The sequence below is a fragment of the Schistosoma haematobium genome, chromosome ZW (assembly GCF_000699445.3).
Source record: "Schistosoma haematobium chromosome ZW, whole genome shotgun sequence".
Lineage (NCBI taxonomy): Eukaryota > Metazoa > Platyhelminthes > Trematoda > Strigeidida > Schistosomatidae > Schistosoma > Schistosoma haematobium.
In genome coordinates, this window is record NC_067195.1 from 48589692 (window position 1) to 48691352 (window position 101661).

The 101661-nt window shown below is 32.5% G+C and overlaps 3 protein-coding genes across 5 annotated transcripts; 2 read left to right on the top strand and 1 right to left on the bottom strand.

Annotated features, from left to right (window-relative positions):
- The first annotated feature begins 6724 nt into the window (after window positions 1–6724).
- VPS51_1 (Vacuolar protein sorting-associated protein 51) lies at window positions 6725–27300 on the top strand. 2 transcript variants are annotated; one of them, XM_035734221.2, is made up of 18 exons: window positions 8548–8687; window positions 8729–8754; window positions 9054–9452; window positions 9491–9646; window positions 9693–9896; window positions 9928–10016; window positions 10481–10628; window positions 11652–11776; window positions 12024–12159; window positions 13307–13659; window positions 15158–15257; window positions 16250–16384; window positions 17044–17164; window positions 19210–19475; window positions 19691–19957; window positions 21483–21595; window positions 23583–23661; window positions 26819–27300. In XM_035734221.2, exons 3-18 carry the CDS (start codon window positions 9165–9167, stop codon window positions 26846–26848), a joined length of 2610 nt encoding a protein of 869 aa, XP_035588961.2. In that variant the 5' UTR covers window positions 8548–8687; window positions 8729–8754; window positions 9054–9164; the 3' UTR covers window positions 26849–27300. The 2 variants fall into 2 exon arrangements, with proteins under 2 accessions (XP_051071694.1, XP_035588961.2); XM_051211612.1 differs by lacking the exons at window positions 8548–8687; window positions 8729–8754 and adding an exon at window positions 6725–7354 and having other exon boundaries at window positions 9928–10628; window positions 12024–13659; window positions 15158–19475; window positions 19691–21595.
- A 404-nt stretch (window positions 27301–27704) lies between these two features.
- Window positions 27705–56069, bottom strand: MS3_00003752 (uncharacterized protein). Of its 2 annotated transcripts, none has more exons than XM_051211613.1 (4): window positions 55961–56069; window positions 55648–55834; window positions 51384–51478; window positions 27705–28186 (listed from the first exon to the last, which is right to left on the bottom strand). In XM_051211613.1, the coding sequence occupies exons 2-4, from the start codon at window positions 55789–55791 to the stop codon at window positions 27970–27972; spliced, it is 456 nt and encodes a 151-aa protein (XP_051071695.1). In that variant the 5' UTR covers window positions 55792–55834; window positions 55961–56069; the 3' UTR covers window positions 27705–27969. The 2 variants fall into 2 exon arrangements, with proteins under 2 accessions (XP_051071695.1, XP_035588962.1); XM_035734222.2 differs by lacking the exon at window positions 27705–28186 and adding an exon at window positions 36671–37122.
- A 1626-nt stretch (window positions 56070–57695) lies between these two features.
- Window positions 57696–79791, top strand: MS3_00003753 (uncharacterized protein). The gene is made up of 6 exons (XM_051211614.1): window positions 57696–58345; window positions 60291–60462; window positions 62055–62149; window positions 63896–64709; window positions 73867–74010; window positions 79528–79791. The coding sequence occupies exons 2-4, from the start codon at window positions 60328–60330 to the stop codon at window positions 64092–64094; spliced, it is 429 nt and encodes a 142-aa protein (XP_051071696.1). The 5' UTR covers window positions 57696–58345; window positions 60291–60327; the 3' UTR covers window positions 64095–64709; window positions 73867–74010; window positions 79528–79791.
- Window positions 79792–101661: the final 21870 nt, after the last annotated feature.

A 101661-nucleotide genomic window follows, 5' to 3' on the forward strand; every position in this document is an offset into this window, starting at 1 on the left:
AACAATTAACAATATGGTACTTAGTACTTCTAAAGGACACATTTGGGCTTAAGATAGGATAATATATTTAATGTGAATAAAAACAAGTTATACAGAATGACGACGACTGCGGGCCTCAGCCATGCCATCCGATTGAATGTATGAATATTCCCGCGTTCATCACTGTTGATCATCTCTCCGTATTTGATGTTGAACATCTATTTTCCCTGTTATCTCATATTAAGCTTTGAGCATTGTGTGGTTAGGACAAATACCACTACAGGCTTATTGTAAAATACCGTTAACGTGATCATATGTAATCTTGAATTCTGTTTTGATATTTATTGTCCCACTGAAACCATTTCTGTGAGCCACTTCTGTCCGAAGATGTCCCTAGTCACTTAAGCTGTCTCAATTTTTAGGACAGGATAAAACTTTGGACCTCCTTTCTAAGAAGCTTGATGAAATTCTGTGTTATCTATTCACAAGAATCTTCAACAAATACTTCCATATCGGTTAGTTTACAGCTGCAAAAGAAGCAACTTAGATGCCGCTGTTGTTTTGTACCATAAAACAGTGTTCAACTTGGAAACCGTAAGCAGTATGTCCGACGCGCCTTTCTAGAATGTTCTCACGTCTTCTGCTCTATTCTAAGACAATCTTTACTGAACAAATTAAACAGCGTCAACACTGATAGCTGGGTAACTAACTGCTGTGACACCATATTACAATTGCATATCCAAATGCTCCAACTAAATCACACAATAAAGTGACATCGATGTAACCATATATATGCTCATACTGTGGTGTATGCTACTGCTGTCGGCAGATATATAGTTGGTTGGCCTCACTTGTGTGAGTGGATTTGGAGATAGTTTCCGAAAGCTGCCGACATGTTGAAAAGCGTTTGTTTTAAGCTGGTTAGTAGTTGCAAATGATGCATAACGCGGAGTACCTATACATGATCTGATGCAGATGCACGATCGAGTGCCGTCAGGTTGAGTATGTCCAGAATTTGGCACCAATGCCAAGTTAAATGGGACAACTTATTATGTGAATTAATCTTTCACCACACGATAAAGCAACTAAAATCACGGAGGATTCAAATCAGTGAACAACAACCGGCGAATTAGGATGTTGACAGCATGACATCGTTTATTTGTCCTTTTACATTTTGGCCACGACCTTCTGCTTCATTTTTGTGACCGAAACAGCATATTCACATCGTGGTGAGTAGTCAGGTTTTGTAAGCACGTACTGATAAGACCTATATGGATGAGTTGTCCCAATTAGTTCTATTTACAAATACTTGTAGCGTAGCACATAAATTTCAATGGACTAGGAGTTTTAGTGCACGAACTGAGGTCACTCATAGAGGTGGAACAAACTTGGTTAGTTCATGACCTTGACGTCACTCAAGAATTATCGGAGTACAAATCCTTAAGAAGTTATAGGAATGGATGCAGGAAAGACGTGTGAGTTTTATATACAAGACGAATAATATAAACATCCATCCCCTTATTTGTGAATCTAATGATGTCGGAACTTGTGAATTTGCTAACAATGAACTCATGTTTGAGGGTTGTACATGTTCACTCAGTGCCATCTATCGCAGCTCACTTTGTTTAACTGATGACTTAATCTCATAGCACATTCAACTATGGGATACAAATAACATACATGATATTAAGATATTTTAATGCGTCTGATAGTAGTTGGACAGTCGGCTTAGTTATGTACCGTTTATACCATGGATTACCAACACTGATCAAGAAACTTGTCAGACGTAATCAGATGGCTATTCAAAACTACGTGAAGGGGAATAATCTTTCATCCAGGGAACAAAATAGTTTTGGAAAAGGTCTATCCTGCTTGACAAATCTGATCACTACAAGAGAAGACTGGATTGCAGCGAAAGACAGAAATATTCCGGTAGATGTAGTTTCATAGATCTAAGTAAAACCTCTCACTCAAGTTCCACATTAAAACAGGAAAGTTTCTGGATACATTATGAAATAATAAATTGGATAAGTGACTTTCTCAGTGATATGAGACAATAAACACAAGTAAATGAAGCCCTATCAATGTGGGAACCTGTAAAAAGTGGAGTCATCCGAAGTACAGTCCTCAGTCTCTTCCTTTTTCTACCCCATTCAAATGACCAACTATAGCAAAGTAGTCTGTTCAACTGTTTGAAGAACATACAGAGATAGTTCAAAAACCATGATCAAATAGCTTACGTCAGAAATTCTGTTTCTGTCACCAAGTAATAAATCACTAGAATTCTTTGCCAGCATATGTAATATCAGCACCTTCTGTTGATACATTTAAAGCGAGATTGGATCTACATAGTAATATAAATTGCAAGGATTATTATAGGCCGATTAACCTTCTATCTTCACTGCTGAAAAAAACACTGGACAATAAAGCGGAGAATTCAAATCGGGCATGATACATGACTTTAGCATCGACGCTGTGATATCGCGACAGATTTTTGTGCTAGCTTTTTGTTTCTGCTTTGTCCACAGCCAAAAGTGGAAAGTAATTTTAAGTAACTTTGAAAGTTTATTTACTGGTTTCAAAAAAATGAGAAAGGGTCTTTCCATCTTGTGGAACATGGTATCACGAAGTTCTTGAAAATTAATCATTCAGGTACGGCTACAATAGGTTTTTCTTATTTGCATAGTAGGCTAGCACTTACTTCCACCCAGCTGTACACTGAAGGTAGACAAATAATTTATTGTTATGTGAAATAACATGATCTAAGCATATATCGTCATAAAAAACTTTATTATCATCAAGGCTACCAGAACTGCGCAACATTTAACTATACCATAGTAAGATTTAACGTTTTTCTCTTTCTTAAATGCATTTTTGGCTAATTTTCACAAATTTCATAGAAGAAATAGGTTAAAGTAAAAACATTAGCTGTTCTGAGGGTTGTAAATGTTATGTATATCCTATAGATGATGATAACATACCAAGTTGTTAATATTGCCTTCAATAGTTAAATATATAAGCCACTAAATCATTATATTGCAGGAAATACATCACACCAATGTGCAAGAGGTGCAACTTTGTGAAGATTTTGCCAGAGACAAGGCGAACATAGCTTCACTACCTCCTGTGCAGAGTTTAAATTTTTAGGCTGCCGATATTCTCGCAAAGATAGGTAATAGCAGAAATAAGTACTATCATAAAGCGATTACGAGAGAGCATTGAAATGTACGATTTTTCAATTAAGATATCTTAATCCCAGGTTACCAGAATGTCTGAGATCGTATGTGATGATCTTCGGAAATCAACCGGGGTGTGTCTGACTTACGTGTTGGTGTCAGGTCTGACGATTACTTATACCTTAAGCGGGACTGAAAGTAAAATAGGCATCAGTAATTACAGATTCCACAGGACGATTCAAAGTTCACATACCAGTCTTTATATATTTATAAATGTTCATTGTCCACGGTTCAGAAGTGCGAATTGTCCAGAAAAACAAATAACACAAGACGTGCATGTTGCGAGCCAGTGTTTTCTTAGCGACGCAGGAGATAATATAAATAAGCGTGAATGGCGATCTCAAGAAACAGTGTGCTAAATGCACTTTCGATCTGTAATTGAATACCGATTTCTGTTTTTATAGTAGTTTCTCGTAAATATTTATCCTTAGATAATTGTTTACTGTCTACCATATTTTTAGCCAGCTTCCCAAGTGTTCACAGACCTAACTAAAACTTTTTAACTCAGCAAACATTGTTATACCATTGGTACGCATTATGAATTCATAGGTTGGATAATGGCTATGACAGGGAATTCGTATGTCTATTATAAGCTATTTGGCTGTTCTGATACTGCATTTCTCATACAGAGGAGTGACTTTTTTTTTGTAGAACACTGTGAATGAAAGTTCAACACCTGATGTACGTAACCAAAACACATAAGTAATTCTTAAGAATTAGAAGTTATTTAATAATGGATCATTTGTGCCTGTTCTAAACTTTAATAAACACTTCCATTTATAACGCATCAGTCCTATAATTACGACAATGCTTATCTATCGTGGCAGATCGGAATTCAACTTAGTAATGTAGTACACCATGTTCAGGGTTGCAGTAATTGGTAAGCTGTCTGTATAACTAATCGCGTGAACACCAACCTGGTAATCGTTAAACACGAACCCGAACCAGCATTTCTACATCTTGCTGCCACATAAGACTGCACAGTACACTCTCCCTGCCGTAACGTTGTAAGAACAAGTTAATGGGCAAATAAATGAATTTATGTAAAACCAAAAAGATTACAATATTAGAACTTCTTGTCATCAGGAAGCATAGGTATGGTCAGTGAGAAGAATGGATTTCGACGATGTAGCTTCATCATTCCCACCGAATAAACTCACAACTTGTGTACATACGTCTTCCGATTATTCGAGGCATGAACAGATAACTTTACTTGCCAGAGGTTCACTAAGAGCATGGATAGAGTGATAGTTAGTAGTGAAATTATCTAGCAGATCTTCACTCCCAGTAGAGATTGACATGTTGTCCAACGCGCGAAGAACCAAGTCCATTATGTATTGCCTTATCCACCAGATGCTATGTCGAACACACAATTACCTCCACGAATTAGATCTTTAATATGTGCATACAGCATGTGGTCATTGAAACGTTCACAACCTACATCACACCCTTGTCGTAGCACCGGATGTATTCTCCTGCTCTAGATTCGTGTCTCATTTTCCTAAAGTGTTTACAATTCAAAGCTACGTTTTTAACTGTGAAATCACTAAGAGTTCGGAATGATATTTGAACCTGGAATTAATGGTACATTTAGCTATATTTCTTACCTCAAGCATTGTAAAACGTTGGAGATCATTTATAGCATCATATGGACGCAAAAGTAGGTCGGTATCCGTTCTATTTCAAATTTTCCAGAACGTCAGTAGAAGGGAACCCCTTCTTCTGAGACATTCTTTTAAATGTTTATGGGCACTTTCGACACAACGTTTTGTGTGATTATCCAGACTGGGTACGTGCCACCGGTAACAGCGAGCCCACATTGACTTTCGAGCAAATCCGAACATAATGTGTTATGAAAAGAAAAGCTCACATGTCAGAACGCCTGGTTTTAACGAGATGGTCCATCAGGATTTATAAACTACAGCAAATAATTTGTACAGTTGACATTTGCCTCCCTGAAAAATACTCTTAAAATAAGGAACGAACACAGTATTATGTCGGCATGACTGCGCATAGACTACACCGCGGAAATTTCGGTCACTGCCGAACCCATAACGAAAGTACGGTTATCATGAATACCACACATTATGTCTTTGAATCACAACAGTTGTCCTATGACATCTACGCGTCGTTCTTGCCTGCCGAGAGCATATATAACAGTGTGCTCTTGCTCAAGGCTATATGAAACCACTAGCTGGAACAGTGGAAAACTAAAATAAATTTATTACTATTCGTTACTTATCCAACATTGTTGGTCCGATAAGTCGATTCAATATATACTCCCTCTGAGAACTCGTGGTAAATTGCTGTTTGCTTCATACTACTGAAGTAAGTCGTAGATATGCTCCCATGTTCATTGAATACCTTTACGTCATTGTTTGCTTGAACGTATCGTAAAATGTCGTTGATATTTTTAGTGTCCAGACAAAATAGTTAGAATGTGAGTTTAACAACCTTGGTACAACCATGATCACATTTTGGCGATATCGTCCTTGGTAAGCTGTTTATGGAACTTTCAAGAAACAAGATTCTGTAAGCTACGAGTTGGCGCATTACTCAATAGAAACGGTCTTAAATATAATCGTTCAGTTAACATCAACTGTCGTCTCGATGGATCGACAGAAATATATCCTTCTGTGCAAGGATGATTGTGCACTGTTTTAATAGAGGCGACTGTTAGCTCACCGTTTACAGCACGGACCCAAAATCCAGATTGACAGTGGCAATATTTCGACTTGAAGGATAGATTTATTCGAAATAATGCGTAAGCAGATGACTGATGTCGTTTTCTTTGTCTAGGTGTTGGTGATAAGTTAGAAGTTGTATACTCTTTGGAAGAATAATGATCACTGTCATCATCTCCATCCTAAAGACATGTATCAGATTCTGACGAACTGCGTTTACGTCCATATGTACGGACATGTCTGACGAAAAAATACTTTAGATTTGGATTATCATTGTTCTTTTTAAATACTGACATAACGTACTTGGTGTGCGTATACTGTAAAAATACCTAACAACCACGGAAGTCATATTACCTTACATACTTCCAAACAGGTCTCGAAATTGTCCCGACTTGTAACTCGTCTTGATAATACAATAACACTGAAGATTCATCCTATGTCATGCATCATCACGATGGCATCGCCTTCGTTACTTGAAGGATGGACTTTTTAAGACATAGTGGGGTTAAACTTGATTCAAATCTCAAAATATCTTGATCTGAACGCATCTGCGAAACTTCGCGAATTGTCGAGGTGACGTACCGATCAGTTTACGGCATGTGCTAAGCAACCTCCATCACTGGACGATACTCCGGAAGCGTTGCCCTTGAAGATGAGTGTTCACAAGGTGATTCCATGAATAAGAAAAATGATGTCAAAAACCCACAAATACTTTTATATACCGAAAAAATGAATATATCAATACCGGTCTCTGGATTGATTGTAGTTTAACTGATCTAAATAAAACATGGATCTGTAGCGGTAAATAAATACACAAAATCAACGGCTCTGTAAGTCTTCGATATTCGGTGCTGATCGCACTAGCGTTAATGAACCCACCTAGCTGAAGGCGCTCGGTCACACATCCGCACCAGATCACCAGTACGTTGTGCTTCACATCTCCTATTACCGCTAGTTACTTCTCGATACATCGATATTCTATCAAATATATCTTCGAACCTCTTAGCTTATAAACTCACTCGGTTGGCACGTTTCGACTATATGTGTTACTGGTTAAGGTGTTGTTAAACTCCAAATACTTGTGGCGTCTTAGGTGGTGAACCCGACGTGATCTGGTACACCTATTCGCAAACTGCGAGTCTCCTCTTTATGAGAACTTTATATATCATGTTTTTTAATTTAATATTTACACATTATGATATTTTTTCTCATATTTGTGGATGTTTTTTTCTCTCGTTCATTCCTATACCTTTTATTCCTCATCATTGAACAGACTCCTGTGGTACTTACGATCAAGACTCTTACACTACCCTCATTCCAGCTAATGCCATTCTGGCCTGACGACATCGAAACTTGGTTATCCTACGCAGAGGCTGACTTCAAAGAGGATGGCGTGGTAGAACCACGTGAACTGTTCTTCGCATTAGTGAAGGCGATACCGCGCGATTTCAACTGGTACGTCACACCTAGTGTTACACTAGTGATGCCTCTGAAACTTGCGAAACTCTGGAAAGGTCTATTCTTAAGTGCGGAGGTTTAAACGATCGACATAGGTTAGATCAACACTCCAGTAACATCGATCTACAACACCGCTCAGCAACAGACGTGTTGCAATGAGTGAGAGAAGTTATTGGTCAACGGACCTTTGACGAGGGCCTGTTTAGACAGTTTTTCTTGCCTAAGCTCCCCCAACAGGTGCAGGCAGGTCTTGTATCAATTAAAAACAACGCTGTAAACGAGCTGGGTGTGTCTGCTGACCGAATTCCGGAGATCACTAGTATTTCAGACGCCGAGGTCTATTCAGCCAAAGAAAAAACTCAAACGACACGAAATGACGTTACGGAACTCTGTCATACTTTGTAACGCTACCTCAGTATTTTCCATGACTGTAGACGATCCCAAACTCCTTGAAATAGTGCATCATGAAAACGATCTCTCTCTAGATCACAAGAAACAGATCGTAGCGTAGGATAACCAGGTTTCGATGTCGTCAGGCCAGAATGGCATTAGCTGGAATGAGGGTAGTGTAAGAGTCTTGATCGTAAGTACCACAGGAGTCTGTTCAATGATGAGGAATAAAAGGTATAGGAATGAACGAGAGAAAAAAACATCCACAAATATGAGAAAAAATATCATAATGTGTAAATATTAAATTAAAAAACATGATATATAAAGTTCTCATAAAGAGGAGACTCGCAGTTTGCGAATAGGTGTACCAGATCACGTCGGGTTCACCACCTAAGACGCCACAAGTATTTGGAGTTTAACAACACCTTAACCAGTAACACATATAGTCGAAACGTGCCAACCGAGTGAGTTTATAAGCTAAGAGGTTCGAAGATATATTTGATAGAATATCGATGTATCGAGAAGTAACTAGCGGTAATAGGAGATGTGAAGCACAACGTACTGGTGATCTGGTGCGGATGTGTGACCGAGCGCCTTCAGCTAGGTGGGTTCATTAACGCTAGTGCGATCAGCACCGAATATCGAAGACTTACAGAGCTGTTGATTTTGTGTATTTATTGATCGCTATATCTCTGTTATTGCCAGATTTTCAAATGATTCTTTTTCAAAAACACTAACACCAATATTTTGAATAATAATTCACTGCTAAATTAAACATGAACTGATGATCTTCAATCAACTTAGAATATTGGGTTCTGTGATTCTGGGAGTACAATTGTCTTTTTGGGTGTTATCTTTAGTCTGTATTGGCGAAGCTGTGATTTTCCGAAGGCCTCTTGGACTTCCAATATGCTGGAGTATAGTCTTTAGGATGCACCTCGTAAGATTAATAATTTGTCAACTAAAATTCATATTCCATAGTAAATGGCCGTACACATACGTGCTCTGTAAGTGACTTTTGTGAATAACTTATATATGCTTATATATTTACAAGTTATGGAGAGAATTTGAAATTATGGATATTTCGATTTCAATTCTTGTGAGCGGTTCCAAGACAGTGTTGTACCACGCCTATATAATGGCCGTCTTTCACTTTACGAAGATTACCAGTCTTTTGGTGTAGGTTAGCAGCCGCCCAAATCTTGGGACTCGAGGTCTAAATTCGATATCATCATTACATGATAATCTTAGTCTTTTCAAATCGTTGATTATAGCTTTAATCGTAATCCTGTTTTACATTTTTTAGATATCTGATAGTAGATGGGCGTCCTGTTTATCTGATTGGGTCCAAGATACTCATCTGCTTTATAGTCTTTGATATTCTTCTCAACGTTTGAAGTTTTGCTTTTCCTAACTGATGGAGGATGACTTACAACGTAAAGTCATCAAACAACGTTTAAAGCAGTTTTATGGAAGTAATACAAACAACTCACTGGTTGATCAGAATGATCCTTTAAATATTGACAGTCCATCCTTCGATCCACAATTGTACTTGGATAAAAGTCTTAAGACTAAAGACCTTTCTGATCTAATATCAGAAGAAAAGGCCCTAACCGAGCAGATTCGCAGTCTGGATTCCGACATGCAAACACTAGTATATGACAACTACAGCAAATTCATTAGTGCAACCGACACCATTAGAATGGTATGTCTTATTTTTTCTAGGAAACAAATAATTTTTAGATGAAATCTAATTTCAGTTACGTCCAGGCCGAAATGAATTCATTACTTCAAAATATTGCCTCCATTGTTTCAGTTTCTGGTACGATTAATGGAAATTTAGCTGATAAGAGAAAGAAACTGGGCACACTGACAACTACCCAGTTGACTCTAAACAAAGTAAGATCAAAATTTTGAGTAGAACTAACTAAAGTAATGTTTCTAGCTAAACTACTTAGTTGAACTCCCAGTCAGCTTAAGGAAATATATGAACAAGTGTGATTGGGATCAAATTGTACTTGACCTTAATAAAGCAAAATACATTTTAAAGAGTTATCACAATACTCCATCTTTTAAGAATATTCGTGAGGACTGCGCTGAGATAGTATCGGAAATTTGTTCGAAACTATGGCGTCAATTTGATGAGTCTGTAAGTCGTTGATTCTATAACTATTTTCCAGAGCGATATGGCTGAGTGTTCTAATCGTCTAAAAATTCTGCAGCAGCTTGGTTTCTCGAGACGAAAATTGTCAAGAGCGATATTACGTTTGTGGGTAACAACACTTTAATTTTACTTGTTAGACTTTTGCCTATCATGCTATATTATACAACTGAGTATTCACGCAAATTTTTTTTTGACAGGCTTTGTTAACATTTAGGGACTAAAGGTATCCATGGCTCTATAAGATAAAATGACGCAGAAACTCTGAGCTAACAAACACTCATGTTCAAACTGATTACTGGCATTAAGATATCTTGTACAGTAATTTCTTCCAGATGTGTGCCGTTGGGAGAGACTTTTAAGTAGATGCTATTCGCGTTAATTCAGTGCGTTATAAGATGTAGCTAAGTTTATCCCACCGTCTTATGATGTCGTACGTTTGTTAAAATTATCGTAAGACTTTCGGTTTCGTTTGACTGACTGGCCTTCAATTTTATGAGGCTTTTTTTTCTCACGAAGGTTGTATTTACTATCGGTTTTACACTAATGGACAACTTATTCTTTCTTTTCAGGGCTAAACGTCAAGTATCTCAACGTTTAGCTTATATTAAGACTTTGGTGTGTGAAGGAGACAAGCGAAGTGTTCAGAAAGAAGAAACCGTTGGTTCTGCTGAAAACATTGCGAATCCATTTGTCCAAGAGTCTTCTTCTGAAGAAATGGTAGGGTATTATGCATTTATTAGCCAGTTATTTTTGATGAGCGTGAATTATATTTTAGGGCATATGTCACTCCTGGGGTAATATATATGAAGCAGTTGACAGAAAAGATCGAAACTATGTTGAGCAGCCACGTATTTGGTGATGCACTTGTTTTTGATAATTAGTATGAAAAGCCGACATGAGTATGGGTTGATTGTTGTTTCTTTATATCTGCTCATAACTGAGATAGGGAATATTTCCAATATGAGCAATCAACGTTTAGGATGAAGTATCACTTTCATCTTTACTGCTTCAGTGTTGATCATACTTAAAAATCCCCGTCTAATTCAAAGAAATGGTCAAGTTTCATGATTTACATGCATCTTTAAATAATGAGCCCATATGTGAACCCATGCATTAGGTTCCTTTCAACAAATTATGTAAAGTGAAATATAAAGAATTCATTTTATTTTAGAGCTGTACTCACCGTTATACAAGCTGGTAATAGTTCATTCGGAATTTCATCAAAGATTAATATAGTTGAAAATTAGGAAGTGGATTGTCTATCAGTAGCTTGTAATAGTTTAAATCATAGTGGCTGACGATTGTTGATATCCTTTTAATGATTATAAAGAGTTCGTCAACGTTTCCAAGTATCCGTAATCTACCATGTAAGCTTGATACTCGAATTCCTACCAAAGGACTGGAATCTTATCCAATTTATCATATATTCTACCTTTAGAAAAAAGGTGGCGGGAATAGGAACTGGTACGTTAGACCATCGTGTTATGCGAGAAGTTAGCGGATGAGGTTATAGAAAACTTGATGTCGATTGTAAATAATTGATTGACGTTCCGCATAGCTCTTTCAATTTCTCCCATTTTCGTTTCTCTGATAGACTAAATGGTTATAAGTTGAGCTATAAATTGTATTACATTATATAAAATAGCTTGACTACTTTATTTAAAGGAAGATCGGTTAATATTTGTTACCTCATTATCTTAACAATTAACGTAATTTATCTAAAACTTTTTCTTCACCCAGGACGTGTTATACTTCGCCAATCTCATAACGGATTCTGTCCTCATTAAGCTTTCTGAATTTATTGGACTACTGGCGGATTTTTATTTCACAAAGTCAGATGAAAGTGAACCTATGGATACTATTTTGTAAGTATGGCTTTCCAATCATAGATGTGATAGTTGAATGACTTCAATCGTTAGTATTATTAGGTTTATGAGCAAAAGCAAGGGATTAAATAATGATTGTGTTGCCCATATTACTTTCATTGCATGCCGGATCCAATCGTATCTCTTATTGGTCGTAAGATACTATCAGTTCGTGTTGAAATTTCTAGTTACTTGATTATATTTACACTAGATTAAGCGAAGAAACTGTCTTTTATTCCTTCCATAGGGATGTCATTTCTGGTAAAACAGAAAATAGTGCCTCAGAAATCGATGATGGTTCTTTTGAGGAAAATTTGTCGAATTTGGTTGAAGAACTGATGCATGAATTTTTTATTTTGGTTCGAACTCGTTTTGAATCGGAAGTCAGTTTCTCAAGTATAAGTAATAAATGTTATTTTTCAGTATTCATGTTCGAAACATAAAGCCTTTCAGAAATTTTATGAACTCTTAGCGTTCCATATTTCCAAGTATTTTATTTCTCAGACATGCGAGTATTTGATTAATTTATCTTGAACTATCCATGTAAACTTATCAACATGCTCATCTGTTAAATGGTAACATTATTGAGACTGACTGAATGATGGTTGTGTTATGTTTAACCTTACTAAGCGAACGTGACAGACATAAGGTCCTGTATACTTTGTTAGAATTTTGTACCTGGATTTCAGATATGTCGAGTGGATCAATAGGGAGAATTTCCGTTGTTGTGAACAGATCTGCTTAATTTCCCAACCTTCCTCAAGATGTGGAAGCGAAGGTGGCAATTTCGAATACCATGATTTGTTTCCGAATAGCTACATCAGAAGACACATCTGGGAACAATCTTTCTGGTAACAAACACATTTAGGATTAGTTTAGCAGAATGAAATCTGTAATGAAGATGAGCTGCTGAGTAAAATAAAAATTAAAGTGAAATTGAGTACAAAGCTAATGGAAATAAAATGTTGCAAGTAAATAGGATGATATGTAATAGATTTGTTTATCAGGAAATAATTATGGATTGTGAGCGTTTGTCTGTAAGACTTGTAATTCACATTATTTGTAATTGTCATGGTTGGTCTTCAGGCTACTAGACTGCCCAGTTATCCAGATAGGAGAAGTTGGTTTTCTGAAGTAACCACCTAAGGGGTTAATTTATCTGACAATATAGCATATGAATCTCTAGTTTGGGGTCAAAACTCAAATTTTATTGGTGATCTCCCCACCACTCAATTATATCATCCATATTCTCTCACTTTTTAAGGGACACTGCCGCATTAAGGATCGAGTAGAACCTCCTTATAAGGGGCTGTGGATGTGCACTTTGAGAGAAACGGTGGGATTTTTCCTTTTATCAGGACATTTGAAGACCACATTTATTCCCATTCATCACAAAGCTTTTTGTATTGACTGATATCCAGTATCATTTTAATCGAGTATCCTCAGTGCTTACAAATTGTCACATCTTATTGCTGTAATTATTAATTTACAATCGCCTTTTTAAATTTCTGTTTATGCTTCAATTTCTAGAGCACAAATAATGATGTCAATTTATTGATAAGAGCTTTGGATCGTATTCACTGTCGAGTACAGACCTTTAATCGGTCACTGTTAACATCAGTTACTTCTGTAGATTTTGAAGGTGTGCTATTGGATGATTTAAGTCCTGAATCGCTATCTATAGTGAATCGATTCTCTTTACTTACTAATCAGTTTTCAAACTCGGCTCTGGAAATAATTAATCAAGTTGCTCGAATGCAAACTACTTATTACTTTGATATATTATGCCAAAATGCAGTTGAATCATTTACGGATCTCCGACATAAACTGGCTAGTCATGGACTACAAACATCCAATTCAACTAATGAAGAAGTCAACAAAGTGTAAGCCAAGTTATTGATTTGTATTTAACGGGATTTCTTTTAAAAAGAATTATTTCAACCTTATAATATGTTCAGAATGATTGTTTCGATGAATCCTATCGACAATGAATATCAATCTCACGATTTATTGTGCCCCAATCGTTAATCAAAGCTAAGTCAGTGGTATCTGTTTCCGGAGTATCTTCATATGTCTAAAGGATCTGGTTACAACCTTTTACCATAAAGTAGGTCATACATTCCAAGGTAACCAAGTAGTCTTAAGCGTGCGGTAAGGAATACCAGCGTGATGTACTTTGATTGCAATCACTGGTTAGACGTCGATTGATATTTTCTACGGAGATACTTGCTATTTGAGATGCCTAAGGTTATTAGTTGTTCATGGAAGTTCTGCTGTCAGCTAGTTGGATGTCAATTCTAACCGTACACAAACTAATTTCAGAATAAAATCCATCTTAAGCAGATAGATTAGTTTTAACCACTGCCTAGATTCATTGACCAGTAATTGACGATGCCTTTAATATGACAATCAAATGAATGGATTTAAATGGTTTCACATCCAAGTAGTCATACGGTTAAATGCTTGAAGATTAAACACAGGCTCTTATTAACATTCTTTTTTGATCCTGTAAATAATACTAACGTTTCCTCAGATATCTAAGGGGTATCACACTCCCATCATCACGTCTGAAATACACAATAAATGGCTGTGCTCCGAACTGCAGTTGTAGCGCAATGATAGCAATTTTCCAATCATTAGCCTTTGTTTTTAAAGTAAATGCAGAAGTTAATACAGTTCATTACAGTCTGTTTCTAAGTGTTTTGGATTCTTGACCTGATATTTATGAACCACTTCTAAGTAAATTTATACCCTTAAAGTTCACAAGTTATAAGGGTCAATTCCAAAGCTTCTCTTCACCAAAGCGTAACTGCTTTAGGTAACTATCTGTATGAACGTCTTATATAGGCATTTTTAATAGTCTCAAGAATCTGATCTTCCAAAGGTTTTAGTTCCTTAATTACTGGCACAGTTATTTTAGTAACTGGCTGGGTTAGCTTTATAAAGCATTGGTGGAAAACATCCTCATATCAACCGTTGATTTCTAGTTTGATGTCACATAAGAGTTTGTTTGGTTTTTGTGTTTCAGTAAAATCTAGGTCAATAATAGTGTTCTTAAGCAGTCCATAGGGGCCATGGATGTCAGTGCCGTGTTATATCTGTTCTATTCATGAGTTTGGGTACTTTGCCAACAGTGGTATACAGACATATGTAAGAATATCACGAAAGCTCGCCTCCGAATAAGATAACTATTCTTTCGCTATAAGCTGCTGGAATAATATAATTTCAATTTCAAAGCTTGATAGTGAGTTAACACGGATTAGTTTTCGGGGTAGTAAAGTAAAAAAAATTAATAGTACCACGACATACTAACATTTACCAAAGGAGTATGTAGTAGATCAAACTTGACGTTTCAAGTCACGTATATCTTTTATTTTGTAGGAACAAGATTGGAAATAACAATCATCAACTTTCATCACTTTTAGATGCTCTCAGTTCGTCACTTGTTTCACAGTTGCGCAATGTACTAAAAGCGGAAGAGGTAGACATCTTTTTGTGTTTCTTAATTTTATTTAGTAATAGTATTATTTTTCACTGAAATTGCAGCTACTTTCTGAACTTAGCAACATCCATTCTTTGTTCCATCTTGTCACTCTGTATATCCCTTTTGCCGCCTTATTCGACTTTATTCCTGTTCTGACGATTGTTTGCGTTAAGGTACTCAGTCTTCAATCGTTAAGTTACTTTTATTCATTTCTCTTTACCTGCTAAGATTTGGATAGCCATAATGTATTGGTGATCGCTACACAGCAAATATAATTGTTTGCCTAATATTATTTTATTGATAACTATTTAATTTTAACATTATGTAAAATCTTGTGTTATAAACTCCAAGCCACAAATGATATGTGATATTAATTACCTGTCTAAAACTAATATAAGGTTAAAATCAGTACCGCGATTGTTTAAAGCCGAATATTTGAAAATCAGCTCAAAAACTGCCTAGGAAGCTTTAAAAGGTGCAAAATATTTAGTTTAAGAAATTCCGCTTGATAAGTAACAGTCAAATTTGATGTATTTGTGGTTGTGGTTTAGGATTTGAATTCCAATTAATCAGAAGTTTGGCTTTTTATTTATTTTCATCTATCTGTATGTTGTCAATTTGTATACGTTATTGTACCTTACTATTCATGAAACTTCATATAATTACCAAGTTGCTGAAATATCTGACTAAACTAGTATTGTATCTTCCTTTCGTTGTAAATTGTTTATTACGGTTTATTTAAAAGCTCACTGGATTAATCACCAGAATACATTTTACTGGTTGTTTTTCAAGTTTCCTAGGTAACAACACTAATGCATCACCTTGTGCTACAACCCTTCAGCGATCGGTATACGTTGTGTCTAGAGCATTTTTGTCTACCATCTGAATAAAGTGTTTATTAATTGTTAGAACAATCATGAAGTATCGTTAACTATAAGTTGTTAATTTTACATAGTTACTATCTGATAATCTGTTTTATTTCTTTTCAGGCTTTCCTTAGTACTAATAGTACATTTTCTAGTAGACCACAATTTCGTAATTCATTTTGCATTGATCAAATTAGAGAAGGACTTATCGTTGGTTACTTAAATTTTCTTGTTCAATTTCTTAGTGATCTAGCTAAGGTAAATTCACTTTTATCGCATGTTTTTCATGTTTTAATTTTTTATATTTATGAATATTACTCAGATATGTTGTGTTTCAATCCTTATCTTTTCCCACTAATGCAGGAGGAAAGATACTGTAAAACTCGGTTAAAAAGTAACTGTTGCATATACTTTATCGATCATTTATTCATTAATTTAGTTTTTGCATCATACTATTGTGCTTATTTCTGATAATATATTTTTAGTCGCTAGTAGTCAAATCTTGGATTCTCGTTTTTTCCTTACTCTTCAACGAAACATATACCGTCATTTGTTGGTATTTGCACTAAAGTAATATCAACTCTTTTCGAAAGGATACTAAAAGGCCTTAGCTTGATCTCCTTCGTCAGCTGTTACTAAAATATTGTCAACTTGAGGTCAATTGTAATATATTATCTTCAGTAATAGATTCACTTGCTCACAGAAACCATCTCATAACTAGCCAATTAATATCGAGAACAAAACACATCAGTTGGTTACGATGATCTCAATTAGTGTTAGAGGTAAATGGACCCCTATCTACTCCCTGTTCTCCTTACCATGAAAGGATATGCAACATGTCCTTACCTTATGCTCTCTATATACGCTGAGGATTTTTATTTCTCATTTCTTGTCTTGTTTTCTTATTCTTTTTTTAGACAGCTGTATGCAAAATTCCGGGTCCTATTTTACTAACACTTGGAAAATTATGTTTAATGTGGGCTGATTCTGGTACAGTTGGACATTTGATTTCTCTGGCCGACGATTTTATGCTTTTCGGTAATGATTATGTAATTTTGGTAATGATGATAGCGATCTCTAAAATTAAACGTTTTCAAGAAACTAAACTTCATTGGCCCCCATATGCCCTGGTACGGCCGAGAGTGCGGAGAGTCCGCTCTCCCTCTCGAAATGCTCTCACATGGTCACGTGTATATAGCCTCTGCCAGGGAAGTCCTACTCACTGCCTTCTCGTGGCGGGGGTGTTGTTTACGAGATTGAGCGGACGAAAAGTGAATGTCCGGCGCTTTAACCGGGTTGGTGGACACGGGGGGTCCGCCTAGGGGAGTTGGAAAAACCTGCTTCCAAACCAATGGTGCACATGGGCTCCAGGGTCCTGAGGTAACAAATAGTGTATGAACCAACTGTTGGCTACCATGGGACTGCATCTCCTTGCGATGCTCCACTGCCTTGTGGATCAGAATTTTAGGTCAAAGGCTCCTGTTGTGGCCCCCTAAGAAAACCACCTGCTTCAGTTTGGGCACCCGAGTAGTATCACAGCCCTCACACAAATTAAATGAGATTTGTGTTTTGCATATGTATTTGGTGCCTCCTTGTACCAATATTTATGTGTTCAAATAATAATAATAATAAACTTAATTGGTAATGGTTATTTGGTGAATAGTTCACTGAAGTAGTTTGTGACTTCTTGCGTAATGTGAAGACAGTTTTTAATCACGAATTGACTTTGATTGGAAGCTGTAGAAGATTCCAGTGTACTGAGTAAGTGTTTCAGTTTACTCTCACAATTTTCTGTATTGTGCAGTCTCAATGTGTGGTGAAGTTCCTTAAATTTGAAATGAATCGTTAGTTGTATTCATATGTAAAATAAGTAAATGCAACGGAATATCTGCTTAATGCTTTTACATTCTATTTTATATGTTACTCATGAATTAAGGATAATATACGTTTGCGAAACCTAAGTTGATGCAATGCAACGTAAATTTAGATTTGACTGAGAACTTGATTATCTGAATTGGCGAGTTATAACTCAATAGAAAGGTTAGTCTGTTCGTTCCTATTTGACATATATGTCACCTTAATCAGTCTATTAACCTAATCCTGAATAACTGATTATTCATTTCGTCTCGTATAGACATACTGTGTACGTAGATTCTAATTATTTTATAGTGTGATTAGTTAACTGGCTTCATTGGGTAATGGATACGTTACATATGGCCGATAAGAGTAGAGGATATTCGTAGGTTACTAGTATTTGATCATAGGTGTCTTCGAAACATTGCTCGTATATCCTGGGACTATCGAGTAAGTAACGCAGCTGTTAGGAAACGGGTACTAGGTAAGGATGGCAAATCAATTGATGACGTAGTGAAACTTCATCAGTTGAGATGGCTGGGACACGTGTTACGTATGCCCAACGACCGACTGCCTCGACGCACGATGTTCAGTGGTATAGGAGTAGGTTGGAACAAAGCTAAGGGCGGCCAGATCAAAACATGGCACAAATCCATGAAGTCATTGACAAGTGGACTGAGTCATGTTGGTAGGTGTAGACTACCTGGTTGGGGACCGCGAGATGATAGCAACCGATGGTTAAAGACCCTGAATGACATGTCTCAAAATCGTTTGCAATGGTGTGAGCAGGTGCATCCACTCTTTGTGTTCTCCCAAATTTTGATCTCCTTATTCCTCCTTGTCTCTTTTTTTTCTCTTCCCAAATTTATTTCACTGTATTATACTCTTTAAACAACATCTCCAAACACTAATTTTCCCGATTGCTGCTTATACTCTTATTACCTCTACCACTACGGGATTTGAATCGACCACTGCATCTCTGTGCTAATGTGGTGTGGCAACTCGAACTGATGTACGTACGTACGAAGTTCTACGTTGTTACTGACTGACTGACTGGATATGTTACATCAAATAACAATCTCATTGATCTAGGATCTGTGAATCCTCCAGATTGTCGACCGAATTTCCCGCAGTATGATCGATTTCTAATGATATTAATACTTTCCATTACCAAATGCCATATGATTACGGTCAGTTTATTTGCTTGTTGGTTGTCACTTTTTTTTCAGGCTCACAAACAAAAGAATCAAAAAAGGAAGATTTTAATACAGAGAATGGTAACAGATCACTCACTACTCCAAAAGATGTATCAAATCGTTTCAGGTCTACTGGTAACGAGCTTCTAGTTGCTTTTGTTCGCTTAGAAGGTACAAATTTGGCACAACTGCTTCGAAAGAGTGTTGAAGCAAGGGATTGGCTGAAAAATTTGGAACCACGTACAGTTCGTTCTGCAGTTAAAAGAGTGATAGAAGATTTAGCATCACTAGATCAACAAGTACGTTAAATACTATTAATATTTAACACTAAATTTATTGTGATCATCCATTTTCATTTTACTTCACAACTTATTTATCGTTTATGCTTACAATATCTGCGTTTTTTCTAACTGTTGACTTGGGTTTTATTTGTTCATCAGTGTTTTTGGTGCCTATTTTCATCTCAATTCCAAGTCAAGTTCATATACTAATTTTTATCTGTGTTCATGTTTAGGTCAGCCAGCTGTTTTCATCAAATACTCGTAATCGTGATCGTATTTCTGATTCACGTTCCAGTCGTAGTCTACGACCTAGCACTTCATCACATCTTATAGACGCTACACGAACTGGAAGTTCAAGTCAAGGATTTCATTCTCCTGACTTAGATCCAACTCTAGCTACTCATTTACGCCGTTTATTTACGCAAAGAGTTGATATTTTTACTGCAGTTGACGCGAATCGGGAATCACTACTTTTGGGTGTCATTAAAATAGGTTTAAAGGTTAGCCAAGTTTTCAGTTTCAGTTGTTGCACTGCATATTTATTGTATGTTGTAACCAAGTATTATCACTTTGTAAGATTTAAAAAATTTGTCAATAAGGTGAGTAAGAAATAGTGAATTCCACTATCCGTTTTCTTTCGATAGGGCTTTACATAAAGTTTTATAGTGAAATTTAGAATAGTTTAATAGTTAAACTACAATTCAACAAATATAATTCATTTTTCCTGGAAACATCGCTGTAATCTAGTCAACTTTTCACTCGATGAAAGGAAAGTTGGTAAATGCTTGTGTACTCATCAACTTAATACGGATTAACTCAATCGATAATCGGTATTTATTTTCATCTCTTTATGTGACAATCATTTTCTTGTCATAGCTTGTTTTGTTCAACTGTATGTTATGAAGTAAACCCTCCAAAAATTAGTAACTAAGTAGTAGTTGGTCTGTGAATATTAATTCGAAATTTGAATCTTATATAACTTTGAATAGTTTTGTATTTCACCGTTAAGCACTGGGTTATGGTGTTTTACCACTACGAAACTCATTTTGTTATTAGTTATCAACAAGTCATTACCTAAGTATTTCCAGAGACATTGCCAATTTCGTTGCTTTTTACTTCTCTGAACTCTCAATCACCAATATCTACATTTTTTTTATAGTTATGTGCAAAATCAATCCATCAATTTATTGATTGTGTAACTGAGTTGTGTGAGCAGGTTCAGATTATTAGGTTGGGGAGGGATGAAGTGACCCAGGATCGAAATGGAGCAACCTATAACCGTGTTGTTGAAAGCAGATGATCTTACCAGTCTCTTCATTCTCGTTCCTTTCTCCCAGTTCATGTCCCCCATGATGGGTTCATACCGGGTGTTTTTTCTTCTCGGCGTCGGCGTTTACATCCTCCATCAAAATAGATGAGTTTTCCTGATCATTTCTGTAAGTCTCTCATAAAGCTGATCTTTATCTTCGCCATGGGTTTCTCACCCCATAAGTGCTTCTCATGTTTCTTAGGACGGTATCATTGGAACTCCTTGTGTGTGGAGCGTTTTCTATTTCATGACCACCATACCATAACAGCTCTTCTGAAGTTAGTCTTTTTTCATTCAGATTGTATTCATTGGTTTTCACTTACTCTAAGCATGAATAGTTTGTAAGGAAATTTGAATGACCCTCCTGGTTTTCCACATTGTGTGGGCATCCCATGTACTCATATTATTTGTTTCTCTTTGCTGTTTCAAGCATAGATCATTGACAACTTTTCTAATGTTAGACTAAGTGATTGAAGGTTCGGATGTCAGTTTTTTATAGATCTAACTTGTTAAATGGCAGAGTGTATGAATTGTTCATTCAGCTTCCACAACCACTAGCTCTTTGAAACCTTTTATATTGTTTCACTGAGCTATATTGTTTTATTGGATCATTGAAACTAACTTACTGCTTCTCAACTAATTTGCTGTTAAACAATGATACGTCAAAAATACTTCGCTTTTTAATTCATTTACTTGTTTAATTTGGAATGATCTAGACTTTGATAGAGTGTGCACGTTTACAAACATTTGGTCGTTACGGTCTACAACAAATACAAGTTGATTGCCGATATTTACAAATTCATTTGTGGCATTTCGTAAATGATGAAAAGTAGGTCAAATTTTTTTGGACTGATTAATTAATTAATTATTTTCTTCTCATAGTAAGTCCAAGGTTCTTTGATATTTAAACGAACATCGACCATGTTTCTATAACGTTATCGACAAATAATTTTATAATTCATGAGGATTTCAAGTAGTTTGGATGTAAGTAACGCAGGCATTTCTAGATTAGCAGAACTGAATATATGTGTGCTAACACTAAATAGTACACTCTCCCTACGTGACCTGCGAAATTCTGATGTAATATGAACCATGAATGTTCTGGTTCTGACCAAGTTATTGATTTGACGTGTTCTGGAACTTTTTGATGCACACTGATACTATTCACACTTGTTTACTATGTCTTTGAACGTCCATTTCTGGCCATTATGCGTAATTGCGTGCAATTGATTTCATTCTGGTTATTCCTGGATGTTAAGTATGAAATTGTTTAAATACTCTCTTCTGTGATGCTTGTGGTATAACCACAAATTTTCCAAACATAAGGCAGTTTCTAACTGTACATAGAGATTGCCGTTGTTGAAATAGGTGTTTTAGTTTTTCATCTAAAGACGATGGCCATTTATTTTGAAGGTAATGAATCGCTTGTTGAAGGATCGAGTCTTGTGACATCTGTTACTTGGCAAGCTGCTATGGGGAGGGGTTATCACTCCATCCATGAAACGTTTGTGCAATCAGCGACACAATCGTCGTTAGTAATAAGGTAATTACTTATTAAGCGTGATATAGTGTCCGCCCGAAAAAAATCTTCTGCCCTATAGTACTGAATATCAAAGTGATCTCGTAGCAACGTCATCTCCCACCTCTGCAGTTGGTTTGCCGAATGCGCTGCTATTTCGAACCTCGAGCCAAAAACAGTTAGTAAGGGCTTGTGAGTCGGTCAACAACGTGAAGCATCTTCCATACAACATTTTGTGAAAAACAACCGCTAACGCTTTTTTTTCGATCTGTTTGTAGCATTTCTCTGTTAATGTTAGTGATCTGTTGCGTGCATTACTACTTTTTCTACTCCATTTGGAAATTTGTGTGAAATTACTGCCCCCCACACCACATGCAGACGCATCTGCTGTAACCATTAATGGCATTGTAGGATCGTAATGGGTTAGTAGACGGTGGGATCTAAATAGTGCTTCAATTCTTTGAAAGATAGTTGACACTGCTTTGTCCATTCCCGCTTAGTATTCCTTTCAAGTGGATGATTAAGTGGTGTTTGCTTTCCATGCAGGGGTGGAAATAATGCGGAGTAATAACTGACGAGTCCGAAGAACGAACATAGAGTCGGTAGATTGTGTGGAACAAGTATGTTCTTCATAACGAATATGGAAATAATAGGTCAGAGAGGAAGTCTTTTTTGAAGGGGCTGTTGAAGGAGAAAGATGGATACGCCACAAGAACCAGATACGTAGAAGACTCATCAGAAGGAACCAAAACAGCTTTAGAAACTATCATTGACATTTCTAAAGTTTCAAAAGAAATACCAAGAACGATACAAGGCGGAACAGAAGTACTATCACAGGAATCTACAGAAAAGTTATTACCACGGAGAATTAAATAACTACGAACGAAGACCGTCAAATTTAGAAGCAGTGAAGGAATCCCCAAAACGGAGAGGTGCTAAGGAGGTCATAAGAATAGTCAGATTTTATCAGAAACGCTAAAACTTCATCTGGAACGATAACCTCTCTCACATTTTCTGCCAATTCGATCCCTCATGACCTTTGCCCACTGATCAATTACAGTCCTAAACATCAGTAGAACGATTCAAACAAACAATACTAAATGAAACTAAAATTTATTGTTAATTAGATCATTCTGTCTTTGTTCTATTAACTGAAATCTGAAAAATGAACTGTCATTGCTCGTAATGGATCATATGAGTGTACATTTTTGGTTTTGATTAGTGTATATAATATCAGTTCTGTTTTGATGCTTGAGCCCACACTGCATATTAAGAATAATGCATTTCTTTTCTCCAGGCTTATTTGTATGTTACTAGAAGATGTGATCTACAGTGTTGTTCAGCGTTGCGTTGATCCATGTTTCATGGAAGAGAGTGTAAGTTTCAGTTTATTTTTTTTAAAGTGACTGTTAAGATATTATATTACTCTAAAGAAGGTATTCAGTAATATATATGCTACAAATGTTCTGTAAAGATATCCGCTTTCTCTGTCTAACTTCGCTAACAAAACCTCATGCATTTCTCAAAACCTATATCACTGCAAACATTTTAACTACCTGTTCTAATTGGTGCTCGAATGATTGACTCCAAATGGTAGAACATTGTTTGTCTAGTTGGTAGAAGAGTGGTACAGTTGGATGAATATTGTTGGCTTTGAGTAAAACCGAACGTTTTTCACTTTGTACGATTTTATTATTTTACATTATTGGAATGAGTTTGCGAAGTGGTACGCATTCACTCGCCAATATAACTGAGGTTGTCGATTTATATTTAATACATTTAACCGTCTATATTCGTTTTAGTATAGACCCTAGTTTACTCTTTAGTTTTTGATGTACGAGATACAGTATCAAACCATTCTACTTTATTTGAACTAAAGGGAGCAGTGACCTGGTGGTCAAAATATTTGGCTTATAAACACTAGGTCGTAGCTTTAGACCCACTTTATCGACTTCGGTTTGAGCAGTGTGGCAATAGGTCACTAATCCTCATACCTAAAGTTTGGTTCAAGGCTCTGTACATCAATTTGTAATTGTTATGTGTACTAATAATTTTTACAAATATGAACTATTTTCATCATATGGAGTATAGATAGTGGTTATTATTTTTATTGTCCGACAAAGTTAATCATCTTATTCAGTGGGGTCTGTATCATCAATGTAGGATGTTGAGGATAATGTCCTGAATTAAAAAGATACTCTTGTGGTTGTTAAATTTACTGGTCTTCTCGGAATATTTATATTTGGTTAATATATAAATAGTAAGTGGTCATACAGTGTATATTAATTAGCTGAGGTTAAAAAATCAGATACAAGGTGCTAAGCTTAGTAACAACAATCAACTTTCAGCACAGACAAACTGAAAATGACCAGGTCAATTTGACTGAGTGCTGTTTGGGATTAACGGATGAAATCCAATAAGCGAATTCTAGGATCAAAATTTAGTTACTCATGAGTAATACATTTACAATAAAAGAATTTCAGGACGATGCTTCGCCTAATTGTACTGAGTATGCAATCAATGACATTTAATCGTTCAACGTCCAGCGCATGTTACTACTCATGGAGGAGCATCAGCCGACCACCAGCACTCTCCACTCAACCCTGCCCTGGGCAATCCTTTCCAGCTCTTTCATGTTGCTATTCACTCTTTTTATATCTGCTATTTCAGGACGTTGTGTTTTTTGGTCTTCCACTTTTCCTTTTCACTTCAGGATTCCAAGTTAGGGCTTGCCTCGTGATGCAGTTTGGTGATTTCCGTAATGTATGTCCTATCCACTTCCATCGTCTTCCCGTGATTTTCTCTTCAGCTGGAAGCTTGTTTGTTCTCTCCCACAGTAGGCTGTTGCTGATGGTATCCGGCCAATGGATGTTGAATATCTTGCGTAGACAATTGTTTATAAATACTTGTATATTTTTGATGATGGTTTTAGTAGTTCTCCACGTTTCAGTTCTGTACAGTAGAACTACCTTTACGTTCGTATTGAAGATTCTGATTTTGATGTTAGTTGACAGCTGTTTTGAATTCCATATGTTCTTCAATTGTAGTAATGAGGTCCTTGATTTGCCAATCCTCGCCTTTACGTCTGCATCTGATCCTCCTTGTTCATCGATGATGTTTCCCAGGCGCGTGAAGGATTCCACCTCTTCCAGAGTTTTGCCATCAAGTGTGATTTGGTTGGTGTTCTCTGCTTTGTATTTGAGGATCATGCTTTTTCCTTTGTATACGTAGAGGCCTACTGATGCAGAAGCTGCTGCTACACTAGTTATCTTCATCTTCATTTGTTCGTGTGTATGGGATAGGAGGGCTAGGTGATCTGTGAAGTCCAAATCTTCTAAGTGGTTCTGAGCTGTCGATTGTATTCCGTGCTTTCCGTTTCTTTAGCTTCAGTTTCATCTTTGCCATCCCCAGGTGGTGATCTGAAGCTATATCAGCTCCTCTCTTGGTTCTCACATCTTCCATTGTCCTTCGGAATTTTCTATTGACACAAATATGATCTGTCTGGCTCTCTGTGGTGTGGTCCAGTGAGATCCATGTAGCTTTGTGTATGCGTTTAAGTGGGAATATTGTGCCACCTATAACCAATTTGTTGAATGCACGTAGGTTTGCAAATCTCTCCCCAATCTCGTTTCTCTCTCCTAGTCCATATCGTCCCATGATATCTTCATATCCGATGTTGTTTATTCCGACTTTGGCATTTAGATCTCCCATCAGAATGGTGAGGCCTTTTCTTGGGCACTTCTCTATGATTGACTGCAGCCTCTCATAGAACTGATCTTTATCGTTTTTGTTGCTATCGTTGGTGGGTGCATAACATTGGACAATATTCATTGTAATTCCATCCTTCTCTGTTCTGAATGATGCTTTGATGATTCTGGATCCGTGAGATTTCCATCCTACAAGTGCATTTCGTGCTACTTTGTAGAGTATTAGAGTAACTGCCTGAGTGTGTGGAGCGTTTTCCTCTTCGTGATCGGAGTATAGCAGCATCTCTCCCGTGTCTATCCTGTGTTGTGCAGCTTGGTTCCCGTTGGTTTCGCTAATTCCCAGTACTGCCAAGTTGTATCTCCTCATTTCCGTTGCTATTTGACTGGTCTTCCCGGTCTTCCTTTATTGTTGGGACGTTTCATGTACCTATAAAAATTGTTGTTCTGGTTGTTAGAAGGGGCATCGATCTCGGCTTTCATCCTGAGGCGTCATGATTCTTCCTTCAACTCCCAGGGCAGAGTTTAAACGGTTTAATTTGTTGAATCTGGTTGACATTTTCTAGCAAGATTTTTTCTACAGGTTGGGGTTGCCGACCTCATGCCCAACCCTCCTCATTTTCCCGGGATCGGCATCGGCAGAATGACACTTAATAGCTTAGTCATTATCTTCCATCATCTGTTAATTTACTCTTAATATCAGATTTTCAGTGTATTTATAATGAAACAATCTATTGATTATGAATATTTTAAAATTTCCATCAGGTTAAGTCAAGTTTTTTTCATGTACTTAATGTTAATCTCTCCTGTGCTTTTGTTCTTGTTTTAGGTTGTCGAAGCTATTTGTGATCGAGCATAAAGTTACTTAATTATTGCTTAATTCTTGATAATAACCGTTTTGTTCTCGAGTTGAAGAAGAAAATAATCAGTGCGTAACTTCTTTTTTTTGGTGGTATTTTTTCATCAATGATTGCGGGATATTTTCATCCGTTTATTATTATTATTATTATTATTCTCACCATTATTGAATAATGATCCGTTTTTCTTTTGGTGTAGGAAAAAGTTAAATTTTAAAATTCTAATTGTAAATTATTTGTCATATCGAAACGTTACAAATTCCTGTTTTGTTTTTTTATTTGTTATTTTTGTACTGAGAATTGTTTAGCTGTGCTTTCCGATACTTCGATGTGATGCTTTTTGTTTTATAAATGTTCACTATCTAACTTAATGTTTGATGTTAGTTTGAATTTTCGTATATATTTGCTAATTTTGTTGTTGTTGATACAATAAACCTTATGGTCTCACTTTTTTAGTCACTTTTTTGTTTGAGGTTTTCTTTGAACGGCGATTTCTTCGCGAACTTGCTTAAGTATGGTAAGAATATTCGAGTAATTGACATTCAGGTTAAGCATATAGATAGTAAATCTGTACCAACTTACACTAAAAACACCATGCTCCCAGGAGTTGGACGGGACAGTGATTAAGTCAGTTTGTAATGCCTACCACCAATGAAATCCATGACAGTTTAATTCTAGTAGATTAGCCTGAGGTACATTGGCAAACATCCTTCTAGACTGAAATAAACTAGTTTCAGAAAAGAATATAAAATTGTTACAGATCATTATATTCTCAGGGTATTTTATCAAGATGACACGAAGGTAACAGTTAGATTATTATATGTCTATTATTAATCTTTTTTAAAAACGCTTCAACCACAAACCAACAAAACCGAAATGCGTTGCCAGAAAATGAACACGCATGCCAATTATTAAATCAAAAATCATGACTTACAAGTATCTCACTTTTCATATTACTATCATGACAATAAGGCAAACCATACTATTAGTAGTTCGCATCTGTAAACGTTTATGTAATATAAAATAATACAGATACAACAGAGCAGTAGTAGTTATATTTTCAATTTTGTTAGAGGAAAGTATTTGTGGAAATAAATATCTGGTCGCTCGGTTAAAGTCTGGTTTATTCTTGCCAATTTTCGTAAAGAAATGCGCTGAATTCAGAGAAGTCAATCATTTGATTACAATTCTTGTCAACACTTTGCATCCAACGATTTAAAGCGTCCTCAGATACACGACGATATCCTAGTTCCCGTAAAACGTTTCTGATTTCATCTAGTGATAATTGTCCTGATCTATCTTGGTCGACTTCATTAAAGGTTCTCCTCCATTGTTCAACACTAAATATTCATAATGTTAAGAATTAGTTTTAAACATTACATAATTGGGATAAATCATTCAGATTCTTTCGAATATCAATTTGTGCAACATTTATGAAAGTACTAGATATTCTTGTAGTATTGATCGGAATAACCAAAACCAATTGTTATTTAAATCCTTTGAAGGATTATACGATAACAATATTCAGGTCTGCCCGCTGATTACATCAAAACTTCCAGCAGTCAATAAACACTGATGCTAAACTCACTGCTTCATGTTTTTCTACAGCACTGGTTTTTCAAAACTAAGGATTACTTATATACAGTCCTGTTACTTTTGTGTCGTACATCTGTTAATACATGCAATTCGGTAACCATTCATTGGTTCACCTACCGATGTTAATTATTCTACCTAATCATTGGAGTAGTTAAAATAATGAGTTTACTTTAAGTTTGTGGTCTGTAGAACTGGAGTGGCCTGCTTAAAAGTACGAATCTATTTCGATCTTCCAAGAAGTGGATTAATTTTAATCTATCGCTATTCAATTAGGAGTAATCATACAAATATTGTGATTACATGTAATAAAACTAGGTATAATGTTTTAAGTGGGATGCTTGCAAATTCACTCAAATATTTTTCAAATTTTGAACAACTGCTAATCATTAAGCAAGGTGCTAAAAATTATTTCTGTGCTAAATGTTTCTTGTTCTTCCCTCAAGGTAACTACAGCGAAGAAAATCATAGGAAATGTCTCCGAAAATTATTAGAATAAAATGTTACTAAATGGAACATTTAATGTCAAAAATTGGTATTATTTAAATTAGAATAATCAATAGATTTTCTAACCTATCGTGATTTAATTTGTTCTTGTTTTAATGTAACATTCCAGTAAACTAGATCAATGTAGACTATGAAGTTGTGATGTCTATTACTTACTCTCTGATAATGAATAAACCTCAGTGACAGATGTTCTCATGTAAAATCATCTGATGAAATCAATATTAAAACATTAAAAACCTGCAAACCATGGACAGCCGTTTCGTTCTAATACAGCACTCTTCAGCGGCGCACGCCGTTTTGAAAGTAGTACCTCCGATCTCAAGCAAACGCTCAACTTCTACACTAATGATTCTACACCTAACGGTGTTAATGTCTGACTTCAACTAATCCACGATGTTTCGCGACCATCTATTGTCTTCAGCGGGTAACTGCTTCACACCCGACACGGTTGAACTCCACTGGCCTCGGCTTCTCACTGGGACTTCGAGAATCCCCTCTCCAAACAGCCGTCCAGTGCTTCCAAATTTTCATGATCTCAATAAAACCCAACAATCACCACAACCCTATACTGGTAAGATTATAGGTTAGAAGAAAATGAATATCATGTTCTGTACAAAAATGTGACACGATTTGTGAAAACATCTAGACTCTGTTTCAAACCATATTATGTATAAATACTAGTAAATATTAGCTCTACAACAATATTTTGAAATGTTTCATCAATGCGTAAGTATTTTTTTTAGTCTCAATATTCCCTGAAACAAATTCAACGAAACACCGATATTGCGAGGAAACATAATGTTTAAAATTGGTCTAATGATTCAACTAGGGTTGTTATTAATATGTCGTTAATTCAACAACACAATAACATTTTTTATATCATCACTTACGAGCTAACGAAAAAAAACTTGTCCTTAATAGATATCGTTACTCAAAATTGTCTCTTACTAGTTACTATCACGGCAACGAGTTGACCGACGCATGATGTTATCAATATTTCTTTATTCTTTACATAATTCATGATCATATGGATAGCTAAATCATTTTATTTATTGAGTGACTAGTCACTGAATACTTGCATTCATTGTGATTAGCTACCCGAATGGTTGCCCGTTAAAAAAAACTAAAACGCTATTTATGTAGTAATCCTAGGGATTAAAAAAGAACTTTTAAAGTTTGTGTGGTTTTTTATTAGTACAAAAATAATAAAATAATGCAATAAAAATTCACTTTCAGTATTTGAGAGGTTGGTTATATGGATTTGTTTTTATGGCGATAACAATTAGATGGTAATAAAGTATTAAATTGATTCCTGTCTGAATTTTAAATTCTTACATATAGATGGATATTTCATTTATATAAAATTATAATTACTTCTTTGTGTAAATGTCATAAAAGATCAGTAAGTTAGTAGTTAGAAACTTTAATTTGAATTTAAATGTCTCTACAATGTAACTATGATTAGGAGTATTTCTTAAGAAAATTAGCTTGACTAATTCAATAGAAACAATGGGTGAAAGTTAAATAAATAGGAATTTATTAGAAATAGATTTTATCAAAATAATTTTAGTTAGCTGAAGTTAGACATTATGCCGGCTCAATGGTTTAGAGGTTAGGCGTTTGCGCTCGAGACCGATAAGATGCGGGTTCGAGGGGGGGGTCGTGCATGCGCACTGCTGAAGAGTCCCACAATAGGACGGGACGGCCGTTCAGTGCTTCCAGGTTTTCCATGGTGGTCTAGCTTCAACTGACTCATGATCTCAACTATTGAAATTTTAATATATACTACGGATATTAGCCGTCATATCGAAACGTTTGTGATCGCATTATCTTACATGTGTGAGAGCGTGGAAGTCCTAATAATCAAACGATATGTCACTTACAATAGATCGTTAGGGGGACTGAAATTGCTTTTCAATCAGGAATAATGTACTAATTTTTAATAAACATTCACAGAAAATATTTAACCTTTGGCAATGTAAGAAATTTACAAATACAGCTATTAATGTTTATGTATTTGAAACTGGAAATAAAAGCGATCAAATGTAACAGAAAATATTTAGTTTAAAACGACTTCCAGTATATATTAAGTAAGGGGTGAAAGAATAAATAGGAGTAATCATTTTGGGTAGTAACACATATTGAGGAATACAATTGAACTTTGTTGCTGACACTTAAAATCACGAATTAACGCTATTCAGTTATTGTCAATTTTTCATGACAATTGTAGAATGCATGTTAACTATACTTTCAAAAATTAATTAACTTTAAATGAATCTGGGTTATGGGATTTATTTATATTTATTATTGAAAATTGCATTTTGTAACATCTACTACTAATAATTATTCAATGGTTTTTTATTTTATTTTTTTGTTTTAGTTAAAGAACATAACTGTAGTTTGTGTTTTTTCTCCTAATTAAACTGTTTTTAATCTTTACATACTATTCATGAACTTTCGATCATATATTTTTAAATATGGTCTGTTAGTTACTCTTGAATTTACCAAATTTACATTTGTGTAAATAGCGTTACATTAAAAATAGTAATATTTGAATAAATAATCTTCAACAGATACACTGGTATATATATATATATATATATATATATATATATATATATATGAGCTGGATGGTAGAATTTTGTGCTGATGACGTCATTCAGAACAACGATGAAAGCTCCACGACAAAACCATCTAGCTCAGAGAACAAAATTCCATCAAAATCACCCATCTGAGTTACAAATCCCCACCATTTCAATATATATATATATTATGAAATTACTTGATTTTCGAGTAGTTCATTTTTATTTAATTTAGCTTTGCAAATTTTTTGCATTGATAAACTCTACTAGTGAATAAACATTATTATCTAATGTTTATATAAATAAATACATTTTTAAGAAATAAATTTATTCAATAAGAAGATATTTGTAAAGATTTGTAAACTTGCAAGTCTACAGATTGTAAAATTCTTTTTGATTTTTCAAGCATTGCACATTTATAATAACATGTAACCAACTAATAAGTTCAATGATTATATTTATGGTTGGTAGTTTGTCTTAATATCTTTACAAGTTATTATAGACCTAATGTGCAAATATTCCGATATTTTCACATACTTTCAGTTGTTTTAACTGACAAATTGATTTTAATAACTCCAATTATTTACGTGTACCAATCGAAAACATTTAACCTATAGTGATGCTAAATACCAAGAAAAACTTTTATCAATGATACCATAATAATTAGTACAATAATATCCCAAATCTATCTTCTTTTAAAAAGAAATGTAAGTATTTATAAACGTAAGGTCTAATACAAAACTTTATCTAATATAATTCACTTGGTATTGTTTTACTTAAATCTTCCCATTGATGTATAGGACTGAAATTGATCAATCACTTATTCGCATATGTGCATACTGTGCGTATTGCCTCGATATTGTCTTAATTTACAAATACAAGCAAGTGGCTGTCAGAACTCAGCAACTAAGTGGATGATGCGATGGCGTTTGAAGCGAACGGTACTGGGTTCGAGTCCCAGAGTGAACATGAACTTTGAGATACAGGCACATCCAGCTGACGAGTTCTAAACAAGACGAAACGCGCGTCCTGGATTCCACTGTTATCCACTATCCATCTTTGCTTATAATTTAACTAACATATATATACATATATATAAATGTAAGTAGAATCAAATTTCATAGTTAACATACAGCAATAAATGTAAAAGATATTTGATAAATTATCTAAATTAATATCGCTTATTCTTTAATAAAAAATATGTGAAGATTTACTTACTTACGCCTGTCACTCCCAATGGAGCATAGGCCGCCGACCAGCATTCCTCAACACACTCTGTCTCGGGCCTTCTTTTCTACTCCCGTACAATTGTTATTCATTTTTCTGATGTCTGTCTCCATTTCTCGGCCTATTTTCTCCTTTGGTCTTCCGCTTCTCTTTCATCATTGAGGATTCCATGTGAGGACTTGGCTTGTGACGCACGTGGGTGATTTCTTCAGTGTGTGTCCTATCCACTTCCACCACTTCTTGATTTCTTCATCCTCTGTTTAGTACTCTCCCACAGTAGGTTGTTGCTGATAATGTCTGCTCGACGTATTCGAATTATTTTGCGTAGACATCTGTTAGTGAACACTTGTATCTTCTGGATGATGGCTTTCGTAGTTCTCCAGGTTTCCGCCCCATACTGTATAACTGTTTTCACATTTGTATTGAAAATTTTGACTTTGATGTTGGGTGACAGGTGTTTTGAATTTCAGATGATCTTCAGTTGTAGATGTGCTGCTTTTACTTTGCCGATCTGCGATGTATAAGTTTTAATGTGTCCCAATTTCATTTTGTTTCGCATTATTTAATACTAAGTTTGAGTTTGATGATTTCATAGAAACCATATTTTAGTTTTCAGTAAATGATTATCTGAATATTAATTATTGTAGTTATAAAAGGTTGAAAACTCATCTTTTTTCATAATATTGAATAAAATTATATTTTATGTAAAATAAACTCAATATTATACACATTGCATAAGACTATAATATTACATTCGATACTTAAAAGCATTTGACCATCTTTAATAATCTTATTGAATGAGACATTTCCTCAATTTTATTACAATTTATATCATGTCAAACCAACTATCAATTCCATTGTCAAACAGAAAAGGCTTTTATTTTGTTGAACGATGTATTTAAACGGCTAATAATCTACTGAAGCGAGCAGTTAATTATGATTTTTCTGAGTACAACAAAAAGTTCGGTTTCTTGAATTTTTGAGTATTTTTTTCGCTCGTTTGTTTAATAGGTAAATACTGAATAGAAGAGCGTGATTTTCACTGTGAATTTCATTTTAATCATCTAAAGCTATCTATGTTTTACATGAACAAGATATTATAGTACATATCAATTTTTATTATGAAAAAACAAAGAAGAATAGGTTAAAGAGTTTAAAATGAAATCCTTATTGAAAATTATGCTCTTATATGGAATACATTGCTGTAAAGTAAATCAAAAAATGATCAAAAATCCTCAAAACTCACCATATATTGTTTAGTGAAATACGGATAAGCTAGAAGAAGTTCAAGGCTACATATGTTCCACACCGTGAACAGTGAGATTTAAATTTTCAGGATTAAGATAAGTGTTTTCTTAAAGTTGAATATGAGTACTGTCTATATGCAATTAAACTAAATATATCTATCTAATTACCAATCTTTATTTCTAATGTTTTTGTCTTCATTTAACATGTCTCATTCAATAACTAATAAATAGTTAACTTTATAGAATTCTAAAAACGTAGCGATTCTTTTATATATAGAGAGGAAATGAGATACTATACTATTAGTTTACATCGATTTGAGAGGCATATGATGTTTTCAAACATCTTATGATATGTAATATTATCATATAGTACTGACAAATAAACATGATAAAGTGAAATGCTTACAATTTAATAACCATGTACAAAAATCGACAAACTGTTTTCGACAGTTAAAAAGAAAACTTCTTAAGATTCAAATTGAATTCACAGTTATTTCAGAATGAATAATGAAGCATTCTTTATGTACAATTAATAGACAATTATTTAAGTAGATCATGTAAAAATTCAACAAAAAAAGTTTTTTATACACAAATTTTATAAATAAGTTTAATTATCAAGTATTCAGAATGTCAGTAACATTTTGTTTACTGTAATCGAAGTATCGCTTTGTTGCTATGACAAACATTTTGTAAGAAATTTAAAAGAAATTTATAATGTAACTCGAAATATTCTTCAAGAAAATCCTACAATAAACTAAATTAATCTACTCATATTTTTCAATAATGAGCATAAAATAATTGATTTTACTATTAGTCAACAATCAAACAAAAAAAAGAATGTGTAATTCCAACTAAATTATATAATATACAAGGAATTCTGCAGTAGATCAGTCTATAATCGAAGTTACTTAATCATGTTCTAATACTGAATACAAGGTACTTCAAAATAATGAATTACTCATAGATTCCTATAGAACAAAAATAAATATTTCATTCAAGTTTATTTATTTTGCATCATTTACACCATCAATAAAACTGAATGATGTTTGATTCATATTGTTTCTTAAAATTACATTGTAGTATACAATTCATCAATTAAAATTTTAAAAAATAATACTGACTACTAGGCAACAATGATTTTTGGCTAATAACATGACATTTTCGATATTACCCGATATTAAGTGTTATTTATAAATAAAATAATGGTTTCATACAAAACTTTAAAATTTGTAAATAACTTTATTTATTTTAAATGATTAATGGAAATTTTTAGGAGACCATTGAACTTAAGGTTCATGTTAATTGTCACTTGTCATCAAGGGATACTTACTATCTAATCCTCACTATAGGATTTACACCTCTGAGTTAGTCTGCTAGTAATTTACAGTTACAAGTGTATTCTTATTACAAAACTATTGAACAAACTAAATTCGTTTAATTTTAACTCCATTGATCTACATTACACAGTTTACAAAACTAAAAGCTGAATAAAAATTAGAGAATTCTTTTTTATTTGTTCTTGAACAAACATATAGGCAGTGATGCGAATCAAAAGGGTGAGGTTATTGTCGATAATGTTACCGTAAAGTATAATCTAAATGTATCTTATTGAAAACTGAAATATCATTGAATCAGATAAAACATTATATAAGCTAACTTTTCTTAAGCAAATGTAGATAGTGGCTAGCAGTGGAATCTAGGATGCACGTTTCGTCTTGTTTAGGACTTGTCAGCTGGATGTACCTACATCTCAAAGTTCATTTTCACCCTAGAACTCGAACCCAGTACCGTTCGCTTCAAATGCCATCACGTTATCGGCTTAGTTGCTGAGTCCTGATAGCCACTTGTTTATGTAATGGGGTGAAGTTTAAATTCACTTGGTTAGGTTTACTTAAATCTTCCCACTAATGTTTAGGACTACAATTGATCATTCTCTTATTAGCATATGTGCATATTATGCTTATTGTCTCGACAGTACCTTAATTCACAAGCATTATAAGCAAAGATGGATAATGGCTAGCAGTCGAATCCAGGACGCGCGTGTTTTACTACTTGGGACTCATCTGCTGGATGTGAATTAAGGCAATATCAAGGCGATACGCATAGTATGCATATATATGTCAATAACAGACTAATCAATTGTAGTCCTAAACATCAATGGGAAGATTCAAGTAAACAATACTAAGTGAATTTTGACTATTCTTAAATTGGAGACAAAAGTTAGCAATTAAGAACAAAAACGGATAAAGACTTTAGCTTCATTTTAGTGCAATATAAAACAAATGACTATCAGATATGTATTTAATTTGATTAACTTACTGAAGAACAATATTATCAAATAGATGAGACAAGAAATGATCTTAACTTTCTGGACCTAAGTGAAAAATCAGTCGGTTTTCTTATTTCAAAGCTTCATCAAATGAATAAATAAAACTATCAAAAATATATATTAATTTACAAAACTAACTCATATTAACTAAATATGTCAATACAGTGACAATTATTTAATCAAATATAACCCTCTATTCACTCAGTTATCAAAGTTATCTCATTTAAATATGATTAATAAAGCCTGATAATTATAACAATTTTTTGTGTAAAACTATCAAAAGTTGAATTGTTAAATGAAAAAAATACCAGAAATACCAAAACAAAAAAACAAAACTACTTCAGTATTGTTTTATTTATTTAATAAAGAATTATTTATTTATACTGAAATAAAAAGTTAATTTTATATCAGTCAACTCATGATCAATTGATGAAGACTATTAAATTATAACTTAGAAATTATTATTATTATTATTATTATACTATTATTTAGAAATTATTGATTTTATTACAGTAATTACATAACCAATAATTTTTACAATTATATATTCATAATATCAATTATATGCTACTATATGATCGTCTATTTTGTTATTTAAAAATATTACAAATTCATCAAATGAAATTTTTCCATCTCCATTTTTATCAACTGTTTCAATCCATTTATCTATTTCATCTTGTGTATAACGATTATAACCACATTCATGTAATAATGTACGAATTTCATCTGATGATAAATATCCTGATTTATCTTTATCAATTGAATTAAATGCCATTTTCCATTGATTAATACTAGAAAATTAAGAAAAATTAATGTAAATATACCGTCAATAATACTGACAAATATTAATGAAAGATGTAATATTACTTGGAAAACATTAGTTGACGGCCTATGCTCCATTAGGGGTAACAGACGTAAATAAATAAGTAACAAGTCAGCACATTATTTATTAATATTTATTTCACTGATTGAAATCATGATTTAATTGAAGCTAGACCACCATGGAAAACTTGGAAAAACTGGATGGCCGTTTCGTTCTAATATGTGAGTCCTCAGCAGTGCGCATCCACGATCCCGCACCCCGCGTGATTCGAACCCAGGACCAATCGATCTTGTGCCATGCGCTTAACTGACTAGACCACTGAGCCGGCATACAACGGTGTTGATGTCGAACTTCAACCAATCGACGAAATTGCGCCACCGTACACCATTGTCATCAGCGAGCTGATATCTCACAACAGACCTGGTTGAACTCCACTGGTAATGGTTCCTTACTAGAACTTGAGGAGTAGCTCCTGAAGTCAGTCGTAGATGCGCACTGCTGAGGAGTCCCATAATTGGACGAAACGGCCGTCCAGTGCTTCCAAGTTTTCCATGGTGGTCTAGATTCAATTGATTCATGATTTCAATCAGCGTAACTTCTAAAATCTCCACAAAACCCTTTCTAATAATATTTATTTTTTTTATCTCAACGATTATCATTGTTACATTTCATAGTTAAATATGCATATTTAGCAAAGAATGTGGTTAACTGTATTATCACATATGTGATGTCATACTTTCAGATGTTAAAATAGTATCTGAACAAAGTAAAAAAACCTTTGTTATTTAGCTTTGATTATATTGAGTGTGAGACGCCTACTGTCATTTATGAAACTGATTGATAAATGGTTAAAAGTTCATCATAATAATGAAAACCATTGGGCTGTGATATGATATAAAACTATCATGTTAACTGTCGTTTCAAAAGTTTCTAAATTCAATATCATACTTTAATATTGTTCGTGTGTACTTGCCACAAGTCTTGCATAAGAAGAAAGCATTAGTTTATTACTTATCAATCTTCAATTATTTGCTAGTTCAGATCTGTAGTTGATGAAATAACTTTTATTGTGTATTCAATTGCTAACCAGGATACTAAATTGATATATATATAAAGAGGACTAAAAATAATTAGTAGGAGATTTTTGAAGACTTCAATATTTTGACAATTCAAGATATATATTTCAGACTATAATATACATCACTATCCCATGTTACATTTTCCTTGAATTATAATGCTTAATGTAAAAGAATAACACAGCCATTACAACTTAATAATAATGATTGTTATAAAACTTATAGTCACTTAATAATTCATAAGATCTAATCAGTAATTAAATCATATTAGATAAATGAAAAGAAAACGATTGTATAGTTAGTTAAGCTGTAATATATATGTTAGGTCCCGAAAAACATAACGAACGGTAACTTTGGGATCCTTTTATGGACCAATACTAAACGTATATTTTTGTCGTATAATTGTTAAATAAGCGAACTATTCATATTCATGCTCCTCTTATTATAAGCTTATTTTGACCTATGAACCATTATTATACGTTTTACCATTCTTGAATTATGCCCTGTCTATTATTCACTGCCTCACACATTCACAGCCACATTTGGCCAAATTTTGTACAAACTTTATTTTCTATTTTATGTTGCGTTGTGGTCTGTTTGATTGGTATATAAACTCAGTATGTTTGAAATACAATGATTCATATTGCAGAGGCTGATATTGGTGTTCTGGACTTAACTGGCTGGGCTAGGCAGAAAGCAGGACCAATCAGGACTCTAGGCTGCTCTCACGTGTTTTACGCGTCCTTGGTCCGATCGCTGCTTCTGATTGTCGGCTTTGGACCATAAAAATATAACTACTATTAACTTAGGTTAACTTGTATTATTATTGTCAAGATCTTCAAATAGTTACTATGATCAGAAAACTTTATTGATTATTAAAGTGTATAAAAAGAAATTATCACTGTAATAATTTAATTATACTTAATTATTTTTTTTCTTTCAATTTATGAATAAAGTAGGTTGTTGCAAATAGTGTCTGGCCAACAGATCCGAAGTATTTTGCGTAGACAGCTGTTAATAGACACTTGTATCTTCTGAATGATGACTTTCGTAGTTCTCCAAGTTTTCGCACCATACAGTAGAAATCTAGAGAACTACGAAAGCCATCATCCAGAAGATACAAGTGTTCACTAACAGATGTCTACGCAAAATAATTCGAATACGTCGAGCAGACATTATCAGCAACAACCTACTGTGGGAGAGTACTAAACAGAGGATGAAGAAATCAAGAAGTGGTGGAAGTGGATAGGACACACACTGAAGAAATCACCCACGTGCGTCACAAGCCAAGTCCTCACATGGAATCCTCAATGATGAAAGAGAAGCGGAAGACCAAAGGAGAAAATAGGCCGAGAAATGGAGACAGACATCAGAAAAATGAATAACAATTGTACGGGAGTAGAAAAGAAGGCCCGAGACAGAGTGTGTTGAGGAATGCTGGTCGGCGGCCTATGCTCCATTGGGAGTGACAGGCGTAAGTAAGTAAGTTTTGAATAAAGTTTACGTAAATGTCTGTGATTATTTAAAAAGGAAGTAATAATAACAATAAATTATATAAAATCAATCTGATAAATTGATATTTATTATGATAGCGTCAAAAACTGTTCAAAGTAGAAACTATGGTGGAAAATATTTTTATTTTCATTACTATTGGGAATGTATGGTTAAATCTGAAATCTAAAAAGAATGTGCCTACATTTCCTTTCTGTTTAAAATGTGACGTAATAAAATGTACAACTTAATATAAACATTAATATAAGATATAAAGTAATTTTGTAGAAATATGGGTTATTTGGAAAACATTTAAGACTAGTGATCTAACTGCGATTAGATCGTTCGCTGCTTGTTATCGAATGATTTCTGTCGAAATATACATCCTGGCTACCCTCGTATATAATTATCGATTTAACTCACGTTAGTAAATAATGGAAATAAACAAGTCAAATATGAGAATAGATTTCTAAATACATACAATTGGTAGAATCGTTGGTCAGAAAGCGGTGCAAAACAAAAGGACACGCAATAGAAGAGGCATATGAGTCAACTCAATTTAGTCAAGCGTGAATCGATATTTATAATCAGACTAAAATTAAGTTACAAATATGTGATGAATAGGATAAGAAATACACACACATACGCTTACAAAAACACTCAGGGTTGATAAATGATTAATTAACAAGGTCTGAAATGTGAATCGAGAAGAATGAATAGATTGACCTGTTCGGAAGCCAGAATGAGTTAAGTGGGCTTAACATAGCAACCGACACTACAACCACTTTTTGTGTTTAGTATTTGGATTTTGATAATTTTTTTATAGATAACGTTCTAAATCAAATGTGAACTTATGAAATTCTAAGTTAAAATAATCAATTTAAATTCCCAGCTATCCTTTACTCTCCAAACTCAGTTATTTACTAATCGTTAAATTATAAAAATCATTAAGATTGATTGTCATCTAGGCTTTGATAGTGTATCATCTAATATATTGTCAACGTGTCTATGTATACATTTTACGACCTAAGATCTTTGAATTAACTGAAAAGAAATTAACAAACCAGGACTCAAACTTGAGAAAAAGACCAATTATTCAAGGACAAACTTAAAGGTCACATGAAAATAATAAATTCCGATTTCCAGTATAATAGAAGTTCCTACTTATATATTTCCAAAAATAGAAACAGAAGTTTATTGAAAGAAAAATTGATGGTGTAAATAGTTTATTAACTATGATTATTATTGTTTACGTTGTACAGCCAATGTAACATGCCTTGCTGGAGCACGCCGATGTGGTTTGAAGCGACGGTTATCCTTAATGTTCTAGTAAATAGTAAGCTTGATGAAGAAAACAATCTGAACCCTAGGTACGTGTTAAATTTTGTCAGAGATTTCAAAACTTGTTAATTCAAGATTTCCGTCACAGCATCTTTAAATCCGATATTCATACAGTTGAGGAGTAGGTTACACTGGGCGTACAAAGTAAACAGGTTCGAATATTATTCAATATTCTTGTCAAATGAAAACGTCTCAGTCTTTTCATTACATTACGTTTTTGAAAAAGAGTAAAATAATTATTAATATTGATAAATTATGTGAAAAATTTTTATTAATAAGATCGATAGTGTATACTTTAAACTCAATGGATACACAAACTAGACGTTGTATATCAAAATATTCCCTGAATTTGTTATATTGATATTTCATTAATAAGTTTTTATAGAAGAAATTATGTCAAGTATGTTGAATTTCGTCGGTTTACTTGATAGTGATTCAACCGATGTCAGTTGAAAAGTTTTTTTTCACGCAATAAGCGGTAAGTGAAGTGTCGTTTTTACGTTAAAATACACTAAAAGTGTGAAAATACTTTAAACCTATATATATATATGGGGAGAGAGATTATGGGGGTGAGAGAGAATGAGAGGGTCTTAAAACTGATTACCATATAAACTAATATCTATTTTTACTTCATTATCTTTCTTCCAAGTTATGTTTCTTGTCTTATTTGATCTTTAAATCATATGAATTTTTCATTAATTTTTTTCATAAAAAATTCCTACACACTAAAATTCTTCAGTAAAAATACTTTTGTTTATATTCAACTCTTCGTTAAAATAAGTATACACAATAAGATTTATTAAATAAAACTAAATATATTCTACTTCAATATTTCTAATAAGCTGTAACTATAGCCCCAAGTTATAAAGTGTATAATTGGATTAAATAGTAAATATTTTTGATATACTTTAATAAATGAAGTTGAACTTGAACGTATGGTAAAAGATAGAAAACCATAATAAGGAAATGAGAACATGAATATTATATTAAGACTAATGAATATTTATATAATGAATATTACATAGTAAAGTAACAATCACAAGTATTAATAATATCATTTTGGTTGAAGTTAGACATTAATACTGTTGAATGCCGGTCGGCTTAGTTGTCTACTGGTTAGGCACTCATGCGCGAAACTGATAGGTCTTGGGTCCGAATCTCGTGGATGAGCACTGCTGAGGAGTCCCGTACTAGGATGAAACGACCGTCCAGTGCTTCCAGGGTTTTCATGGTGGTCTAACTTCAATTGACTAATGAATTCAACCATTAAAATATCATTTTGTAAATGTATTGTATTTATTATAAATTTTTTTTGTCTTGTCATATTCTTAGCATTCAGATAAATTTCACCAATTGAAATTTGTTAAGCATTTATTTCTGATAAAAATAATCTCTGTAACTTTACAGAGTTCACAGATGTAGAGTAACCTTGAAATAAAATAAATTAGTTTTGTCATACAAATCCTGTTATTTATAGTTTGTTTAAATGTACCATCGTAGTACAATGTAAATTATCCTATGGTTTTCAATCAAAATTTGTTGTCAATTAAAAAAATTTAAACGTGATATTTGTAATGAAATAATAAAACAATACGTGTACTTATTGCTGTATACTATGAAATATGTATCCTTGATCATTGCTTACTGCGTACGCATATACTCATTCTGCTAGCTTTATTATTAGCTGCTTAATTGATTCAGTGATCCATTCATTTCCCTATATATACATGTACATTTAATACGATACACATTCTCGACTCGCTAACCCACTCATTCGCATCTTTGCTTTGTGGTCTTAGCCATCTACTAATAAAACTGTAGTTGCTGCTTCTCTTTGTCTTTTGATTTTAAACACCGTTAAGGATTATTTAATAATGGTTACAAAGGTGATTGGTAAACAAATCACAGCCACTACAAGTCAAGAGTTCTGATATATTCTTTTAAAAGAGCAAATTTGTAAACACATTTCCTATGATATGAATCACAGCCGTACTCATTGTTATATCTAGAGCTTAGTCTCATATTATACCACGTACAACTAGAGCACTCGAATGCCAAATGAGAAGACAGAAGACAAGTGAAAAAAAGCTATTCCAAAACAGTGTCAATTATGGTACAAAACTGTCAGGTATTTATAGTTTTAGTAAAAACGAAATCATCATCATAGTCCTCCAAGCATCATACAGGGGGTTATTAGCATTTGTCCAATAGGGAAGCTACATGTAGTGATTTTAGAATATTCTCCCAAAAGATAATTGGATGGAATATCTTCGGCTTTTTCTGAGCTTCTTAAAGCTTCCTCGATCATAGTTTCTATAGACTTAATCCATCTCATCACAAGCAGAATACATTGTAATATAAATAACTGTTTTTATTGAAATAAAATTTTGTAGCATAAATTTATACTACTTATAAACTTCAAAGTTTTACAAGTTTCTTAACCTATTTTAATTTTTATTACATTCATTTATATTTTATGCTCGGTTGACAGCAAGAAGTAACACACTGACATCTTATTCGTTACCTTTTTCTTTTATTCGTCACCATATTATGTATACTGAAATGAATCAACTAATATTACTACTACTAGAATCTTTGTTCTCTCTCTTTTCAAAATGATAAAAAGAACTATGTGTATGAATCAACTACTGTTAAAGTTTGTGATTGTCACAGATGCATTTGTATTTCATTTAGTACCATTAAATATTTTTTGAATGAATATAACTGATGAAGTTTGAAATATACGAAAGAATATCTCATAATTAAATTTCTGTAAACAATGAAAGTTGAAATTAAATAAATAACAGTAAATGAATCTTCATAGCCTAGTTTGAAAATCCGTTAACCCCCAAAACTGGTACACAATCCATATATTCACTTTGACATATTAATAACTCTTGGAAACTATCTATTTGTATTATGAAAAGTCTCTTTTAGCTCACAATACTTATGTGTAAAATGTGTCCAATAGAAAAGCCGGCCAATATAATCTCATATAGTCATCAATATTTAAATTAGTTATTTCACCGTCTTTACTTTGATCAACTTAATTTTTGTATAACTTAATAAAGAACTCTCAGTTAAACATGATCTGTTTTACTAAATTTTGAAAAAAAATTAAAGAATTCGTAGTCATACTGTTGTAATGTCAACCTTACTTGAGAAAATTTGCTATAATTATTTACATAAATTGATTTTATGGTAATTTTTTGTCACTGACTGAAATCAAATACAGAATTATAGAGAAGTATCTAGTAGTGAGTGACTATTTTTCATTCAGTAATAGTCATTCACAATCATTCAATACTCTATGGTTTTCTTTACAGCTTCGTTTTCGTATATAAAAGATCTTTAAACGTTACAAATCATTGAATGAAGTGTTTAATCAATGAAACAAACCATTATAAATGGTTAATATTTTACCATTGTTGATATAAATCAAGATTTATAGTTGTATGTGCATCCTAAGTAAATTGCTTTGATAGTGCCGTTAAATTGACAAGTTCTTATTAACCGTTAAAAGAAATGTTTTAGTTATTTAAATTATAGGGTAATAGATCTTGACACTAGAATTAATACTTTTAATATACACAACATTTGTTATGATACAAATAATTTAAATAGAATTAAGACAAACTACCAATTCTAAGTGATGTTTCTCAATTGAAGCCATATTTAGGATTTAAAAAAACCCAATGATTAGACATTTAGATATGATAGCTTTTAACTTACATCTATTTGTACATTAGATTATTTTAAGTCATACCTACCACTACTGTGTTTCATATCTATTATAATAATGGACAACTTTGTTCAAATTGAATACTAAGTTCATGTTATAATTTCTGTTTCTTGAAGTGTATTCGTTAAAAAAATCATCATTATTCCAAATTACTCGAAATAATTGAATTCATGAGTCAATTGAAAGTAGACCACCATGGAAAACCTAAAATCACTGGACGGCCGTTTCGTCCTATTGTGGAACACCCCAGCAGTGCTCACTCAAGATTCCGCCTCGCGGGATTCGAACCCAGGACATATCAGTCTTGCGCGCGAGCGCTTCACCTCTAGACCACTAAACCGGCATCTAACGGTGTTAATGTCTAAGTTAAGCCAATCCACGAAATCGAGCCACCGTTCAACATTGTCTTCAGTGTAGCTATCTCACAACAGGTGCGCACTGCACACGAGTTCCATACAAAGACGAAACGTCCGTCCAGTGCTTCCAAGTTTTCCATGGTGGTCTGGCTTCAATTGACTCATGATCTCAACAATAAAATTACTTAGATCTCCACAAATCCTGCTGATAATATTTGAAATAAAACAACAGACACAATCTAAATCGTAAATTTTATTTTGTAACTCTCTAATGAAAATAGGTTTAATGCCATTTCACTAAAGAATCATATTCTCTACCAATAAACTTACAGTACTTCTTAAAAGTACATACTATTGATCATAAAATACTATTTAGATATTTTAAATGTAATAAGTTAGTTAATGAGTCAAGAAGTCTTTAATTTGACGAAAGTATAAATCTTTATTGATTGTATTAGTGAGTAATGTCACGCTGTTCAGTGTTTCATGGTTTTTAATGACAGTTTTTGATGAAATTCTTCAATAATTTAAACTATCCTCAAAACTAAACAAGTTCTATTAATCATGAACCCTGGTAACATGCTTTATAACATTTTCATTTTAAGTTGTGATTGATAATGTAGTACCTTAACTTCGACTTGAACAGCTTTCCAGTACTTTTATTCGTGTTATCATCCGTACAAAAGTAACTTTAAAAATATTATTTTTAAATAAGTTTACAACTGGCCTCACATTGAGTAGTGACCGAATTCATTTATATGAAGTTGATCTTTCTGGCAATAAAATACTATCGATCAAGTTGCAATATGGTCACTAGTTTAAGTGACTGAAATTCGCGTGCAATAGGTTGAGATATAAGATGGTGATTGGATGAAGTTAACATAAAACCCTAGATCTAAGTTTTGTGTTATTAAGAAGGACCTGACATACACGACACTGATCACCACTCGTTGATCAATCGATTGAAATACGTCTGCAGTCTTACAATACGTCAGTCGTAGATCGGATAACTCAATGTTAACGCCTTACATACATAAAAATCAATAGTAATTGAATTTCAAACATATGGAGTTAATGTTTATCGTTTACCGTTAAAAAATATTTAAGTTCATACTGCACATAATTATCCAAAAGGATAATATAATTTCAATCCTATTAATCACTCAACTTTTATGACCATTTATACTCCCTCATTATAGAACACTATTTGAGCAAATAAAATTGACTATAAACGCGACTGTATAGCTTAAGCAAATGAAATTGTTGAAACGAAAATATTCTTTGTTGTATTGCATTTCTTCGTCAGTAACACAATGGATACCCCTCAAGAGGATTGACTTGTCCTTTTATATATTTATAATGAGAATAAATTTCCAACCTACACATAACTGTGTTAAATTGTGGTGTGTGCTACTGATGTCAACAGATATAAGTAGTATGTGTCATCAATCGAAATTAAAGTGTCTGATGATAGAAAAAGAAGAAGAAGAAGAAGAAGAAGAAGAGAAGTTTGAAGAGAAGAGAACGAGAACAGAAAATGATTGTTATGGAAATGAACTAACAATCAAGTCTAAGACAATTGATTGATATTTTACGAATAAATTATTTACTGTATGGTTCTCAGATTTTAATAAAACTTTCTGTAATTTTTCATATCCAAATGCATTCGATTGTCCACACTTGTGTTCTCAATCACTGCAAGATGATCATCTTTTTTGTTTGAGTTTCTAAGTAGTTCTTTTGTCTATTCTCGATATTTTATATTAGTACTAGTTTTATAGTTAGAAATAAAGCAATAATCTATGTATTGTTTTGTCAAAACCAAGTAACTAGTTGATGATATTAGAATGAAACTAGTCAGAAGATACATGTACATATATTCATAATAGTATATTGACTTATTAAACTTACCATTATTTTTCACTTGGATACTTTATGAGATCTACGTTTATTTAAGATAGTTTTTGATTACAAAGTGATATCAACTGATAAACTGGTCTTGTGAAATTTTTCAGCTGGTCGTAGTTTATAATAAAGTCAATTTTAATATTATTACTTTTCCAATTTTCTTCTATTTACTGAAGTAATTATACAAATTACACAACACAGAAATTTAAAACACAACAATACGTTAAGAAAACTAAGAAAAATTGACAAATACTTAAATCATGGTCAGAATGGGGAGGGGGTTGTGGACGAAACGACCGTCTAGTTCTTCCAAGTTTTCAGTGGTGACCTAGCTTAAATCAACTCATGAATTTAATTGAAATCATGATTTATTATTGATGAAATTTCGCTATATAACCTCATATCTACTTTATATTGTAAAATAAATAATTTTTACTTAGCTTATTTAAATCAACACATAAATACACTAATTAAATTATAATATATAAATCAGTATACCAGTAAAATTTATACGATAAATTACTCAGTATGGTTTTTTAGAAAGACAATAATCAAATTTTACATGCTGGATGCCGGCTCAGTGGTTTAAAGGCTAAGCACTCACGCGCGAGACTGATAGGTTTTGGGTTCAATGTGTATGTGCACTGCTGGGGAGTCCTATACTAAGACAAGACGGCCGTCCGATGCTTCCAGATTTTTATTGGTGGTCTAGCTTCAATTGACTCATGATTTTAACAATGAAGTTACTAAAATCTCCACAAAACCCCTTCTGATAAAGTATATATTAAGATTATATATTAAATAGTCTAATTAACAAATAATTGACTCAAACTACTGGTGATTGAAAGGAAGTTAGTTTTTTTATCAAATACTGTAAAAGACTAAATTATTCTATATATTTTTTATTCAGAGATCAAATGCATTCAACAGAATGTTTCTAAGGTGAAGAGTAAAAGTGGTTGACATATGCGTCTCTGAAATTTTTTTAATACTCTAATTGACAACCTGCTTTTAAGTGGGTTAACCCAATTCCGCATTTTGTAGATAGAGATAAGATGTAGTGAGGTAATCATCGTGATGAACTACTGACAGCTAATTCTATTTTTACTATTTCATATATGGGAAGGGTAAATCTGGTTAATCACTAATCTCAAAAGGAATAAACCTTAAAAATAATTATATAGATGTCACTGAATTGAAGCTAGATATCATTTTTGAATTATTTATCATCTGTCTAGTTTAAATTCAACCATTGTACTTTGAGTCAAACTGTGTGAAAGCTAGTTGAAATCTTTGGATGTACTAACCTGACTAGCGTAAATAGGGTTAAAATATATAGTTCATTAACTAAATCCCGATCAGTTTACCTACTAAACTACTACTCTATATGTTTAGATTGAATTTGTAATGTAAAATGAAAAAAAAGAGTAAGCGAAGTTAGTTAAATAAACATATAAAATTACGTATTAAGTGTTTATATAATGATTAATAATATGTTTATTATTGAAATAGTTCATAAGAAATAATATGAAAATGCGTTAAAGGGGAGGTTTTAACAAAGAAAAAAAACATACAAAACATAACTAAATCAGACGAGACTATAATTTATGGACGAACCAATCAGGTATAAGATAACAGGTCTCGGATTTTGGTGTGATATTCACCCATTCATTTGGCTAAACAGAGTTTCGGCATTATATCTGATGTCGTTTCGTGATGAAAGCCCTAAATCTAATTCCTAACCGTAGCCATCAACTGTAAATCATAATTCTAATTCATCACGTTGGTTTATAATCCTCATTTGGCCCTCGTTATTGAATGGACACACATGGTCATTTTGTCGTCGCTCAATGGTCGTCCATAAATTAACATCACACCAGGTTCTGTTATATGACAAATGTATGAAACGTAATTTTATTCTATTAGTTGTACAATTATCAGATCAACAGAATATTACTGATTACCATTATTATTAATCTGTATAAATTAGAACGAATAGTATTAAATAAGAACGTGAAATTCAGTCAAATCAAGGCCATTTAATCTGGTAAAACTTAAATCTTATGACTTTTATTAAAGCTGTGAAGAATTGCCGAATGTAGATAAAGACTATGTTATGTGTACAAAAGTAATGTTTGACACCCTCATCATCAATCTTTTATATTCGTAAATGGAGTGAACAAATGAATGAAATGCATGTGTGGTGTGTGCTACTTATATCGACATTAGTATATGACGTTATTCAGGAACAGAATGTCTGGCAGCAGAGAGACAAGAGGATCGAACAGTAAAGAATGGAAACAGAGTGCAATTAGTATGAAAATGCAAGAACCATGAAGTTTGAGTCATTTTAAGACAATCGATGGACATTTAGCAAATTAGGCATTTACTATATGATTGTTAGATTTTATTAACAAGTTCTGTAATTTCCTACCACATACATTCGATTGTCCGCCACTCGTGTTCTTGTTCACTAGACATGTAGTTCGTTTACTCACTTTGCGATCAGCCAGTAAAGTATTCATTTGAAACGAGTTCGATTTTTGTTTAAGATGTCACAAATAAATAAAGGCCTACAGCTTGAGTTTAAGAAAAAAATAAAGTAATGTTTATATTGAACTTTACTATTCGATTAACACAATCATCAGATAGATTGAAACGAACAACAATTTCCCAGTACTTATGCAGAAAAATTAGACTCATGGGTAAGGTAACTCTCAGACGTTATGACCTGTCAAAAGTTCAGAAAACTAATTCACCATATCGCTCAGTTTTAAATGTGATCAGTTCACCAAACAACTCAGTTGATTAATGGCTAGTTGAACTTTTAAAGTCAATTTATATAGAAGTCTTACAGCATAATGTAAACGATAATTTTAATTTTATTGACAGTATTAAAAATTTAAAGGTGAGCAATTAATTAATGATATCACTTGATATATAATCTTTATACATATTTTCAATTTATATTTCATTAATATATGAGAAAATGTAAGTCAAATGCTTAACCAACAGTGAAAGAACGCCCGTTCTGGATTCCATTGCTGGTCACTATCTATCTTTGTTTATAATGCGTGTCACTTAAGACAATATCAAAGCAATTCGAACAAGATACACATATTTCATTTACGGTCCTAAATATTAATAGGAATATTGAAACGAACAATACAAAATGAATCTCATTTAACTCGTTCTGATAATTATATAAATATAAATATTATCGGAAGGGGTTTGTGGAGATTTTATAAATTTCACAGATTGAAATCATGATTTAATTGAAGCTAGACCACCATGGAAAACCTAGAAGAACTGGATGGCCGTTTCGTCCTAGTATGCGACTACTCAGCAGTGCGCATCCACGATCCCGCACCCCGCGTGATTCGAACCCAGGACCAATCGATCTTGTGCCATGCGCTTAACCGACTAGACCACTGAGCCGGCATACAACGGTGTTGATGTCGAACTTCAACCAATCGACGAAATTGCGTCACCGTACACCATTGTCATCAGTGAGCTGATATCTCACAACAGACCTGGTTGAACTCCACTGGTAATGGTTCCTTACTAGAACTCCAGGAGTATCTCTTCAAGTCAGTCACTAATGAGCAGATGATTATTATCAGAAGGGGTTTTGTGGAGATTTTAGAAATTTTCACTGATTGAAATCATGGGTCAGTTGAAGCGGGATCGTGGATGCGCACTGCTGAGGAGTCCCATTTTAGGACGAAACGGCCGTCCAGTGCTTCCAAGTTTTCCATGGTGGTCTAGCTTCAATTGACTCATGATTTTAACCAGTGATTATTATATTGTTAAGTTAACTCATCACCATTTATATAATAATAATTTTCTATTTAATTATAAAATCTGCTATATATTAACGTTTAACCCTGATAAAAAAACTAACTCAATTTCAATGTTTGATTATTTAATAGATGGTAAGTTGTTAAAAATAAGTAATACAACGTAATAATACTAACAAATATTAAATCAATCAATGAATTATTTAAATGAAAATTTCAACGAAAACAAGTCTTCACATATAGATCATGTTTACTTACTTACAGGCGTAAGTAAGTAAATAAGTACTTGTCAACATTAAGCTACATAGAATTAAATGTAGAAAATGTAGAACAAGAAACTATGATTACAAAAATTAATTGTGTACAATTTGCACAATATGTATTTTGTTTTAAAACTTAACAACTGCAGTGTTGATTCAAAAGAGAATCAGTATTTAAATAAAGATTAAATGTAATTCTGTTCTTCTTCTATTATTATTAATGTTTACCATTTATTATGTATAAAATAAACTTACTCTTTTGGCGGTGGTGGTTGTAAACCAAGCGCACAAATATATTCTTGAAGTGTAATCATATTATCACCGCTTAAATCGAACAAACGTAGAAATTCCTTCATATAAAAGAGAAAAAAATAATGATGAAGGTGGTTAATTAAAAAATGAATAAATTTTATAACTTGAATTGAATTTTTAACTATAAAGTATCAGGCACTAAAATAGATTATCAAAAACATTGTATACAGATGCCTTGGAAAAAAAAGTAAAAACAAATGGGTTTCTTTTTAAAAAAAGACGACAGTTTGTCACGTTGACAATAAGATTAGTTCATAGCATAACTTGTGAATCTTTTTTGTGTAAATATAATTTTTATAAAGAAAGTTTTGATTTACGGTAAAAAGAACTTAAGAGTAAAACATTAATATCAGAAGGAGTTTTTGTAGATATTATAGTAATTTCAATAGTTGAGATCATGAATCAGTTGAAGCTAGATCATCAAAAAAAACCCAAAAGCAATGGACGACTGTCTCTTCCTTCTTTGGGACTCCTCAGCAGTGCACCTCCACTACCCAGCCCCGGGAGATTCGAACCCAGGACCTATCAGTCTCGCGCGCGAACACTTAACCTCCATACTATTGAGCTGGCATCCAACTGTGTCAATGTATAACTTCAACTAATTGACGAAATCGAGGGACACATCCACTATTATCTTCAGTAAGTTAATATCTCGCAACATTAGTTATGTTATAAATGATAGTCTTAATAACATATTACAATGTTATGTTTTCACTGAAATAATAACGACAGAAATTGATATGAAAGCTTGATTAACTCAGAGTTTATAGTTACTGTAATAAAATATTATATTTGTAACGTAAATTTAGTCAGAAATAATTAATAATGCAAAAATATCTAATTAAACAATAATCTTTAAGGTCTTTTCACAGATCACCGAGTTGTAAATTAATAAATATTTGCTTGAACTTTAAGTAATCTATCGCTAGCTTTCGGTAATTGTTCTAAAGAGTTGCTATATCTACTTGGTTATTTACTTCTTATAATTAAAACATCTATTTTGAAGTAACTTTCCTAGAGTGAACATAAGTGAAAATTTACTTCATAAAACATTCAAGAAATGTAAGGTGGTTACAGATAAATGAAAGAAAACCGTGTATCTAAATTTCTTGTTAGTTGGTGTATATCAGCAGGGTGCACCTATAATCATAAGGGAACTGATGCTTATTGAAGTACTCGAGGTCAGTGGCATTCTGAATAGCTCGTCAGCTTCCTCAAAGTTGCATCCGACTATTCACGCAAAAGTGCACGTGATCTTAAGTCACTTAGACTAATTTTCACATTGCAAAAAGATCTACAGAAAGTTATCAGAACTAAAAACTTAACATAGATGAATACTTAATGATCAAACAGTTGTAAACGTATGAAACCAAACTCATTTACGTGTATTAAAACAGTACTTACGTCCTCGCCGAATTGTTCATTTAACGAGGTGTTAATGTGTTTTTCGAAGTACTACGACTTCTTTCATTTTGTTAATAATTCGTATTCTATATTTCAGTGTTTTGTAGTTTGTTTTAAGCCTATCAAACTAGGTTTCAAAGCAAAAACTCATTCAAACGAAAATTCCATCAGGTGTATCGCTTATAAGAAACGTGTTATAATTATGAAAACCGGTATTTAAAACGGCTACAAACCTGATATTTGATCGACTTAAAGAATAGGACTGTTACTGATGGAAGATGAATATTTCGTCCACCATCCAAAACATGATAATCACTTACTAACAAAGAGTATATATTAGACACATGTAATGATTAACCATTAGATTTCATGCCTAACTAAAAATCGCGGAAACACAACGATCCTTGAAAATAACAAACACAGTAAAACAAAATTAACTCAAATGGTGCACAATTCAAAAACATGTACATTAAATACATTTTAATAATTCATTAGGTTAAATGTGAGCTACACATTCAAAAGCAACACATGAAATATATCGTTCTGTCATGATTTTAACATACTTTCCGAACTATTTTTTTTTAAAATCAATAACTTGTTATCATTACCCTCTGATAATTTTTCATTATAATTAATCAATTGTTATTGTCAAATTCAAGATTTTCTTTTTATATATCACATTAATAATAATTAGTCATATTGTGATCCATAAATTATTATCTTCTAATTATTTGTCTTTAACCTTTATATCAATATATGACCGGATCGTAATACTTAAAATTCCTTGAACATTTTTATCATGTAATCCCTCTCTTTTATCTAATAGCTAATGAACCATTGTAATATAATAACATACAGCAACAGTAAATGATGGCACTCAAAAAATGAAATTTTTATTTCATTTTTAAAGGATTTTACATATACTAAGCCAAATATACTCAGTAATTCAGTTTATTGTTTTTATCTAGTTATATTTACCAATATCTGAAGTTTATCAAAGTATATTTTGTTTAACATGTAAATTCAGATGAACTAAATTTTATTCATTTTTGGTTCAGAATTCTCCGTTCATAATGTTTTTTTATTAGTAAAGGGTTGTTAAGTCTTTATTAAGCTTCTGAATCGATCAATGTTAGACTACCATAGAAAACCTGGAAGAACTGAACGACCGTTTCATCCTAGTATGCGACTATTAAACGGTGGATTTCTACGATCACACAGGTGGGAATCGAACCCAGGGTCTTTCGTCTCACGAACACTAAACATTTAGATCACTGAGCTGGAATCTACTTATGATAATATCTGACTTCAACCAATCCACAATATTGGGCGTGTAAGTATTTTTGACATCATGCCATACATATCAACAATTGTCTACAGTTCGACAATAGATAAACATGATTCATGAAGGTGAATAAAAAAAATGATTAGGACGATCAATTTTTGTCTACTGACACTTATCTATCTTTTGTTTCTTAAAATTTCATTCTCCAATTTTTAAAAATGCAATAGCTAATTTTTGTAACTATGATTTTCGCAGTTCATTAAAGGAATATACTAGCGGTAGTATTTTGAAAGATTATATATTGATATTTACGCATACGACAGCTGGAAATGTTAACCATAATCAAAAGTTCCAGTATACGCAGTAATTCAAGATTACGTTATTTGTAGGCTAAAGTCATATGATAACGTGAAGTTAGAGCCTTCTATCATTCACATCATAGAATCAATATACGTATGTTAGGAAGTAATTAGAAAAATAGTGTTTGGAGTCAGGCGTAGTCATATAAAAGTAACATAAAATAGTTAAGCGGATGTTCATTCTAAAATGTTTAAAACAAATGATAGTTTTAAATAATTGTAGTAAACGTTAACGAGTTTGGTTTATGATTGTAGTTTATTGAATACTTTGATATAGTAATTAGATTAATATCAGAATAGAGGTTTGTGGAGATTGTGGTTGAATCCATGAGTCGATCTAAGCTAGGTCACCATGGAAAACCTGGAAGCACCGGATATCTGTGCGGGATCGTGGATGCGCACTGCTGAGGAGTCTCGTACTAGGAAGAAACGGATTTCCAGTGCTTCCAGATTTTCAATGATGGCTTAGCTTAAATCGACTCATGAATTCAACTGTTAGATTAGATTATTAATAATAACCAATTATTAAGATAGTTTAATTAAATTAATCGAAATCGGTGCAGCTGCACAATTGCATTTATTCTAAACGTGTACATTGATCTTTATTCTTTACCATGTTGTTTAAATATTCTTTATTTCAAATTTCTCCCAAGAGTTACTGATATTACTTCCTTTCTCTACCAAATAGGAACTCATTACATTCGTGTTGAATATTATAAATTTGGTCATATACCTCTTCCTCTGATCCTTTGATTCTTATGTCTCTAATCCTAAGTCTTTTTCGTCAGTACGCCTTTTCGAGTTGTAAGTTTGATTATTCATGTTATAACTTCTTCTTATTCATGGAACCCGACAGATAAGATAGAAAGTTTTCGTGAACACGAAACCATACCTTAGGAAAACAAAAATGAAATGACTTTACAAGTAAACTGAAACGTCTATAAAATAAAAAAATAAATTATATGGTTCACATGAGTTAGAAAGTTGCCACTGTTAATAAATTTCATATTCAAATGCAAATAAGCGACTATCAGACAGATCTATTTAGTTATAGAATCATATGTGGTCATGATGGAAAATATGAATAACTGATGAGTTAATTATTTCAGAATTATTAATAAGCTACAATTATTATTAATTAGTTCTAATGAAAACTTACATCAACTTTCGATGGCGGTAGACCGGATCGCTGAACACAGAGTCGAATTTCAGACGGTGTTAAAACGCCATCACAATTTTTATCCATTTGATGGAATTTTTCAATCAATGCTCTTCTATCCATTGTGTTAAGTTTCAAGGCCATATATTCAAATTGTTTGTCTATATTAGAATCCACTTAAAGGTATCTGATAAAAGTATTTAAAAAAATATTCTAGTTCAAGTCAGCCAATTACTATTAAGGTGAAAGGAAACAATTTAATTCATTGTATTTTTTTCTTAAATACTCGTTTAATTAAAAAGTTAACGCTTACAATTTATGGCGTTGGTAACTCTTAAAAGTGTGATGTTTGTAATATGAACACCCAATCAAATAGTGAGAATGTAATATTTTTTTGATAAACAAAGATTTTTAAGCTTGTAAGGTGTTTTTATTTGTAATGACATGTTATAATTTATAGAAATATAATTGATTTCTCAATAGAAAAACTTGATTGATTTACAACGTATGTAAAACATACTATCAGTATGAACATTTCATAACCAATCAACAATGCTTTCGATAAGTTTCTATATTTACACAATCTATTGTTATCTCACTGTATTAGTTCGTTTCGAAATAAAGACAAAGTAATGAATTGATAAAAAAGTTTTACTGAAAAATAATTATCTTAAAACAGTATTTGTCTATCAAAATGTCTTATGTCGGAAGCTAGTTCTAGTCTGAAAGTAACTACTTTCTGATATACATGTTACATAGACTTTTCAAAAAAAGAAAATATAGATTACTTCAACAAGTGGTTCGGTTTGTACTCAAAAGTCAATGAAGACATTTGAGTATGTGATAAAACTGCTAACATATTGAAGTACTATGACTTCTTTAGTAAATAGGAAGCATATTTCCAATTGCCATCAACTAAATTATATTGATTATAGTACATTCAGTGATTACGAATGGTTAATGTGTGGAATGACGTCTAAGTATGCTTATTTCTTTAAGAATTTTTTATAAGGGGACGATTTATTCATTGAGTGTCAATTGCTAGCACTACTCTTTTGAGTATATTACATATATATATCGGAACATATATATATTCCGATGGATTCATTTAACAAAATGATTAAAACTGTTTATTTGAAATATATATGCATAACCTTATTACATAATTTACGTTTGAGTAAAATTAAATCTTCGTTCGAATGACTAGCCTAAAATGTAAGATTTAACGGTAATAAATGAAGTAATTTCTATTGACGGATATTGTTAATTTTCTTTATCAACCAAACTTTAAATACCATATGATTGACAATAATATATTTTGAGTGACAGAGGCAGTTTTACGATAAGGAGTGTAAGTAATATAAGCTAACAGTTAAGGTAATTTACATCATACGCAGAGTTCATATGACATTTAACAGCTGGACGTGTTAAAGTTTCTGCAAAAACTTAAGAAAAATTTGCGGAATATTCTAAAATTTATTTACAAATATCGAACCTTTTGTTTTAAGTATCTATAAGTTATACTCAGTGACAATATGGCTGAAATGTATGAGCAACAAATCTCTCTGGTAACCGGAATTGTGAAAACTGATACGTAATGAAGTTAGGCATCATGAATCATAATTTGTATCGGTGATTCGAATGCGAAATCGTTTATCTCCACATATCTTTTGAAACGAACGTCTGCTATTTAAATTGTTTCATACTTTTCTTTTACCTTTTCCAAGGTATTATTCAGTAAGTAACCCAAACTCTCCACAAGACCATAAAATTTACAAACTCAGTGTAAACATTAGTCGATTAGTTAATTAATTAATTATTATCGATGAAAATACTGATTTATCATTATTATTCTGATATGACGGGATAAAAAATATGCAAAATTACATTACTAACTCATTGTGGTTCTTGCTCAATACTACTTTAATTTTTAGTTAGTGTGATAATTATTCAGTTTATTATTTTTTCGTTCTTAATGTGCTGTGTTATTCAGTATAACACTGATTTACGTCAATATGATATTCATTTCGGTTATGATATTCTTATATTAAATTTATAATGAATTATGTTCAGTATAACATGTAGCAAGAAATTTTGCTGTAATTTCATAAGTGTGACGTTTCCCTTAATAATAATCAAATGTGTGTACAAATCGATATATGTATATATATCAATGAGAGCATTATCGACTGGGGTAGTCGTCATATTTTTGAGGTAATTTTTATTAACCATATACGACTGTATATTAAGAGTATTAGTCTACCTTATAACTGTAAGCTTTAAGAAATGTCTTTTAGTTATTTATAGTGTATTAGTTGTTCTTATCTATTTGTTTTAGCTTTTATTTGGAAATCATTTCAAGAGAAGTACTTTCGATGTTAGCAGAGTAATCAAGTTGGAGATACCCACCTACGCGCTTAAATACACAGATTTTCACTATTATGATGACTAAAATTAAATATTGCTTGCATGCTAAGGCCATTGAGTTTTAACCACTCATTTGAGTTTTTAACACTTCAAGGTCATTCTAAGAATCACATGATTGGTGGCTTTTTAGACAGCTTACTAAACAAACAACTGCGCTTGTTTCTAAGATAGAAATCTGAGACTCTATTTTCAGTAATTTGTATTGATAAAAAGCAATTAGTTGTGATCAAAAAGGGTTTTGAAATCACGGTTATTTTTTTACAATTTCTTGGTAAGTTGATTATTAACTCATCTACATTTTCATCAGTAAGTGTAGGCAACATATCATTTTCATGACATGAATATTGTCATAAGATTTTCATTCAAATAGGTTCCTTAAACTATCAAATGTTTATTCATAGTTTGTAATTTTAGTGAACTGATCCTAGCAGGGTTCCCTTGTTTATGGTTATGAAACATTTTTTTCATTTAATTTGTTAATGAACGTACCATATGGGAAAACTGAGTAATTGGTTTTAATTTACATCCTATGCTCTAATCATACCAAATATCAAAATAGTCACAAACCAATAAGAGTATTTATTTTCGACCATCTTATCATCATAACTTTAAACTAATAAAATCTATGTATCCTACATTTCACGAAATCATTGGAACATATTTAAAAGTTGCTTAAACTAAACCTCATACCTTATCATTAAAATGGAGTTGAATGACTTAAACTTTTGTGGTCTAACCTAACATCATTAACAGATATGTGATCTTTTAAAGTTGACAATATTTTCATTGTTAATCTGATAACTGAGCATACATAACAGTTTTTAAGTAATCTAGAGTTATTTGGGGGATGTTGTTCTTCAGACTTCCAGAAGTAATTTTGTTGTTTGTCAAATCTAGCCAATGCATCATCTTTGGTTATAACTTATTTAATTCGAAGAGACTTTAGTAAAATTAAAACTCATCATGATCGATATAGATAAACAAACGTGTTTCTGAATTGCAATTTTTTTTATTTCTTTGTAGGCGATAACTACCATACTATGATCTCTGTTTCAGCGCTTTACTACTTATGTTACGGTTTGTTTTTGTAATCTCATATGCTGTGAAATTACGATATTTAAATAAGATAGATAGTATTACGTTTTCTGAGTTGGATGTTATCAGTGTTTTAGGCACCGTCATCAGCTTTCACTTCAGATAGGAAAGAGCTTTTTCTATTATTCAACGAGGAGTAATTTATCACTTTCTGGTGGTTTAGTTTATAATTAACCATAAACAGACACTATATTTTAAGTAGAATTTATCAGTGAAATCCAGTTAAAAATTATGATCTGATCATATACAATCTGAATTACGTTTTAATCCTATTCAGTATTAACAGTCTTTCTTAGGAAACTTTTTTCCAAATTTCGTTTCTAGGATAATTAATAATTTTTCCCAATCAAATCTCTTAATACAAAATTAAACTAGTTGGATACAGTTCAAATTAGTCTGAATGTTCTCCAATTTATCATTTCAAAAATTTAACTCAATAAATCATCTAAAGTGACGTATTTAGTCAGCTAACTAAAAAAGATGATAATAAAGACCTTATTTTAACTTCATATTCAATGTCATATTAATTACATTTTATTAACGTTGAATAATGATGTTATACCCTTTGACACCAATACTTTTGTTTATTCACAGTTAAATATTATTTTGATTAACGTGTTCTTCCAATCAGGATCTTATTTTTGGAAGAAAACCCTCAAAACTTTAGTTTCAATATTAAATTATAAATTAATCGTCAATAATTAATTAAAATGAACTGAGTGGAAACATCTACTGTTTTTGTTTGCAAACCAGTTTTATATTGAATTCTGACTAAATCACTTAAGTTGAAAAGTGAAACAAGATTGTTTGTTGAACAGAACAAAAAAGGTCTCGGTTTTGAATCCCGCGAGCTGGATCGTAGATGCGCACTCCTGAGGAGTCCCACAATAAAACAAAACGGCCGTCCAATGCTTCCAGATTTTCCATGGTGGTTTAGCCTCAATTAACTCATGATCTCAACTATTGAAATTACTACAGTCTCCTCAAATCTTCTGACACAAAAAGTATGGTTGAATTTATGTGTTTGTACAGTAAATTTGATTATCTTTTCGTTAAATTTTCAAAAGGAAGTTACTCTAGATCTTAAGTTGTGTTAAATATTTCTTTTTTTCTAATGCCAGAAAACATCTAGCCACTTATTCATATATCCTATAAGTAATGCCTCGATGTTTGAGTTCTGAAGAATTAATGGAGCTTTTCAATGCGCTTGATAATAATGGAGATGGTGTTGTCAGTCGACAGGAACTGACTACATGTTTAGTAAAAGCCGGAATTTCCATGGCGAAGGTCGAAGTAAGTTAGAATAAGTATATATGTCCAATGTTCATATATCCTATATACGAAAGTAATTGCATTTGACCTTGTAAAGGATACGACTATTATTCTTTATGTAATTATAAGGTTATTTCTTTAGATGTACATTATTTAATCAAATTGAAGTCAGCTGATACAATCGAATGATAAAATCCAATTTTTCTTCTTTTTTAAATTAAACTTGAAGAACAGTTATTTTGAACAGTTTATACAGTTTTCAGAAGTGACTAGATTTGTCACTAGGTAGCATAAATTGAATCAATTTGAATTACACCATACTAATAACAACAGTAAGAAACAACTATGAAGATCAAGTTATAAATTTATATCAATTATGAATTCTCTTCATGATTCATCTTGTTTCAAGAAAGATCTAGAAGTAAATTTTTTGTCTTTGAAATGAATTAGAATATCATTTATCTGCTTTTACACTTTAAATATCTGAAGATGTACGTTAACTATTCTTCTCTTCATATCGGCCTTCATAGGGCAAATACATATCTCATCCTTCAATAAATTACTTATGTTAGTTCTTAAGCGTTCAGACTGGGACTAATCATAAGAAGTTCATAGGTCTATACTTATAAATTAAAATTATCGTTTATAGTGAGTGAAAATTGCTTTGTTATATTGAAAGCATTCAAATAAAGCACCTAACACTTATATTTGTTAATTTTAATAATCAATTACTTTATTTATCTGAAATAAGTTTTATAAGGACTAATAAAAGGTTGAATAATAAGTGACTAAATATATCACTGTTTGCATCTACTACATCACTCTATTCCAATATTCTAGTTAAATATGTTTAGTACAGAAGAGGTTCATTCATAAACCGGTTACATTGAGAAACTATAATAAACATATAATTTTTGGACTACAATTGATCAGTCAATTATTGGCATATGTGTATACTATGCATATTGCCTCAATTTACATGCATTCCAAGCAAAGGTGGATAGTGACTAGCAGTGGAATCCAGAATGTGCTTTACGTCCTATTCGAGACTCGTCAGCTGGATGTACTTTCACCTCAGAGTTGATGTTCACTCTGAGACTCGGACTCAGTACCATTCACTTCAAACGCCATCGCGTTAACTACTTAGTTACTGAGTCCTGATAGCCACCAGCTTTGGCATTGAGGTGAAGTTAAATTAACTTATTATTCCCACAGATATTTCGGAAGTCAATTGATCAGTCCCGAAGTGAACATCAACTCTGGGATGCAGGTACATCCAGCTGACGAGTCCCAAATAGGACGAAACACGCGCCTTGGATTCTACTGCTAGCCACTATCCATCTTTTTCATTATATATCATTAACTGACCAGATGATTTAGAATGTAACAAATACGAGTGTATGTTTTATGTGAGTAAAAATATTTCTTTTGTGATATGTTAGTGAAATTAGAAAATATTTTAGTATTAAACAACTACTGAAACTCTAAATAGCAGATACTTCAAGAACACTATAACTTCCTTATTAATAAATATACATTCGTAATTTGTCTTCAGTAATGTAATTTATTTATTTATTTTTATTTGTTTAATTTATCTGGTCTTTTTTAAATAGCAAGTCATGAATCAACTAGATCTAAATCGAGATGGTTTTATTACTCTTGATGAATTTAAAATAGCTTTAGGATTAAATAAAGAACCTGCGGCTGAGTAAGTCATTTTTTATTAAGATATATATAAATGTATATAAACGGCATAAATAATGACGAGCATTTGGAACTTAGAGGGGACATGCAAACCGGTTCCGTAACGATAAAATAATAATGAACGCAGAAAACATTGCCATAAACAGTCCGTTCGACATATCCGTGAAGATGTTTCAAACGATTTCAATCGACGACAAGACTCAAAGAAACAGATGCGCTTATATATATATATATTTTTTTTTTGAATTCACTTTGACTTTCATTTATATCAATGAATGAGATTATTGTAAAAAGGGTACAATGTTATAAAAAAATAATTTTGTGGTCAACTCATAAATTTCTAAGAATTAAAGTGTAGTTTCTTTCTTATTCATTTATTAATACATTTTACTTTAATTGTTATTAAGATATTTTTACAATCATACAAAATAGGTTTTGTGGATATTATAGTAATTTTAATAGTTGAAATATTATGTCAATCCCGTGACTGGGCTCATGGATACGCAGTGCTGAGAAGTCTCATACTAAGAATAAACGACCATTCACTGCTTTCATATTTTCAAAGATGATCTAGCCTCAATCGACTCATGATCTCAACTATTAAAATTGAATAAAAGTTTATAAAACAATTGATATGAAATAATAATAATAATTACATGAAAGAAATCAAGTAGAAAATTAATTGGATATATGAAATGAATTGACATATTCAAAGACTAACTTCCGTAAGATTAATTGAACATTGAAATTACCAAAAAATGGAAAATTAATTATTGTTGACATATATTACTATATACCTAAATAAATATTAACTGATTCAAAATAAATCATACGTTTCAATGAATTATATATTGATAGTGTTCACGAAGATATAAAAAAGTAATAATTATATCTAGATTTTCTGACCGAACTTCCTATTTATGTGTTCTAGTGATAACCTATTACAACTTCTTACTGATTTTGCTTTTCGTTTTTTTGTTTCAATATCTAAATTTCTTAAGTATATGTTTGACAAGAATGTATATACATTTTTGGATATATTTATAGTATTATTTATTACAATAATTTCCAAACGAACTCATCACTGAATGACTTGTGATAGTTTTATTTTAAAAACATTCCAGTTGAAATATCAAATTGTACAAACTGGTATAATTTAAACTGACTTATTGATTAGCAGAAAGGTGTTTTATGGAGATTGTAGCACTTTAATAGTTGAATTTATGATTCAATTGAAGCTAGACCTAGTATGTCCTAGTATAGGAATCGTAAGCAGTTTACACCCGCGATCCTGCTCTCGGGATTCAAACCCAGGATCTACGGTGTCACGCGCGAACGCTCAACCTTTAAACTAATGAGCCGACATCTAACGATGCTAATGTCTAGCCTCAAGTAATCCACCAAATTTCGCCATCGTTCTACATTGTCTTCAGTGAGTTACTACCTCACAACTTATAAGGTTGAACTTCACCGATAATAAGATGTAGCCTTCATATCACATATTCCAATAACTCACAGCTGATGATTATTATAAAAACTGGGTCAAAAAAGTTGCTGAAATCAAGTCTAGTGGAAAGCTGAACATAAGCTATATAGGTCAAATAGAGAATGAGACTAAAAATTGTAAATATAACCGAAGTTTTGAGAAAACTGGAAAATAACTATAAAATACTTAAAACCAAAATAAACCGAAGGTATAATTTATCATAATTTCAAGCTGTAAATCATTTTTGTTTCTATGTAATTTCAGATGGAGACGACTTTTCATGCAAATGGATCAAGATCGAAGTGGTGAAATTGATGTTAATGAATTACAATCTTTATTTGATGAAGCTGGCATGACTGTATCACGTTCCGTATTAGATGAATGGATACGTGAAAATGATGTAGATGGTAATGGAAAACTTAATTTTGAAGAATTCTATTCATTTGTATCATCTAATTTATGAATACAATTATTTTTCACAGTTTACATATTTATGTATTTCTTATGAAAACAATTAACCAACCATATTAAAGTTTATGTTGTATCTTTATTGTTGTTGTTGTTGTGGTTGTATTAATTTTTTTGTCTTTTAAAATAACAAAAAAAATTGTATCATTTTTAGTTCAATGATCAATAATTGTGATTAAAATGATTGTACTTTATATGCACTCTTTCTTAAATTATGAGTCTTCTTTAAATGATCATTTATTTTTAATAGAAAGAAATCAAAAAAAAAATTAGAAGTTATATTGTATCATCTTAAATAATTGAAATGTAGCTTTATCACATGATTGAATAAGCGGAAAGTTTCAAAACAATAATCTACTATATTACTATGTATATTAACCTATAAGAAAGTTTTATACACAATAACTAATCAATATTTAGTAACTAATGCATACTATTGGTATATATTTAAATTTATGATTTTGTAATTCAAAATATCATTGAACGAAATAAAATCTAGTGGGTAATTTATTAAATGCTTGGTAAAACTATCTGATATTTATCCGAAATCACTTCATTAAATTATTTTGACTCAGAACTTATATTAATTTGAGAAGAAGAGAATAGTTTAGTAAGTAGATAAATGTATTTGTATATTTGAAATGTTTCTGATGAATGAATATGAATTTTTATGAATTAATATATAGTTTCATTGTGATAATGTTTATAAATATAAGAAAGATAAGTAAAGTTAGAAGGTATTTTCGTCGACTGACTTATTCTAGTTGGTGGCTACTGAATTTTGCATCAATTACCCATAGATAAATTAGACTGTTATCTATAAAATCTCTTTCAAGGAATTATTAAGTGAACATAAATGTTGGGCTGGACTGATCGTACAGTTTTTATAATAGTCACATTCATTTATTTAAGTAAGAACAATATATAGATATATAAGCGAAAAATATTGCTTTCGATTAGATCCTTATCAAGCATGAATCTAATATACAGTGATATATATGAAATTATTAAACTAATCAAGGCAGTTCATGAATCAATGATAACAATGGAATAGATTACCATTTTATTTTATTTTCAAATATACGTTTTACGGTCCAATTTTCTGAACACTTCTTATTGCATAATCTTATAATTTTTATGAATGTTATTTTAGTGTCAATGTTTTTCTAATCATTGACCGATTTTCCATTATGTAACATTGATTTGAGCCTTTATTATTCTTATCACAACTAGTATACTTGTCACCACATTACCAATTTGTACTTTTCATTTATTATGTTTATTTATGTAATCTATTCCACTGTTATCATTGACTCATAAACTGCCTTGATTGGTTTAATAGATTCGTATATACTTACAAATATTGCTGCATATTAGAGTGAAGCCTGAAGAAGATCTAATTGAAAATAATATTGTTCGCTTATATATGTTGTTCTAAATCACAATATGACAATTTTTCAAATTTTTAATAAGACATGGTGACCTACGTTGATCTCTAGGACACGACTTTTTAAACGTGTGTTTACTATTATGAATTTTCCTGTTTTTTAGTTTGTTTAAAATTAACCGTTCTTCAGCTGTATACACACATGAACTTTAGTAAAATGTTATAACCCATCGCAAATTTAATAACTGAAAAAATAATAGGTACTATAACGAAGTATTAAATGATTTCTTCCTTCTCTATCCCTTGGAGAAAGAACTAGCGTTTACCATGGAATTAGTGCATCAAAAAAATATTAGATAACGAAAAAATGTGTTGTGGAAGTAAAACCGATAATAAACTGTTATGGATAAATGATAATTGATCAACGTTTGAAATAGTTGTGCACATTTAGTTCATGAGCAAAATAATTATAAATCAATAAATTTGCTCAAAATATTGCATATCTGATGTTGGGAATCATTTAATGTAGTCAAAAATATGATATTCAAGAAAATGATTAGTGTCATTACCATTATGATTAAAAAAATATGGCAATCACTGAGCTAGATATCATAAATCTAAAATCATAACAACATTCATTTGAAAGTAGGTTCTTTTTTCCTGTCGTTTCTACTAAATGAACTAATCAAATTCGAATCCCTGAACCATATAAACCTATCATACTGTAAATGTTTAGCCAGATATTTATTTATTCAGGTTTCAGCTGTGTTTCCAACTTTTCCTTTTATGTACAAAACTTCGCGAGCATACTTAAAGTGATTTGTGATCATTTAAATAAACGTAATTAGCTGATATCTATTGTGTTGTTAAACTAAATATCTCCCATTTCGGGCACTTGGTGTATAGTAAGAAACCCTTCTTGATCTAGAGTTGTGTTTTCAGTTTCGGTTCATCATCTAAACAACTAAACCATCATCTGAATACCTTTTCTAATGATTTCTGATCTCAGACAAATAATATATATCCAAAGTTTTGTTTAATTGAAAACTGTATTAAATTACTGAAAAGGATTCTTTTTAATTTTAAGCAACTCAAAAATTGGTTAGTGTATTTTTACGAGATTTCTATAGAATGTACTGTAACCAATGTTTTGTAACGGAGATTATATTCTATCGTTTTGTTTAAATGCTTTGTCAGCCAATAGGAAATTTTATTTTATGGAGGCGATAGTTCAAGTTTCTGTTCTTTCTTAAAAGTAAAGATGAGAATAATTAATAGTCGACAATTTCTAAACCCTAACAAATTTGCTATGTTATATCTTGATTAGCGAATACAGTATACATATCATAAGAAAAACGTGCACTAGAAATTCTCCATGTACTTATAGACCTTTTTTCAACCACTGAATTATTTACTGCATGAATCAGTTAGCAAAGTTTTCGCACAAATATATACCATGTTCCTGTATATCTGTAAAACTGTAATCGGACGAGCATAGAATAGATGCATTGCACATTGCATTGGATTCGAAGACTTGAGTTTCATCTTATTTAGGACTCGTCAGGTACACGTAACTGCATCCCGGAGTTGGTATTTACTCCTGAACCCGCGTACACCTAGCTAACCAGCCCCAGATAGGACGAAACGCGCAACTTGAATGCCAATGACTGTCGAAACAAATGGTTGGGAACTCTGGGTGACATGGCCCAGAATCTATCACAATGGCGTTGGTGTATACACTCATTGTCCTCCCTTAAACAGCGAGATTAAAATTGCATTATAGCTTTGTTTCTACAAAATAATTCTTTATTCCTGTATTGTATTATTATATACAATCTTTCTTTTATATATTACTACCATTGAAGTAATTACTTTTATGAATTTGATGTCCATCTTGTTGTGCTAATAAGGTGTGGCGACTTGGATCGATGTATGTATGTGCCTGGTCCTACATTGTAGCTGACTGACTGTATCATAATGACTAAGTTCATGCAATCTGCACACGATGAACATATGCCAACCAAGATTGATCAACTTTCGGTTAAAAATATCAACAACGGGATAATCCAAATAATCACAAATAGAATTGTAGTTGCGCTGTTAACAAAAGTCACCTACGAGAATATTATTATTTGTAATGATCATAATTTACTATACACATTGTAACAGGCAGTAAGATGTGAACTCTGAACATCTATAGTTACATGAGTAGTAACTTATTATTGCAAAACTAACTAAATTTGTTCCTTAAAAATTCAAAAAATAAATGCGTCATAAACTAATATCCCGTTTGAAACAGAGAAAAATATAAATAGTTGCATAGTTAACCATTAAGATACATTGTTTGTGAACTCTTTGTTTCGATTCAATGGATAGAATACTTTGATTAACAAGGTGTAATAATTCACTGAGTTACAATTTATCGATCCTATACTGTAAAAAATATTAACTATCGATTATTCATAAAATGTAAGAGTAATACCGTGAATAATCTTGTGAATGACTTAACAAAATATTAGTCCATTAACTAAACTAATAATTAACGAAACACACTTATCTCCTAACTTTAAATAGTAGCAACCGTTTTAACTTGTATACAAATACCCATTATTAAACTTCAATGACGCCTGTGTGTCTTTGTTCTCCAGTTAATACGCATTAAAAATTTAAATTTGTTTTATCTTTTTGTAAATCATAAACATACTAGTTATGGTGAATACTACGGAATGATTCTTGGTATACCAAGAGTATTCAAAGACATTTTATTTAGGCTACACAATAAAACATGAAGTTGCTAATGACATCAAATTAAACGCAAGTTACCATAACTACTAATAAACTCATTATTAAAGCTTATAAACTTATAGTATCATTCAAATGTATATAAGTTGAGGTTATTAGTAAGACCAATTGATTTTTTTATCATGGTTTCAACGAATATGAGTCGAATGCTTGCGCACTTGATAACGGTGTTCTCTGAATTAGATATGTCTGAAAGAATCTCGTTCAATATTGTGATTTATCAGATATTTTCCTATAAAGTTAACGATTAAAGTTTTTCCTATTAAAATATCTCCCGACACGTTTTGCTGGCATCAATCTTTTTCACTCCAGTGGTCAAAATACCTCATAGACAAACAACCGACCAAAACTGAGGTTCTTGATTACTGATTCATTCGTTCTGAGATTTAATTAATTAAAAGTAAGTAACTTTAACAGAGTCTGAAAGCAGGTCTCATTATGTCTACCTTAGATGATGATTAAAAGCTGTCTTTAGGAACAACGGAGAAAGTTCATACATAAGATATATCTGTCAAAGTACCCATATTATAATAACCATTGTTGATGCGCTATATTTTCTAATAAACTTTGTTTGATTTCGTTCTACGAACTATTGCTTCTTGTTTAGTAGTTATCTGAGTAAAACGGGATAACAATAGTCTGTAGGAATCGGATTAGTATTGATTGATCTGTTAGCTGTGTCTCACTCTAATAACTATGAGATCTATTACTGTTATTAGTCTATTAATTTTAACTATACAATGATATAATGCCCCAATTGTCAAATTACTGTTATGTGATAAACCCTTAGCTACATTTCAAATGTGAAATAATTATGGCAATTTCCCAAGCACTATTAGACAAAAAGCGGCGATATATATAATAATTCATTTCAATGATAATATGAACCTCAAGTTTTTCAGTATTTATCTAGAGTACTAAAAATCTTTATCACAACTGATGATTACGAATTCGATCTAACAATCTAATATTTATAAGAAACATATTTATTTTTGAAAAAGTAACATCAATCTTCATGATTACACTACTGAATTTCTTCGTGAATACTATGTTGTCTTTTAGTAAAAAAATTCCATAGGTACTCCAATTGTATTGAATAAAACTTTCATAAAATTAATTAAGAAGTGCTCTTAGTTACAGCATAGTCGGAAAATACCGAAGCCTTGGGCATCTATTCTGTCTCGATATAGGACTCCTCAGTAGTGAGTATTTACTACGCTTAAACCGGTGATTGAACCTGGGAACTTCGGTCCCACTCTCGAACCCCTAACCTTTAGATTATTGAGCGATTTTGGCGCGACATTCACCCATTCATTTGGCTAAATAGAGTTTTGGCATTATATCTGATGTCATTTCGTGATGAAAGCCCTAAATCTAATTCCTAACCGTAGCCATCAATTGCAAAACATAATTCTAATTCATCACGTTGGTTTATAATCCTCATTTGGTCCTAGTTATAAGGTGGACACTCTCAAGCTCATTTTGGCGTCGCTCAATGGTCATCCATAAATTAAAGTCTCACCGAACTCTACTAGTCAGGGCTTTTCACTTAAAGTCCCGGAATTGTATTTAAAAGTTAAACCCCAGAAATCACAGGATTAATGTTAGTGTAGGGGTTTTATGCAGATTGGTAAATTTTTCACGAATTGATTGAGGTTAGATATGTACACCATTGAATTCCAAGTTAGCTCTCTAGAGGTCACATGTAGGATCAATCCATGGTTGTAAGACAGTAAATGCACACTATTGGCAAGTCCTATATCAAGAGAGAACATTTGTTCAGAGCGCCTGTATTTTCCAAGAGTGATCAAACTGATATCAATTTGTTATTTAATTCTCAAAACAAACAACTATATTCATAAATTAAACACAATTATGTACTGGATGAGCCATAAATAATATACACTTAACATTTATTACAGTCATAAAATAAACAAACAATCACTTCTATATAAAGTAAATATTTGACGAAATTACTAATTTAAGTAATCAACTAATCATAAATCATGTTGAAAATTCAATTCAATGTTCTATATTTATCATTTTTCATCATAAACTACAAATCTCCATTACTATTTCAATGTTTACCACACACTATTTCACTTCATAAAAAATAAAAAATCTACAATATAATACTAATAATTCAGTTTCTACATTATATATTGTTACCAAATAAGAACATTTTATATTCTTTAGGTTTATTTGACTTAACTATTACATAATCAGATGGGTTTTGTGGAGATTGTAGTAATTTCAATGGTTAAGATCATGAGTCAATTAAAGCTAAACCACCATGGAAAATCTGTTAGCACTGGATGGCCGTTTTGTTTTATTGTGGGACTCCTCAGCAGTGCACTGTCGTTCAGTGCTTCCAGGATTTCTATGGTGGTCTAGCTTCAACTGAGTCATGATCTTAACCACTGATATTACATAATCATTTATATTCCATAACAATCAATAAAAACTATTTGTAATGTATATATTCTAATAGATATAATAAAATAAAATTGGGTTCAATCAACTAATTATTCATCGTTGAATAAATTATGGGGTGTTCACATAATTGATTCCAAATCCAATTAATTTTACAAGTGATAAAATTTTAAATAGATTCTATTCAAACAATTTCGTTTTAAAAATAATTGTCTCCTTTAGCTCATGAAATATTTAAAGATTCAATTATATACATATATATAGAGAGAGATATGTAACTTTTAAAAAACTACTAATTTATATAAGTAGTATATAAACTGGGATATTCCATTCAAAAAATTTATCTCACGGTGACCAATACAAACAAATCAATCGATTTATCGATTGACTATATTTGAATTAATGTATCTATGTGCTTAGTTTCCAATGATATTTATGCATAGTAATTGCGAATAAATAAATCACTAACAGATAAACAATATCTATTAGTAAATGGTCATTTAAATATGATATAATAAAAAATATATAAATTAATGGCAAACTCTGTATATATAACTAACATTTTTGTGTTTCGATTATAACTAAAAGATTATAGTATCTGTATATTTTTATGACATGGCTAATTATCAAAGTATATCTTCGACAGAACATACAAAATTCATAAAAGATATCAAACACGATAACTAATAAATGAATATAGAAGTTGAATTCATGAGTTGATGTGAGCCAGACCACCAATGAAAACTTGAAAGCACTGGAAGGCCGTTTCGTTCCAACATGGGACTACTCAACAGTGCGCGTTCACGATCCCGTCCGCCATAACCAGTGGAGTTCAATCCGTGTCGGTTATGGATAGACATCTACCTCAGACAATGCATGAATGGTTTCGCAGCCATTCATGGATCGATCGAAGTTAGACATTAACACCATTGGATGCCGGCTCATTGGTCTAGTGGTTAAGCGTTCGAGAGCTAGACCGAAGTTCCTGGATTCGAATAAAAAAGGATGCGCACTGCTGAGAAGTCCCATACTAGAACAAAACGCCCGTTCACTGCTTCCTGATTTTCAATAGTGGTTTCGCTCAGAACGATCCATGAATTCAACCATTAAAATCAATACGATCTCTACAAACCCCATTCTGAAAAATAGAGAACTATTTGGTAAGACTATCTGGTAGGACATCCATTTTACAACTCAAATATCTGGTCACAGAGCACTGTTGTTGCAAAGTAAATTGAAATGTAAATAAAATTGAAATGAAATGTAATAACCATCGACGAAGTACGTATATACTACCTCTTATAAATTTAAATTTATCAAAGGATATGGTTATATAAAATACCGCATTAACTGTTATCGTTTAACAGTGTAGTTATCTAGCAAATTATCGTAAAAAACACTCAATATTACGAATGATTCAGATGTAAATGCTTTACTAACCGGTCTTTTAAACAAAATTTCACAAAGCGCACTTCACGGTTAACATCGTGGTTTTGTTTGTTCACTTTAAACTATTATGCAACTGTACTGAACCCTACTTCACTTTAATACGAATTGAGGTCATATCTAAGAATTATGTATTTTAAAGTAGAAATTACATCTCATACATTTTTGTGTTATCTTCTAATGTGTAAGGTTTGGAGAAAAGTGAAATGATTATTATTAATGTTTTCACGCAATATGACGAGTGAAGAAAAAGTTAGTTCTTGGTCTTTTAAAATCACAAACACCGAAAAAGTGTTCGGTTGTTTGATCAGTAAAATTCGAACATTTTATGATAAGTTATTTTAAGTTCTTAACTGATCTCGTTGATTAACTCCAGGCACCAGATTAACACTGTGCTCAAGTAAAGTGATCTTTTTTACTATTCGACACGTTCCCAAAAGTGAGCAGAAGGACAAAATGTCTATTGTAGTTGAGAATTATTGATGTGAACATACTGATACTTCTAGTTTTTTGACCGAAAGAAACGCCCGAACTAAATTTTTTTATTGAGCTCATGAACCAATCAATGTTAGACCATTACTGAAAATATGGAAGCACTGGACAGCCGTTTCATCCAAGCGTGTAGGACTCCTCAGCAGTGCGCACAGCTAACTTAAATTATTAAATATAGTTCGTAAAAAATTTTAATAGACAAATATGTCAGAACTTTAGAGATTATAATTTAGTTAATGAAAATGAAAGCAATGCAACAAGTCTCATTTAAACAATAAGTATCCTATAGAGTTCGAAACCAACAAAAATTATAGGTTCACTGGCGCCTAAATTTCAACGATCCTCCAACTGATATCAGTTGAAATAACAATATAAATGCATTGTCATTAATGAAGAATAAACATGAATTAGCTACGAATATATTTTTGTAGATGATTTCAATTAGTTAGGCTGTATAATCGTATCTTTCCTTAATTTAGTTGCTGTAAATAGTAAACTCTAGTTAAATAAAACAATGGTGAATAATAAAAATGGAAGTTGTATCGTGTCATAAATTGTTAACAGATATCAATTGAACAGTTAATGAAAATTTTCAAATGAAGATGAGTGAGTGAAAATATTAAGAATATAAGAATCGGATGCTGTAACAACGACTAGTTAATAATTATAAAAAGTAATTGGAAGATAGAAAGTAAGATTAAGACCACTGTAGAATGAAGGATTAGACAAACTGTTTTTGTATACAAAGTTTAGGCTTCAAATGGTATATAACTAGAGCCTCTACTATACACAAATTATAAGTGTTCGTTTTGAACTGAATCTTTGAACTGTAAGGACAATTTACAAAGAGGATTCTCTTGATGCAGAGTGATCAAAACTAACTAGATGCCCTTGGATAAAAACTGTTGATCTCTCAATATGGTCAGAGTCAATTTTATTTAGTGAATTTTTAAAATAATTTTAATACTACTGTAACGTTTAAGCAAATGAATTAACTGAAAAGAAATAATTCTTCGCTCAATATTCGTTATTATTCTCTGACATTGTCAGATCTCAGAATAACTTTAAATGAACTTCTTAATGTCTGTTTTTTCCCAAAATATATGTAAATTTTTCAAGCATGGTGAATACGGAGTTATATTTGAATAAATGTATAGTATTTAAATCTCCTAATCTTTCTGAATTTCTAACCTTATGCAAACTATAGAGACCACCAATAAATTCAATGTCGAATAAAGAAGCACTGATCAGATTATTTCATAAATTAGATGAAAGTGGTGATGGAATTATTTCATGTGATGAATTATATTCAGGATTGAGTAAAGCTGGGGTTTCCTCAACTGTTATAAAGGTAAGTAACAGTTCGATCTGCATTGAGACTCTTCATTTATCCACAAATGTTTGAAAGTTTAAAGCCAAAAAATAATTTATAAATTTATATAAGTACTAAGGAGAAAGCCATTCGAATCATACAATTATTTGAATTATTTGTTCACTATATCACGTAATCTTAACTACTGAATTTAAAATGTTATTCACTCGACAGTTATCTAGTGAGTAACACATATTAAAACATTTAATTATCATGTGTATATAATATGTCTGTCAGTTTATGATAGTAAAAGAATGAATCACGAATGATTGTTCAAGTGAAACACTGAATGCTCTCGATATAAGCGAGTATATTTGAAACAGAAACTGTTACTGCTTCAACAGTACTCGTTTATTGGTTGTTGTTACTATCACACAACGTCTCAAACCATTAGTTATAAGGATAACATGAACATCAAATCAAGATGTCAGCATCTATTTATATGACTCAGTGAAGCAGTCAACGACATCACGAACTGATGTCATGTCTTCATTTGTCCAATCCACTATCTTTCACCTAACCTAGTCCGACGACAGACAACATCACTCACTGAGATGGATATTGATTAAGTATATGCAACACATGTCCAAACCAACTCACTCGATCACAATTCACCACTTCGTCAACCGATTCTCTATCTTCAGTCAGTGCATTATTCCACATTTCAGTATTGCTATTAAGGTGGTTCTATCATACGTGATCGATGTCTCGAAAACACACATTATCGAATAGTACTAGCCAAAGATTATCCCTTCTTCTCAACAGTCAGGTTCTACACCCATCAGGTAGAAAAGCCTGAACTATCACTCAAAAACTGGTTTTTCGGTTGACAGATGGGCAACTCACCAATGGTACAAGTGATGCAAATAGCAAAAGCCAAACACAGACCTCTGTATACATGATTTTGTCAGACACCAGTCAATCATGACTGATGAGGCTATACATTAAGGTGAAATTATTGGCACACTCAACTACTTCACTTTCTATCACTAGTTAGTTTGTTAGGGCAAATCACTTGAGAAGTATTATTTTTTATTGAGAGGAAGAGTAAGGCATATCTAACTTATTTGCATTGTTGCTGAAGGTGATTGGAAGACTCAGTATTTTATCAGTCTTCATCAAAGGCGATTACATTATACGCGCATTCCGAGTCCATTAGTAAACCTCTTATTTTCGAGATCAATTTCCGAAATGTTAGTCCAATAGAAAGTTATTGCCCAGAGGTTATCGATGACAAATTTAAGTAAAAATGGGAATAGTGGGCATTACTGACGAACGCTACTTGGTATTGATATTTTTGGTGACAGTTCGTTGCAAACTCTAACTTGACCAGGAGTACCTGCGTTTTTACGCTTCTCAATGACATACATTATTGCCTTTTTCGTGTCTGCTCTTCATGAGCCCTATATTGGCACTGGATCATAAATGACACTAATATTTTGGACACAAAATTAGTCAGACTGATTCTTGTGTGATTGGTACAATAGGGTTTTTGGCTATTTAATACAAACCCGGATGACCAGAGTTTGAGACAGTTCAGATAGGATTACGTTAAGTGTCCAGACTCTCGCTAACATCTCAACAACTTGGATCGGACCACTTTCACCAACCATTTTGGTGGATAATCCATCTGCATCTTTTGGCATCCTCGTTTTAGAATGCTGGCAGCATGTTATATTTGTGTCCAACTTTGTATTGGTGTTGAAGTTGTCAGGTTAAAAATGTCTTTATTCGCGATATGTGGACTTGATAAAAAATTGCAGAAGACGTTCACTATTATCTACATTCAATTTCAATTATGGTTAAATTTTTTGGAGCACTTTTATAAACTTCCTTAAAAGACAATGTTATTCAAACGGGAACAATTCGCATATTTCCTTGTACTATTATGATCACTATCTTGTCTGTATTAACGTGTACGCTTGATTACATGATAGCCTACGCAAATCTCTCTAGCTTAAATGTTGATAGCTTAAATATATCGCTAGATGAATCATTCTCTTTCCCATGTATATATACACTCCAGTTCAATTTTTAGCCTTTGGTTTGCCTTACTGTGCCCTTATGCGATTAAACTATAAATTTGCCACTGTATTCGCTAGCCTACATATTCGCCTCTGCTTCACATTCGCTCGATGTGCTTGTAGCTTTGTGATTCGTGCTATCCACAAATAAACTGTAGTCGCCGCTTCTTATTACCTTTTGATTTCAAACACTATCGGGATTTATATAATAACGGTTATCAAGGTGATTGATTAACGAAACTAAGCCATTACAAGCTTAAAATCCATAAGACACATGAATGTGTTTTTCATTATGACTTAGCTTATCGACTTTAATGTTAAAATTGCTAGTTACGACTACTACATTCGAAACCTTGATTTCTTGAAAGGGGTCATGAAATTTCGTGTTTAACTCATCTTCTACTCCATTCAAACTTCGGTAAGTAAGATCATAGTCATAAACGATGAAGACACAATAACTTCATACTGTGGTACTTGAATAAAGAACATTACGTATTTTGATAGATTTCTTTTAAATCAGTTGACTTCATGATTATTACTTCATAATTGTTTAACCCTATTAGTATTTCCAATGTTTAAATGTATTCATAGTTCATTTAATTGAATATGAAATGATTCCATTTAATAAGTCAATATTTATTATAAAATAACATACATTGAATATTTCTTTGAAAAACTAGAAGCAATTCATCAGAAGTTATTTTTATTCAATGAAATCATCTTTTATATATATATATATATATATATATATATATATATATATATATATATATATATATATATATATATATATATATGGTACAAGTGATGCAAATAGCAAAAGCCAAACATAGACAATCCATTGAGTGGAACTCGTCACCATACATCAACGTCCTTTATTATGAGAAACATTTGACAGTGTAAATAGGTAAATATTATTGGAAACGTCTTTGACACTATGGAGTATCTGAGATGATTGTCAACATCATAAGGAATTCATACAACGAACTACACTGCAAAGTTGTTCATGGAGGATAGCTGACAGACGCATTCCACGTAAGGACCGAAGTCAGACACGGCGGCCTACTGTCTCTTTCCCTTTCTCTTTCTCCTAGTGGTTGACTGGACTGTGAAGACCTTGATATCCGACGGAAAGCACTGAATACAATGGACAGCTCAGAATCAGTTAGAAGGTTTTGACTTTGCAGATCACCTAGCCGTTCTATCCCATACACACGAACAAATGAAGATGAAGACAACTAGTTTAACAGCAGCCTCTGCATCAGTAGGCCTCATTATGCACGAAGGGAAAAATAAGATCCTCAAATACAACACGGAGAACACCAGCTCAATCGCACTTGATAGAGGAACGCTGGAAGAGGTGGAAACATTTATGTTTCTGAGAAGCATCATTGATGAACAATGAGGATCAGGATCAGACGTAAATGGGAGGATTGGCAAAACAAGGGTAGCTTGCGTACAAATGAAGATCATATGGAACTCAAAACAATTGTCAACCAATAAAGTCGGGATCTTCTATATGAACATCAAGACAGTTCTACTGTACGGAGCTTTCAGCCTTCAGAAAACGAATGGGGACAGTTGGACGCATTTACAGAGGTTCTCACTAAAATCTGAGAACCATATAGTGAGTAGTTAATTTGCAAAATATCAATCCATCGTCTCAAACTTCACTGTTCCTTTTTGAAATATCAGTCTATTGTCTCAGATTTCATTGTTCATGCATTTTCATACCAACTGCGTTCCGTTTTCGTTCTTTCCTTATCAATCTTCTACTGAAATACATTCTATGCCTGACCACCGTAACATACTACTTATGTGGATATAAGTAACCCGTACCACACTACTACAATCATCACCAAAATGTTGCAGGTATTTATAAACAATTGTCTATACAAGATACTCAATGTATGTTGGCCGGATACCATCAGCAACGGCCTTCTTTGGGAGAGGACAAACCAGCTTCTCGCTGAAGAGGAAATACGGAAAAGACGTCGGAAGTGGATAGAATATACATTCAATTACCAAACTGCATCACGAAGGAAGCTCTAGATTGGAATCCTGGAGTGAAAAGGAAAAGTGGAAGGCCAAAGAATACACTGCGTCGAGAATCGGGAGCAGACAAGAATAGGGTGAATGGCAACTGGAAAGGATTACCCAGGAAAGAGTTGGATCCAGAGTGCTGGTGAGCGGCCTATGCTCCTCTACTAGGAGTAACAAGCCTAAGTAGGTAATTAGGTAACCTATAATAGTTAACATAGGTGTCCATAGGGATACAAGAAATAGTAATAGTGGGTCGGCAGAAATACTAAGAGCTGATGGGGTGATTGGATTATGAACGAGGAGATCACTTATAGTAATAGAGTTATGAGTATAGCTTTGAAATATGGTGATATATGATGTTTTCATGTTTGACGTTTTCTAGCCATTTTATTCAGCTGTGAGAAGACAACATTGTTACAGATAGCAATTAACTGAGGGAAACACCTTACTGTTATCACAACCCAGTACAGTCAGCAATGAGACTTTTGACTCAGAACATTAGTTGCTGGTTTTTGTCTTATTATTCTCCAAACGACTTCCCTGGGAAGATAGAACCGAAAGGAGCAAATGTTTCAGCTAATCTGCCTCAACTGAATCATTATGGTATGCAAGTGCTACATTTTTTGACAAGGTAGCAGATATCATCGGGTAACATCTATGTGTTAGACTTTATAGGTCGATGTATTTAGCGGCACATTCGATCTACACATAAGCTGTTTTTCGAATTCGGAAGTATTCTTTTATGATTAGTCAAAACATATAAGAATCAGAAAGAGAGAAGTCCAGCACAATTTAGGAGCATTTCTAACGGATTTCTGTAAAGCTTCTTCATAAAGGTGAGTGATTGCCCAACTTCTGTTCATGTTCATTGTGAATAAAAAGTACAACAAACCTGGATAAGGTTCTCATAAAATCACATCAGTGTATCAATAAAGTTTGCCTGGTTGTTTTATTGATTAGCGACAAAAGTCTAAAATAGATCATTACAAGCTGTTGTCTATAACCCTAAAGCATCTCGTGTAGTGACTGAAACATGTCGTTCCCATTCAAAGAAAATATCTTCTCCCGCAGACCTTAGGAAACCATAGAGTACTGAGCACCATTTTACCTCGCTCTGAGAACTTTTCTAGTGTTTATATGAGATCGTTAGTGAGTTAAAAATTAAGTCCTTCGTGATTCAAGGCGATAACACTGTCTTCGATTCTCCTCCTCTAAGTTTTGGTGGGTATATTAGAAAACAATGATACAGTGTTCAAGATCAGGACAAAAAAAAAATTTCCAATTCTACTGCTTTTTAATGGCTTGACCACTATAAGAACCATATTTGAGGATATATTTCTATTTTAAGGAGACGTATTCTGTTGCAAACATTGAAATGAATTATAATAACCATTATCAGTACAGATTTACATTTATTTTGCTGTTGTAGAAAATAATGGATCGTTTGGATCTAAACGGTGATGGAAAAGTTACATTTTCGGAATATGAAATAGCGATTGGAATCAATAATAACTAAAGATGGAACTGTGTCTTACTGATTTCATGTATCACCTAAATAAAAATAGATATATACGAAAATGTTTTTAATGTTGTTCATTGTATTATCTCGTTCATGAATTGTATGACGCTGTCCTTATTTATTCCGGTAGAAGGTCTGTCATTCATCTGCATGGTTACAAAAGAAAACATCTTTATACTAGCGGATAGATTCTTTAGCAAATAAAACATAAACCACTACATACTGGTGAGATACACTTATGGTAAAAATCGCACATCACCTATTATTATGTGAACTTCAGAAATGTCTTGGTAGTACTTTTATTTTTATATTTTATAAATGCCACATAAACTAGTTATTTACTAAAGAATAAATAAAACAAACGACCTAACCACTTAATGATCGTTAAAGTTTTTAGATCAGTTTCTCAAATTATATAAGATGTACCATTGACACATTATCCTTCTTAATTAATAGCACACAAGACACAAAAATGATTTGAATGCATCTTAATGCAAATTTTTAGGAAGCACCATACCTTAGTTTAAGAATTCTTACCAATAGTTTATGACAAAACTATTATATAATACAACAAAAGCTAGGAAGACAAACCATCACAAACAAGGCCATTAGAATGAATTAGCACAATAATTGTAAACTAACAGAAAAGATCACTCGTACGCAAAATGGAGGTGACACACGACTGTCTATAACAGCAGTAAAGACATGGCAATTCAACTATCTAACACAATATCAACCTGAGTTACAAATCATCTTCATCATTTAAACGTTATGCTAAATATGTTAGTATTTCAGTAGGCACATAAATACAAATTATTTAGTTTCTAAGATATCAGTATTCCTTTTATGTAAACAAAGAAACCGTTAAATTCCTTAGAATAATAATTATCATAATTAGACCATTATTTATTTGGCTAGATGATGAATTTTTTTATTTTTTTAATAAAATTTTATAAATATGCCAAGATATTGTTTTTTTGTACAAAATTAATGCTTCGTTTTATTTTTTAAAATAGAAGTTGATAAATATTTTATCCGATGAGATATTGTGAACTGTTATGTTATCTCTATCGAGCGGAATTTTATATTATGGTATAAAAGCATGTTTTTAGTGTATAGCTGTAGATGGTGATTTACATTTTATTTGATCAACTTATATGATCATTTGCAATGGTGCAGGTACATCCACTCCTTGTGTTCTCCTAAATTTTAATCTTTTGAATTCTTCATGTCCCTTTATTCCTGTTTCCAAATTTATTTCACTGGATTATACTCCTTGAGTAACATCTTCAAACCCTAATCTTTCCGATTACTACTTTCAATTTTGCTACCTCTACTACTATGGGATTTGAGTAGACAACTGTATTTCTGTGCTAATGTGGTATGGCAACTCGAACTGATGTACGTATGTACGAAGTTCTACATTGTTGCTGACTGACTGACGATTCTAGTATTTGAAAATATAGCTAATAATTGGCTAAGGTTGATAAATAATTTTTAATAACAATTTTTATCGTTACTCAGAATGACTCCTAATGAACAGCATATTTTGTCAAAACTCAATACATGGGTAACACATCTACTTGCACTGATTCAAATAATATCTGATATAGATATAGATATCTTTACAGAAAAAGAAAATCTGTGTATTCAAGAGAACCTCAATAGTAATTTAATTGATAGTGCAAACATTATTCAAATTCTTATGTCTTTTAAACCATTCACTAAGTTAACAAACGAATTTTATTTGCATTAATATCTTGAATGTGATCAAATGAACTAAACATAGGTGGTTTGATCCTAGTGAAAAGTATAATCCAATGACTGACTGATTCAGTGATTTCTGCAAAACAGAACGGTGTTTACAAAGTGTTTGTATAGAAAACTATCAGTAGGAACCATAAACGTAGTTTCAAACGAATATGCATATTGAGAGTTTGGTGACATTAATATTTAACAGTAAAGGAAAATCAATTTTTAAGTAATGAGGCTACCATACTTAGACCTTTCATAAATAAATAAACGCTTATGAGTCAGATATGAAACTCGATACAAATTATTTAATCGATTATTGAAGGTTGTCCATACAGTTAAAAACTGCGTTCGAACTAAATCACTTTCAAAAATGTGTTTGCTTTCATTTAGTAATGAATTACAGAATGAAAAGCTCAATAATAAATTTTTTCTTCATCTCAGTAATGAAAATAAGAATGAATAAATAAAATTGGTTTTAAAGAAATATAAATATTTCTGAAGTGGGAAAGAGGGCGAACATTCATATATTCTATGGTTATCTATGAGTTGAACATAGATGATCTTTAAAATGATAAATTTTGTTAATAGGTGGATTGTTTTTCTGGTTGTTGATCAGATATACTATTAAAATGTAGCGTTAGTTATGTGTTACATAATGAAGGGATGATAATGTATTGAATATGGCAACATGTATTCATATAATACATCATTATAATGTTTACTCAGCATACCTAAATCACATCAGCGTTGTTAAGCGTTGATCTTGTTGAGTCTAATGACCACTTCCTTATCTTCCAAAATCTATAATATGGTTATGTCCTAGAGAGTCAGAATATTCCTCGAAAAAAGCCCTGAGAAAGCTGGAAAACATTTTATCCAGTTAACATTGAATAGAAGTTTCGCAGAAACATCTAGTTAGTAAGGAGTCTGATGAGATGACAGCCTATCATGTTACTACGTTTTGCAGCGCTCTGGAACTTTTCGAAAGCCCAAGGCCGTCTGAAATGCTATAAACACCCTAAATGAAATGCACACAAACTAACCTAGGAGTAAGGCGTTCTTTCCATATTTCGAGCCCTCATTCTCGTGTTCACGTTGTTGTGTAGATTTAGCCTGTTAGCTATAGAACAGCTTAAGAAAGCAATTCAAGCGTTCAGTTAGAAAATTTATCAGTTTACAGACATTTTACACTACTTATTATCTATATTTTTCAGTAAGAATACTCGATTTTTATTGTCAATAAAAGTATATCATTAAAAAATACATGAAAGAACTTGTTAATTATATTTACAAAATCAGAAAAGGGTTTTCGTGGATATTATAGTATTTTAATAATTGAGTTCATGAGTTAATTGAAGCTAGACCACCATAGAAAACCTGGAAGTAGTAGACGGCCGTTTTGTCCTGATGTGAAACTCCTCAACAGTGCGTATATATTATATATATTAAAAGCTTTTCGTTCTAATATGAATATTATCATCATTTCAACACTTATTACTGTCTTCCATGTGATGATAAAAGTTTCTGTTTTAGTATTAATCTCATGACTTATTATTCACGTTTCGGTAAAATCAATCTGTTTGATTCTGTACTATTATATACTATGACTATGTTGCGTAATAGAAAAAAAACTATTTGATACATAATTGTAAACATTTCTGGACAATAATCCAATAAACATTTAGAAATAGAGTAGTTACTTTAACGTTTTTAGGAATTTCTACTTTATGCTAAGTTAAAGCTTATGCTATGTGAAACATAAAACGCCTCATTAGGTATTAACATATTAATGACAGTAATAAATCATTTATTTTTTGAATTCATTTTGTATTGTTTGTTCAGATCTTCACATTGATGTTTACGACTGCAATTGGATAAGTCTCTTTTCGGCGTATATGCATCCTGTCCGGATTGTCTCGATATTATGTTAACTCACAAGCATTATAAGCAAAGATGGACGGTGGCTAGCAGTGGAATCCAGGACTCAGGTCGATGATAAAGCTAAATAAAAATGGGGAAAATAGACACTGTTGTTTTTCCATGTAGTTCCAAAAAAAAATAGTTTTTTCTTACGTTTTGTCGCTTTCAGAATTGTTGAACTTGATAAACAACAATATAAAATTTATGGAATACATATGAATCGATTATAATCATTTTATTTTTAAACTCAAATATATTTTCCTTAATTGTCAAACGAGTTGTACTTTAAACGGCGCCAAACTATAATTTAAAACTTTCAATAAATACATAAATGTTACGATCAAATTATCACTGGTCAATATGGTACAATAGCATACTAGTAATTATAAACTTGATGTTTAATTTTTAATATCCAACACATACTGATATCACGCTACAAGTCTTTGGAATCCAGGGTTTAATTAATGAATTTAACGCCAGATCATAAGACTTCATAATGGTGCAAATTTACGATTTTATACTCAACAAAACATAGAATCATAGTTTATAAATGTGCTATGTTGAAATCTCTTGATGAAAATATCTCTATCAAAATTGATGATGATTTATCAGGTCACAGCTTCAGAATATTTATTTTGAGGAAGTTTCAAGTAGTAGTGATAGGTGTACAAAGTTAATCACTGTTTTTCAGACACTGCATGATAGTACTTCTAGCGACGTGAATTAAATGGTAATGTTCGATACAAGAAAACAAAAATGGATTTTTGACTTTGGCGTAGACGAGAAGTAAAAAATAACTCATAAGCAGAGATTGATGGTGGCTAGCAGCAGAATGATTGTGATTTAAGGTAATATCAAATCCATCCGTATAGGATGTATATATGCCAATAAAAGATTGATCAATTGTGGTCCTAAACACCAATAGGAAGATTCAAACAACCAATATACAAATAACATAGTTTATTAAAATAAGCAAATCGATTGCATTGAGATCGATTGGGCGAAGGAAGTTATCTAGCATTTCAAAATTTGGTCGCGTTTGTGAAGATTTGATGCTGATGAACATTTTGTACAGTTTTTGATGTCGTAGAAATGCTTTTAAGTCACAAGTGAATTGGAACGATTCAAATCAAACAAGAGTCTCAAAATCATTTATTATTATATAACCAGCACTTCGGAGAATAATTTATTTCGGATTATTTTAAGTACGTGACTCTTCTAAATAACCTTTTTTTCTTGATTATTTGTGTCCAAAGGTTTACAAAGTTCATAAAAGTGTAGAGTGATACTTTTTCGTATATCGAATGACAAGGCTTTAAAGATCGTGTAGAAATAGACGAACTAAGAAGTTCTCGTTAACTTTTCACTTCAAATTACATACTAACTAATAAACTACAACACATTTGAGATAAAACCTTAAAACATTTGGACAGTTATTTTATTATTCAAACCTACCTCATGGTTTGTGATTTACTAGTTTGTACATATAAACATTTTGAAGTTTCAGAGACTTTATTGACCAGTAATGGCCTTGAGTTCATCACGGGTCCTTTCTTTAAAACCCATGATCAAAACGCCATGAAGAATGGACATTTTTAGACAGGTTTTGATAAAGGGGAGGGTGGGAAAAATCCTTGAGCAAATTGCGCTTGTAAGAAAAGCTTAAATGATATTCAACGCGATAGTAATTCGTAAACTAATGAATCGCCAAGAGAAAGTTACGCATATATATATATATATATATATATATATATATATATATATATATATATAGAGAGAGAGAGAGAGAGAGAGACTGCATTTGGAACTTGGATGAGACATGCAAACCAGTTCCGTAACGATAAAATAATAATGAACGCAGAAAACATTGCCATTAAAAGCCCGTTCGATATATTTGTGAAGACATTTCAAGCAACCTCAATCAGCGACAAAAGTCAAAGAAACAGATGAGTTTAGAGATGAATGATTATAACACATAAAGATAGGGCGGCACAATGAACCTTCCATAACGTTGTAGATGAACCCAAAAACAAATTCTTATTCTCTTTGATAGTAGAGGGGTTAGAAGCCTTCAGTAATTGTTAGAAAGTGTTCAAAAGCGATGGAAACGCTGCAAAGACTGTGTTCAATATGGGTCCGTTTTCTGTCTTCGTAGTCTATCTTAAATCATGAATTCTGGCTTACTAACGACTAGTTCTATTACAAGATATAGAGGGGTAAGGCGAATGATTTGTAATCGTTATAATAACACAACTTAAGTTTGTTTAATAAAATAGATCTTTGACATAAGACAAAATAAAAAATATAGTATGATAAATCCATTAAGCATACTTAATCTCCTAAAACTAATTGTTGTGTTGGAAGGTAAGGCAAATACAATAGCTAAAGTAATTTTAAGTTTTGAAAATAAGTTATATGAATATTCATCCAAAATTTGAAACAAACGTTTGGTTGGTATATGATAAATTTTAGTAACAATTGAAATTTTAAGTTCAGTCACTGAGATTATTACAAACATAAGTATTATGTCGAATACTTTCATGTGTTTATATTCATTAATTTAATACTTCAGTAAAAATATATGTATAAAGTTTTCGATTAAGATCATGAATCGATCAATATTAGACCACCATTAAAAACCTGGCGGTATTGATCTGTTGTTTCGTTCCAGTATGGGACTCCTCAGTATTGCGCGTCCACAATCCCATACACGGGATGTATAATTATGATTCATGGTTTCAAAATAATATTTCATATACATTCATATACTTTCAAATGTATGGATTTTTATCAGAAAAAAATATAGATAAACATTTTCTAGATTAATTAAGGATAGACGGCAGTTCATCCGGATAAAATAAGTCTGCTAATTATCATTCATTCTTATCTATAGACTTTGAAAGTGAATTTACTATTTTTAATTTATTATGAGAAAAAAATACAGAAGTGATAAGAAACCAGTTAGAAACTATCAGGTCATCAGAAAATTGTTGACTTGTAGTTGAAATACTATAAATTAATACGAAATACTGAGTTAAATATGATTTTCTAATTGTTTAGAAACATTAAGTGAGTACTTTGAAATTAATCTAAGCTTGATAATATATGTATATATCTTTTCTTTCTTTATTTATTTAAACACATAAAGATAGGTACAAGAAAGTACCAAACAGATATGCGCTACATAAATTATTCGATTTGCGTGAGAGCTAGGATACTGCCAGGGTGCTCAAACTGAAGCAAATGGTGTTCGTAGGGGGCCACACCAGGAGCCTTCGACCTAAAGGTCTGATCCACAAGGCAGTAGAGCAACGCCAGGAAATGCAGTAATGTGGTAGCCGGTGACCAACGATTGGTTCATACACCATTTGTTTCCTTAAGATCCTGGAGCCCATGTGCACCATTGGTTTGGAATCAGTGTTTTCCAACCCCCTTATGTAGATCCTCCATATCCATCAACCCATTTAAAGAGTCGGACATTCGCTTTTCGTTCTCTCAATTTTGTAAATAACACCCCCGCCTAGAGAGGACAGTGAGTAGGAGTTCCCTGGCAGTGCTTGTTTGCACGTGGCTATGTGAGAGCATTTTGAGAGGGAGAGTTGATTCTCCTCACTGTAGGCCGTACTAGGGCATTTGAGGGCATATATTCTTCCAATTGTGGATTATCATACATCAACTTTATGTACTGTTATTATGAACTGTCAATTAATGCTTTAGAGTACTGTACTCAATATAAAATGGAAAGAAACATAACATTTGAGCTTTACACAGTCTTATTTTTCATTTATACAATCTAACTAACAGTGTATGGACACTCATTTTAACGTCAGTTATAATCATCTTAATAAAATGTTATTTATGTGATATTATTTAACTCATCTAAAGTTTCTTCTGTCCAGTTAAAAAAAAAGATTGACTTCAACGAAAAATGAGTAATGAAATTTGTGCAGTGTAGATGGTCTTGAGTAGTATATTTCGAAATTTTGACAAATAATGATGCCGGCTCAGTGGTCTAATGGTTGAGAGTTTGCGTGCGTTGCTGATAGGTCCTCAGTTCAAATCTCGCGGGCGGCGAGGTCGTGGATGCGCACTGCTGAGGAGTTTCATACTAAGACAAAACGGCCGTCCAGTGCTTCCAGGTTTTCCATGGTGGTCTAGCTTCAATTGACTCATAATTCCAACTAGTGAAATGATGATTGTTTGATTTTCATATCTATTTATAATAAGATTATAATAAGAATTCGGTTAACAATTATTTTGCTTAAATATGGAATGATTGACCAAGATTTTAAAATTTTGATCATTCTAAACTAATCAGTGGTAATTAAAATAACCCACAGTGTCATTGAATAAGAAAAAGAGAATTCAGCTAAGGAAATTTTCTTTCCAACGAAATCATTTACTTAAGCTGTGCATTCGTATATATAGTTATATGGAAAATGTATGTCCATATACCTATATATATATGAATGTACAGCTTAAGTAAATGATTTCGTCGAAAAGAAAATTTACTTCGCTGAATTCTCTCTTTCTTATTCAATAATCAGTGATAATAATATCCCATACCAGTAATACTTATATGTGTTGGTGCCATACTCTAAGAATAGTGATAGAAAAACTATTTGTAATTTCTCATAATTCTTTGATTAAATCTTGAAAATCCTAGTAAACTTGAGCTCACGTATTAGTTTAATATTAATCGAATATATACTAAAATTTTAGATAAATAAATAATACTTTAGTATCCAGAAGCTGAACTCTACATATTGAGTACCTAATTATGGTCACGTCTCAAATATGCCAAAACATTTAGGTTTAATTTTCAATAAGTTTATACAAATATCCTAATCATCCTTTTATTTGTTAAATTGCTTTATTTATCGTTAGATCAAACAAAAACAAAAAAAGAAATGTCTGAAGAAATGTTATTGAATTTGTTCTCTAGACTGGATAAAAGTGGTGATGGTATACTCTCAAAAGAAGAATTAAAACAAGGATTACGATCATCGGGAGTTACAGAGAACGCAGTAAATGTAAGTTTTTTTAATGTAAACAGTTTTAATTATGCAATTATTATTATTTTTATGGTTATCATATATGTGTATGAATATCTTCATCAAACTTTTCAAATGATACCAAACAGACAATAGGTGATTTATTTTAGCTATTGTGTAGATACTATATTTAATCCTTAGTTCAGTCCATTTAGACTTATTTAGCAAACATTTATATTTTTACTATTATTGTTTAGTAAGAATCCAAACCCTTTATAAACATCATTTGATATATTGGTTTGATTGACTAGGTAATACAAAGTATATTACTTTAAGAAACGAATGTTTGAACATGAAGTATAATTCGTTGTGACATTGAGATACACATCACAATAAAACAAATTTGCTTATCTTCAACGTGAAAGAAAGCCTCACTTTTATTTTCAAACTATCATTGAATACTGATAACTTCGAGCTGAGAGTTAACAACGGTAGTGTCTAATTCTTATCGTGCAACTGAAATGAATGTCACTCATTGTCACATTTACTTATTTTAATAGTAGATCCGTTTCTGTAGAATCAAAACTACTGAAATGACTCTGTGATCAATTATTATAATTCAAAATATTTACAAAAGTATATCCATGTTAAAATGTTTCGATTTGAAAAGAGACTATCTTTACTGATTCACAGTCAGTATATCTCTCGTACACGTTGAATGAGTTCAATCTTTTATCAAAATGTAAACATATATATAATTGACTGAATTCTTCCAATTATTTTGTAGAAACTTATAGAAAAGCTCGATTTAAATTTTGATAATAATATTACATATGAAGAATATATACAAGCTATACGTCATGGAAATAAATAAAATAGAATCCCTTAATTTTTTAATACGCCTATTCAGGATACAACAATGTATTGTATTGTACAAGATATTTTATTAACTATTTCAAAACTATTAAATTAATTATTCTACCATTGTAGCTTAGTGTAATTAATGTATGCTTGAATGATATATATATATATATATATATATATATATATATATATATATAAAGATGATTTCATTGAATAAAAATAACTTCTGATGAATTGCTTCTAGTTTTTCAAAGAAATATTCAATGTATGTTATTTTATAATAAATATTGACTTATTAAATGGAATCATTTCATATTCAATTAAATGAACTATGAATACATTTAAACATTGGAAATACTAATAGGGTTAAACAATTATGAAGTAATAATCATGAAGTCAACTGATTTAAAAGAAATCTATCAAAATACGTAATGTTCTTTATTCAAGTACCACAGTATGAAGTTATTGTGTCTTCATCGTTTATGACTATGATCTTACTTACCGAAGTTTGAATGGAGTAGAAGATGAGTTAAACACGAAATTTCATGACCCCTTTCAAGAAATCAAGGTTTCGAATGTAGTAGTCGTAACTAGCAATTTTAACATTAAAGTCGATAAGCTAAGTCATAATGAAAAACACATTCATGTGTCTTATGGATTTTAAGCTTGTAATGGCTTAGTTTCGTTAATCAATCACCTTGATAACCGTTATTATATAAATCCCGATAGTGTTTGAAATCAAAAGGTAATAAGAAGCGGCGACTACAGTTTATTTGTGGATAGCACGAATCACAAAGCTACAAGCACATCGAGCGAATGTGAAGCAGAGGCGAATATGTAGGCTAGCGAATACAGTGGCAAATTTATAGTTTAATCGCATAAGGGCACAGTAAGGCAAACCAAAGGCTAAAAATTGAACTGGAGTGTATATATACATGGGAAAGAGAATGATTCATCTAGCGATATATTTAAGCTATCAACATTTAAGCTAGAGAGATTTGCGTAGGCTATCATGTAATCAAGCGTACACGTTAATACAGACAAGATAGTGATCATAATAGTACAAGGAAATATGCGAATTGTTCCCGTTTGAATAACATTGTCTTTTAAGGAAGTTTATAAAAGTGCTCCAAAAATTTAACCATAATTGAAATTGAATGTAGATAATAGTGAACGTCTTCTGCAATTTTTTATCAAGTCCACATATCGCGAATAAAGACATTTTTAACCTGACAACTTCAACACCAATACAAAGTTGGACACAAATATAACATGCTGCCAGCATTCTAAAACGAGGATGCCAAAAGATGCAGATGGATTATCCACCAAAATGGTTGGTGAAAGTGGTCCGATCCAAGTTGTTGAGATGTTAGCGAGAGTCTGGACACTTAACGTAATCCTATCTGAACTGTCTCAAACTCTGGTCATCCGGGTTTGTATTAAATAGCCAAAAACCCTATTGTACCAATCACACAAGAATCAGTCTGACTAATTTTGTGTCCAAAATATTAGTGTCATTTATGATCCAGTGCCAATATAGGGCTCATGAAGAGCAGACACGAAAAAGGCAATAATGTATGTCATTGAGAAGCGTAAAAACGCAGGTACTCCTGGTCAAGTTAGAGTTTGCAACGAACTGTCACCAAAAATATCAATACCAAGTAGCGTTCGTCAGTAATGCCCACTATTCCCATTTTTACTTAAATTTGTCATCGATAACCTCTGGGCAATAACTTTCTATTGGACTAACATTTCGGAAATTGATCTCGAAAATAAGAGGTTTACTAATGGACTCGGAATGCGCGTATAATGTAATCGCCTTTGATGAAGACTGATAAAATACTGAGTCTTCCAATCACCTTCAGCAACAATGCAAATAAGTTAGATATGCCTTACTCTTCCTCTCAATAAAAATAATACTTCTCAAGTGATTTGCCCTAACAAACTAACTAGTGATAGAAAGTGAAGTAGTTGAGTGTGCCAATAATTTCACCTTAATGTATAGCCTCATCAGTCATGATTGACTGGTGTCTGACAAAATCATGTATACAGAGGTCTGTGTTTGGCTTTTGCTATTTGCATCACTTGTACCATTGGTGAGTTGCCCATCTGTCAACCGAAAAACCAGTTTTTGAGTGATAGTTCAGGCTTTTCTACCTGATGGGTGTAGAACCTGACTGTTGAGAAGAAGGGATAATCTTAGACTAGTACTATTTGATAATGTGTGTTTTCGAGACATCGATCACGTATGATAGAACCACCTTAATAGCAATACTGAAATGTGGAATAATGCACTGACTGAAGATAGAGAATCGGTTGACGAAGTGGTGAATTGTGATCGAGTGAGTTGGTTTGGACATGTGTTGCATATACTTAATCAATATCCATCTCAGTGAGTGATGTTGTCTGTCGTCGGACTAGGTTAGGTGAAAGATAGTGGATTGGACAAATGAAGACATGACATCAGTTCGTGATGTCGTTGACTGCTTCACTGAGTCATATAAATAGATGCTGACATCTTGATTTGATGTTCATGTTATCCTTATAACTAATGGTTTGAGACGTTGTGTGATAGTAACAACAACCAATAAACGAGTACTGTTGAAGCAGTAACAGTTTCTGTTTCAAATATACTCGCTTATATCGAGAGCATTCAGTGTTTCACTTGAACAATCATTCGTGATTCATTCTTTTACTATCATAAACTGACAGACATATTATATACACATGATAATTAAATGTTTTAATATGTGTTACTCACTAGATAACTGTCGAGTGAATAACATTTTAAATTCAGTAGTTAAGATTACGTGATATAGTGAACAAATAATTCAAATAATTGTATGATTCGAATAGCTTTCTCCTTAGTACTTATATAAATTTATAGATAATTTTTTGGCCTTAAACTTTCAAACATTTGTGGATAAATGAAGAGTCTCAATGCAGATCGAACTGTTACTTACCTTTATAACAGTTGAGGAAACCCCAGCTTTACTCAATCCTGAATATAATTCATCACATGAAATAATTCCATCACCACTTTCATCTAATTTATGAAATAATCGGATTAATGCTTTACTCAATATATATATATATATATATATATATATATATATTCAACTACTCAGACTTTGTTTGAATTGTTGGTAACGAATAGTATTAGTTTGGAGTTCGAGGTTGAAGATTTACGCTGGAATGCAACTACTTCCTGCTAACGAGTATAAAACAGGACGAAATGTGCCTCCTGGATTTCAATACTAGTCATCATCCATCTCTGTCCTATAGTATTATTGATAGTTTTGAAATTACGATCTGATGATTAGTATAATGACTGGATAGTATATTTGTTAATACAGTTGACTATATATGATCTGAAATGTGAATGATATTTGATCGAATTTCTAGTGTCCACTTCATTAAAATTTTAAGATCTGAATAATTTATTTGTCTTAATGTAAAAGTAAAACAGAACATCTAATCGTATATATTAATATAAAAGAATTTGAGATCAAACTAACTGAGCAAATAATCACATCATAATATTAAATGATCAGCCTAAACATAATAATCTTAAATATTAAGAGAATATAACTTTATAAAAGAGCCAAAGAAAACGAAATCACTATTGAAAGAAATCTAGTAGAAAATTGTATAATCCGATTCAAAGAACATACAAAGTATTATTCTTAAAGTGATTATTTATTGGTTTAAACATCCCCGTCATATTAAAAGACTAATATTTGAACGAAGAATATTCTTTTCGATAAATTCTCTTCAGGTTCTACAGTTATATATCCAAATTATTAATCCGAAAAATGGCCAAGTTAAGGGTAAAGTACATCGTTTACAGCATGTGAATTTAGGATTGTGATAAACAAAATACAATAAAATTGTTAATGTTAATATGACTCATATAAAATGTTAACTTGAATCTGCGTATATGTTAAATGAAATTTTAAGATCCATGATCAGAATAAATATGGGTCAAATAGGGTGAGAGAGAAATAATAGTGCAATTACAATTCGATCAAATAAGTAAGACGTAATACGGAGGAATGAATGCGAAGTGAATGAATCATGTAAAGGGGAGATTAATGATATTTAACCAATAGTACGAATAATAATAATAATAATAATAATAATAATAATACAAAGATTTATGAATAAAGATAACAGGGACAATTACAATTGACTACGAAAGGTCATAGTCAAATTGGGTCATTCAATAGTTAAAATTACGATTGATTAATTGGCCTTGATGTTGGCCAGTAGAGGAGGAGTGGCTGAATATATTTCTTCTGTACGCATAGCTCCGGTTTCTTCATTCGGATGGCTACTGCTTCAGCCGTTTGAAGGACTTTAAGTCTGACCAGTTTTGGCAAAAAATTACTGACCTTATAAATAATTGAAAAAGATTGGTTTATACTGGCACTATGACCGGTTTGTACTAAATGGGCCAATATTGAGCTGTTCACCTTCTTCATCAAACCTTTGTTTAACCACGCCGGAAGGTGTTCACGAGCACGAAAATGTAAATTCCTAGAACTTCGACCAATATAACTCGCTCCACAGGAGCAGTTGAACTGATAAATACAAAATGAGGTGGTCATTCCAGGTAATTCATCTTTTAGCTTCGGTGTAACCATTGGGCGCGTAGAAAATACTAATCGCAGTTCTCCGGCGTTAAAAGACTTTTGTATTGTCCTACGTAGTCTCTGAGTTAGTATTTCGCTATCCGCATCCCCTCTGAATTGTAGACGCATGAACAAGGATTTCTTCTTCACTGTTTGTATTTCGCCTACTTTCGCCTTCGTGACCATATATTTAATTATAAACTTTCTAGGGTTGCCGTTCTCCCTGAGAGTATTATGCAAGGTGGTAAGCTCTTGTTCGACTATATCAGCAGAACATATAGTGCGAATACGGTAGCTAAGATTTTTGATCAAATTTCGTTTGTACTGTAGAGGTACAAAGCTCAGGAAATTCGTATACTGCGCAGTCCAAGTACTTTTTTGTTTATATTCCTTTTTAACGATCCATCCGCTCTCTTAGTCAAGAGAACGTCCAAAAGGCTATTCGGCCATCACTCTCTTCTTCAGATGTAAACTGAATGGCTGGATGCACTTCATTAAATCGTCTAAGAACCTCTTGGGGTGATGTATTATCTTTACAGAGGATGAACGTGTCATCCACGTATCTACAGTAAAATGTGAAGTTGTCAATAATCTTTTTAGTGGACCATTTTCTAGTTTGGCTAGAAAAATATCAGCTAGTATAGGGCCCAGTGGTGAACCCATTGCAACACCATCAGTTTGTCTATATATTTCCCCGTTGAACTTGAAATTTACATTCATGGTGCATTTGAGTAATAACTCTTTCACGACGCTAATAGGGACAGTAGTTTCAATTTCATTTTCTATCAGCTGTTCACCTATATATTCTACAGTCTCTATGAGTGGGACGTTTGTGAATAACAATGTTACATCCAATGACATCATCTTCAGTCCCAACGTATTTGCGTTTTTGATTTTATCAACAAATTGGAAAACATCCTTAACACTATATTTTACAAGCTTTTCGTGTAGAGGTTTCAATACAGTTACCAGCCATTTAGCTATAGTATGGTAAGGAGAGTTATACATATCTAAAATAGGTCTTAATGGGACCCCGTTTTGTGCACCTTTGGCAATCCATACAATCTCGGCAGATGGGTTCCCACTGGTTTAATCATTTCATATAAACCCGATGGGATAGCCTGTTGGTCCCTGAGCTTCTTCAAAGATCTGGTAAGCTCATTCTCTATCTTATTATTCAAATCTTTCTGGTCAGTTGTTTTTGAAACTTTGATTTGTCATTTAAGATTGTACACATTTTTTCAATATAATCACTTTTATTAAGCAGAACGACACCTGAACCTTTGTCAGGTTTTGCAATCAGTAACGTCTCATTCTTAAGAAGTAGGTTAATAGCTTCCTTGTGCTTCTTTGTGAGAATGCTTTTGTAACTAAATTTATTGTTCTTATATTGGTAACAGCAGTCTACAAGAGTTGATTTAAAATGTTCTAATTGCAGATCAGAATTCACAACTAAATCACGTGTCTGACTATAAAGATTCTCGAACTGTATATCTGTATCGATGTGGTTACAGTTATTACGAGTATCACAAAATTTTAGACCTAAGGATAATACCTCTAGTTTTTCTTTATCTAGTTCGACACTTGATAAATTATGTACATACCTTTTACAGTCTGTTGGAAATTTGCTTTCGGCCGTTTGATTTTCCAGACCTTTCAGTAGCTGGATGAGTTTCTTCCCTGATCTCTGATGCATAAGGTTTTTAACATAGTCCATAAAAGGTATTTTCAAATCATCAGTTAGGTCATCTACTGCATACTTTCTGCGAGAAACGTTCATCTGCATATCATTTATGTCTGAATGCAAGGCGTCAATCTGGTTTAGGGCGTGGCGTTTCAGTGTTTTTCTATTGGGATAAACCCCGTTTCGTCGAAGTGACGTGTAGTACAATTTAGGATAATGACCTGATTCGATGCATCTATTGATAAATTCAATAGTAGTTCTCGTTTCAGTAAACTTTACGTTGTACTTCAGGAACTCATTGAGCACCTTCAACGCAATGGGTTGTTCACAACATTTTAATCGTTTAAAGATCCCCGTCATATTAAAAGACTAATATTTGAACGAAGAATATTCTTTTCGATAAATTCTCTTCAGGTTCTACAGTTATATATCCAAATTATTAATCCGAAAAATGGCCAAGTTAAGGGTAAAGTACATCGTTTACAGCATGTGAATTTAGGATTGTGATAAACAAAATACAATAAAATTGTTAATGTTAATATGACTCATATAAAATGTTAACTTGAATCTGCGTATATGTTAAATGAAATTTTAAGATCCATGATCAGAATAAATATGGGTCAAATAGGGTGAGAGAGAAATAATAGTGCAATTACAATTCGATCAAATAAGTAAGACGTAATACGGAGGAATGAATGCGAAGTGAATGAATCATGTAAAGGGAGATTAATGATATTTAACCAATAGTACGAATAATAATAATAATAATAATAATAATAATAATAATACAAAGATTTATGAATAAAGATAACAGGGACAATTACAATTGACTACGAAAGGTCATAGTAAAATTGGGTCATTCAATAGTTAAAATTACGATTGATTAATTGGCCTTGATGTTGGCCAGTAGAGGAGGAGTGGCTGAATATATTTCGTCTGTACGCATGGCTCTACAGTACAAACGAAATTTGATCAAAATCTTAGCTACCGTATTCGCACTATATGTTCTGCTGATATAGTCGAACAAGAGCTTACCACCTTGCATAATACTCTCAGGGAGAACGGCAACCCTAGAAAGTTTATAATTAAATATATGGTCACGAAGGCGAAAGTAGGCGAAATACAAACAGTGAAGAAGAAATCCTTGTTCATGCGTCTACAATTCAGAGGGGATGCGGATAGCGAAATACTAACTCAGAGACTACGTAGGACAATACAAAAGTCTTTTAACGCCGGAGAACTGCGATTAGTATTTTCTACGCGCCCAATGGTTACACCGAAGCTAAAAGATGAATTACCTGGAATGACCACCTCATTTTGTATTTATCAGTTCAACTGCTCCTGTGGAGCGAGTTATATTGGTCGAAGTTCTAGGAATTTACATTTTCGTGCTCGTGAACACCTTCCGGCGTGGTTAAACAAAGGTTTGATGAAGAAGGTGAACAGCTCAATATTGGCCCATTTAGTACAAACCGGTCATAGTGCCAGTATAAACCAATCTTTTCAATTATTTATAAGGTCAGTAATTTTTTGCCAAAACTGGTCAGACTTAAAGTCCTTCAAACGGCTGAAGCAGTAGCCATCCGAATGAAGAAACCGGAGCTATGCGTACAGAAGAAATATATTCAGCCACTCCTCCTCTACTGGCCAACATCAAGGCCAATTAATCAATCGTAATTTTAACTATTGAATGACCCAATTTGACTATGACCTTTCGTAGTCAATTGTAATTGTCCCTGTTATCTTTATTCATAAATCTTTGTATTATTATTATTATTATTATTATTATTATTATTATTATTCGTACTATTGGTTAAATATCATTAATCTCCCTTTACATGATTCATTCACTTCGCATTCATTCCTCCGTATTACGTCTTACTTATTTGATCGAATTGTAATTGCACTATTATTTCTCTCTCACCCTATTTGACCCATATTTATTCTGATCATGGATCTTAAAATTTCATTTAACATATACGCAGATTCAAGTTAACATTTTATATGAGTCATATTAACATTAACAATTTTATTGTATTTTGTTTATCACAATCCTAAATTCACATGCTGTAAACGATGTACTTTACCCTTAACTTGGCCATTTTTCGGATTAATAATTTGGATATATAACTGTAGAACCTGAAGAGAATTTATCGAAAAGAATATTCTTCGTTCAAATATTAGTCTTTTAATATGACGGGGATCTTTAAACGATTAAAATGTTGTGAACAACCCATTGCGTTGAAGGTGCTCAATGAGTTCCTGAAGTACAACGTAAAGTTTACTGAAACGAGAACTACTATTGAATTTATCAATAGATGCATCGAATCAGGTCATTATCCTAAATTGTACTACACGTCACTTCGACGAAACGGGGTTTATCCCAATAGAAAAACACTGAAACGCCACGCCCTAAACCAGATTGACGCCTTGCATTCAGACATAAATGATATGCAGATGAACGTTTCTCGCAGAAAGTATGCAGTAGATGACCTAACTGATGATTTGAAAATACCTTTTATGGACTATGTTAAAAACCTTATGCATCAGAGATCAGGGAAGAAACTCATCCAGCTACTGAAAGGTCTGGAAAATCAAACGGCCGAAAGCAAATTTCCAACAGACTGTAAAAGGTATGTACATAATTTATCAAGTGTCGAACTAGATAAAGAAAAACTAGAGGTATTATCCTTAGGTCTAAAATTTTGTGATACTCGTAATAACTGTAACCACATCGATACAGATATACAGTTCGAGAATCTTTATAGTCAGACACGTGATTTAGTTGTGAATTCTGATCTGCAATTAGAACATTTTAAATCAACTCTTGTAGACTGCTGTTACCAATATAAGAACAATAAATTTAGTTACAAAAGCATTCTCACAAAGAAGCACAAGGAAGCTATTAACCTACTTCTTAAGAATGAGACGTTACTGATTGCAAAACCTGACAAAGGTTCAGGTGTCGTTCTGCTTAATAAAAGTGATTATATTGAAAAATGTGTACAATCTTAAATGACAAATCAAAGTTTCAAAAACAACTGACCAGAAAGATTTGAATAATAAGATAGAGAATGAGCTTACCAGATCTTTGAAGAAGCTCAGGGACCAACAGGCTATCCCATCGGGTTTATATGAAATGATTAAACCAGTGGGAACCCATCTGCCGAGATTGTATGGATTGCCAAAGGTGCACAAAACGGGGTCCCATTAAGACCTATTTTAGATATGTATAACTCTCCTTACCATACTATAGCTAAATGGCTGGTAACTGTATTGAAACCTCTACACGAAAAGCTTGTAAAATATAGTGTTAAGGATGTTTTCCAATTTGTTGATAAAATCAAAAACGCAAATACGTTGGGACTGAAGATGATGTCATTGGATGTAACATTGTTATTCACAAACGTCCCACTCATAGAGACTGTAGAATATATAGGTGAACAGCTGATAGAAAATGAAATTGAAACTACTGTCCCTATTAGCGTCGTGAAAGAGTTATTACTCAAATGCACCATGAATGTAAATTTCAAGTTCAACGGGGAAATATATAGACAAACTGATGGTGTTGCAATGGGTTCACCACTGGGCCCTATACTAGCTGATATTTTTCTAGCCAAACTAGAAAATGGTCCACTAAAAAGATTATTGACAACTTCACATTTTACTGTAGATACGTGGATGACACGTTCATCCTCTGTAAAGATAATACATCACCCCAAGAGGTTCTTAGACGATTTAATGAAGTGCATCCAGCCATTCAGTTTACATCTGAAGAAGAGAGTGATGGCCGAATAGCCTTTTTGGACGTTCTCTTGACTAAGAGAGCGGATGGATCGTTAAAAAGGAATATAAACAAAAAAGTACTTGGACTGCGCAGTATACGAATTTCCTGAGCTTTGTACCTCTACAGTACAAACGAAATTTGATCAAAAATCTTAGCTACCGTATTCGCACTATATGTTCTGCTGATATAGTCGAACAAGAGCTTACCACCTTGCATAATACTCTCAGGGAGAACGGCAACCCTAGAAAGTTTATAATTAAATATATGGTCACGAAGGCGAAAGTAGGCGAAATACAAACAGTGAAGAAGAAATCCTTGTTCATGCGTCTACAATTCAGAGGGGATGCGGATAGCGAAATACTAACTCAGAGACTACGTAGGACAATACAAAAGTCTTTTAACGCCGGAGAACTGCGATTAGTATTTTCTACGCGCCCAATGGTTACACCGAAGCTAAAAGATGAATTACCTGGAATGACCACCTCATTTTGTATTTATCAGTTCAACTGCTCCTGTGGAGCGAGTTATATTGGTCGAAGTTCTAGGAATTTACATTTTCGTGCTCGTGAACACCTTCCGGCGTGGTTAAACAAAGGTTTGATGAAGAAGGTGAACAGCTCAATATTGGCCCATTTAGTACAAACCGGTCATAGTGCCAGTATAAACCAATCTTTTTCAATTATTTATAAGGTCAGTAATTTTTTGCCAAAACTGGTCAGACTTAAAGTCCTTCAAACGGCTGAAGCAGTAGCCATCCGAATGAAGAAACCGGAGCTATGCGTACAGAAGAAATATATTCAGCCACTCCTCCTCTACTGGCCAACATCAAGGCCAATTAATCAATCGTAATTTTAACTATTGAATGACCCAATTTGACTATGACCTTTCGTAGTCAATTGTAATTGTCCCTGTTATCTTTATTCATAAATCTTTGTATTATTATTATTATTATTATTATTATTATTATTATTATTCGTACTATTGGTTAAATATCATTAATCTCCCCTTTACATGATTCATTCACTTCGCATTCATTCCTCCGTATTACGTCTTACTTATTTGATCGAATTGTAATTGCACTATTATTTCTCTCTCACCCTATTTGACCCATATTTATTCTGATCATGGATCTTAAAATTTCATTTAACATATACGCAGATTCAAGTTAACATTTTATATGAGTCATATTAACATTAACAATTTTATTGTATTTTGTTTATCACAATCCTAAATTCACATGCTGTAAACGATGTACTTTACCCTTAACTTGGCCATTTTTCGGATTAATAATTTGGATATATAACTGTAGAACCTGAAGAGAATTTATCGAAAAGAATATTCTTCGTTCATATATTAGTCTTTTGATTATTTATTAGAAAATTTTTAACCAGAAACTGATATTGTCTATGATTTATATTAAAATTTGTTTCTCTTAATATATATCATTCTAATAACCATCTATTCGTAATCAGTGATTCTACTATACAAAAATGTCTGTGAATAATCAACTTCTTCCAGTTTGTTTGTTTTTCAAAACAAAATTCTACGGATACTGTGATTATTCTATTGGATTTTACCAAGTTACTAATGGTTTAAAAGTAAATGGATAACCGATAACAAAATATTACAGACTAAATTATACTCTGCCAAACTAATATCGTCTGATTTTATGTAATGATTATATGTATTATAGAATACTTTATGAAACACACACACACACAAAACTCATTAAAATTTTACATTCATTACAAAAACATAGTTACTTTAGTTCTGTACTAAACATAAACCTACAAATTCTGTAATTTGCTTTATATCTATGATAAACTGATAAAATATTACCTTCACAATCGTATGTGAATATTATCTTTTAACTGATGTGTATATTTTTGACTATTACTTCTTTTGGCTTTAAAAGTTTTAAATATACATTCACATATGATAACTAAAAGTGAAACAATAATACTGATGAAATAATCACAGTATCATTCGATCAAAAAATCTATGTTCAGTAATTAACAGCTATTATGTAACGTTCATATATAAACGATATACATTATTGGTTGGTTCTATTTTAAAGCATTTAAACGAATTAACTTCGTATAAATGCAGAATAAACTGATGTATGAAATATGAAGTAGAGAGATTCACATAACTCAATGAACGATAAGACTAATGGCATGTTTAAATTTTATACAGTTTCTGAAAACCATAACTGCTTTCTAACCAAAACGCTCTTTTTATTGTTTACATAATAAATAATTAGGAAAGCTAATTAGATCGATAAAAAGACAATTTAGAAAATGATCAGTAAACAATTAACATATTTAGTATAAGGTTTTGTGGAGATTTGTGAACTATATTGTTCAAATCACTGACCGGTCATAGCTAGACAACTAATGAAATTAA

Excerpts from the sequence above, each read along its gene's own strand:
- VPS51_1 (XM_035734221.2), top strand. The coding sequence starts at position 9,165 with ATGGAGGATGACTTACAACGTAAAGTCATCAAACAACGTTTAAAGCAG. Across the intron at positions 16,385-17,043 it reads TTCTTAGTGATCTAGCTAAG|ACAGCTGTATGCAAAATTCC; the intron begins GTAAATTCACTT and ends TTCTTTTTTTAG. Across the intron at positions 21,596-23,582 it reads CATTTCGTAAATGATGAAAA|GCTTATTTGTATGTTACTAG; the intron begins GTAGGTCAAATT and ends TCTTTTCTCCAG.
- MS3_00003752 (XM_035734222.2), bottom strand. The coding sequence starts at position 55,791 with ATGGCCTTGAAACTTAACACAATGGATAGAAGAGCATTGATTGAAAAA. Across the intron at positions 51,479-55,647 it reads TACCGCCATCGAAAGTTGAT|GAATTTCTACGTTTGTTCGA; the intron begins GTAAGTTTTCAT and ends TTTTATATGAAG. Across the intron at positions 37,123-51,383 it reads CAACCACCACCGCCAAAAGA|TATTAATCAATGGAAAATGG; the intron begins GTAAGTTTATTT and ends TTAATTTTCTAG.
- MS3_00003753 (XM_051211614.1), top strand. The coding sequence starts at position 60,328 with ATGCCTCGATGTTTGAGTTCTGAAGAATTAATGGAGCTTTTCAATGCG. Across the intron at positions 60,463-62,054 it reads TTTCCATGGCGAAGGTCGAA|CAAGTCATGAATCAACTAGA; the intron begins GTAAGTTAGAAT and ends TTTTTTAAATAG. Across the intron at positions 62,150-63,895 it reads AATAAAGAACCTGCGGCTGA|ATGGAGACGACTTTTCATGC; the intron begins GTAAGTCATTTT and ends ATGTAATTTCAG.